General features: G+C 35.2%; 2 long non-coding RNA genes across 3 annotated transcripts; one reads left to right on the top strand and one right to left on the bottom strand.

The window, feature by feature from the left end:
* The first annotated feature begins 45,756 nt into the window (after window positions 1–45,756).
* On the top strand, window positions 45,757–87,366 carry LOC139362535 (uncharacterized). The gene is made up of 4 exons (XR_011621668.1): window positions 45,757–45,956; window positions 62,097–62,134; window positions 86,741–86,903; window positions 87,236–87,366. It is a non-coding gene; the product is annotated as an uncharacterized lncRNA (long non-coding RNA).
* A 397-nt stretch (window positions 87,367–87,763) lies between these two features.
* On the bottom strand, window positions 87,764–110,179 carry LOC105475656 (uncharacterized). Of its 2 annotated transcripts, none has more exons than XR_983552.3 (4): window positions 110,120–110,179; window positions 108,614–108,656; window positions 89,451–89,542; window positions 87,764–87,899 (listed from the first exon to the last, which is right to left on the bottom strand). It is a non-coding gene; the product is annotated as an uncharacterized lncRNA (long non-coding RNA). The 2 variants fall into 2 exon arrangements; XR_011621667.1 differs by lacking the exon at window positions 110,120–110,179 and adding an exon at window positions 109,626–109,867.
* Window positions 110,180–144,179: the final 34,000 nt, after the last annotated feature.

Below are 144,179 nucleotides of genomic sequence, written 5' to 3'. Positions count from 1 at the left end.
TTATTTGACCGCTCAGCTGTTTCACCAACTATTTGACAGTCTAGAATTTAGAGGGGGAAATAGGCAGGAAGGTCTCTGGGGACTCTCCAGGGTTATATTTATATATACAATTTATATAATATATAAATTTTATTATAGACATTATATATATGAACTGTATATAACAGATTTTTAGAAATAAACTTTTTTTTTTTTTTTTTTTTTTTTTTTTGAGACGGAGTCTGGTTCTGTCACCCAGGCTGGAGTGCAGTGGCACAATCTTGGCTCACTGCAAGCTCCACCCCCTGGGTTCACGCCATTCTCCTGCATCAGCCTCCCGAGTAGCTGGGACTACAGGCGCTGGCCACCTTGCCCGGCTAGCTTTTTGTATTTTTAGTAGAGACGGGGTTTCACCGTGTTAGCCACGATGATCTCGATCTGACCTTGTGATCTGCCCGCCTCGGCCTCCCAAAGTGCTAGGATTACAGGCGTGAGCTACCGCGCCTGGCCTAGAAATAAACTTTAAAAAATACTTTTTAAAAAAAGTTTCAGAATATTAGTTTAAAGCCTGACTGCATCCAGGGATGCAATAAAATTTCTAATTACCTGTCTTTCAATCTCAGGTCTATTATTCTTTGTTTAAATCCACTTTTATATTGTCCCTTTTTTACTGTAATATGGATGCTTGTTACTCTAAGATTATTATCTGTTTTCAGCAGCTCAGCTTTCCTCTACTACGAGGTTCAAAAAAGACCCAGAACTGAGCCTCATTGAGCTATGGTTTGGTCATAACCAAGGATGAACTAATTGCTCTAGTCAGAGGGATGTGTTACTCTGACTGCCAGGGCAGGTCATATACTCACCTTTGTAGTTACAGAAGGAAGCAGCTCCAGTAATACCACAAGAATTAGCAGAGATGGAGGGATGGTGTCTTAGTCTTCTTTGTGTTGCTACAACAGAATGCCACACATGGGATAATTTACAAAGAAAATAAAATTTTCACAGTTCTGAGGCTGGAAAGTCCCATATCAAAGTGCTAGCGTCTGATAAAGTTGTTTCTGCCACACCATCCCATGGCCGAAGGTGGAAGGGCAGGAGATCACAAGATGAGGCAAGAGAGAAAGTGGGCCAGATTCATTCTTTTCATTAGGATAATAAAGAGAAGAGTTACCATTTTATTAGTAATTCACTCCTGTGATAACTCCCAGCATAATGCCATTAATCTGTTAAGGAGCGCAGAGACATGAACTAATCACCATTTAAAAGCCCTACCTCTCAGCACTGTTGCAGTGGGAATCAGGTTTCCAACACATGGAAGTTTGGGGAAACATTCAAACCATAGCAAATCATTTTAAGAGGAGAATAAGGGTGCTGACACCAGATGAAGAGTTGAATATTTTAACTACTGACAAATATATCTACTTTCCTTACATTTATTCAAAAACTTACTAACATATATTTTTGAACTTTTAAAACTCAAATCATTTTTTAAAGGCAGTTTTCTACAATCCTACCAACTTTTTTATAAATAGATGTTCAGCTTTAAGGTTGCATTCTTCAGCCTTTAATACATATTAAAATATATATGCATTTATATTTTTTACTATATGATTTTTCAGATCTCATCTGCTAAATTGAAAGGGAAATGTCTGAATCATGGGGTGCTAGTGGTCAAGGGAAAGTAGTAGAGCAATTTGTTCCCAAGTGCTACTGTCTGAATAAAAATACAAGATATTAACTTGACCGGTCTTTTTAGAATGTATAATTGTGTTTTTATTTTATAGAAATTTCTAATTTTCAGGATAAATAGACCTAAATTTCAATCAACTTAGATGGGAGTTGTTTGGATAAGTTCTCTTAATTGCTGGGAGGTACATTGACTATAAATCTCCAGTCTGTCTCATCCCAATAAACTCTACATCTGTGTGTTTTGATCGAAATTGGAATGAGAGCAAAGGGATGATCGTGACGAGAAAGATAAACTGCTAGAAGCGATTAACATTTATTATGATCATCTCTACACATTAGCCAACAGACATTTTTAGTAAAGTATAAATTGATGAATACAAGAGCAGGCTACCACAACTTAATGAAACATATCATTTTTCTTTCTCCACTGGCTTTATGTTAATGCAGAGTGAATTGTCTGGCAGGAACATCTGTTTATCTCTTGGACCCAACCAAAGTAATCTCATGTGCAGATTTTACTCATTTTCTTCAGTAGATAAGGTGAATAAGAAGGTTCCTGAAAATGATAACAAAATACCAGTATCACCAGCACAAATCTGTGCTGAGCCCTCTTGTGTTGCAGGCCTTGGAGATACAATAATGGGACAAGACAAAATATTCATGACCACAAGAAGCTGACAGACTAGGCATACTGAGGAAATAAAATTAAGACAGATTGAGGCCAACTCAGGGGAATCTTCAGGCTTGCTTCAGGAAATCATAGGATGAATTATTGGACCATCTACTACTCTGCCTTTCATCCTCATGAAACACTGAGATGATTTATATGAATAAAATTGCTGGTGATTCTCCAGGTCCAATATGAGTTAGTTAGTAAATCTTATGCACTATGGCAGGTGGAGATGGAGAGATGATCCTTAGGCAGACCCAGGTTGACCCTAGAGTTAGAAAATATTATTTTTCACCTGTGCATGCACACACACACACACACACACACACACACACACACGCACCCCTAGAAAATTCCTCATAACTTGGACATGAAAATGCCACAGGATGAGTGGTAAAAATAGAAAAATACCTGCTTTCTGTAGCTACAGAACCTATGGGAAAATAAAATCCTTAAAATGACATTAGACTACAAACTTCTTATCATACTATCTATATTCCCTGCAACAAACAGGACCCATTCTCCATCACTCAGGTTGGAGGTTGAAACATTAAAAATTCCCAAAGTGAAACACTATGTGGATGGAAGAATTGGCCATGCATTAGCAAAGAAATTATCTTATTTTTTTTTTTTTTTTTTTGAGACGGAGTCTCGCTCTGTCACTCGGATTGGAGCGCAGTGGCGTGATCTCAGCTCACTGCAAGCTCTGCCTCCCGGGTTCACACCATTCTCCTGCCTCAGCCTCCCAAGTAGCTGGGACTATAGGCGCCTGCCACCACACCTGGCTAATTTTTTATATTTTTTAGTAGAGCTGGGGTTTCACCGTGTTAGCTAGGATGGTCTCGATCTCCTGACCTCGTGATCCACCCGTCTCGGCCTCCCAAAGTGCTGAGATTACAGGCCTGAGTCACTGCGCCTGGCCAATGATCTCTTTTTTATTATCACTCTTAAAACCTCTTAACGTTGAAACATGCCTGAGAGCCTCCTCAAACAAACTGCAAAAGTAAAATAAAAATAACCTCTTTCATTAAACATTGCATAGGACACAGACTCCCTGAGGCTTCTCCAAGGAACCCGGTCTGAGCAACCTTACTCTAGACCTAGGGTGCTCCTCCTTCCTAGAAAGCAGAAGAGTAAAGAATGGTGAAATGCGCAGGTGAGGAAAATAAGTGGTATCACTGGTTAAATTTATTCATTTTAAAGATAACATAGGAATTGTCAAAAGTTTTTAAATGCTAATATTTTCGAAGACAGTATTCTAAGAGTTTTATTAGATGGAGAGTTTTACAAAGAAGTCAGCTTGTCCCTGTTTTCTTTATATGTCTGTACCCTCACATTTGTGTAACTTTGTTTGCTTAGAGGTCTATCTCTTTGTGTTTCTGCTGTTTCTCCTTCTCTGTGTGTGTGTGTATAAACAAATATTTTGTATATAAATATAGTATATGCATATATGCATATATATGTCTATACACACATATGTATGTGTATATATGTCTATACACACATACATACATATACATATATGCAAGTATATATACACATATACACATATACACCTCTGTGATATACACACCTCTGTCATATATATGTGTGTATATGTGTACATATGTGTATGTGAACACACATGTATCTATGTACACATATATATGTACACATATAGGTATATTTCTATATCTGGGTATATATACATATATGTACATATATACATACAAAAATATACATACATATTTATATATGTATACATACAAACATACACACATATGTAATATACATACACAAAACATTTATAATCTTTTCTGGAGCACTAGAGCAATTGAAATATCTTTCAAACACATTTTCAGTATTGAAATTGGGTCACTTAACATGGTAGTCACTAGCAAACTTGAAGATGGGATTTGCGTTATAATTTTTATCATTAGATTTACAGCTTTAGCCTCCTTCCTTGGTTCTTCTATGGCCAAAGTTCCTAGAGGTGCTGACTTAATGAAGCCAAGTTAGAGCAGACTTACTCTTGAATGTACTTTCTTCTAATGCACACAAATGCTCTTATTTATTATCCATCTTTATTTTTTAAAGTCAGTTCTCTCTTAGAAATGTCCCACACTTCCAATACTTCCAGGGTATTATTATTGTAATGCTGACAGGAGCATTCTACGTACCAAAGGGGTGACATATCCTGAGGACAGGTCACACAATGAGTTGACACCTCTGCTAAGAAGGCTTGTTTGTCTAAGAGGCCTAGTGAAGTGTCTACCACCAAAGGGACAACTCTGGCTTTGGTGTTACACAAATATCAATGATTCTCCTTCTGTTGATCATACCAGCCACCGATGACACTGGAGCCTATGTGTAGATAGAATGCCTTGCTGGAACTCCATGGCACCTCATTAATTATTCATGGACAGGCATCATTGTAGTAATTGTCAAATAGACATTGAACTGTGATGAGAGCAATGTTTATTACGTCCAACTGAGGCAAAAAACTTCCGTTACTAGCATATATTGATGCATTCAGTAATAGGTTGCTCAAAACTTGTTGACTGACTGCCTAACTCCTATAGAGACTAATGAAAAGCCAAAGGATATGATCACTGGCTTCTCTTTATTTACTTTTACTTTATGTCTCCCTATTTATTCCAACAATTAAAGCAAACAGGAGAGAGAGTTTGCTTGGACAAAACAATGTTATAGGGAATGTAGCTAATAAATCTTAACCTTCATCTCAGCAAAAAAGCACCCTAGGCAGCTGCTGGGGTTTTTGCTTTTGCTGATTTTTAAAATAAATGAAAAGTGAACTGCAAGTTATAACAGGAAAGCCTGACCTACACAAATAATAAGACACCTCCACTTAACCCAAGCAATCAATACAGCCTCACATAGGAAAAGTGCTGGGGAAGCTGGCTCGACACCCAGGGTAAATCCAGGCAGGGTAAGTGTTCCCAGCAAGGCAGCCCTAAACTTGTGTTTGTCTCTGGATTTCTCTCTGGCTTGTCCGTAAATCCAAAAAGGCTAAATTGAGTTCCTTTTTTTTCTCCCCTGAACACACAATAAGTATTTGTTCTGAGTCCTCTGCTATTATCTCCTATCCAGTTTCCCTCTGCCCATCTGAACCACATTAATTCTAAGACTTATCTTTTCTATTTTCCTTACAGAAAAAAAATGATCTCCATATAAACCTGAACTAATTCAGGTTCTCTAGGCCTCCAGTCCTTCCTTAGCTATTTAATAGTTTGACACATTAAATCTTTTTACTAAATGTTTACTATGTGCCTTGTGCCATGTTAAGCACTGGAGGACAAAAAGAAAAGGAGAACCAGTGGAAAAGGCATGATCTCTGTTTCTAAGGGTTATGGTGAGGTGGGTACTAAGAAGCAAAGAAATAAAATGTGGTGGGGTGTGGGAATCAGATAAGCTTTTGGGACACTTTGCAAGGCAAGAAAGGGACTATGAGGGAGCAGGTGGTCACCACTCCTCAAGAGAGGTGTGCTTGGCTCAGGGCCTACAGGCCACAGTGCTGCTGTGCTCCAGGAGCAGACCCCACTCCCTGATGGCTCTTTCATTTTTAATGTGCACACTGACCCTGAGAATGCCTTATGATGTCAGACCTAGGCAACTGGTTGTCTGAGTTAAGGATCCTGCAGATCTTTAGGAAACTGCTGGGAAAGGCAAACTACCCAAATATCACATGTCCCAAGGATGACTGGATGGTTGTAGCCCTCCCACTGGAGAGAAAAAGACTCACGTCTCATGCTTGTGGAGTCAGGGGATGGCATTCCTAGGTAACTGATCACAGACAACCCTGCTTTTCACTCTATAATGAATGTTCATACATGCTCTAGGTATGTCACAGAAGATGGTCCTGGCTTCTGTGAAGATAAGTGAAAGTAAACACTGAAAATAGTCAGGAAGGGAAAGGAGGGATTTAGCAATGACCCACCAAGCAGATAATGCTTTACAGTCAGGTGCTGTGGGAAATGTATTAATAATATCAGCGCTTCCTTTTTTACATTGTTTTCATGTTTAAACTTTTTGAAATAAATAAGAAAATTTCTTTATTTTATAGTCTAGGAAAACGAGGCTTATAAAGATCAAGAGGACTTTCTGCATTCACACAGATGTATGCAAAGAATATTCAAGTATATGACTCCCAAGCCGTGTTCCTTTGCTAGTAGATGCTTAATGCAGGGCACCATGAAATATACATTTCCAGTGCCCTGTGAGAGTCATATGATGCTTTCCTTTGAGCCAAACTTTGCAACTAGGATGAGGACAAGTTAGGAAACTTAGACACTATTTTTAATAACAAAATTCCAGTTGGTATTTAGAGGAAAATGTTGTTGCCTAAAACAGTTTCTGATACATAGGGTTAATTATAACTTATTTGATATTAGAATAACTTAGAGTAATAATACAGATTTTATATTTCCTTTTAAATGAAAGAATGATTACTAAGGCAAAATGGGAGAAGCCATGGGGTCTATGGCTCAACCTCAGGTTTGTTATGTGACTTGTGAAAAATCTCTTAATATATTTTAGATTTCTGTTTTTGAGAGAAGTGAGAATAGAAATACCCATTTCAATTTTTGTGGTCTGTGTTTTTCATGTTAGCAATGGGAACTCACTCTGAGAGATAGGATTAATAGCTGTAGATAGACACACAAATTTTTTAATGTACTATGAACATACTGAACTATAGAAGTTTTTTAATATGTAATAATTTTTGCCTTTGAAAAAAATGTTTATTCCAATTAGAGTCAAGATGAAAACAGAAACGGAAAACATTACTATAACTTCAGAGGAAGGAGACTGAGGTAGTTGGCTCAATACTTGAATTTTGCCTTAATGTACAGATATAAGTCTAAGAGATAAGGAAGGCTACCTGACCAGAAAAGATGAATATAAGCCCTGTTCCTCACAATCTGTTTTTAAATGTTATATGAACAATGTTACTGGGCTCAAATAAATTTGTTTCTTTTAGGTTTTCCTCCAGTAGTTTCATAGTTTTGGGTCTTACATTTAAGTCTTCAATCCATTTTGGGTTGCTTTCTTTTGTATATGATGAGTCGTAGGGGTCTAATTTCATTCTTCTGCCTGTAGATATCTAAGTTTTCACAGAACCATTTATTGTGAAGACACTGCCTATTCCCCAATGTGTGTTCTTCGCACCTTTGTCAAAAATAAGTTGAGTGTAAATATGTGGCTTTATTTTGGGGTTCTTTATTCTGTTCCATTGGCCTGTATTTTTTTTTTATGGTAGTATCATACTAGTTTGGTTAGTATAGCTTTGTGGTATATTTTGAAGTCAGGTAGTGTGATACCTCAAGCTTTGCACTTTTGCTCAAGATTGCTTTGGCTATTTGGCGTCTTGAACTTCCACACAAATTTTAGGATTGTTTTACTTATTTCTGTGCAAAATATATTTTGTATTTTGATACAGAGTGCATTCAATCTGAAGGTCAAGTTGGTGGCTTTAAGTTTGTCATACATGGCTGTGCTAAGGTATGTTCCATTTGTACTTAATGTGTTGAGGGTTTTTATCATGTAGGGGCGGTCAATGTTATCAAATGATTTTTATGTGTGTCTTTTGAAGTGATCATATACTTTTTTTAACCTTGATTTTGTTAATGTGATGAATCATGTTTATTGGTTTGCATATGTTGAGTCCTCCTAGCATGCCTCAGATGATAGAGGCCAGCATTGCCCTGATACTCAAACCAGACAAGGACACGATAAAAAAAGAAATCTATAGACCAATATCTTTTATGAAGTTAGATGTGAAAAATCAAATTCTTTTTTCTTTTTTTTTTTTTTTTTTAGATAGAGTCTCGTTCTGTCACCCAGGCTGGAGTGCAGTGGCATGATCTCGGCTCACTGCAAGCTCTGCCTCCCAGGTTCACACCATTCTGCTGCCTTAGCCTCCCTTAGTAGCTGGGACTACAGACGCCCGCCACCATGCCTGGCTTTTTTTTTTTTTTTTTTTTTTGGTATTTTTAGTAGAGACAGGGTTTCACCGTGTTAGCCAGGATAGTCTCAATCTGCTGACCTCGTGATCCACCTGCCTGGGTCTCCCAAAGTGCTGGGTTTACAGGCATAAGCCACCATGCCCAGCTCATTTTTTAAATATAACTTTGCTAAATATAAGAATTTTATAGTAGAATCCTTTGGGTATACACTACAAAATTCTTATATTTTGCAAAGCAAACTAACACAGGAACAGAAAACCAAACACCGTATGTTCTCACTCATAAGTGGGAGTTGAACAATGAGAACACATGGACAAAGGGAGGGGAACATCACACACTGGGGCCTATTGGGGAGTCAGGGGCAAGGGGAGGGAGACCATTAGGACAAATACCTAATGCATGCTGGGCTTAAGGACTAGATGACAGGTTGATAGGTGCAGCAAACCATCATGGCACATGTATACCTATGTAACAAACCTGTACATTCTGCACATGTATCCCAGAACTTAAAGTAAAATAAAATAATAAAATAAAATAATTTTAGTTGGCATTTTCATTTTGCTTGTTTCTACTTTAAGCACTTTGATTATTCTACTATCTTTGGCTTCCATTTTTTATTTCTTTTTTTTTCTTTTTTGATGAGAAATCAGCTACTGGCCAAGTATAATGGCTTACACTTGCAATCCTAGCATTTCGGAAGGCTAAGGTGGGAGGATTGCTTGAACCCAGGAGTTCGGGACCTGCTTGAGCAACATAGGGAGACTCTGTCTCTCCAAAAAATAGCTAGGTATGGTGGCATGTACCTGTGGTCGAGCCACTCAAGAGGCTGAAGTGAGAAGGATCACTTGAACATGGGAGGCCAAGGCTGCAGTGAGCCTTCATCACAATATTGCACTCTGGCCTGAGTGAGAGAGCAAGCCTTTGTCAAAAAAAAAAAAAAAAAAAAAAAGAGAGAGAGAGAGAAAACAAAAGAAAAGAAAGGAAAAAAAATCAGCTATTAATTTTATTTGTATTCTCTTTTAAGTAATAAGTCATTTTTCTCTTATTGCTTTCAATTTTCTCCTTGTCTTTGACTTTCACCATTTTTATTATTATGTGTCTATTGTAAAGATCTTTGTGTTTACCCTCCTTGGAATTTGTTGGGCTTCCTTGATATGTAGATTATTGGTTTTGAACAGATTTAGGAAGTTTTCAGCCATTATTTTTTAAAATATATTTTCTTCTCCTTTCTCTCTCTCCTCCCTTTTGGTATCCTATTACACGTAATGTTTTCTTAGAGGCTTTCTTTATTGTTCTTTATTTTTTTATTCTCTCTGTTTTTAGGCTCACATAATCTTTACTGAGCTCTCTTCAAGGTTGTTTTTTCTGTCCAAATCTATTGTTAAGCTCCTCTAGTGTATTTTTTCCCACTTACTGCATTTTTAACTCTAACATTTTCATTTGACTATTTTTACAATGTTTTATTTCCTATGGATATACTGTATTTGAGGTGGCATTGTCATCATACTTTTATTTCTTTAATACTAATTTATTTTAGATCTATGAACTTGTTTATAGTTGTTTAATGGAAAGTCTTTTTCTGACAAATATGGTTTTCTGTGTGTGTGCTCTCACAGGGAGTTTGCTGCCTGCTCTTTTCTTTAAACCTCTGGTGTATTGTTATACTTTCTTGTTTCTTTGCATCTTTTATACTTTTTTTAATAAAAACTGGACATTTTAGGAAACATATTGTAGCATTTCTGGGTACTGTCCCTTCATGCCCTCTTGGGGCTTGTTACTTGCTTATTTATTTGTTTAGAGGCTGGCAGGGTTATTTCAGGGAAATCTACCCATTCTTTCAGTGTTAAACCTCTGATGTCACTTTTTAGGGAGACACAGCTTTAGGTATGCCCACGGTCACTCTGGGATGACAGTGGTTTTGGTAGAGCTTTGTTTTTACCTTTCCCTTACTGGACCTATCTGTTAAACTTCATTAATTGCTGAATGGTATCTCTATTTTTTATAACAATGCCCTATAATATAAATTACCATACAAATAAATCCTAAAAAATTTTAGCTCCTTTGAAGAAAGTTATTGAAGTCATTTTTATCATTTTTTACTCCAAGGTGGCACCTCCCACCTACCTTATTCTGTGGTACCAACTTACAATTTAGACCATATTTTTTCTCAGTTGGCTTCTACCACAGTCTCCGCTGTTCTTATGAGTACTTTCAAGCTTGAACTTCTCCAAAATATGTTGCAACTGAAGTCAGTTCCTTTGGGAAGAAATTAGATGCTCTTTTATGGCTTGTTGGTAAACTTTTCTCTGAGTGATATCCCTAGATATCACTCTCACTCTAGAAGCTGAGCACTTGGTGGTGGAAAACTGTACAGAATACAAAAGTAGCCTAAGGTCCCTGTGGCTCACTTCTTCTGGTGCTGAAACATGCCTCCTCACAAGCCAAGTCAAAGATGATTAGGGCCCCTACCCCATATCCTCAGCATTCCACACCTAAAGCAAAACGTATCTGTGCCATGGGTGGGAAATGGGCAGATGAAGGTGACCTCCACTTCTCAACCGCACTCAGCCTCTGCAGTAGGTAGCTCTGTGTAAGATAAGAAATACTGACATCTTACTCCTCCTAAAAAGAAAGCTCTCCAACTGGGAGCAAAGAAGCGGGGTGGGGAGCAGGTCCTGTGTTCTTGGTTTCAGTGAAATCTCTACACCTTACTGATCTGAGAAGGGAAAAAAAGAGAGCAGTTTGGACTTAAATACTATAGACTATTGCTTTTTTTTTTTTTTTACTGCTTTTTATAGATTTTCTCAAGTAGATATTATTTTATTTGCTATTTGTACGTAGTACCATTTCTCAAGACTTCAAATGGTTGCTGATTTTATCTGGAGCTCCTTACACTGTCATGCCAAAAGTCAATTTCTGTCATTCTAGAGCTGTGGTGAACATAGTTGGTTTATTCATTGTTATTGTCAAACTACTTATAGGTATATTTTAATATAATTTACAAAGTGCAACATTTCTGGATGTCTTTTTAAAATCAACTTTGTGGGTGTATACTTTACACACAACAAAATTTATCCAAGTTTACATTACCAAAATGTTTGACAAATTTATACACCAGTGTAACTATCAAACCTAATCAAGATGTACATTTCCATCACTTCAAAGGATTTCCTGTGCCTCTTCCCAGATAAATCCATACCACCCAACCTCCAGCTCCAGACAACTACTGATGTGCTGCCTTCATGTTGCAGATTAGATTTGCTTCAGGTGACCCTGGGAGATGCTTCTTCTTAATCATTTTTCCCTAAAATTATGTATAGCCTGAATATTATAATTCTGACTCTCTTCCAGCACCTCAAACCTTCAGTGAACTGTCGCAGGGACAGCGGTTGTACACAGATATGACTATACAGCTACTGAGGCCACCCAGAGCTGATTGGTTTTTGCCTGCTCAAAGTTTGCTTTCTGTCTCTTCTTTCCTGTCAGGCTTCCCATATCTAGCCACATCCTTCTAATATGCTCCATTGTACCTTAATTTAGCCAGTGTCTGTATCTATTACTCTCCACATAACCATAATTCTCATAAAAATTTAACATTTTATAAAATTTTTATAAAGAAAACTTTATTTAGAAATACAGTATCATTACTTATGAATTGTTAAATTCCTCCAACTTAGACCAGAAACCAGAATTAGTAGATTTTTAAAACAATTGCATTGTTGTTACGTGAAGTGGAAAAATAATTATTAATTGGTAGTCTATGAACAGGCTAAAAATATATCTGCCACAGTGAACATCAATAATCAGTTACTAAAGGGCAATTTAAAACCCAAGCAGAGAATGCTAGTGAATAACTTAAATATTGAACAAAATGAAGAATTATAAAAAGAAGCTATAAAAATACAAAGCATTTAGACATTGTGTCTCATGATTTGATTTTGTTGGTTAACTTGTGGGAAGCAATGGCAATAGTCGTTAATATTTTTTCATCATTCCATTTTCTGCATGTAAAAATTTAAGTGTCAGTTTACAATCATCAATCTATTGCCACTGTCCTTTGTACCTTGTAGGTATAAGCAAAGCTAATTTAGAAAGGAAACCATTATTTTCCTGAGAGTTTTATTTTAACAAAGGTTAGATAAAAATATTTTTTTAATCATTGTCTTCTGCCCAGACTCCTGGCTCAGACTTGTGCAGTCATTCACCTTCTAACCTCCATCACAGCACTGCTGAGTCTGCACTCAACTAAGCTGAGAAATAAGCAGCTTTGACATTTAGTGGCCCAAGGCTTCTTTTCTCCTTGAAGGAATTATGTAAGTCAGCAACATGTGGTTTTGTTTGCTCACCTGGTTTCAAAGCAGATGGTGAATTCTCACCCCAGCTGGACGGAAGGGCCCTGAAAACATTTAGCAGTATTTACCAGGTGAATTCTGCTTGCGCTCCAGGGCCTTCGGGAACGTATGATTTACATTCATGGATGCCTAAATCTAGGTAGTGGAAGATATCAAATTCAAAACCAAAGGAAACCAATGACTTATGGTTCTGTTCCTGATGTACATCAAAGTTAGACTGTCTATCATGAGTGAATATAAGAAAAGTTATTATATTCTTATATATATATAAAAGAATATAAAATATATTTTATATATTCTTATATATGAATATAAAAATATATATATAAGAATATATTTTATATTCTTATATGTGATTGAAATTTTAGTCACCAGGAAGTCCTCAAGGACTCCCTTTCCCTGCAATTGTTTTACTAATGACACTTTTGTACACAGTAGTGATATGATTTCATTTTGGTTATATTTACTAAGATTATCCCACCTTTGACCTTTTTATTGCATATATTCTATTGGAAATTGGTTTAGTTAGTGAGTAATAGCTGTTGTGGACTTTAAATCTCTTCACTCAAACAAGATTTGTGTTTTTATCCATGTTCTAACAATGCCATTTCACTACTACCAGGAGACAGCGACAGCTTTTGTGCACTATAATGCAATCTTCAGGGCGTCGATATTTCTATAATAAATGAACATTGAACACCATAAGTATTTGCATAGTCACTGTTCTTAGTGAATAAATAAAAAATACTCCGGAATCTCTTTTACCTCTTCCTGTATTTTGTTTTGTTTTGTTTTGACAGGGAGTATCACTCCATCACCAGGCTGGAGTCAGGGGCACAATCTCAGCTCACTGCAACCTCCACCTCCTGAGTTGAAGTGATTCTCCTGCCTCAGCCTCCCGAGTAGCTGGGATTACAGGCACATGCCACCATGCCTGGCTAATTTTTGTATTTTTAGTAGAGACAGGGTTTCACCATGTTGGTCAGGCTGGTCAAGAACTCCTGACCTCGTGATCTGCCCACCTCAGCCTTCCCAAGGGCTGGGATTACAGTTGTGAGCTACCAGGCCTGGCCCACCTCTTCCTTTAATTATTGATATGGTTTGGCTGTGTCCCCACCCAAATCTCATATTGGATTGTAGTTCCCATAATCCCCACATATCATGAGAGGGACCAGGAATTGAATTATATGGGAGTGCTTTTCCTGTGCTGTTCTTGTGATAGTGAATAAGTCTCACAAGAGCTGATGGTTTTATAAAGGGCACTTCCCATACACAAACATGCTGTCTTGCCTGCTGCCATGTAAAATGTGCCTTTGCTCTTCCTTCACCTTCCACCATGAGTGTGAGGCCTCCCTAGCCATGTGGAACTGTGAGTCCACTAAACTTTTTTCTTTATAAATTACCCAGTCTTGGTTATGTCTTTATTTGCAGTGTGAGAACAGACTTACTCAATTATTATAGTCACTAATGGGGTTCATTGCCCATCAAATAATTCTCCAGTAAAGTCATCTACAATATTTCCATAAGAGATTTTATTGTTGTACCTTGATGCTTAACTTGAAGTGAATCAGGACTGTATGTTGCCCACATTGGTCCTTAGTCACATTTTGGGATCTGTTTTTTCTAACAGTGAAGACATTAATTAATCATACATGAGAGTATGTTTATGTCTGAAATTAATCAAGACCATATTTTGTGGATTTAGGATGTTTCACAAATGTATACACTTAAAGACTGTCTTGTAAGGTCAACAGCTGAGAGGATGTAGAAGGAACATGCTGAGAAGTTCAGGAAGTACTAACATAAAGCTCCCTCTTCCCGCAGGAACATCAATTTCAGCATATGTTAGGTCTTTTGAACAAAGAGTTGTAGATACTCTCTTGGAAAAGTGTTTTCAAAAATAGAATTGAATATTTTTAAACTTTCATCCCAATAGAAAGCCAAAGTTAATGAGGAAACTTGGATTCATTTCACAAACTGTTGCTTGTAATCTACTTTGCTTGGCTACATGTTCCCTGGACAAACCCAAAAGACCAGTATAAATTCCAGTACTATCACTCACAGTATCACAAATTTTTGGTGACTCAATCACTTTACCTGTATGTTGTTCATTCTAGGACCAGTTTCCCAAAGGTCATACTCCTCTCAGATTTCTTAGAATTGGTTAGTCTTAGGTCATTCGACTTGAGAAGTCCTCAAAGATTTTACTGTTGAAAGTATTAATACATCCATCACCACAAGGGAATCAGTTAATGTGCTGTTATATCTCAAATACATTATGATACCATCTTCATTTTTCTCAACAGCCTCCTCTAAATTCTATTCTTTCTCTTTGCCTTAAAAATCTGCACAATGAAAAAGAGCACAAGGGAAGTCTCCTGGGAAATACAGGGAGAAAATAATTAGTCAAAATGTCCAACGACAGATTATCCAATAATTTATGATATATCTGGATGTAGAATACTACACAACCAAGAAAAATACTAATGTACTTATTGATCTATTCATATTTAAAAAGTTAATGATATATATTTTGTGTATTCCATATTACAAGCACTAGGCTAAGTCCCAGATATATCATGGTGAGCAGGAGAGACTGGAGCCCTGACTTTCTGAAGTTTTGAATCCAGTGTGAGATACTAACAATAGATAAGTGAAGAACTACAACCATAAAAATTGTTACTAAAAAATACCATGTGCTGGAATTTCTGAAAATAAAAGCATGCCTATATTCAAATATACAGTGTGAAAAATAAAGGTATGCACAAAAAAGTCCATAAAGGTATAAACAAAAGATGGGCAGTAGTTTCCAGTGGCTGCTGGCAGAACAGGTGTCAGGAGGTATGCATGAATAGAGTCAAGCAGAAGTTATTTACAACCCCTGCTGACTGATCAGTACCCATGCCACACTGGTTATTATTAATACATACATGGGATATCACCAGTGGGTGTTATTAGTCTGGCCAGTCCTTACTTCCATTATGTTTTCTAGATTATCTAATTTTTAAACAATGCTTTATTATATCATAATTGTAAAACATTTTAAACATACACACAGTAGAGAAAACTTTCACTTCTTTATTCGACATACAAGTTTAACAAAAGTTCAAAAATTGTCATTTTTGTTTTAGGATTTTTTTAAAAATGAAATAATCACAGATAGAGCTAACTTTCTAAAACTTAATCCTTTTTTTCTCTTCCTCTCCTTCCCATGTGTAATCACTTCTCTAAAAATGTGTTGATTTTACGTTCTAATAAAAAGGGCTTTACAAATCAATATATAGTACAGATGTAAAAGTCTGAATCACCAAAAAAGTAAAGAGAAAGAAAAGCAAGGGGAAAAAAAGAAAGAAAAAGAAAAAATGAGGCAAAACCCGTGGAGTGAAGAGTAATTGTTAGGAGAATGAAAGAGAAAGCTTCACTTTACAAAAGTCCCTGGTGAATGAAATGTTCAAAGTAATTGTAAGAAATCACAAAAAACATTTTGAAAAGCTCAGGTTAGCCTTAATTAAACTGCAAAACTTCCTGCAGCTTGAGAGAATGTTCCTGCTGAATCACTAGATTTTAGAAATATAAAAATAAACTAACCACTGAAACATCCAATTGTTGTAAGAAAGTTCTAGATTCAAAAATAAACAGAAGCAAAACCATCGTTTAAGAAAGTTCTTTGAAGAAATTCCACGCTCATAATTTAAATGAATGTTCAAATAAATGTTGTTATTAACTTTTTTGAGTGTCATCAGTGAATCACTCACTATGCTAGTACCCCATTTAGAAGGTAAGTAGAAAATAATCTTTTCTTTGAGGAGTTCACAATCCAGTTAATAAAACTTGTTAGATGACATGGCATCTTTTTGTCCCTTATGTTGCCACTATTCAGAGAAGAGTTGCATATAGTAGGCATGAGGGGTATTATTAAATGTTTAATAATTAGCTCTCTAGGGAAAATAAAAACCTGATTTGCAGCATTTTCCAATTTCCATGGTATTAATACTACCCCCATGGTTGATTTCAGGATGACATTATATTATGAAACATTATATTTCTTTTTGGAAAGAAATACACACCAGAACACTAGATTCACCAGAGCGAGCTAGTTCAAGCATTGAACAAATATTTGTTCCATGAAGACAAACAGTATAATAAATTTAATAAAAGAGGTTGCTTTAACATATGACAGAAGCACAAAGAAATGATCAAATCTGTTGGAAGGGAGGGCTTGGGTATTTCAAAGTCTTTTCCGAGGTGACCTCTTGATTTTTTTTTCCATTACAGCTATGTTTCATTTATACGTTTTCACTAGAGTAATTGTTCTCAAAGAGGGTACAAGATGACTGAGCGGTGGTAGTAGGAGATTTGTATTACTGTTTCCAGTATTTTTAAAACAGCAATGCTACTAAATAATCTACAGTGAACAGGATGTCTCCACTCCACCCCCCAGCAAAAACAACTGTGCGAATTGTCAAGTATATCAACAGTGCTGAGATTAAGAACCCCTGCACTGGAATAGCAGAGAAGAATCTAGTTGAAGGGAACAGCTGGTGCAAAGGCAATGAATAATGAAGGAAAAGTGTATTTTTACCTGGGATACTATGGAAACAAGCTGAGACTCAAAATCAGTGTTTTCACAAAGCTTTTAAAGAAGAATTTTCCTATATTAGAATAACTCTATGCTTTCCTAATTTCATCTTTTATCACTTTACCATAACAATCCACTCTCATTTCTTGTCTTTTGTTTTCCTTTGTGAATCATATCTGCTTTCTCACATCCCATATTATTTCAAAAAATGAAGTTACATCCTTAACTTTTTCCAACCATTACACACTTCCAAGTACCAATGGATCATCAAAATTAAAATTTAACATTGTGTTTTGCAGGCTTTCACTTACCTATAATGTTTCATATTACATAGAAAAACCTAAGTACCACTAAACATGATACATGAGGGAAACAGAATGAGGGAAAGATGTATTACAATTATCTCTGGGAAAACAAAAAGAAGCCAATATAGATACAGCTCTTTACATTGTTCTATTTTAAGAAAACCAGATCTCATAAAAAGTTAAATTGTGATGTAATCTTTGGGGTTTGAAAAATATCTTTAGATTATGAAATCTCACAATAAGATTATAGTGAAAGTTGTAATATATATACTTGTATATTGTCACTACATTTTCTTCTTTTGGGAAGTGATTTGGCGAGTCATTTCAAGATCAATTTTTTAAAAAATCATGTTTGTAACCCAAACATTAGCTTCTGGCAATTTATCTTAAGCAATTAAAAAGAATAAAAGTTGCGTTCAAGAATAATAAAAAAAAAAGAGAGAGAGAGATTATAAAAAGAGGAAAAACCTCATTTAAAATCTCTAGCCCTTCAGAAAAATCCAAATTCTACTTAAATGGTAGTCCCCATTAGTTAGTATTAGGCATATAACAGAAATGGTACATGGTATTAAATGCTAATTAAAGGCCAAATTCAATAAGGATGGGAAATGGATATTGGAATGGAAATTAGATACTCACTCTTCTCTGGTAGAGTAGTTTCAATGAAGTGCTGGAACCAAAGAATATTATTTAAGGTGGAGTAATTACAACTGCTTTGTTTTAGAGTCCCTCTCTCCTCTCCCTGTAAAATGCTCCTACTTACCTCTAGTAAACCTGTAAACTACCAAGAGCTTTGGCTTATTCTGTGAAATAGAATATGTGATAGCTAAACAGTCTCTTCAACTTCAAGCTAACCTAAGCACTGATATGCAGTGTGGGACTTGGAATCAGTGAAATCCAAGTGTAAATTTCATCAGTGCCACATACTACTTGTGTGATCTTTAGCAAGTTCCAAAATTCTAAATATGCATTTCCTCATTGATAGCATACAGTCCTAATAATACCTAATTCATATAAATGTTGCAAGGACAAAATCAAATAACATCCTATCCAAAACAACATAATTAGAGAGTAGCTTATAGATGGAAATATTTAGCTTAATGTGGACAAGTTAGCATCTCTCTTTGGGTTGAATTTTTTTCTGGAAGCATTAATAATATATCTATTCAAGCTAACAAATATTTATTGAGCACTACGTTACAAAACACTTTGCTGTATGTTAATTAAGATTAATAATAAACGTGTGTCATACCTATGATCCAATACATTAATAACATTATGTGACAGTAACTTTCATACTGGTAAAGAAAATAAGAAAGATGGCCGGGCATAGTGGCTCACACGTGTAATCCCAGCACTTTGGGAGGCCGAGGTGGGTGGATCACAAGGTCAGGAGTTTGAGACCAGCCTGGCCAATATGGTGAAACCCTGTCTCTACTAAAAATACAAAAATTAGCCAGGTGTGGTGGCGGACACCTGTAGTCCCAGCTACTCAGGAGGCTGAGGAAGGAGAATTGCTTGAACCGAGGAGGCGGACGGAGATCATGGCAGTGAGCCGAGATCATGCCATTGCACTTCAGCAAAAAAAAAAAAAAAGAAAAGAAAAGAAAAGAAAAGAAAAGTTTGTTTTTTTTAAAGGAGTGATTTTATTGAGGGAAAATTTTCAAGAAACGTCAAACTGAACAGTAAAATAACTATCATTATACATATGCACCAATAAAATAGAAGCCATAAATAGGTATGTAAATCTTCTCTTGGGGCAGTCCTTACAAAGAAATGCTTCTACATTTGCCTGTGTGAATTAATGGTAGGTAACTAAGGGAAATATTTGGTGCACCGTCTCTGAACTCAGCAGATGTGGTGTTATCATAAAGCTGAATTATCCTAAATAATAATTGCTTAGCATCTTTTAAGTAATGTTTTTGAAACAGATGAAATAGTGAATTAATATTTTCTGATCTTTGGCTACCCCCTGTGCCAATAATATTATAAATTATTTTATTACCAATTCCATGATATGTAAGTTCTGGGTGCTATGGTTCCTAACATGTTCATCATTAGTTCTCATCCTGGCAGACTTTTATAATATATGGAAGCCAGTGCATCTTACAAAGTCCTAGTCATGAAGCAGAACATCAATACTGGCGAGCTAATGTATTGTCTCAAGCCAAGCTCAACACATTAAGCTCGCACCATCAAGCACTATCTTTATCAGTCTCCTTTAGCTGTATGCCCAGTTCAATGCACAACAGGAAATGGTAGGAAGGCAGGTAGAAAAAGAAGATGCAAACATGCCATTAACTTTCAATTCAGAGATGATTGCCTTTGAGCCTTAAGGAGGTGGACCTTATCTTTCCCTTATGAACTCTTAGTGTGTTTTGAAGTATAGCTCACTTTAGTATTGTAAATTGTTTTAGTATTTTTAAACAGCTCCTGAGTCAAGGCCTTCTGGATTTGGGTGGCCTCAAAGCCATTGGTGTTCTCATCTTTTTTCTTGAAATTATGCTCTATTTCTCCTACGCCATCCACTTTTTCCCTCTTCTGCATCATCCAATCAGCCTATGGTAGTTCCTCCTTTATTAAAACAAACAAATCCAGAAATTCCACATAAACTTTCAGCTACTATAACAATTCTATGTTCTCTTTATAACAAAGCTCCTCAAAAAGACGTATGGATACTTCCTTACACCACTTTCTACCCTCCTACAACCTCTTGTTTACTTTTGAAAGCTCCTGGAACAGGCTTTAGTCCCCAGTCCTCCACTGAAACTTCTCATTAAGAACCTGTACAATGTCAAACGCAATGGAAACTTTTCAATTCACATCTTACTCAACTTATTGCAAGCATTTGATATAATTCACCATTCTCCTTTTTCATAAAAAATTTTCACTTGTTCTCTAGGATACCACATACTCCTGATTTTCTCCTACATGAATAATCTCCTCTACTTCCTTCTCTTTTCCTTTCCACTTCTATAAAATGGACTGCCCCAGGATTCAGTTCTTGGATATTTCATCTCTAACTACAATTACTCCTTTTGTGATCTCCATTAACTTCACAGCTTTAAATACCATATATGGGCAGTTAACATACAAATTTATATCATCAGCTCCAACCTCTTTTCTGACCTCCAGATTTATATATTCAATAACTTTTTGAAAATATTCTCTTGAATGTTTAGTGAGCATCTCACAATAAATATCCTCTGCAGAGAACTCTTGATTACCACACTCACTCCAAACTTGCTATTCCTCCAAACTCCCTAATCTCAGTAAATGTCATACTGCCATCTACCGAGTTCAAGCAAAACCTTAGTGTCACTCTTGAACCCTGCCTTTATTTTAGACCCTGCATTTAGTTAATTAGTAAATCTTGTTAATTCTTTAATGTATTTTTGTAACTGAACCACTTCTCATCTCCTCCAATGAGGACAACACTCCAAGCCACCATCATTTCCTGCCCAGTTTGTAGCAATGCCTTATTAGCCAGTCATACTGTCTCAGCTCTTACAAACTTGTAGTGTTGTCCCCCATACAGCAGTCAGAGGATACTTTGAAAAATGTTAATTGGATCATGTCATTTCAGCACTCAAATACTAAAAAGGTCTCCAATCTCTCTTAGAACAAAATTTGAATTTTTACCACAGCCTTTTTTTTCTTTTTTTGAGATGGAGTCTCGTTCTGTGGCCCAGGCTGGAGTGCAATGGTGAGATCTGGGCTCACTGCAAGCTCCGCCTCCCAGATTCAAGTGATTCTCCTGCCTCAGGCTCCCGAATAGGCTCCCGAATAGCTGAGATTACAGGCATGCACCACCACACCCAGCTAATGTTTGTATTTTTAGTAGAGACGGGGTTTCACCATGTTGGCCAGGCTGGTCTGGAACTCCAGACCTCAAGTGATCCACCCACCTCGGCCTCCCAAAGGGCTGGGATTACAAGCATGAGCCACCGTGCTTGGCCTTTACCATGGCTTTTAATAAATACATGATCCAGCCATTGCCTATAACCAACCTCATTTACTATTACTCTTTTTACTTGTTCTGCTCCAGCACTGCTGGCCTCCTTTGGCTTTCTTTAACTTGACAAGAATGTTCCTACCTCAGAGCCTTTGCATTTTTTTCATATCCTGGGTCTGAAATGGCCTTTCCCCAGATAGTTCCGTTAATCACACCACTCACTGCCTTTAGGACTCTACTTAAGTATCACCTCCTGAAAAGGGTATCCTTGAGAACTCTATTGGAAATAGTATCCTTCCCTCACACTCTCATACTTCTTCCTAACAGTGATCATTTTCTGGATGTATAATTTGTATATGTATGTATATGTATAAATTTACATTTTTAAAAATAAATGTTTGGTCTTATACATTCAAATTTAACCCCTTTGAAGACAAGGGCATTTTTGGTTTTGTTCATTTCTTTCCCCAATGCCTACAATTGTGCCTAACCTATAGCAGGGATTGAATAAGTAATTATTAGATGAATTAAATAAAAATATGATGAGGCCTTTATAGTTATTGCCTCCTGGGTAGAGACTTCAAGTGGTTGTGCAGGAGCATTTTGCTTGCTCAAAGAAAAGCTCGGCCGGGCGCGGTGGCTCACGCCTGTAATCCCAGCACTTTGGGAGGCCGAGGCGGGCGGATCCCACAGTCAGGAGATCGAGACCATCCTGGCTAACATGGTGAAACCCCGTCTCTACTAAAAATACAAAAAATTAGCTGGGCATGGTGGCGGGCACCTGTAGTCCCAGCTACTCGGGCGGCTGAGGCAGGAGAATGGCGTGAACCTAGGAAGTGGAGGTTGCAGTGAGCCGAGACTGCGCCACTGCACTCCAGCCTGGGTGACAAAGCGAGACTCCGTCTCAAAAAAAAAAAAAAAAAAAAAGGAAAAGTTCACTGGCATTCAACATTGTCCTCACATTACTATCAACTGTTGAATCCACTCAACTGAAGAAACCTTGTCCAGTAGACCGTTGTGTGATGATGATATACTCCATATCTGCACTGCCCATTATGATGGTTACTACCCACTATTTTAACATTTGAAATGTGGCTGGTGCCACTGAGGAGTCAAGTTTCTAATTAATTTTAATTTTTTAAATTTTAACTTAAGTAGCTCCACACTTGACTATCAAATTGAGCATCACAAGTCTAGACCATAACGGGCAAGTGATTGCCTGCCTTAAATAACTTTGGGGTGGGTATTTTCTGGTAAATATTAAGTACACCTATGTTTCCTAATTTCATTGTCCTATTTTTTTCAGTTATGTATGTTTAGCACATCTAAATAACACAAAAAGAAAATACAAAATATCTCTTTTTAAATGTGCTCAAAGCAGAAGGCCAATTTTTCAGCATGGGAAAGATACAGTTGGCAGAAAGCTACCTTGCAAATGGGTATTAGGCAAAAAAAAAAAAAAAAAAAAAAAAAAAAAAAAAATGCAGGACACAATTGCTTTCAGTAGAGCCAGTCAGTAAGGCCATAGATTCCCACTTAATTCTACATTGCTTACTTTCTCTACAGCCAGTGCTGACTTGAATCCCTGGATGCACATGCTTTTAGTAAGCAAATGAAAAAGGAAACACAGAAGTGAATATTTATTTAGCATCCCCTCTACAAAAGTAGAACATGTTTGCAATTTGACACAATATAATTTTAAAAATATAACCCTTCCAAATAAAGGGGCCAACAGGTATATCTCAAATAACTCCATTCTGTATTTTAATAAAACTACATAAATTTTTTAAAAAACAGTATTCTTTAGCATCCAAAATAGAAAAAGAGAAAGCCATATCTACATAGCTTATTTTCATATAGAATGAACACAGAGCATACAAATGGTACATGGTTCTCTTTAACCCTTTCACTCCATCCAACCTATTGCAGCCTGATCTACCTCCTAAGGAAACAAATCAGAGGGTATCCAAGAGTGGTAGAATTTATGTCAGACATTCTAAGTTTCTCGCTTTAAATCAAGGTGACTTACCATTCACCAGATAACTACTCTAAGTATTATAGATCAGGGTTCTCAGTCTCAGTACTATTGACAATTTGGGCTAGATAATTCTTTCTTGTAGGGGGGTGTCCTACCCATTGTAGAATGTTTAGCAGCATTCTTGGCTTGTAACTGATAGATGCCAACAGTACTCCCCACCCCACCAAGTTGTGATAACCAAAAATATCTCCAGATATTGCCAAGTGTCTCCTGGCAGTAAAAATCACCCCATGTTGAAAGCCAAGGAAACAGAAGACAGTGTAGTGTATCACATCCTACTTTCTTCCTTTATTTACCTTGATTTTAACCTTTTAAGTTTCCACTCTTCCCAACACCATGCAATTCACTTGGACCCAAAAAGCATCTTTAATTGGTTTACTTTGGCATTCTCTTCTACTCAATTTTAAGCTTGCCTGCTGATGTCTCTACCCCAATGTGAACACATTTCCCTGAATATTTAGCGAGTCCCTTAGATTGTGGGGCCTGTCCTCAGGGTCAACTTTCTTTCAACTTACTTACCTTCAAAGTGGAAATTCTGGTTCTTACCCCAACTGCTTCACAGGTTTGCAAAGTTTAAATAAGATAACAAATGTTAAAGTGCTTTGAAAAGATAAAAACTTTTTTCTGCAAATGTATTTAATAAATGACCATAATAGTAGCAGTGTTTCTTACTCCCTGGAAGCCTGTAGCAAGTTACAGACAGGTAAAGGCTGGTAACTCTCAAACATACTACCCCATTAGTATTCATTTTATAATGAACATGGCAGCAAGGTTCAACTCAACTCAAAGTTCAACCCAAGTCAAATGAGGCTTATGCACTATCTTGGGGAAAAATATTTTGGGTCTCTGGATAGCTACCCAAAGAAATGCTGAAGCACTGGATTTTAAAGGTCTGCAAACCCCTCTCTCCTGTCCTGTTGACTCCCTTGGCCCCTCACCATTTCCTCTTCTGGTCTTGGGATAGAAAATGAGGGATACTCAGTAGAAGCACCAGGGGGCGCAACCCAGCATGTGATTATGCCTTGGCTTTCTAGCCAGGCACAGTAATTTCCTTCTTGAGGGAGTAACCACTTCTCTACCCATAACCTTTAAATCAGCATCACTATACCCCTATGCACTGTGTGTGAACTTCTGTGTGCATGTATGTGTGTGCACACTCAGAATCGAGATTCTTTTAGGAATTTGGGGATTGCAGGAATCAGAGGATCAGGCATTCCTAGAACACATTTATGATTTTGTAAAGAAAGGGGAGAAGACAATTTCCCTTTAAAGGCCTATTTCCCTGTAAATGGTGTTTAAGAAGTGCCACCTAGAACCTCGGCACATGTGACGTAGGACTAGACTTGTCTTGTCAAGAAACTAACAAGAGTTTCTTGACCTGCACCGCTAGTAAGGCAGGAAACGTGAACTTGACAAACCACCTCTGAGCTTGCCAAGAGGCTTAGCCTTTATTTCAGGGTCAGAACCTTGTCTTCTTTTATCCAACTTGAAAATGAAGAAAATATTTGCATAGTATTCAGATGTGTCATCCTTAAGAATGTGTATATTTAAGATAATGGATCAAGTGGAAAGAGGTCAAAAGATATAGCACAGAGTTAAAAATAGCCACCACAGAAAATGTGTTTGTATTTGGCATGGTGCCTTTTCACCTTCATGTAACTGGCCATTTGGCTCACTGTGTAAAGCAGCCAGCTTCCCTCAGCTCTGGGATATGGGGGTTAGGGTACTCTGCTAGCTTCCCCAAACCACTTAAATTGAAGACCAAGTCAGTTATTTCTACAGTTAAAGCTAAAATTCCCTTCCTTTCATGTCAATGATGAGACTTTCTAATGTAAAAATATTACCATTACTATCAGCAAAGGAACTATTCTCTCTTGAGGCTTGTTGTTTTGTTTTGTTTTAATTTGCTTATTCCCTCCTCCCTCCCAGTCTCTAGACCCCTTCATGGATGGTATCAGATGATTTCAGTTCCACCTTTCATTGCATTCTCTGACTGAGCCAACACAGCTGGATTCTCAGCCAACTATGAAGTTTAAATTGGTAACTCCAAATCTGTTCTATAAATTTCAGCAACAGCAGATTTGGCCAGAATTTCAATGCTATCTCCATGCCTGAATTTCAAGAATAAAGGAAAAATAACCAGGCTCTGATGATTTACTTAAGAGAATGTACAAAGAACCATCACACTCAAGATTTTTTCTTTTGAAAGATTATTCCTATAAATATTTTTGCCCCTCTAGTATTATTTCGCAATTTATTATGGCTATAGAGCCACAAATTTTGTGAATGACTTAGGAAACTAAGTAACTTTATATCTATGACTAGACAAGTACATAAAGTGAACATACTGTTCTAAAAGAATAATTATATATTGGAGTATTTGAGCTCAAGGAATAGAGGATTTTATTTTGTTTGTAACAGAGCCAAAATCAGCATATGTTCGAGTAATCTGCAGGAAAGACAGCAGGGTTATGGATAAATTATATATCTATGATAACTAGTGAACAGAGCTTATTAAGAACTAGGAATCTGAGGGCTTTATGAAAAGCAATTCAGAGGGAATTCTGGCATGTGTCCAAACGGATATGACTTTTCTAAGGAGGGCTATGGGGTGTCAGATGTTTTAAATTACTATGCTTTCTCTCTAGACTCCTCTTTCTGTCTCTCTGAAGATAATGTAAAGCTGCAGCTCCATATCTGTGAAAACCCATTCCATAGCATCTGCATCTCTGGGTTGCTAAATACCCTTGTCTAGTTACCTGAATATTAATGGATCCCATGGAATGAGATGGCATGATTCAGACACAAGCAATTACCAAAGGATTTTGAAAAGCAGTAACTCCAAATTATCTTGTAAAGTTGAGAATTATCTGAGAAGAGCTATTGTAAGATTGGGAATCAAGTAACAAAATAAAGATATGAACTGTCTGTTGGTCTATTAATTTGCTTGTTTTAAAACAGAATACTTTTAAAATTTAATTATGAACATAGTTTATATTTTTAAGGGACACAAATGATGTATGAATGCGATAATTCTGTACCTCACAGTCAAAACAGATACTTTGTAAACAAGGATTCTCAGTTACCAGACCTCCTGAAAATGAATGACTTTTTTTGTTATATCCATTTTTCTATCATTTCTCATGTTTTCTGGTAACACAAACCTAAATTTACCTGTTCATTCTTCATTAATCCCAAAATACTTTTGATCTACTTTCCCACTATAGTTAACCTGGTTATCTATCATGTAATGAAATTAACATTTTAGACAAATAATAAACAAAAAAACCAAATGAGAACAGATTAAAGAAATAGAAAATGTAAAGTTACCCAGGGACTTACAGGATGCTAAACTTTTAAATACAATATGATGTGGCTAATTTTTCAAAGAGAAGAGACTGAAAAATTTGTATAGATACTGCATCTTTTTGAGTGTTGAGTCATAAACTAATTGCATAAGTCATTCTTCTCAGAATAATCCATCAAACTGTTAGAAGTTTTGAAGTGACTGCCTTGTCAGATATGCTGTTTTAATATTGATTATATCACATTGGCTTAGAATATGATTTAAAGACTTCACATGTTAAGACACTGCTTAGCCTGGAAGATTGAGAGCAAGGAAAATGAAGAGAATCCACTGAGAAAATGAGATGTCCAAGGGATGAGGTATGAGTTGGAGTCAAGTCATCAACTAGGAATAATAATATGGACATTGATAACAATAATAATAACTAATATTACTGACTGCTTTATATATGCTAGGGATTATTTAATTCTCACTACTCTTTCTATGAATTAGAAACTTTTACCATCCAATTTTACAGATAAAGGAACTAAGTGATTTTGGACGTGTGGGGCTTACATTTTCTATAGGGATCCAAACTGAGTTGCCTGATGGGCATTTGGACATATGAATCAGAACCTCAGGGGGAATATCTGGTCTGGAGTTACAGTTCCGGGAGCTGTTAGACTATAATTGATCATTCAAGTCACAGAAATACATGAGATAAAGTTTTACGCCACTGGATGGGAAAATACCTTTGCATTTTTGGTCATTAATGATCACAATAAAAACTAATTTGGGGCCAGGTATGGTGGCTCACACCCGTAATCCCAGCACTTTAGGAGGCCAAGGCAGGCAGATCACCTGAGATCAGGAGTTTGAGACCACCCTGCCCAACATGGTGAAACGCCATCTCTACTAAAAATACAAAAATTATTATTATTTTTATTAAATTTTTTATTATACTTTAAGTTCTAGGGTACACGTGCACAATGTGCAGGTTTCTTACATATGTATACATGTGCCATGTTGGTGTGCTGCACCCATTAACTCGTAATTTACATTAGGTATATCTCCTAATGCTATCCCTCCCCCCACTCCGAGTGAGAACATGTGGTATTTGGTTTTCTGTTCTTGCGATAGTTTGCTGAGAATGATGGTTTCCAGCTGCATCCATGTCCCTTAGCCAGGCGAGGTGGCACACGCCTGTAATCCAAGCTACTCAGGAGGCTGAAGCATGAGAATCGCATGAACCTAGGAGGCGAAGGATGCAGTGAGCCGAGATCGTGCCGCTGCACTCCAGCCTGGGTGACAGAGCAAGACTCCTTCTCAAAAAAAAAACAAACAACAACAACAAAAAAACCAATTTGGAACCATGGAAGGGACAAAAGCTATGTGGTGCTGGACTAAAGAATGAAGTATACTCTTCTAAGATGTTTACCTATTAATAAAAAAGAGAAACAGATTATCATAGTTTTGTTTTAACAAACTATCTGGCCATGGAGAAAGATATTAAATGGGCACATTGACTGATAGTATGATTGCAAGTGCCAACGTCTCAGCTTTTATCTAACCAATAGGCCTTTGTTACCTTTTGAAAGTAGTAGAAATACAGTATTAAAACTGCGGCTGCTTCTTCCATCTTCTTCAATCTTGAATTAGGAAGAGAATACCATGCAGAACCCATGATGAAATAAATTATTAATAGACCCTAGAATATTTTTACCTAGACCTTAGAAAAATAATTATGAATCCCCCAATTTAGATGTTAACAATGAACAGTGACTGATGTGAATTTGAGGATCTATGTTTATTAGATGAAGACAATCACTAAAAAATCCATTTATGAATAAATTACCCTTTTATTTACTGGTCTTTGTTGAGACTTACAATAGTCTCAAGTTCACTCATTTTAAGATTCAAATAACTAAGCAATATTGCACTTATATTAGAAAACAATCATCCCTCTGGATTTTCTAATTAACTTTAGATAATAACAATGTGCAAAATAATTAGCAATTTAAAATATAAGTAAGAAATTTTGTACATCTTACAGAATGATTGGATACATTTAAAATTATATTTTAGTAATCACTAGTAATATAATTGCAAAGATATGAACTTGCATAAAATTGTTCTGGCCCTTATTTTGTAATGGGCATTGCCATCTGTTCAGCATAATCAGTTCTTTCGTATTTCTCTGGTAAATGAAAACAATACAAATTTGTATTGAAAGAATATATCACAGAAAGAATATGTTCTACTGAATGAGGAAACTAAAAAAAAAAAATGTCATATTATATTCAGCAACCCAGGATGATTTCTTTAGATTTTAAAAGTTCTGAGACCAATAACTTTCCTTAAGAGAAAAGCTTTATAAAATTGGTTGAAAATCCAACAAAAAATAGCTCCTGTTATCAAGTCCATAAGTATCTTACACCCATTTAAAAACTGAAGGAATCATTTTTTCCATAATCCTTTGACATTTTTATACCCACTGCTTCCATGATCAAGCCATTTGGCAGTAATAAAACAGAAAGTTGGCTCGACTATTATCCTTCACATTAAAAAAAAACTGTTTTGTTCTTTTCTACTAATGCCAACTCATTTGATGCTCTGCACACACATCAATTAGAGCTATTAGGTATGTGCAGAATGTAATATGTCAACCAGGTCAAGGCTGATTCTAGATGTGACTCATAGGCCAGAAATGAATGGCAATTTTTACTTTTCCTTAAGTGTGAATCTACGCTTTCAATCAGTTTTTATCACCATGAATAATTCTACCTTTCACCTTAGTTTTTATTACCAATAAAAACATCAGAGCCTAACTTTCTATACGAATTTTTTTCTGCTGCCTAAAGTCTCCATTTTCCTTCTTAAACTGGCAATGGCATTTAGTTTTTAACTTTTAAAATTACTCTTCAAAGTTTTTTATTCATTTATTTGACACATTTATTGGGCTTCTCAATTTAGAAGTAGACAAAAAAGTAGACAAAAAGCAACTCATTGCTGTAAAGGGTGATAGTAAAAGGGAACATGCAGAATTCTGCTAAATGGTTAATAAGGAAATTCCAAGGTAAGTCTCCTGGGAACAGGAAAGTCCTCTTTGAAAATGCAGGCTTTAGTTAGAATTTTAAAGGAAAGACGTCAGCTAGGAAGATCCAAGCAAGGGGATAAAGAGAGTGTTCCGGGTAGAAACAGCGTGCACAAAACAAGCAAGATGAGCTTTTTTAATTTTTATTTTTTAAAAACATATATATCTCTGTTTTCAGCTAAATTGAGATCCCTGTGGACAAGAAGACAAGGCATAGTTTTGTTTCTTCTGTCTCTCATATCTTTTAAAACACCTTAGTAACTTAATACAGCAGTACCTCATTTTATACTGTTTAACCTTCTTGTGTTTCACAGATACTGCAGTTTTTCACCAATTGAAGGTTTGTGGAAACTCTGTATCAAGCAAGTCTATTGGGGCCATTTTTTTTTTTTAACAGGATGTGCTCCCTTCATGTCTCTGTGTCAGATTTTGATAACTCTCATATTATTTACAATATTATTATTATTATACCTATTATGGTGATCTGTGATCAGTGATCTTTGATGTTACTTTTGTAATTGAGTGCACCATGACAATGAACTAAATCAATGAATGTGTGTTTTCTGGCTGCTCTACCAACTGGCCACTCCCCCATTTCTCTCTTGCTCCTCAGGCCTTTCTATTTCCTCAGACACAAGAATATTGAAATTAGGCCAATTAATAGCTCTGCAATGGTCCTTAATTGTTCAAGTGAAAGAAATGGTTAGATGCCTCTCACTTTTAATCAAAAGCTATAAATGATTAAGCTTAGTGAGGAAAGAACATTGAAAGTTGAGACAGGTCAAAAACTGAGCCTCTTGCACCAGTTAGCCAAGTTGTGAATGCAAAGAAAAAGATATTTAAGGGAATTAGAAGTACTACTCCAGTAAATACACACAAATAATAAGAAAGAAAAATGAACCTATTGCTGATATGGAGAAAGTTTTAGTGGTATAGATAGAAGATCAAATCAGCCACAACATTCCCTTAAACCAAAGTCTAATCCAGAATAAGGGCCTAATACTCTTCAATTCTGTGAAGGCTGAGAGAGAAGAGGGAAATGAGAGGAAAAGATTGATGCTACAGAGGCTGATTTATGGGGATTAAAGAAGGAAGCCATCTCTAGAACATAAATGTGGAATGTAGCAGCAAGTGCTGATAGAGAAGCTGAAGCAAGTTATACAGAAGATCTAGCTAAGATAAGTGATGAAGGTAGCTACACTAAACAACAGATTTTCATTGTAGATGAAACAGCCTTCTACTGGAAGAAGATGCCATCTAGGACTTTCATAGCTAAAGGAAAGTAAATGCCTGGCATCACAGCTTCAAAGGATAGGTTGACTTCTTGTTAAGGGCTAATGCAACTAGTAAATTTGAGACCAATGTTAATTTACCATTCCAAAAATCCCAGGGCTCTTAAGAATTATGCTAAACCTACTTTGCCTGTACTCTATAAACAAAACTGCAAAGCCTAGATGGCAGCACATCTGTTTACAGCATGGTTTTCTGAATCTTTTTAAGACCACATTGAGACCTACTGTTTAGAAAAAAATATTTCTTTCAAAATATGACTTGTCCCTGGCCAGGCACCATGGCTCACACCTTTAATCATAGCATGTTAGGAGGCTGTAGTGGGTGAATCACCTGAGGTCAGGAGTTCGAGACCAGCCTGGCCAACACGGAGTAACCCCGTCTCTACTAAAAATACAAAAATTAGCTGGGTGTGGTGGCAGATGCCTATAATCCCAGCTACTCAGGAGGTTGGGGCAGAAGAATTGCTTGAACTGGGGAGGCAGAAGTTGCAGAGAGCCAAGATTATGCCACTGTACTCCAGCCTGGGTGACAGAGTGAGATTCCATCTCAAAGAAAAAGAAAAGAAAAGAAAAGAAAAGAAAATATTCCTGCTCCTTGGCAGTGTACCTGGTCACTCAAGAGCTATAATACAGGTGTACAAGAATATTAATGTTGTTTCCATGTGTGCTAACACAATATTCATTCTATGGCCCATGGATCAAGGAGTCATCTGACTTCCAAGTCATATTATTTAAGAGATACATTTTGTAAAGCTATTGCTGCTATAGATAGTAATTCTTGCTATGGACCTTTGCAAAGTAAACCAAAAACCTTCTAGAAATGATTCACCATTCTAAATGTCTTTAAGAACATTCATGATTTGTAGAAGAGGATCAAAATATCAATATTAACAAGAATTTGGAAGAAGTTCATTCCATCCCTCATGGATGACTTTGACAGGTAAGAAATTCAATGGAGGAGGTCACCGATCATGGCATAGGAATAGCAAAAGAACTGCCGAAGATATTGTAAACATTGTTGAAATGGCAGCAAATGATTTAGAGTATTACATAAACTTAGTTGATACAGAAGCAGCAGGGTTTAAGAGGATTGACTCCAATTTTGAAAGTTCTGCTGTGCATCAAATGCTATAAAACAAGATTTCATGCTCTTTTGTGAAAGGAAGAGCCAGTCAATATAGCAAACTTCAATGTTGCCTTATTTTAAGGAATTGCCACAGCCACCTTGGCCTTCAGGAACCACAGCCATGATCAGTCAGCAGTCATCAACATGAAGGCAAGACACTCAAGCAGGAAAAAGATCATGACTTGCTGAAGGCTGAGATGATTGTTAACATTTTTAGCAGTATTTTTTAATTAAGGTATGCACATTGATTTTTTTAAACATAATGCTATTGTACACTTAATATACTATGGTATAGTATAAACATAACTTTTATATGAACTGGGAAGCTAAAAACTTCAGTGACTTGCTATACTGTGATACTCGCTTTACTGTGGTAATGTGAACTGAACCCACACTATCTCTGAGTTATGCCTGTAGTTGATTAGTGGTTGATGTAGAATAAAAGCACATAAAATTTCAAATATGTGACAGTCATATTTTTTTTTTTTTTTGAGACAGAGCCTCGCTCTGTTGCCCAGGCTGGAGTGCAGTGGCATGATCTCGGCTCACCACAAGCTCTGCCTCCCAAGTTTACGCCATTCTCCTGCCTCAGCCTCCCGAGTAGCTGGGACTACAAGCGCCTACCACCATGCCTGGCTAATTTTTTGTTTTTTAGTAGAGACAGGGTTTCACCATGTTAGCCAGGATGGTCTCGATCTCCTGACCTCGTGATCCACCCGCCTCGGCCTCCCAAAGTGCTCGGATTACAGGCGTAAGCCAACGCGCCCAGCCAATTTTTTATCTAAAGAATCACTTTGTAGATTGAGTTGAAATTGTTAGCATTGCACTCAGTGCATCTGAGGGAAGCATAGAAAAGTGGGTTATGGGAAGAACATTAAGTAGTGTATAAAAAATTTAAGATCATTTGGAGGGCTTAAAGCATTTGGCCAATCCAGACTCTTATTTTTGAAAATATTAATTTTCTATGCTTATACTAGGGGCAGGGGGAGCAAAAGAAAGGTATGGAATTGAAAAGTATGTGCCGATAATCAGGTACCCACTAGTAAAAGCTAGAGATTATAACTGCATATTTCTTTAAACTTTTAAAATAATATTTTAGCTACTACCAATAAGTAGATATCGTAATTGTGAATGTTCAAAGCTAATCTTTGCAGACATAACACCAAAAACAAAATAATATTTATCCCTTCAAGTTCATGGCGGGAATATATCTACATTTCTAAAAAGAGTCCAAGGAATGCTTAAAAGCCAAAAACATAAAGAAAAATATAAACCAAGTTGGTATAAAACAAAAATCATTATTGAACAAAGACAATAAAATACATACTTTAAAAATAGAGATTTATCCTGAGCTACACTATATGCGAAGGTATTTTGAGGTGTTAAAATAACATTCATGAATTGTTCCTGCCATGCCAGCACAAGACTCTATGACAGGAGCCTTTTGTACAGACAGCTGGTCACAAGGGACCAACTTGTTGGCAATACCTGGCAACAAATCTCCCCAAATTACTTCTGCTGATAATGCCTTCTGATCCAGGACTTGTTGCCAGCAAGACTTGTTAATCAGTGCTCATTGGCTCTCCTTCCTTTGATCTTTAGCCAAAATTCACAGTTCAGGGGAAAAGGAAATCAATACATATCTATATACTACATATTAGAAATGGATTTTTTGCTAAATTATTTTTTAATGCAAAATATATTTATTAAGTTTTTTCATATTTGACTCTGTATTGTTTAATGATGCATTTCAAAAACAGATATGTCTATAGAAAATGTTATATTTTAGGTTTTCCATGAAAGACAGAGACCATGATGTATAAATGTTGAACTGAGGTGGCAGTAGACATATTCTTTGAAAATGTAATAATAAAATACTGCTGTTAATACTTATTATCATCAGTTAAATTTGTTAATAACATTCTTTTGCGAGGTACCATCTATAAACCAGAAATTATGTTTTTATATTTAATTTTAGTGGGTACATACTAGGTATAAATACTTATGAGGTATTTTGATATAGGCACAAACTGTGTAATAATCACATCAGGGTAAATGAGGTATCCATCACCTCAAGCATTCATCTTTTATTTGTGTCACAAAAAAATCCAATTATTCCCTTTTAGTTATTTTTAAATGTACAATAAATTTGAAATGTTTGGAAGGATTCAGCAGTGAAGGCATATTTTCCTGACTTCCCAGTTTTCCTTTGCTGGGAGACTTTTTTTTTTTTTTTTTTTTGAGACCAAGTCTCCCTCTTTTGCCCAGGCTGGAGTGCAGTGGCGCTATCTCGGCTCACTGCAAGCTCCATCTCCCGGGTTCATGCCATTCTCCTGCCTCAACCTCCCGAGTAGCTGGGATTACAGGCGTGCGCCACCACACCCGACTAATTTTTTATATTTTTGGTAGAGATGGGGTTTCACCATGTTGGCCAGGCTGATCTCAAATTCCTGACCTCAAGTGATCCACCCACCTCGGCCTCCCAAAGTGCTAGGATTACAGGCGAGAGCCACCGCACCTGGCTGCTGGGAGATATTTTATTACAGCTTTGATCTTGTTACTTGTTACTGGTCTGTTCAAGTTTTGGATTTCTACCTGGTTCAATCTTGGTAGGTTGTCATGTCTAGGAATTTATCCATTTCTTCCAGATTTTTCAATTTATTATCATATAGTTGCTCATAACAGCCTTGAATGATTCTTTGAATATCTTTGGTATAGGTTTAATTTTTCATTTTTCATCTCTGATATTATTTATTTGGGTTTTCTCGCTTTTCTTCTTAGTGAGTCTGGTGAAAGATTTGTTAATTTTATCTGTTCAAAAAACCAACTTTTTCTTTCACTGATCTTTTATATTGTTTCATTGCTTAAATTTCACACATTTCTGCTCTGATCTTTATTATTTCTTTTACTGATTTTGAGTCTCGTTTGTTCTTGCTTTTCTAGTTCTTTAAGATGCATTGTTAGGCTGTTTATTTGAAGTTTTTCTACTTTTTTGATGTAGGTATTTATAGCTATAAACTCTCCTCTTAGTAATGTTTTCGCTATATCCCAAAGGTTTTGGTATGTTGTGTTTCCATTACCATTTGTTTTAAGACTTTTTAAAATTTTGTTCTTAATTTCTTCATTGATCCACTGGTTATTCAAGAGCATATTGTTTAATTCCATGGGTTCATATAGTTTCCAAAATTTCTCTTATTTTGATTCTACTTTTATTTTATTGTGGTCAGAAAAGATACTTCATATAATTTAAATTTTGGAACTCTTTAGGAGTTCTTTGTGTCCTAAAATATGGTCTATTCTTGAGAATGATTCCTGTGCTGACGAAAAGAATGTGCATTCTGAAGTCATTGGATGAAATGTCCTGTAAATATCTATTATGTCCATTTGATCTATAGTGCAGACAAAGTCCAATGTTTCTTCATTGATTTTCTGTCCAGTGCTGAAAGTGGGATGTTAAAGTCTCCATATATTCTTATATTGGGGCCTATTTTTTTTAATCTCTAATAATGTTTATTTTATATATCTGGGTGCTGCACTGTGTATGCATATATATTTACATTTATATGCTCTTTGCTAAATTGACTTATTCATCATTATATAATCATATTTTTTAATAGTTTTTGTCTTGAAATCTATTTTGTCAGATATAAGTATAGCTATTCCTGCTCTTTTTAAATTTCTGTTGGCATGGAATATCTATTTCCATCCCATTATTTTCAGTCTATGTGTGTCTTTACAGGTGAAGTGTGTTTATTGTAGGCAATAGATTATTGAATCTTGCCTTTTTATACATTTAGCTACTCTATGTCTTTTCATTGGAGAGTTTAGTCCATTTACATTCAATGTCATTATTGATAAGTATTTATTCCTGCCATTTTGCTATTTGTCTGCACGTTATTTTTGTTCTTCTCTTCCTTCTGTCCTGTCTTTCTTTCAGTGAAGCTATTTTTTCCTCAGGTAATATGTTTTAATTTATTGCTTTTTATTTTTGTGTGTGTCTATCTGTTGTATGTTTTTGATTTTAGGTACTCTGAGGCTTGCAAATAGTATCTTATAACCCAGTATTTAAACTGATGATAACACTGATTGCATAAACAAATTGACTAACAAACAAGGAAAGAAAAATTAATAAAACTGCATTTTAACGTTGTCCCCCACTTTATAACATTTTGTTGTTTCTATTTATATCTTTGTATTTAAAAATTACTGTATTTATTATTTTTTAATGAGTTCATCTTTTAGTATTTCTACCCAAGATATGAGTAATTTATACAGTCCAATTATGGGGTTATAATACAACCTTAAAAATATAGTGTGCATCGAAAGCTGTCAGAAGAATTGCAGAAACACAAGAGGTCTATGGAGAATTGTCTTTAAACAGGGTAACAAACAGTTTGTGGATAAGTTGCCACCCACTGTTGAGAAATATGGTTGGATCTCAACTCACAAAAGAGTTAACATGAATATTTAGGAGAACTAAATGTAAAGAGTAAATTTTTTTTTTTTTTTTTTACAGAAAATACCATATAGTATTACTACGAACTCACAGGTAAATAATTCCTTAAAAGATGTAAACATTGCAAATTATTATATTGAACTATATGAAATTGAGATATGAACAATTTTTAGACAATGAAATAATGAGAGAATAAGACCCACTGTTCTACCGCTGTGTGACTAATCCTAGCACTGTTTGCTGTTTCTGAGTAAATCTCTTCTTCTCCAAAGAAGGGTATAAGAGGAGGGACAGTATAAACTGTGCATTGCTGCCTTAACATTTATACCTTAAACGTGTCTCCAAACATGTATGCAGACTCAAAGATTTGATTTATTTCCCACTCTCACCCTGATGAAAGACATAGCAAGGTCTATGTGGTTTTTATTCTCTTAAGGGAAAGAGGATTATTAAAATAATATGCAGAAGTGATTATAACAAAAGAGGTCTTGAAAAGGTAAACAACAATGTCCCCAAACTGGAATCAAAGGTTTACTTTAAAATACAACCAAATGATTTGTTAGTAGGCTTGTTCTCTATTTATGACCACATTTTTCAGTCAGAGATTTGTCAAATTTCCATCGAGTTATTCTTTTCCTGGGACCCAGAAAAGTGAGGGTTGAGGAAAACCAGCTGATTTAATCATTAACTATAGGCCTGCATATTCATAGGCCTCAGAAACCCTAGAATTATAGAACAAATAGAGGTCATGTAATATGTCATCACTAATTTCCACTTTATCCCTGACTTGCTTTCCCAAAACCACAATTTGGCTTGCATATACATTCTATGATTTGTCGTTGGATTCATGCTAGTTTGTAATAAAAGCCAAATGTCATTAGGGGAATCAGAAAATAAATAATCTGGTAACCCATTTTTCCTCATGTTATTACAGCAAAGCCAACATTTCTAGCCAATGAGTAGTGATATGTATCTCCTGCTACCCCCAATTAATAATTTCCCAGTTCCCACAGTGTGTAAAGGGCTATAGCAAAAGAAGACACTCCTTGTGCCTTTAAATGCTCTGCTACATACCTTTTAAGAAATAAAAGCACCCACTTTTAAATAAACATGTTATGCAATTGAAGTCAAGTTATCTTTGGTATGCCAATCAAGTTAGAACAGGTAGCAGGACCTTACAAGAAAGGTAAACAGCTAGAACACCTACTAATGATGAGATCAGATCTTAAGTTCATACTAATGGTGGTCTCTTAAAACAATAGAAAAAAGGCTTCAATTTCCTTTTTGTCTTTTGAGAAAATTTTTGGCAGATAATTTTATTTTTAACATGCTAGATACATGAGAAGTTATGCATTGTCACATATGTCTTAATATAAAAAATTTTTAAAAATATATTTTCAAAGAGACGCTTCTGAAGTTAGCATTACCTTTTGTATGTAAGTCCTTTTAAAGTTTCACGTATTATGTGATTTCTTTCACTGAATTTAGTTTGAAGAGCAAAGTTATATTTGAAGAAGACATTATAAACTTGACTCTATTCAATGCTAGCATTCTTGTCACAGAATCTACCTAACAGAATCTGTTTTTATAATGTAATAAAAAGTGTAGGGGAGGGGATTTTAACACAGATTGAGTAATTATTCCCAGAGATATGATCTCATAGTTGCATGTATGTAAACTAAGCTTTTAAAGTTCATTTTCAAAAGCAATAAAATACATGCTTTGGTATGGAGAGCATAGGTAATTTACCTACAGACCCAGCTGTACCACTACAGCTGAATCAGTGGTCAAAATGTGGAAGTAGTTCTGTGGTTCCCACCTACGTATTCCTCAGGGGCCTATATTTTGTGTTTGCTTCACTCTCAGGGCCCCATGGACTAAGACATGCTGAAGAAACAAAGAAAAGAGAGAATACTTGGCACAGAGGGGGCCATCAGAATTTCGTTTCAATACTGTGGTTATTTTTATTCTTATTGGTCAGCAATCTTGCAATACCAGTTGATACATATTTTGAATATAACCTTTAGCTATAGACACATAAAATAAGCAGAGTATTATTATTTTTATCATTATTATTATTTTATATAGTTAGGTACAGTGAGAGCATCAAGCATGAACTTCAACTATTCTGGATTTTGAAAACCTTAGATATAATAAGGAAGATAAGTGCTGTGAAAAGGTATTGCATGATTCAGAAAGGACTCTACTGATTACTAATAGTTCAAAGTTGAAAGTACATAAGAAAGGGTGAAGTGACAAGAGTAAAGTGATCAAAATGGCAAGATAGAAGGTCCCCAGCACTCATTCCCCCACAGAAACACTAATTTGGCAACAATTCACAGATAAAATTTCCTTTGGGATACTGGGAGGAGATTGTGACATGCCAGTGGAGTCCAAAACTGAGAAAAGTCACTTCGAGAAAGTAAGCCCATGTTCCTGGCAACGGGTCTGCTAACTGTGAACCTGACTGCAGGACCAGAAGCAGCACGAAGACCTGGCTCCAGCTTTGCTCTATGGTGGCCCTGAAAGCAGTCCCATTTGCCTAGAGTTTTTTAAGAGTCACACTCCATCAAGCCCCTGGTAACACGCATATCTATGAGGCACCCCATTGTAAATAAAAGTAAGTCATGACCCAGCTTCAAACCCACTTAACCACTGTCCCAGAGGCAGTCCCATTTTCCCTGCGGACTTGGCTGGAGCCATAATTACTGATCTGAGGGGAGAAATAGACAGCCATGTAATAATAGTAAGATACTTTAATATCTTACTCTCAGTAATGTATAGATCAGCTAGAAGATCAACAAGGGAACAGCAGAACTAAAGACTAAATGGACTCAACACACATACACAGAACATTCTACCCAACAACAGAAAAAAAATACTCATTCTTCTTATGTCTACACGGTACATTTTCCAGGGTAGATCACATGCTAGGTTAGAGAATAAATCTTTATAAGCGTAGAAAGTTAAAATCATTCCAAGTAGCTTTCTGAAAAACAATGGTATGACATAGAAATCAATCATAGAAAGAAAACAGGAACTTTCAAACATACATAAAAGTTAAACAACACACTACTAAACAAGTATTGGGTCAAATACAAAATCAAAACAAAAATTAGAAAATATCATGGGACAAGTTACAATGAAAACACAACATATGGAAACTTGTGAGAGGCAACAAAAGCAGTACTAAGAAGGAAGTACGTAGCAAGAAATTCACACATTAAAAAATAAGAAAGGTCTCAGATAACCAGCCTAACTTTATACCTCAAGGAACTAGAAAGATAAGAACAAACTAAACACAAAGTTAACAAAATAAAAAAATTACAAAGAGAAGAGCAGAAAAAAATTAAATTGAGAACAGAAGAATGATTTTAAATATCAACAAAACTAATAGTTAATTTTTAAAAAAATATACTTAGAAAATTAATAAACCCTTAGCTAGACCAAGAAAAAAATAGAAGATTCAAATTAATAGTATCAGAAATAAAAGAGGAGTCATTAAAACTAAACAATTATATGCCAACAAATTAGACAACATGTAAGAATTGGAGAAATTCATAGTAGCATACATTCTACTAAAAGCTAATCAAGAGGAAATAGAAAGGCTGAAGCAACTAATGGTAAATAAGAGACTGAGGAATAAAACAAATGAAAACTTCAAAGAATGAAAATCCCAGGGCCAGATGGCTTCACAAGTAAATTCTACTAAACTTTTTTTTTCTTTTGTAATACTTTAAGTTCTGGGATACAAGTGAGGAATGTGCAGGTTTGTTACCCAGGTATATACGTGCCATGGTGGTTTGCTGCACCCATCAACTCTTCATCTACATTACGTATTTCTCCTAATGCTATTCTTCCCCAGCCCCCCGCTCCCTGACAGGCCCCGGTGTGTAATTCTACCAAACTTTTAAGGAACTACCTCTAACCCTTCTTAAACTTTTCCAAAAGACAAAAGAAGAGGGAATACTTCCAAACTCTTCTGTGAGGCTAGTGTTATCCTGATACCAAAGACAGACAAAGACACCACAAGGAAAGAAAATTACAGGCCAATATCCCTGAGGAACATCAAAGCAATTATTCCCAAATACTAGCAGACCAAATCCACTGGTACATTAAAAGGATTTTACATGATGACCAAGTAGGATTGAGCCTTGACATTCAGGAATGATTCATCAAACAATATGATACACACCATGAAGAGAATGTAGGATAAAAATCACACGATCATCTCAATAAACACAAAATAAACATTTGACAAAGTTTAACACCCATGACAAAAATGTTCAACAAATTAGATTTAGAAGGAATTTAACTCATCAAAGAGCAACATATGCAAAGAACACAGGAAACATTGTAAGCAATGGTCAAAAACTAAAATCTTTTCCTCTGAGTTCCAGAAAAGGCAAAAATGTCCACTTTCATTACTTCCATTTAACATAGTACTTAAAGTCCTATTCAGAACAATTAGGCAAGAGAATGAAATAAAAGGTATACATATTAGAAAGGAATAAGTTAAATTATCCCTGTTTGCAGATAGCATGACATTATATGTAGAAAACCCTAAGAACTCCACCTAAAAGTTTTGGAACTAATAAATGAATTAGTAAAGTTGCAGGATACACAAGTGACATGCAGAATTCTGTTCATTTATACACACTAGCAATAATCTATCTAAAAAGGAAATTAAAATACAATTCCATTTACAATCACATCAAAAGGAATAAAATATGTAGGAATAAACTTAACCCAGGAAACAAAAGACTTGTACTCTGAAAAATATTAATGAAAAAAATTTTAATGTAAATGGAAGGGTATTTCATGTTCATGAATAGGAAGAATTAATATTGTTAAAATGTCTATATTTGTCAAAGCAATTTTTGTTAAAATCTCATAGCATTTTTTAATAGAACTAGAAAAAACAATCTTAAAATTCATTTGCAATGACAAAAGACCCTTAATAGACAAAGCAAACTTAAGCAAGAACAAAACTACAGTTATCACACTCCTGATCTCAAAATACATAACAAAGTTACAGTAATATAAACAGTATGATAGAGTATAAAAACAGACATATCTATCAATGGAATAGAATAGAGATCCAGGGATATAAGCATGTATACGTGATCAACTGATCTTCTACAAGTATGCCAGTAATGCACAAAGAGGAAAAGAAGTCTCTTCAATAAATCATCCTAGGAAAATTGAATATCCACATGCAAAATCAATGAAATTGGACCCTTATTTCACAACATATACAAAACTAAACTTTAAAAAGTTTACAGACTTAAATGTAAAACTTTAAACACCAAAACTCTTAGAAGAAAACATAGGAATAATGCTTAAAGACAGCAGACTATGCAATATTTTCTTGGATATGAAATTAAAAAGCATAAGCAACAAAACCAAAAACAGAAAAGCAGGATTATAATCGGACTAAAAACCTTCTGCACAGCAAAGGAAAAATTAAAATAAGTAAATTATATACAAAATAGGAGAAAATTTGCAGACCAAAAATTTTATTTACCTCTATCATTGTGTTTTAAACTTTCATATAATTTCATGATATTAATTATTATCATTTCATTTTTGGTTGAAGAACTTTAAGCATTGTTTGTAAGGCTGGTCCAGTGTTGATAAATTTCTCCAGATTTTGGTTGTCTGAAAAAGACTATTTCTTGTTAATTTCTGAAGGGCAGTATTACTGGGTATAGTATTCTTGGCTATCATTGTTTTTCTTTCAGGACTTTGAATATATTATCCTATTCTCTTCTTGCCTGCGAGTTTACTGCTGAGAAATCTACTAATAGTCTAATGGAGATTCCCCTTTATGACACTTGATACATTTTATTGCTACTTTAAAATTTTTCTCTTTGTCTTGAACTTTTGATATTTTGATTATAATATGCCTAGATGAGGGCCTATTTAGGTTGAACCAGTTTGAGAACGTTTAAGCTTCATAAACTGGACATTCACATCTCCCTCATGACTTGGGAAGTTTTTAGTCATTATTTCATTAAGTAAGCTTTATGTGACTCTCTCCATCTATTCTTCTTCTATAACCCCCATAATGCAAATATGTATTCATTTACTGGTATCCCATAAGTCCTGTAGGCTTTCTTCACTCATTTTTCTTATTTTTTTCTCCTTTTACCCTATTTGACTATACTATTTGAAAAGACTTGTCTTCAAGTTAACAGAGTCTTTCTTCTGCTTTATCTAGTCTGCTATGGTATTAGTCCATTCTCACACTGCTATAAAGAACTGTCTGAGGCCGGGCGCGGTGGCTCAAGCCTGTAATCCCAGCACTTTGGGAGGCCGAGACGGGCGGATCACGATGTCAGGAGATCGAGACCATCCTGGCTGACACAGTGAAACCCCGTCTCTACTAAAAAATACAAAAAAACTAGCCGGGCGAGGTGGCGGGCGCCTGTAGTCCCAGCTACTCGGGAGGCTGAGGCAGGAGAATGGCGTGAACCCGGGAGGCGGAGCTTGCAGTCAAAAAAAAAAAAAAAAAAAAAAGAACTGTCTGAGACCGGGTAATTTATAAAGAGGTTTAATTGACACACAGTTTTGCATGGCTAAGGAGGCCTCAGGAAACTTACATTCATGACAGAAGGTATATCTTCACAGGGCAACAGAAGAGAGAATGAGTGCCGAGCAAAGAGGGAAGTCCCTTATAAAACCATCAGATCTTGTGAGAACTCACTCAATATCACAACAACAGCATGGGGGAACCAGCCCCTAAAAATTCAATTATCTCCACCTGGTTCCACCCTTGACATGTGGGGATTATTACAATTCAAGATGATATTTTGGGTGGGCATGCAGAGCCAAACCTTATCACCTGGTTCCTGCAGTTACATTTGTGCCAACCTAATATAATGTTAATCACATGAAGGACATAAATGTTTAATGATGTTACGGAAGCACAAGAAATATGTGCAGAGTGCTGGGAAGATCCCAGAAATAAGAATTAGTAATTCTACTTTGCTAGAGGTAAGATTTGAACTGAGTCTTAAAATTTAGGTAGGAGCCCTCTTTAGAAAAATGAGGAATGATACTTTAGGAAGATAAATAGCATGTACAAAGGCAGGATATTTACAATGAGCTGCACTTTACTGAGATGCAATAAGCATGCCTGTAACATTTGGGAAGACAGGGCTGAAATAACAGGATGAAAGGTAGTTAGAGAGCTATAGAAAGACATTTGAGTCTCTTGGTCTTGAGCTCCATTTTTTAAGATATCTATATACAAAGGTGGTAGGGTAATAACTTCCAACACACACTTTTTCCACTACATATATATTTCAAAAAGAGAATTAGGAGTCAGTACAGCAAATAAATCCAGTACAGTTTTATTTTACCTTATCAATTGGAATTTTTATGGGCTACATAAACATAATTTCTTCAGATAATTCTCTAAGTACTTTTGGCATAAATTTACAGCCTATTTTAGCGTCTCTTATATAGTGCAGGCTGGCAAGCAGTTCTCTAATTGATATTGTCACATATGTTAACTTCATTCCTAATTGCTGAGAGGGTTTTCATCATGAAAAAAAGACAAAAATAAAATCACACAAATGCATGCATCCCCAAATAATTAAGTGTGGTATGTTAAAATAATGAAACTATTTTACAAAAAGAAAAATGCTAAATTAGAATTTGGCCCACTTCTAGAATTTTAAGTAAATTGATATTTAAGTGTATGTATTCCATCAATTAGCTTAAAAGTAATTTAAAACTGCCTTCATAGTTTTTTTTTTCTGGGTTCTACATAATGTGAACAGTGAATGAGAAGTGATTAATAGGAAGCCACATAGACTTGAAACACTATATCTGATCATTGTCAGTAGCCGTCTCATAAACTGTAACTGTGTTCTCTGCGGTGCCAAATTACTTTTATTGGCAATAATTTGATTGTGGGATTTGAAACTAAAATAATTACTGAAGCTAAATTTTCAGAAATCAGAACACCAAAATCTTAGCAAAATGATACATTAATGCTAGCTATTGTGACCAAAAAAGAAAACGGATGTGAGCATCCTTGATTTTTAAAATATGTCCTGAATAGTAAAGAAAATCGGAAAAGGGACTAATAACTACAAACTCACTTATATTTGTAAACAAATCATGTTTCCACAGTATTTACCTCTAATTCACATATAATATTATAGAAAAGAAGAATGAGATTAATTTCAGACTGCAAATCACAAAAAAGTAGTCCTTTATATTTTAAAATTTAAAATTATAATTAAAGACAGCTTATCAACAATAATGGAGTTGTTGATAATCAAAGATGTAGAGGGATGGAGAGGGAAATGAGGAGGCTTTCCGAGATTTTCATACAGCACAAAGAGAAAGCATAGAGATCAAAATATCTAATGTTCATTTAAATGAGCAACATTTAGTATGAAAATTGGGCAGGAGAATGATATGTTGAGTGGATAGTATAAAAACTGAAAACTATGAATAATTATATCAAAGAAATCTTTAAAGAAAGAAACACAGAAGCTTGATTGCTAAGACATTAGCATCCAAAGTCATGTATTCACTGCATATAATACGGATTTTTAAAATATACTGGCAATGAGAAATTTGAGCCTGCAACTTACATGAAACATTCAGCAAAATAGCAATTGGCAGGTAATGAGAAAATAGCTCTGTGGTGGTAGTCTTTAGTATTACAATTACAAATGATGTGTATCCAAGAGAATCCTAGTGCTAATCAGAAAAATAAAGCAAACTCCTAGGTATCCATGTGCTCATTCTTTTTTTTAAATTTATTTAATAAATTTTATCTATTGAACTTTACCTCATATAGGACAAACACATTGATCATATCTCTCTGAGATTTCTGTCAGGCCACCTTCTGGAGTTCAGTTCCAAAAGATTACAAGGTGGAACTGCAGAGAGTTTCCATGGTAACCTTAGTGTGTTCCCATCTGAATAGCCAGAACTCTGACCCCTCATTCACTTGTTAGCTTACCCAGGAGACCCAGAGCTTCCAGGGAACTCTACTTCCTTAGAACAGAGGTAGTAGGTAAAGTAATGTAAAGGGCAAGTGCTGGAAAAAAAAAATTGAAGACAGCAGTTTTATTTACCCTCTAGGAAAATAACTTTTCATTTGGTGATAACCATTTGTTATGGATCATGAAGAATGCCTGAAAATGTAAGCTATATCAAGATCTTGTTGTATAGTCACAATAGGCTTTGGTACTTAAAGTGTCCAAAGCACACCTATTCCTCTTGCGGCCAGCACACGACTGCCAAAACAGGGCTCCACTGAGAGGTTTGCTCTCAGCTTCGGAAACATTATAGGTAGAACAAAGTGACTCTCAGACTCACAAAAATGTTAGAGATCACTTCAAACCATTCATTGATTGATTGCCTCCTAACAATGTTATAAATAGATCCTTAACTTCTAAAAATATATTGTTTGAAAATATAAGCACCAGTGTATATTATATATGCATATGAGAGCCGAGGAGTTTATTGCAGCTTTGTAGTTTTGTTTATAGTCAGAGGTGGAAGAAACTAAAATTAAGTACCCTTAATAACTATCAATAAAGAAATAATTTTAAAAATATGGTATTAAAATATGGAATATTATACCATTGTTAAAAATAATATATTAGATCTATAGCTGTTGAATTAGGTTACTGTCTATTATGCATTGTTAAGAAAGAAGAGTAAATTGCAATATTTATTTGGACAAGCATGGAAAAAGTGTGGATGATTGACATAAACTCATTAATATATTTTTTTCAGGCCGGGCGCGGTGGCTCAAGCCTGTAATCCCAGCACTTTGGGAGGCCGAGACGGGCGGATCACAAGGTCAGGAGATCGAGACCATCCTGGCTAACACGGTGAAACCCCGTCTCTACTAAAAAATGCAAAAAAACTAGCCGGGCGGGTTGGCGGGCGCCTGTAGTCCCAGCTACTCGGGAGGCTGAGGTAGGAGAATGGCGTAAACCTGGGAGGCGGAGCTTGCAGTGAGCTGAGATCCGGCCACTGCACCCCAGCCTGGGCGACAGAGCAAGACTCCGTCTCAAAAAAAAAAAAATATATATATATATATATATATTTTTTTATATATATATAAAAATATAAAAATATTTATAAAATATTTTTAATATTTATAAATATTTATAAAAATATTTATAAAAATATTTAAATATTTTATAAATATTTATAAAAATATTTATAAATATTTATATATATAAATATAAAAATATATATAAAAATATATATATAAATATAAAAATATAAAAAAAATATATATTTTTTTTTCAGGAAAGGGTGAGAATAGGAAGCAAGGGCAGTTAGCGAAATAAAAAATAAAAGCACATTGGAAAAGTATGCACATTATAATAGTTGAAGTGTAAAAAAGTATGGCATTTAATGTTATTGCAAATATGTTAAAATAAAATATGCACAAAAATTAAAAGTAGCATGGATATATAAAAACATTGGTTTGAATTAATGATAAAATTTGGGGTGTTTTTAATTTAAATTTCTTTTGTTATGTCAGTATAATCCTTAAAATAAAGAAAATGTCTTGCTTCTGGCTTTTAGTGCTAGAGTCTCAAAATCTGTATATTTTAAAGCTCCCAAGTTTGGAAAACACTTGCTGATATAAGAGAACGAAGTATTAGAATCTTTGTAGATAAGGGAGCCAAGAGATTTTAATAGTTTTTGAAGACATGACTTAGCTTAAAATGGTACATAGATACATTCCTGTGACTCATATATATCCTCAATATTTTCATATGTATCTTTTATAGTTATTATAAACCCAAGAGAGTTAGTTTCATATTTTTCAGAAAACTGAATTTAGTTTAGCAGAATTATGAAGATTTAACAGAGAAACAAATGGAGGATTGTCTATTAAAGTCATTGGAGATTTTTTTTTTTGAATTGTATATTGAGGGCCGTCATAGGAAAACTGTGAAGGAGAAACTCTTACTTTTCCTGCTTTCTTGTGATCCTTTTTTTAGAGTTCTTTCCCCATTCCCTTCAAAGACTACTATCTTAATAGTTGCTCTTCCTTTTTATAAAACCTATTCTCCCCAAATGATATGGGCCTATTATATCAAGAAGTAAATGACTGATTAGGTTAGTTCTTATTTTTTCCTAGATTTCAAGAATTTCTAATTCAATGGCCTTCCAATGTCTAATTTCTTGCCTTACTTTGGGTAGTTGTAAAATAGTTAAGAGAGTCATACTCCAAGCTTCTGAACTATAGTAGCTTACAAGAGAAGTAGTTTGACCTTGCTTGTGGACAGAGGTTTTTCCCTCTGAGCTCAAAGCTGGCTTATAAGTTGCCAACATTTAAAACAGTAAAAGTTTACTTACCATTTGGATTATGTGCCAGAAATAAAAGGGGGCAACAGAAAATGTTCAAAGGCATAGGATTGAGTGACAGAGCAAGAAGTCCTTCTTCAGACAATGAATTAAGGCAGTAACATGAGTGGCATATCCCCACCTCAGCCATCATTTAATAATTTATCTGCTTCTGAGGTGGAGCTATAAGACTAGCAGAGAATGATGATATACTGCCATTTATAAAAGGCAAGACTTCCACTGTAGATTGGCCTAGGGTAAAATCTGAGGGACACCAGAATCGGGGGTCAAGAGATGAAAACTGAGACACACATGAAAATGTCCTTCTACACAGCTGAATTTTTTAAACCAATTCATAGATGAGAAAAATTAAACATTTGTACCAAAGCACTACTGAATGTTCATTTTGATTATTATTGTATCATATTTGTTTCATGGTAAACTAGGCAGTTCTACATCTTTTATGAGAGATGAGCAGAGCTAAACAAATTTTTTTAATAAAATCCCAGCATATGAAACCCCTCAAGAACTATTAATAGTCGGGTTTGGTTTGGGGTTTTCGTTTTGTCATTGTTTTTCAGTTGAATTTGCCCCAGTTTAACAATGCCATCAAAATTCTGGTATCCAGAATGGGTAGCCAAGGCAAATACCTCACCCAGCAAAATGTTGTCCTAAATGATTTAGTCTTAAGTGGGTTCCTCATTACAGACACATAAACTGAAGACATGAAACTTTAATACCAGGGAACAATGAGGAAGCAAGGATATATAAGGGTTTCTTAGGAGAACAATTCTCTCTTCTGCCACAGAATAAATTTAATCGATTTGTATATCACAATTCCACAATCTGTCAGCTAATTAAATAGAGTACGCATTCTCCCTTATAAGAAACATTAAAAAGTAGATAAAAATAAATGAGCAAATCCAAATTTAAGCTCACAGAACATACCTTTAGTCAGGACTCTAGTTGTGAATGATTGAAAGCTAATTCAAACTCAATCAGAGAGACAGAAAAATATATTGGCTCTTGTAATCAAAATACAGGAATTGCTGTCTAGAGCTAACTGCAAGGCCAATCAGAACTAGTGACTGGACTCCATCAGAACCCTCTCTGCAGTCCTTATTTTTGCTTCTTTATGTGGGTTGCCTTAATTTCCTCCAACCTTTCTCACAGAGTAGAAATGGCCACAGTATTAGTCAGTCTGATAAAGACATACCTGGGACAGGGCAATTAACAAAAGAAAGAGGTTTAATGGACTTATGGTTCCACATGACTGGGGAGGCCTCACAATTACGGCAGAAGGCAAGGAGGAGCAAGTCACATCTTACATAGATGGCAGCAGGCAAAGAGAGAGCTGGTGCAGGGAAACTCCCCCTTATAAAACCATCAGATATCATGAGACTTATTCACTACCATGAGAACAGCATGGGAAAGACCTCCCCCGATGACTCAATTATCTCCTACCAGGTTCCTCCCACAACACATGGTAATTCCAAATGAGATTTAGGTGGGGATACAGAAAAACCATATCAGCCACCAACTCCAGATTCATATATTCTCTACCAGAGAAGGACTGAAACACATGCTACATGGTGCCAAGTTTAAAGATACTAGGGAAAATATTTGATTTGCCTTCCTTCAGGTAGGTACCCAAACCTGAATCAAACAGCTGTGTCCATAGCTACAGGGTCTGAAAATGGGGCAGCACACACTCTAACCATATTGTTAACTGGAATATTTCCCAGAAGGGGAGTGAAAAAGCTATCCCGTCCACTATAGGTTATGATGTGTAATATGCATAATATGTATGGGTAAATAATAACCCATATAGATTAAAAATGTTTAATGTTAAATCATAAAAAACTGAAACCCAGAATTGAAAACAGGCAATTCTGTCTGAATGGTAAGCAGCTTGTTCTGTGTGAATGTGTGTGTGTGTGTGTGTGATGGATAAATAAGAGCCTGAGAGAGGAAAAGAGAGAGAGAAAAGCATGCAATAATAGATTTGGAGAAAGCCCATATTCAGCACAGCATAATATTATAAATGCTGAGGAATCATAACAGTGAGCTTTACTCACCAAGAGACAGGATCATTAAGCAGAATAATATTCAAGCAGATTCTGCTAGTAAATTGATTAAGTTCCATTATAAGGTGATGAAATATAAGTAGCTGAGGTTTCAGCTCTTCTTTTGCAGAAATAAGCACAGTTGAAGGTTAAAATACTTTAACATGAATCCAGTTATTTGTAGATGTTTTAATTTGTTTCTTTTATTGTTCAAGTACATATATTGAATGGCAGACTATTATTTAGAGCAGTGGTCCCCAATCTTTTTGGCACCAGGAACTGGTTTTGTGGAATACAATTTTTTCCACAAACTGGAGAGGGGAGATGGTTTGGGGACAATTCAAGCACATTACATTTATTGTGCACTTTACTTCTCTTATTATTACATTGTAATATATAATGAAATTATTATACAACTCACTGTGATGTAGAATAAATGTGAGCCCTGAGCTTGTTTTCCCGCAACTATACAGTCCCATCTGGGAGTGATGGGAGACAATGACAGATCATCACGCATTAGATTCTCATAAGGAGCATGTAACCTAGATCCCTCACTTACACAGTTGAAAATAGGGTTGCCCTGCTATGAGAACCTAATGCCACTGCTGATCTGACAAGAGAGGGAGTTCAGGCACTAATGCGAGCAATGGGGAGTGGCTATAAATACATATGAAACTTTGCTTGCCCACCTGCTGCTTATCTCCTGCTGTGCAGTCTGGTTGCTAGCAGGCCACAGACCAGTACTGATCCTTGGCCAGGGGGTTGAAGACCCCTAATGTAGAGGGCACTGTAGATTGTAATTTTGGAGTTGTTTTATAGATTGTAGAAGAAACAGATGTTACATTTTGTTATCTGAAATTAAAAAAATATTACCTCTCTGTTTCATACTATTGCTGCCTCTTGACACCCCTACCCAAGTACAAGGAATTAAAATACAGTTTTCTGCCAGGTTTAATTATTATCTAATTTGCCTCAGTATGCAAACCACTGTAACAGGTGCTGTCCATAGTTTCAGCACTGATAATTTACAAACTAACCAGAGAGATAGAACAAATATGATATTCTCTTTCATTTCCATTCCTATTGCCACACCTGGAAATAGGGACTTGAGATCTGTAAGCATATTGTTTTAAAGTGAATTAATGAGAGTAGATGAGATACCAAGGGATATTCAGAAGAGTAGCAGGAGAGCAAAAAACAGAAACATAAAAAAATTATTTCACCTACAGAGACAAGGATGGAACATTCAGAGGTGGAAGAGAATCTACTGAGAGGTGGGCAGCGAAAACAGACAGTTTCTGTAGCCAAGTGTGGGGAATTATGTAAAATGCTACAGAGAAGACTAAAAAGATAAGGAGTAAACTGTGTCCATTGGATTTAGCAACCAAGAGGTTTTTGGCCTTGAAAGTGGAGGAGAGCACTGGTGGTAGAGTAAAAGGAGATGAAACTGAAGATTGATTTCAAAGAACTGAACAAAACTGAAGCTGTTAATGTACACTATGCTTTCCCCAAAATCTTGGCTGTGAATGCAAGGGAAATAAAAGAGTAGATGTGAGAAGAGGGTGTAAATATGAGTGGGATGCATCTTAAAACATAGAAGAAGATGTAGAAAAAGAGAAGAGAGTAAGCAGAAGTGCTAATGACTCTGAGAAGGTAGGAGATATGGCATAGAAAGTGCAGGGAAGTAACTGAGGCTTCATATGCAGAAGACAAGTCCCTTTCCAAGAGAAGGAAGGGAAAAATATAGGAATGAAGACAGATGCATGCATTTGTATTTGTCAGGAAGTTAAGGAAATTTAGAGATAAGCATCTCAAATTTTAGGGAATAAAGAGTAAGGTTACCTGATAAGCTAATGAGAGAGGGGTGGAATTAAGTGCTCAAGTGGTGTTACTATGTTACATGTCTATGGGGGACAATAAGAATCTGTTCATCTGCTTGCCTGTCTGCTTGTCTTTCTAGCCATCTCTTACTGCCCTGAGTGCCCAGCTGACATTGCTTAGGAACAGAAGATTGAAACTACTAGTTAGTGATGATTGAAGTGGGGCTCAAACAGTAGAGACTCTAGGTTCAACGTGGAAGGGAATGAATGATAATGAAAAAAGGAAGTGAGAAGAAATCGGAGGCTTTATTAATGTTGAACCATTAGACAGGAAGTAGAGTTTAGGCATTAAAGTTATGAGAAATACCTAAATTCAGAATAATGTCAAGGTTTAAGGTGTTGCTGTTTATAAGAGTGGTTGAGCTTCAGCAAAGGGAAAAACAGTCAAAATCCCAGCTGGATTAAGAAGCATTGATGCTAATGTCACAGATGAGTCTGCCATATGGATACCATGGTCACCCAAGACAGTCAAGAGGAGAATGTAAAAATCTCTGTAAGGCAGATGTCAAAGTCCTCAGGGATTCATAGGAGGGATGAGATATTGATAGATGACAATGACAAAAAAGATTAGAGAGAGGTGTTGCTTAAGGAAATGAGTCCTTCAAGGAAGAGAAGTTTTTTTTTTGCACAAAGGAGAAAGAGTAGTAAGCTGGAAATGATACCGAAAAGTGGTGGGTGCTGGAAGAATATTGATACAACCTCTGGGATCTGTAGGACAATGAGACAGTTCTGAGAGGGCCCAATGGTCGGGGATGAACTGGTTCCAATCAAGGCAAGGAGATGGAAAGAGTAAAGAATTCAAAAATAAAATAATTCTCCTCCTCCTCCTCCTTGTTCTTCTCCTCTTCTTCCTCTTTCTTTTGTATTTTTTAATAGTTTTTGTAATGTTGTGAGGATACCTGAAGCAATAAAGTAAAGGGCTGAAAGGAAAATCAGTACAGATATACACTCACATAATTGGAGGTTGGTAAAATGGAATTTCTTCATGGACATTTTGCTTAACATCTCTACAAGCTGTAATTTTCCCTTACTTGGTGATAACATAAAATTTAAGCTTTTTCTATTAACCAAACACTGTATTGGGATCCTTTCACTATGTTTTATATTTTACAGAATTTCTAAATGTATGCATGGTCTTTGATGTAACAGCCCAGATTATTTATCTTTATAAATAATCTCACCACACTTAACAGAGTTTTCTGCATGTAATTGGTACTCAATAATACAATATCTCCTTACCAATTTTAGTCAAAATACACATATGTAAATGATTTTAGAATATATTTAAAGTTATTTAATAACGAGTATCAGTCTGTATAAAATAAGCCATATGGCACAGAGAACCAATGAGCATTCTCCCCTTCTTCCTTAGAAATGAATATTCCATTTAAATTGGACACCTGATCACTCAGAATAGACGCTACTTTTCCCAACCATATCATCATGTGACTAAGTTCTGCTCAATAGAATGCAAACAAAAGTTTCATTTTAGAGTTCTAAAAAGTTTCCTAAAAGGGAGGTGGAACATCCCTCTTTCTACTTCCTGGAATGTGGATGTGATGACTGAAGCTCAAGCAGGTTTTATCATCAATGAGGTAACACATGTAAACTGTGTGAGAGGCCACAAAGTAGAAGTAATATTGTAGAACTGGCATGCTACCCTCTCTGTGCACCTCCAGACTTTTCTTACATGAAAAAATAAAACTGCATATTGTTAAGCCGCTTTTAATTTATTTGAGTTTTCTGTTGCTTGCAACCGAATGCAATCTCAATTGATATCATGGATATCTTTGGAATTAGGCAGTTTAAGTGTAGCATTTAAAAAAAAATCTTTAGGCTAATATGTACAAATTTTCATCAAGATTGCAATGTAATTTTTTTTCTTTTGTAAAGTTGACATAAAATTATTTTCCTCTTCCTGATATGAAAAGTTCTGAGTGACTTTTTGTTTCTTTAACTTTCACCCTTTTGTTTGAAGCAAAAGTAAAATGTCCTATTACAAATTATTTGCAGTAAAGTTATCATTATGGAATCAATGGCAAAATCTTATTCAAATTTAAGCTCTGGAAAGGTAATCAAAAGAAGAAAGCAATAGAATAATGAAACGTGGCCGGGCGCGGTGGCTCAAGCCTGTAATCCCAGCACTTTGGGAGGCCGAGATGGGCGGATCACGAGGTCAGGAGATCGAGAGACGATCCCGGCTAACACGGTGAAACCCCGTCTCTACTAAAAAATACAAAAAAATAGCCGGGCGAGGTGGCGGGCGCCTGTAGTCCCAGCTACTCGGGAGGCTGAGGCAGGAGAATGGCGTAAACCCAGGAGGCGGAGCTTGCAGTGAGCTGAGATCCGGCCACTGCACTCCAGCCTGGGTGACAGAGCAAGACTCCGTCTCAAAAAAAAAAAAAAAAAAAAAAAAAAAGAATAATGAAACGTGATTTCTTTAATAAAAGAAAAGAAAAACATGTGAGTATTTTGCCCACAATGATCCAACTTACTCCTCTGATGTTGAATTTATTTTTTAAGTATTTAATTTGCCAATTCATTCTCAGTTTTACAAAACTTTCACACATTTTCGTTTAACACTTGCACAACTTTTTATTTTCTCAAGCACGTTGAACAAGGTAATTTGTTAATAATCTTAATATGCCTATGAATTAATATTTTCCTCTTTACTTCTGAAACTCTGTAGAAGTCACTTTTTAGAGGAACTGGAGAGATCGCTAAGTAGAATTGGGGCTGGGGTCTTGTATGCCTTAGTCATCTATTGTTGCATAACAACTACTCCAAAACTTAACACTTAAAACAGCAATCATTTTATTATTTCTGATGATTTCTGGGTCAGGAATCAGGGCACTGCATGTATAATCCATCTCTGCTTCATATGGTGTCTAATGGGACTGTACATTCAAGATGGCTTCTTCACTGGAACCTCTGCTTGAGTAGCTAGCTATTCAACCGGGGTTAGATGTTGGGCCTATCCACTGAGTTTGCCAGTTCTCTTACATGTGGTCTTATCGAGGTAGTTGATTTTTTTATGTGACAGATTAGCACCCAAAGAACACAAGGGCAGAATCTGCCAGGTGTCTTCAAAACTTACACCTAAAACTGGCAGTGTATCACTTCTGCCACATCCGTTTGGTTTTAGTAACAAAAGGCCCAGTCCAGATGTAAGGCGTGGGGATATACTAGTGTGTGGATATAAGGAGCGGTGTTTCATTAGGCGCCAGTGCTGGAGTTGCCAGGTAAAATATAAGACATTCAGTTAAATTTGAATTTCAGATAACAATGAATTATGTTTTAGTATAAGTACGCTCTATGTAATATGCAGGATATATTTATACTAAAATATTATTTCTTATTAATCTGAAATTCAAATTTAACCTGGAATCCTGAGTTTTTATTTGTTAAATCTCACAACCCTAGGATTTCCCAATGTAACAGATTGCTAATGAATATAGACTGATATTCCCTTTAGACTTTCCAGAAGCACATTAGCAATGTGTATCTTAGTAAACCACTCACCAGCTCTAACTGCATCTTTTAATTCATATATTTACATTCTTAGCTATATCTCTGAGTTCAGTGAAAGTGATGATGGCAGTCAAATGAATTAATAAAGTGGATCTGAGCTGCTGGGAAAAGAGGCATTGCATTTTTCTATAAAGAAACTAGAAATAAGACATCTAAAAGTAGCTTCCGTACCTGAATTCTTCTGAGAAAATACCTTAAGTCCACATGCTATTTTTCTAACATCTTCGGTATGAGTATTAGGTAGCATTGCAAGACATGATCTTTTGTTGTTGCTCTTTCATTTAAGCTGAATAATATTATGTAGGAAAGTAGCAGCATGTTCAAGATAAGAGACTTTACAGGATCCCTTTATACATTTTAATGATCAATTTTATTTCTGTTACTCAAAAATACCTTCTAATTTTGATCATTAAAAAATTATACTTCTAATCAGTTCTGACTTAGAAATCCTTCCTTTAAATGTTTCCAAAAGAGAATAATTAATCTGTCAGTCATTTGATCTAATCAACCCTAGTTAAATTACCATAGTCATTAGAAATCCACTGTCCTCTGCCAAGAACTCTTGTTCCATGTGATGTCACAAGGGCAGGTACCTTCAAAATTATGTGAGAGGTTGCATATAATTTTCTTGCATAAATATAATCAATTATCTAGAAAATTTTTATTTAAAATATAATTATTATCCATTGGGTTGACACTTATTTATCTAATATTTCTCAATCCTTTATTAAACTTGACTCAAATTTTATAGTCACATTTTCAAAGCAAAGACACAGTGTTAGGCAAAAAGAATAAAGGAGGAGCTTGAGGCAACCCAAAGTCTTTTCCAGGCCAATACTATCCTCCTTAAATATTCCATTCTTCTCATACCTTCTGTCATTCCTGTTACAAGTTCAACAGTCTTTTTGATATTCAAGAATACCTAACATTGGCTATAGGACCTATGCACAGAGAATAACCCACTGTCCAGAGTGTGTATTAGAATCTTCCTAATAAACCTGGAGATTCCCCATCCCTCAGAGGATTTGAGGGTAAGAAGAGACTGCTATATAGTACTTTATTCTGAAGGAATTTTGTCTGAAGTCTTTCTCAACTTGTTAAAGATGTGCTCTCCCAAAGTAATAATATTAATGAAATAGTTGAGGTGGCAATGATATAAAAGTTTATAAAACATTTGATAGCAATGGGTTCTTAGAGATTATACAATCCATGTGCGTAATTGTACAAAGAAAAATACAACACAAAGAAATTCAGTGACTTGTCCAAAATTATGACAACATTGAGACTAGTATGCAAGGCTTCTTAACTTCAACCAAATGTTACTTTCACTGAACTGTGTCCTAGTATCACTAATAGTATATTACCTAAACACTGTGTTACCTAGTCCTTTAACACTAATACATTACTTAAACACTAAAAGTAACGGCTTCTACAAATCCATTTGGTTTAAATATTTGTGCCTTCAAGAAAAACATCTGAGAAACACTCCTGAAACACTTGTGTCAATAATTTTCCATTCATTTAAGGTATTTGGACACATGGCAGAAGTTTGAAGTTTGTGGCTACAGGTAAAACTTGTAACCAAGGTTCCTTTTAACAATATGTGCATACAATTACCTGTTTACACAATGATATTTCATTATAAAAATGTGCTGATTTTTATTGAACCAGTCTCTTCTTAATGATCAAGTAGGGTTTTCCAATCTTTTGCTATGAAATACATCGTTTACCATATGTGAAAGTATAACAATACATACATTTCCAGAGAGGGTTCTTACTCAAATTAATTAATTTCCCCTCTTGATTTGTTTTTGTGATATTATAAGCAATAAATAACCATGAGTTGTGAATATATATATATATATTTTTGAACTCCTGACCTCAAGTGATCCGCCTGCCTCAGCCTCCCAAAGTGCTGGTATTACAGGCACAAGCCACAAGCACTGGGCCTGATTATGATTATTATGATGATGTTTAAGTGCTAATTTATCTACTTGAAATGTGAAATATCTTTTTTTAATTTTTTCTCCCTAGATAGATGACTATTATTTTAACTCATTTCTCATTTGAATTACCATTTTCATTTGGTTCCAACTGTTCAATTGGTGCAACCAGTTTTAAATAAAAAGAGAACCATGAATTTTCAGAGCCCATGAGATATGGAAAAATGGCCATCAATGACTGTACAAGGACACACATTAGTTTCAGAACTAATTTCAGATAGAAGCTCATTTAGTTCCCAGCACAAATTAAGTGACTTTTATGTGACATAGCAGTTAAAAATCAATTTATGAGCTTTCTGGAATACTACTTAGAGCAAATATGCAGACATCCTCTTATTTAAAACCTGGAACACTGACAAACTCCAGCAGACTGAGTCTCATAGGTATTGAAACTGTGGGAATATAAACAGTGGCAGTAGAACTACTTTTCATTTTCTAGATTCTCAATGACTTCACCATGAAAACAGCGCAGCTATGTGCATAATTGAAATTATGGCTAAAATAAAGCGTTGGGTTAACTGAGATTTCAGTAAACTTTTATTCCTGCTTCTTCAATTAAACACCCACTTTAATTTTTATTAATCCATATCTGCCAAATATTGTACAGAATTAGGAACATAATAAAAGAGGGTAAGTAAGTATATGGAGCTTGTTTGGGAATTTTAAATTATTTAATCATAAAATATGATTTTTTGAGAAACTGGATTTCAACATTAGTTATCTCAAAGAATGATTTCATTCATTAAATAGAAATGTAATCATTTTGAAAGAAAAAGAATCTGGTTTCTTCATATCCTTTTTGAATTGTATGACTTTTACTTGACTGAAGGAAGGTAATATCATTAGGCATATTTCTGAACTGCATTCCAGTTCAAATAGCACACTCTCAAATTCTGTTTTATTAAGAATATTTCATAGAACATAATCCTAAACATATGCTTATGTTTAAAAAATATGTAGTTAAACATATTGGAGAAGCTTGGAAATTCTCAGTATACATTAGCATCTGAGGCTCTGAGAAGTCCTTAAGGAATGAAAATAGTTGAAGAGGGTTAAGTTAGTTGATCCCCTAAGGCACTGGTTCTCAAACTTTAGTGAATACTATAATCATCTGACGATCTTGTTAAAACTGATAACTGAGACCCACATACAGGCTTTCTGATTCATTATGTCAGGATGGAGCCTAAGAAATTGAATTTCTAATAGTTTTCCAGGTGATGCTTATGCTGCTGGTATAGGGATATACTTTGAGTACCACTATCTACAGATCACTCCTACACAGTCTCCTATATTCCTAGGAGGCCAGTTGAAATAGACATAATGAGTGGTTAAGGCAGGTTATCCTGGTAGAGTGCAGAAGTGGTAGATCAGGAACAGAAGCTGCCACTCCACTGTGTCATACAGTTGCTTTCTGGAGGATCAGATATAATTACTTTCATCAAACTGGAGGAAGCTCTGTTCTTCTCCATTCATAAATACTAAGTGGCACAATAGAGCTGGGGGCAAGGTTTCCATTACGTCATAGCCATAACCTCAAGGCTTGGGTCTCCGTGCCTGATATCCCAGGGAAGGGGCAAGTTTTCCAACCAATAAATTTTAAGTTGGAAAAGTAGGGTTACAAGTCAAGTTTTTCTTACTTTGTACTTTATCTGTTGACTGACAGCTCCTGATTATATCCTGTGAAGTTATTATTATGTATCAGCTTACTGGGCTTGGGGATGCCCAGACATTTCATCAAAAATTATTATGGGGGCACCCGTTTCCTATCCATTCTTTTTCTCTGGAAAGCCCTGATTAATACAGCTTTTGGTATTGTGAGTGGTTGTAGAGGGACATAATCTTAAGGATGAAGTCTCTGAATTGGTTCTGGGGTTTCTGGAATTGGCTTTCTAAATATAATTAGATTATATTTAAATATGCGAATGACTCTATTTCCAATATTGAAAAGAGCACTCATAGTTCATGATGTGGTCTGGAAATATAGACATGCAAAATATCACCATTTGATATTCATAATCAACTGCTTATAAAAATCAAGTATCTGGATGACTGTATATAATATTATTGAACATTGTTGGCAAATTAACAAATACAAGATTGACTAGTTGCTTCTTGTATTGTAAATAGGGAATATATCCTCTTTGTGGGGTCTTTAAGGATTATTTCAACACAATTGGAGAAATTATATTCAGAAAGTGATTATTATACACACAGGTCCTAGAGGCAGGAGGCATAGCATGCCATGCAGGAGGCCACATGGGAGGAAATCTCAAGGAGTGAGCTCAATCAAGTAGATGAGGGCCTGAAAGAGAGAGAGAAGTGGGGGAGGGAGATTGGACCCATGGGCAAATGCTTTTATTGGAGAACGGGGTGAAGTACCCAAGCAAAAACCATGAGGAGATTTTATTGGTGTGTTTGAATGTCACTAGGTCAGTAAAGGGAAGCCAAGAAGGGCAACTTGTGGCAGAGACCAGACTTATCCACACCGATGTACCTGGTTGCCTGGGCAATGTGTTTACAGATTATTTGTGGGGATGTTGAAGTATCAGGAAAATATAAAGTTTAAAAAATGTATAATATACTCCTAATGTCACTAGACAAAGTGCAAAAAGAAAAGGGTAAGCTTAGGGATTTGAATTCCCAGCTCAAGAGCCTTACAAATGACCTGTAAGCTTCTACATATGCCCTGAAGGAGACACTTATCTCCAGTAGTTGCAGGGCTGAGATTGCTGAACATCAAACCCCAGATCCCCACATTGGTTCCCTGACCTGTGGAGTGAGAGCTATTATGGTGGGAAAAGGCAAGTCCAATCCACTGGAACTACCTGTACCTAGGAAAATAATAAATCGAAAGCAATACCACATTCCTCAAGTGATTGTAGGATTGTATGTCACTCTGATAGATTGAAAGATGGTGATTTTCACCACATCACAATTCAACTCACCTCTTTGGCCTGTGCAGAAGACAGATGGATCTTGAAGAATAACTCTGGATTATCATAAGCTTAGCCAAGTGGAGACTCAAATTGCAGTGGTTGTGCCAGATCTGGTCTCATTGCTTGAGCAAATTGACATAACCTATGGTACCTTGGAAGTATAATTTTTCCATCTCTGTCTATAAGGACCATTAAAAATAGTTCGCTTTAGGCTGTCAAGACCAGAAATATACCCTCATAGTCTTTCCTTTGAGGTATATCAACTGTCCTATGTCATAATTTAATTTGTGGGATCTTGATTACCTTTACAAACTTCCACAAGTTAGCATGTTAGTCCGTCATATTGATGACATTATGCTGACTGAACCCAGTGGGAGAGAAATAGCAACTACTCTAGACTGGTAAGTATTTGCATGCAAGAGGTGGGAATACATCTGAAAAAAGTTTGGGAGCCTTTTTCCTTAGTTACATTTTTAGGGATGCAGTGGTGTGGGCCATGTCAATATATCCCTTCTAAGGTGACAGTCCTTTCATCTAGCTCCTCTTACAACCAAAAAAGGGACACAATGCTTGTGGGTCTTTGGATTTTGGAGATACCATATTCTCATTTGTGTATGTTATCCAATCTTGTACCAAGTGACCCTAAAATCTACTGGATTTGAGTGGGGCCCAGAACAAGTGAAGGTCCTGCAACAGATCTAGACTTCTGTGCAACCTGATCTACCATTTGGCCATGTAATCTAGTAGAGCCAATGGTGATTCAGGTGTCAGTTCCAGATGAGGATGCTGGGTAGAGAATTTGGCAGGCCACTGTAGATGAATTGCAGAGCAGAGCCCTAGGATTTTAAAGCAAAGTCTTGCTGTCCTCTGTGAATAGTTATTCTCCTTTTGAGAATCAGTTCATGGCCTGCTACAGGGCCTACATAGAGACTGAGCACTTAACCATCGGTCACCAAGTTGCCATGAGATTGAGTGAGCTGAACTACCTATCATGAACTGAATGTTACATGATATGTCAAGCCATAAAGTTGGGCATGCCAAGAACTCCATCATCAAGTGGAAGTGGTATATGCAATATGATTTAGCCTCATCAAGCACTGAAGCCACTAGTAAGTTATATGAATAAGTGACCCAAATCCAAAATTTTATTCCTTCACTATGAAATTAGAATAGCAAAGAGATTAGTCACATGGGGTGGTCCCCAGGGAAGTCACTGATCAATTGAACCAGCAATCCCAGGACCATTTGATAATTTAGATCACAAATTGATGCTATTATTTTTTCCAAAGGCAAATTTTCACCACACAATTTAAGTATTAAATGAGTAACTTTGTTTACTATTGGCATATAAAGTATTTTCTAAATAGAAAATGCACTTGTCTAGACAATTCTGTTGGTCATTCAAGAGGATGTGTTTCACATAACCAATATATCCTATAGAATATGGATTAACTGAGTTGCTTGGACGGTAGTTTGAATCCAAGAGAGGTAAGGTAGTTGTTTTTAAGGCTTCGGGTGTTATTCTTACTCTCCCTTTTCATTTATTATAGGAACAATCCTCCAGTGTTGCTAAGAGTGGTATTAGCAGGTATGATCTCAGCTTCTATTTTTTGAAATAGTACAGGTTGCTTAGAGAGGAAGGTGTAGTGTGCAACCCTTCAGTCTGTCAGGAGGGTGAGCTGAGAGGTAAGTGCTAATTTGACTAATTCCTTGCAAGTAAGACTCCTAGAAAGAGTGTTGACTTCTGTATTAAAATTTATAGAACTATACACAAATAATTGTTCATTTCACTGTTGATCATTTAATAGAGGAACAGTTTTACTTCTTCCTGATTTTTTTTCTTTCCTTTCTTTCTCTTTCTCTCTCTCCTTCCTTCCTTTTCTCTTTCTTTCTTTCTTTCCTTCCCTTCCTTCCTCCCTCCCTCCTTCCCTCCCTTCCTTCCTTTTTTCCTTCATCCCTCCCTTCCTTCCTTCTTTCCTTCATCCCTCCCTTCCTTCCTTCCTTCCTCCCTCCCTCCCTCCCTTCCTTCCTTCCTTCCTTCCTTTCTTCCATTCTTCCTTTCTTTCCTTGCCTTATTAAAATGTCTAGAACCTTTAGTATAATGTTGAATAGAAGTGGTAAAAGTGGACATTCTTGCCTTTCTCCTGATTTTAGAAGGAAACAATTGATCTTTCACCACCAAGTTCAATGTTAGCTTTGCATTTTTTTGTAGAGGCCATACATCAGATTGAGGATGTTCTCTACTAGTCTTATTTTATTGGTGTTGAAATTTGCAATACACTTTTATGTATCTATTAAAATTATTATAGGGTTTTTCTCCTTTTTCTGTTAATTTTGCAAATTATATTATCAGCTTTCAAATAGTAAATCAACCTTGCATTATTAAATAAATGCAACTTGAGTTTTTATCCCCTTTACATACTGTTGGATTTCATATGCTAATATTGCATGAAGTATATATTTATTAAGTAATACTGAGTTTGTCTATATTAATGAAGGATAACTGTTTGAATTTTTAATGTCTTTTTGTAGTTTTATTAAGGTAAACTTTATGTGCAGCAAAATGCACAGATCTTAAGATTATGATTAAATGAGCTTGGTATGCAATCCTTCCCATGTAACCTCTAACTCTATGAAGACACAGAGCATTTCTATAACCTCATAACATTTTCTTATGCCCCTATACAATCAAACTTTTTTTCTCTTCAACTTTTAAGTTCAGGAGTATACATGCAGAATGTGCAGGTTTGTCACGTAGGTAAATATATACCATGGTGGTTTGCTGCACAGATCATCTCATCCCCTAGGTATTAAGCCCAGCATCCATTAGCTATTCTTCTCGATGCTCTCCCTCCCCTGGCCCTCCCCGACATACCCCAATGTGTGTTGTCCCTCCCCCATGTGTCCATGTGTTATCGTTCAGCTCCCACTTCCTAGTGAGAACATGTGGTATTTGGCTTTCTATTCCTGCATTAGTTTACTAAGGATAATGGCTTCCAACTCCATCTGTGTCCCTGCAAAGGGCATGGTCTTGTTCCTCTTACGGCTTCATAGTATTCCGTGGTGTTTATGTGCTACATTTTATTTATCCAGTCTATTATTGATGGGCATTTGGATTGTGAATAGTACCACACTGACCAAATGCGTACATGTATACTTATGATAAAATGATTTATATTCCTTTACACAGATACTCAGTAATGAGATTGCTAGGTCAAATGGTATTTCTGCCTCTAGGTCTCTGAGGAATCGCCACACTGTCTTCCACAATGGTTGAACTAATTTACACTCCCACCAGCAGTGTAAAAGCATTCCTTTTACTCCGTAACCTCTCTAGCAACCTCTCTTTTTATTAACAGCCATTCTGACTGGTGTGAGATGTTATCTCATTGTGGTTTTGATTTACATTCCTCTGATGATCAATGATGTTGAGCTTTTTTTCATATGTTTGTTGGCTGCATGTATGTTTTCTTTTGAGAAGTGTCTGTTCATGTTCTTTGCCTATGTTTTAATTGGGTTGTTTGTCTTTTTCTTGTAAGTTTGTTAAGTTTCTTATAGATTCTGGATATTAGACCTTTGTCACATGGATAGATTGCAAAATTTTTCTCCCATTCTATAGGTTGTCTGTTCACTCTGATTATAGTTTCTTTTGCTGTGAAGAAGCTGTTTAGTTTAATTAGATCCCATTTGTTAGTTTTTGCTTTTGTTGCAATTGCTTTTGGCGTTTTTATCATGAAATCTTTGCCAGTGCATATGTCCTGAATGGTATTGCCTAGATTTTCTTCTAGAGTTATTATAACTTTGGGTTTTACATTTAAGTCTCTAGTTTATCGTGAGTTGATTTTTGTACATGGTTTAAGGAAGGAATCCAGTTTCAATTTTCTGCATATGGCTAGCCAGTTCTCCCAGCACCATTTATTAAATGGGGAATATTTTCCCCATTGCTTGTTTTTGTCAGGTTTGTCTAAGATCAGATGGTTTTAGGTGTACAGTCTTATTTTTGAGTTCTCTATTCTCTTCCATTGGTCTATGTGTCTGTTCTTGTACCAGTACCATGCTGTTTTGGTTAATGTAGCCTTGTAGTGTAGTCAGGCAGCATAATGCCTCCAGCTTTGTTCTTATTGCTTAGGATTTTCTTGGCTATTCTGGCTCATTTGGGTTTCATATGAATTTTAAAATAGTTTTTTTCCAGTTCTGTGAAGAATGCTGATGGTAGTTTAATGACAGTAGCATTGAATCTATAAATTCCTTTGGGCAGTATAGCCATTTTCACAATATTGATTCTTCCTATTAATGAGTATGGAATGTTTTTCCATTTGTTTGTATCATCTCTGATTTATTTGAGCAGTGGTTTCTAGTTCTCCTTGAAGAGGTGCTTCACTTCCTTTGTTAGCTGTATTCCTAGGTATTTTATTCTTTTTTTAGCAATTGTGAACGAAAGTTCATTCATGATTTGGCTCTCTGCTTGCCTGTTGTTGGTGTATAGGAATGCTGGAGATTTTTGCACATTGGTTTTGTATCCTGAGACTTTGCTGAAGTTGCATGAGCTTAAGAAGCTTTTGGGCTGAGACAATGGGGTTTTCTAAATATAGGATCATGTCATCTGCAAACAAAGACAATTTGACTTCCTCTCTTCCTATTTGAATGCCCTTTGCTTTTTTCTCTTGCCTGATTGACCTGGCCAGAACTTCCAATACTATGTTGAATAGGAGTGGTGAAAAAGGGCGTCCTTGTCTTGTGTGAGTTTTCAAGGGAAATGCATCCAGCTTTTGCCCATTCAGTAAGATACTGGCTATGGGTTTTTCATATATGACTCATTATTTTGAGGTATGTTCCTTCAATACCTAGTTTATTCAGAGTTTTTAACATGAAGGGATGTTGAATTGTATTGAAGGCCTTTTCTACATCTATTGAGATAATCATGTGGTTTTTGGTTTTAGTTCTATTTATATGATGAATCACATTTATTGAATTGGGTATGTTGAACCAACCTTGCATCCTGGGGATGAAGCCAACTTAATCATGGTGGATAGGATGTGTGATGTGCTGCTGGATTCAGTTTGCCAGTATTTTATTGAGGATTTTTGAATCCATCTTTATCAAGAATATTGGCCTGAAGCTTTCTTTTTTTGTAGTATCTCTGCCAGGTTTTGGTATCAGGGTGATGCTGACCTCATAAAATGAGTTAGGGAGGAGGCCCTCCTTTTCATTTTTTTGGAATATTTTCAGTAGAAATATTACCAGCTCTTCTTTGCAGCTCTGGTAGAATTCATCTGTGAATCCATCTGGTCCTAAGCTTTTTTTGGTTGGTAGGCTATTTATTGCTGCCTCAATTTCAGAACTCCTTATTGGTCTATTCAGGGATTCAGTTTCTTCCTGGTTCAGTCTTGGAAGGTTGTATGTGTCTAGAATTTTATCCAGCTCTTTTAGATTTTCTAGTTTACTTGCACGGAAGTGTTTACAGTATTCTCTGATGGCTGTTTGCATTTCTGTGGTGTCAGTGATGATATCCCCCTTATCATTTCTGATTGTGTTTATTTGATTCTTCTCTCTTTTCTTCTTTATTAGTCTAGCTAGTGGTCTATCTGTTTTATTTATTTTTTTTCACAAAAACAGCTCCTGGATTTGTTAACTATTGAAGGGTATTTCATGTCTCTGTCTTCTTCAGTTCTGCTCTGATCTTGGCTATTTCTTGTCTTCTGCTAGTATTGGGGTTTGTTTGCTCTTGATTCTGTAGCTCTTTTAGTCGTGATGTCAGATTGTTAACTTGTCAATGTCTACTCTCTATATGCAAACATTAATTGTGTTATTAATATTTGTTTTACCTTTTGAAAATCTTTGTATAAGTGGAATTTTTTATAAGATTTTTTTTTTCTGATTTGTCCATGTTGTTGCATACATAAGTATTTATTTTTATTGCTGAGTAATAGTTTTGTCAGTGAGCATGTATATCACAATGATTTTTAAATCTATTTACTGATAGAAATTTGCGCTGCTTCCAGTGTGTCACTATTAAAAAAAAGGTGACATAAACATCTTGGTATAAGTCTTCTGTGGATGAATTGATTCATTTATTTGAGTAAATACCCATAGTAAAATTTCCAAATCATAGTGTATATTCAGCTTCATAAAGAAATATGAAGTGGAAATAATGCGGATGAAGGCCATAGGATAAAATTTAAAATTGTAATAAAAGTTCCCTTATCACTTGACAGAGCTGTGCTGGAAAGGAGGGATTAGTATAATATGGTCCATTAACTGAATCTGATACTCTACCTATTGTTCTGTGTTGTTTGAACTAAGAATGTCTTTTTCTTTACCTATTAAAATGCAAAATTTGGGAGGCCGAGACAGGCGGATCACGAGGTCAGGAGATTTAGACCATCCCGGCTAACACGGTGAAACCCCATCTCTACTAAAAAATACAAAAAGCTAGCCGGGCGAGGTGGCAGGCACCTGTAGTCCCAGCTACTCAGGAGGCTGAGGCAGGAGAATGGCGTAAACCCGGGAGGCGGAGCTTGCAGTGAGCTGAGATCTGGCCACTGCACTCCAGCCCAGGTGACAAAGTGAGACTCCGTCTAAAAAAAAAAAAAAAAAATTGCAAAATTTAAAAACACTCTTTGCCTTTTGTCAAAAACACTTTCTCAATTTTGGCTTTCGGGTCCTAAGGCCTTAAATATTTACCAGTTGGTTTTTAGAGAAAAACTTGCTGACCACTGGGTCTAGTTTTAATAGTAGATACAATGAGGACTTAAAGAATATTCTAAGAATAATAATAGAGATTGGTCGAGGAAAAAATATGATTTTGAACCAAAATATTATGAATAAAATATTGATTCAGATGTGATACATGAAAAAATTGTTTCCAAACATTCCCAAAGACAAACCAGATTGCCTGCTATGACCAAATATGCCAGAATTATTAATTACTATAGAAATTAAATGTTATATAAAATGAAAAGAAAAAATTATAGGAAAAAGGAGAGTGAAATAGAAAAACCACATTAAATTAAATTAAAACTACCATATCCAGGGCAATACTGCAAGGAAAAAAAAGGAGGATTTAAACAAAAGATAATGATGATGATGGTAATGATGATGATGGTCATGAGGAGGGGGAGGACAAGGAGGATGATTCATTGGAAGAACAAGGAAGAACAGAAATAATCAAAATTCAAAGTGCAAAACCACCAAGCCAAAAGAATAGCACAGTCTTCAAGTTGTGGTCATGTCAGGGGACAATTTCAACTCTACTATATCTGTACATGAACACACTCAGTATTTTATTTTATTTTCATTTATTTAGTTATTTATTTTTTAATTATCCTTTATGTTCTAGGGTACATATGCACAACATGCAGGTTTGTTACATATGTATACATGTGCCATGTTGGTGTTCTGCACCCATTAACTTGTCATTTACATTAGGTATATCTCCTAATGCTATCCCTCCCCGCTGTCTCCACCCGACAACAGGCCCCAGTGTGTGATGTTCCCCTTCCTGTGTCCAAGTGATCTCATTGTTCAATTCCCATCTATGAGTGAGAACATGAGGTGTATGGTTTTCTGTTCTTGTGATAGTTTGCTGAGAATGATGGTTTCCATCTGCATCCATGTGCCTACACAGGACACAAACTCATCCTTTTTTGTGGCTGCATAGTATTCCATGGTGTATATGTGCCACATTTTTTTAAATTAATTAATTCGTTTTTTAATTAATTAATTAATTTTTTATTATACTTTAAGTTCTATGGTACATGTGCACAACGTGCAGGTTTGTTACATATGTATACATGTGCCATGTTGGTGTGCTGCACCCATCAACTCGTCAGCACCCATCAACTCATCATTTACATCAGTTATAACTCCCAGTGCCATCCTTCCCCCCTCCCCCCTCTCTATAGTAGGCCCCGGTGTGTGATGTTCCCCTTCCCATGTCCAAGTGATCTCATTGTTCAATTCCCACCTATGAGTGAGAACATGCAGTGTTTGGTTTTCTGTTCTTGCGATAGTTTCCTGAGAATGATGGTTTCCAGCTGCATCCATGTCCCTACAAAGGACACGAACTCATCCTTTTTTACGGCTGCATAGTATTCCGTGGTGTATATGATGTGTCACATTTTCTTAATCCAGTCTGTCACTGATGGACATTTGGGTTGATTCCAAGTCTTTGCTATTGTGAATAGTGCCACAATAAACATACGTGTGCATGTGTTTTTATAGCAGCAAGATTTATAATCATTTGGGTATATCCCCAGTAACGGGATGGCTGGGTCAAATGGTATTTCTAGTTCTAGATCCTTGAGGAATCACCACACTGTCTTCCACAATGGTTGAACTAGTTTACAGTCCCACCAACAGTGTAAAAGCGTTCCTATTTCTCCACATTCTCTCCATCACCTGTTGTTTCCTGACTTTTTAATGATTGCCATTCTAACTGGTTTGAGATGGTATCTCATTGTGGTTTTGATTTGCATTTCTCTGATGGCTAATGAGGCTGAGCCTTTTTTCATGTGTCTGCTGGCTGTATAAATGTCTTCTTTTGAGAAGTGTCTGTTCATATCCTTTGCCCACTTTTTGATGGAGTTGTTCATTTTTTCCTTGTAAACTTGTTTGAGTTTTTTGTAGGTTCTGGATATTAGCCTTTTGTCAGATGAGTAGGTTGCAAAATTTTTCTCACATTCTGTAGGTTGCCTGTTCACTCTGATGGTGGTTTCTTTTGCTGTGCAGAAGTTGTTTAGTTTAATTAGATCCCATTTATCAATTTTGGCTTTTGTTGCCATTGCTTTTGGTGTTTTAGACATGAAGTCCTTGCCCATACCTATGTCCTGAATGGTATTACCTAGGTTTTCTTCTAGGGTTTTTATGGCTTTAGGTCTAACATTTAAGTCTCTAATCACTCTTGAAATAATTTTTGTATAAGGAGTAAGGAAGGGATCCAATTTCAGCTTTCTACTTATGGCTAGCCAGTTTTCCCAGCACCATTTATTAAATAGGGAATCCTTTCCCCATTTCTTGTTTTTGTCAGGTTTGTCAAGATCAGATGGTTGTAGACGTGTGGTTTTATTTCTGAGGGCTCTGTTCTGTTCCATTGGTCTATATCTCTGTTTTGGTACCGGTACCATGCTGTTTTGGTTACTGTAGCCTTGTAGTATAGTTTGAAGTCAGGTAGCATGATCCCTCCAGCTTCGTTCTTTCTCCTTAGGATTGTCTTGGCAATGCAGGGTCTTTTTTGGTTCCATATGGACTTTGAAGCAGTTTTTTCCAATTTTGTGAAGAAAGTCATTGGTAGCTTAATGGGGATGGCACTGTATCTATAAATTACCTTGGGCAGTATGGCCATTTTCACGATATTGATTCTTCCTATCCATGAGCATGGAATGTTCTTCCATTTGTTTGTGTCCTCTTTTATTTCATTGAGCAGTGGTTTATAGTTCTCCAAATGAAGGCAGAAATAAAGATGTTCTTTGAAACCAACAAGAACAAAGATACAACATACCAGAATCTCTGGGACATATTTAAAGCAGTGTGTAGAGGGAAATTTATATTACTAAATGCCCACAAGAGAAAGCAGGAAAGATCTAAAATTGACACCCTGACATGAAAATTAAAAGAACTAGAGAAGCAAGAGCAAACACATTCAAAAGCTAGCAGAAGTGAAGAAATAACTAATGTCAGAGCTGAACTGAAGGAAATATAGACACAAAAAAACCCTTCAAAAAATCAATGAATCCAGGTGCTGGTTTTTCAAAAAGATCAACAAAATTGATAGACCGCTAGCAAGACTAAGAAAGAAGAAAAGAGAGGAGAATCAAATAGTCACACTCAGTATTTTAAAAGAACCTCAAGCAGTACAGCATCAATAGATACAGGATACTAAGTAATCATAATCATAGATGAATTTAATCTTTGGGAAAGTTTTCATGAACATAGGAGAGAAGAGTTGAGAGAATCTATAACAAAAAGCAGCAGCCAATGCCTTTACCAGATTGACCCAAGGTTATATTAACAGCCCAGTAATACCGCATAACTTATGTAGAGAAATGCCAACAATTTTAATAAAGAGCCTGGTATAATACATTGTACATATGGTATCATGATGAAGGGAAAAATATTATTTGCAAAACAGAGAATGGTCATTAGCACAAGGAAAAGAACAATAGAAAACTGAATACATTTCTTAAGAATTATTTGATAATTCAAAGGAGCAAAAGTGGTATTATCTTTTAAGCAGAAAATTGTGAAAATAGTTCAAAAGATAAAAAGAAAGCTGAAAATTATATCAGCTGCTTGTTGTTATATAAAGATCTACTCACTTGGAAATTCTTATATGGGATAACAAGAAAATCCTGAGATTTTAAATGGACAGAAAAAAAAGGAAGAATATTATAGGAAGTCAAATAGTCAATACAATGTTCTATTTCCTGGTCCCTACATCAAAGAATCTGACTTTAACTTAGAAGAAGTTACCCAAAATAAGTATGGATTTGGGTCTTACAGCTGAGACTATCAGGAATCAGGATTAAATCATATCAATCAATTGGGTTTGAGCCTAAAAGATGACAGAATCATAGTTTGGTTTTCTCTGTTAGAAAAAGTGGCATGGACCATTTATGATGACTAAATAGCCACTGAAATCTTCACTAGTTCTAACTTGGTTAACGTTAGAACTCAAGTGCTAATCATCCAATGGGCCAAATTGGTACCATAACAAATAAAAGATGTGGCACAGCAGAATATGTAAAACGGAAAGGGTGCATCTTATAATGGAACAAATCCAGCCTCTCAGGTGTCTCATCCTTACATCATGAGGTTGCTGTTATTGAGATGTGCTTACTGAATCGTGACTAAATTTGAGGACATTGCTCTGGTTGGGATCCACAAAGAATTAAGGCAAAGATTGGTACATGGATGAAGAAGCTCTGTTTATAGCAGAGCACACACAAAAAAAGCTATTTTCTAAAGGTCCAAAGATGGAATAACATTAATCCAGGAAAGGAGAAGAAAAGTCAGAGTGTAAAGCAGACATGGCCATAAAATAAATAATAGAAAAATCCTCTAGATTAAAACAAAACTCAGTTATATTTACATGGACTCCTGAGCTGTTGCTAATGGAATTCCTATAAGGTATGCTCAATGATAAGAACAAAATTACAAAACTAATTGTGCTGAAGTGTGGGGTAAAGACATTTGCTAAGTATTGAAAAAATATTTCAATACAGTCATACATCACTTAATGACAGATAAATTCTGAGAAATATGTCATTAGGTGATTTTGTTGTGGGAACATTGTAGAGTGTATTAACGTAAACTAGATGATATAGCCTATTGCTCCTAAGCTACAAACTTGTACAGTATGTTACTGTACTGAATACTGTAGGCAATTCTAATACAATGGTATTTATGTATCTATGCATATCTAAACATAGAAAGGGTACAGTACAAATATGTCACAAAAGAAAAAATGGCATTAATGGAGCTTGCAGGACTGAAAGCTGCTCTGGTTGAGTCAGTGAATGAGTGAGTAAAGAGTGAATGTAAAGGCTTAGGACATTACTGTGTACACTTAGGCTACACTAAATTTATTTTAAAACAAAGTAATTGTACTATGATGTTATCACAGCTATGATGTCACTAGGTGATAGAAAATTTTCAACTCCATTGTAATCTTATGGGACTACTGTCATGTATGTTTTCCATCACTGACCAAAAAGAAACCCATAATTTTGCACCACATGACTGTGTATGTAGGTCATGTCTCAGCCCATAAAAGGAAAGTGTAGATAGCTGGGCATGATGGCAGGCGCCTGTAATCCCAGCTACTCGGGAGGCTGAGGCACGAGAATTGCTTGAACCCGGGAGGCAGAGGTTGCAGTGAGCCAAGATCATGCCACTGCACTCCAACCTGGTGACAGAGCAGGACTCCATCTCAAAAAACGGGAAAGATAGAACAGTCAAATACAATGAGATGATGAACCAGTTGACTAGGAAGTCTCAATTAAAGAAAGTAAAGGAATGTACACAGCAGTTGTTCATTGAGTCCCTGAGAAATTTTGACATTTAGGAATCAATGTGCCAATCAAATAGGTTAAAAAAAAAAAAAACAAGAAATTCTTATAGGTAATCAGACTGTAAGTATATGATAAATAATTATTCTTTGTGCAATAAGTCCAAAACTCTAAAACACAAAGTAGAAGCAGCTACTACCCATTGGAATTACAACCTAATACAAGTAATTCAGGTTGATTGCATTGTACCTACATCTAAATTGTAGGAGAAATATGCTATCTTACTATTGTAGATATTTATCAAAAGTGAGGATGACTTACTTCTCCTATAGGATTAATGCTTATACCACAAAAAATGGACAATGTAACAAACAAAAAGTTTACCTTGTGGGAGCAATTTATTGAAAATCACCCATAGATAATTTATGGAGACAGATCAGGGAAGCAATTTTAATACCAAAAATTTATGTAATCAAAATAATATAGTTTTAAAAATCCATCTTGCAAATAGTTCCAATGGAATAAGAATCAGTGAGAGATAGGATGGCCACCTAAAATGCAGATTTAAAAAAAGCTGCTGGCTAAAGAAAATACTAGATATTGCATGATGGACTAATCAAATCAGGGAGACAAGTGACAGAATAAAAGCAAATTTACAATCTTTGAAACACATGGTCATTTTGCAAACAATCCTTATGATAAAACATGACAAAGATAATGACGTATCACTCCTATAATTACATTGTTATGTAAGATGTTGTCTTAGCTGTCTGAAGAGAGAGGCTTTCCTGCCGGCCTTGAAGAAGTAAAGTGCTGTGATATGAAGTGTCTCTGCAGGCAGTCACATGACAGAGAAATGTGGATAGCTTCTGTGAGCTGAGAGCCTCAGTCATATCACTGCAAAGAACTGAATTCTGCCAAGAACCCGAATGAGCTTGGAGGTGACCTAGCTGACATCTTGATTGCACTCTATGAGAAAGACCTGCAGCAGAGGACTCAGCTAAGCAACGTCTGGATTTTTGCCCACGAAAATGGTGATATAATAAATGTGTTCATTTAAGCTGCTAAATTTGTGGTAATTTGTTATGCAGCAATAGAAAACTAAACAGCTATTTTCATAAACATATGGCTATCTCATTAATAAAAGAAAAGAATCTGTCAGCGTTTAAGATTTGAACAACCCTAAAACTATAAACATGTTTATGTAATACCTAAACTATAAATAAGCAAATCTGCTGTACACATCCCTAGGAGTAGAAGAACACATAGCACTTTGGTCTTACATGTCTTAAAGATGGGTCTGCTGCAGTTTTTCCCTGTCTACAGACTCTTTTTTTTTTTTTTTTTTTAGGTGGAATTCCGCTTTTGTTGCTCAGGTTGGAGTGCAATGGCATGATCTTGGCACACTACAGCCTCCTGCCTCCCAGGTTCAAGTGATTCTCCTGCCTCAGCCTCCCAAGTAGCTGGAATTACAGGCATGCACCACCATGCCCAGCTTAGCGGAGACAGGATTTCTCCATGTTGGTCAGACCAGTCTCAAACTCCCGACCTCAGGTGATCTGCCCACCTCAGCCTCCCAAAATGCTGGGATTACAGGCATAAACCACCATGCCCAGCAGTCTACAGATATTTTTTATAGTTCTGTTTATAGTATTAATGAGAAGGTGACCCTTCTGTGATTTCAATGGAAAGCTCAAATTGTATGAACAAGACTCAGATCCTAAATTCTATCTTCTCTGCAGTTGACAAGAGCTAATTATTTGCCCTGTTTTTGCAAATTTTCAGCTATTGTTTTACATTAGACTTCTTGGAGTTTTCCTTGTGCTTTCAAAAGTCAGTCAAAGATTTGAAGGGAATTTAGATGCAGATTTGGGGACACATTTCCTGTGGTTCCTCCTTTCTCAGAATTTTTCCTTTCAATTTACAGTTGGTCTTGTAGCACCAAACTCCCTTATTTGACACGTAAAGCTAATAAAGCAGATTTCTGCTGGAATTACATCTGTCCTGGCTCATATGAATTGGGAAGTAGCTTCAGGAGGAATGCCAAATAAATGCGAATCTGACCCAATGCCATTTAATTCTTTCAGAGATTGAATCCATTACCATTTCTGCCGGCTCTTTGTCATTTTAAAATGACTTCAAATTGGTTGATAGATTATTTTGTTATAATAATTATTTGCAGCACAGTGAGTCTTATATAAGCTACTCTATCTTTCCCATAATCTAAACTCAGTTTCCTTGTGACAATTATAGGCATTTCTCTATTGCCTTTTAGAATTGAAAGTTTCTTTGAAGTCACCAACTTCAGGTTGATTTTTATCCCCCTCCTAGTTAACTTAATGTGTTTGTTTTGACTTTAAAAGGATTTTTCTCTTTGTAGCCAAGGAAATTGATGAGGTCATCTCTTAACATATATTGTCACATATTAATTTATTTATTTCACAAATATTTGTCACCTACTGTGTGCCAGCTATAAATCTTCAGAAACACAGCAGTGAACAAAACAACAAAATCATATTACTATAGAAGATCTATTTTGTAGTAAAGGGAGTTACAAATTTTTTAATATAAATTTCTTTATAAAAAATAAAGAGATAGGCGCTATGGAGAAAAATAAGGATACTGTGGAATTATACTATCTGCATATTTCTGTTACATTTTTACTGCTGCTATAAATACATCGTAATACTTTATAAATACATTGTAATTGATAATAATTCACAATACTATATTGTTTCTTTTGTTTTAAAATGTTCTAATTTACCAATAACATTAAATATATCTTATACTCATTTTTGTAATATTTTTATGTAAGAGTATTTTTTTTTTTGGAGCAATGTAATTGCCTTCCATAAAAATTTGATGGAAACTTTCAGAGAAATTTGATATTTTATACTCTTCAATCCATGCATGAATATTCATCAATATTTCTTGAATAAAATGCCCACGCTTCAATCTCACTTTCTACTGTGAAAAAGAGAAATATGCCTTTTTAGGATAACAAATAAGATTGATTGGTTCCATGCTTATAATAAAGCAAAGTGGAACAAGTGGAATTTCTGACTAAGTAGGAAAAAACTACACCCACAGATAGTTACTAGGGCTGATGCATGCACATAAATGGTCACATATCTGTGCTAAAAGTGTAAAGAGTAACACAAAGAAATTTTATTTGGCTTTGGGATGGATGGTATATTTGCACATATGTGCACATGAAATATATTAACACATTTTCTAACAACTCAGCTTTCTTTTTGTTTGATGTTAAAAGTTATTATTGATATACACATGAAATTTAAAAGAACCAGAATTAATTGTACATAACAACAACTAAGAGTATCTTAATCTTAGTAATAATGTATTACTTACTGTAGTTTTCTTTAAAGTTAGCCTTTTTCTTCATCTTCCTCATGTTGTCTCTGCTCAACATTTCTTTATTTTAAAATTACTTTTGAAATAGAGACGAGTTTCTGTGAAGTTGAGTATTGTACTTGGTACCTGTCAGTAGGCTACTGATTGCTCCGTGCCTCATCAATCCCTTGTATTATATGTGCTTCACTTCTTTTGCTTTCTCTTTCTTTGGACTAGAAAAAGTCAAAGACCTGCTAACATTTCACTCACTCTCAGACTGTGTCCACATTATAGTAGAAACAGCTCAGTCAATTCAGCCAAACAGCTGGTCAATTCATTCACACCATGAGTTTAAAAGATGTCTGTTCTAACGCTATTGATTGGTTACATAAGATGAAGCTATCGATTTTATAACTTTGACTAGACACGAACTCGGTCTGACCCAATATGATTTCGACCCAGTTCGAAGCATTGACTTGTTACCCAAGGGGTTCCAGTTTCAGCCTCTTGCTCGTTGCCCTGTTTCAGTTCTTTCTGTTTTATCTCTACTATAATGTCCTGAAACTGAGGAGGTTTTGATCCTATTCTTCCTTGTTTGACTTGGATTTTAAAGAGTGATGGGTGAGGATAGGAATATAGGCTCTTCTGAACTATATAATCAAAATTTTATAAGATAGTAAGGAGGAGGAGAACCTAGTGTTCCCCTTATCCACTTTAAAACTTTCATCATTGGGCTTCTAGCATTTTTTCTGAGTTGTGTTGAGGCTAATAAATTTGTGTGCACAGTCAAGGTACTTGGGGTGGGAACAGCCTTAGAGGTTGCTCCATGGACCGTATTTTCTCCTTCCTTGAGAGATACAAATTGCCACACCCATACATAGACATGTAGACATAGTTCCTATACCAGTTCTGGTTTTATCAGTTTCATATAGTGGAGTTCCATAAGAGATTACTTTAGAGAAAAGGTTTCTTTTGTTTAGAAAATGTTCTAACACCAATGATTTAATTTACATCTGTCATTTTACAAATCAGAATATTTGAAATCACAGAGGATATGACTTTCCCAGGGTCATGCTGCTATTTAATTTTAAAACTACACCACCAAACACCAAAAAAAAAAAAAAAAAAAAAAAAAAAAGCTTATTCACCTAGTCTATAAACCAAGTCGAAAAATTTGGGGGCACAGATCTCTGTTTAATTAGAAAAATTAAAGGAAAACTTTAGTTCAATTTAAGGAGCCATGTGCTGGCTGTAGTATCATAAATTATTCTTACTTGTTTGATTTCTATTAGATACTCAGTTTGATCTAAATATTCATTCTTCAAATAATTATAAAAGGTTGATTATGGACATGTCATGTGCCAGGCAGTGAGCTAGATACTGAGGACATAAATATGAGGGAAAATAGCCATTGTCTCTGTATTTATATATTCTATATTTTATTGATATATAAAAAATATATATACATAAGCACTTTAGGGCATAACATTTTTCACTGTGATTTGAACAATAATAAAACATAGCCATTGTTTATTGAGAGGTATGGCTGTTTCAAACAATATATATGAATGTATGTATATATATTTTTTCTTACAATTCTACAAAATGGTTATTATTTCTTTTTTTAAATTTAATTTTATTTTAAGTTCTAGGATACATGTGCAGGATTGTTACATAGACGAATATGTGCCATGGTGGTTTGCTGCACCTATCAACCCATCACCTAGGTATTAAGCCACATATGCATTAGCTATTTTCCTGATGCTCGCCCTCCTCTCTACCCCCTGACAGGCCCCAGTGTGTGTTGTTCCCCTCCCTGTGTTCATGTGTTCTCATTGTTCAGCTCTCACTTGTAAGTGAGAACATGCAGTGTTTGGTTTTCTGTTTTTGTGTTAGTTTGCTGAGGATAATGGCTTCCAGCTCCATCCATGTCCCTGCAAAGGACATGATCTCATTCCTTTTTATGGCTGTATAGTATTCCATGGTGTATGTGTACCATATATTCTTTACCCAGACCATCATTGATGGGCATTTTGGTTGATTCCATGTCTTTGCTATTGTGAATAGTGCTGCAATGAATAAGTGTGCATGTATCTGTATAACAGAATGATTAATATTCCTTTGGGTATACACTCAGTAATGGGATTGCTGGGTCAAATGGTATTTCTGCCTCTAGGTCTTTGAGGAATCACCACACTGTCTTCTACAGTGGTTGAACTAATTTATATTCTCACCAACAGTGTAAAAGTTTCCTATTTCTCTACAGCCCCACTAGCATCTGTTGTTTCTTCACTTTTTAATAATTACCATTCTGACTGGTGTGAGATATTGTCTCATTGTGGTTTTGATTTCCATTTTTCTAACGATAAGTGATGTTGAGCTTTTCTTCATATGTTTGTTGGGTGCATAAATGTCTTCTTTTGAGAAGTGTCTGTTCATGTCCTTTGCCCACTTTTTAATGGGGTTGTTTGTATTTTTCTTGCAAATTTATGTTTCTTATAGATCCTGGATATTAGACCTTTGTGTGATGGATAGATTGCAAAAAATTTCTCCCATTCTATAGGTTGTCCCTTCACTTTGATGATAGTTTCTTTTGCTGTGCAGAAGCTCTCCCATTTGTCATATTTTGCTTTCATTGCAATCACTTCTGGTGTTTTTTGTCATGAAATTTTTGCCCATGCCTATGTCTTAAATGGTATTGCCTAGATTTTCTTCTAGGGTTTCTATAGCTTTTGGTTTTACATTTAAACCTTTAATCCATCTTGAATTAATCTTTGTATAGGTGTTAGGAAGGGGTCCAGTTTCAATCTTCTGCATATGGCTAGCCAGTTTTCCCAACACCATTTATTAAACAGGGAATTCTTTCCCCATTGCTTGTTTTTGTCAGGGTTATTATTTCTATTTTACAGGAAAAGATATCAAGGTACTTAGGGGGTTAAGTAGCTTATCCAGTATTAAAAAAAAAAAAACTAAATGCTAGATCTGGGATTAAATTTATGTTAGTCCAGTTCTAACCTCTCAGCTGAATATAGGGATTTTCTGTATTTAAGAAATCCTAGTAAAAATTATTTATAAAAATAACATTTCAGTCTTGTTGACACATTGATGAAGGTAAAGGGAAGAGATAAATGGTTGCAGGATTATGTCTGGATTTGAAAATTTCAAAATAAAATGCAAATGTTAGAAATATATAACATTTTACCTAATTGACATTTTAACTCCAACTTACACCTGAAAAAGCAATAGTCTGATTAATAAACAAATTTCTCCAGAATGTGTTAAAGTATGTAATATATGTAAATCTTTTATGAACCAAGCCCCTAATTTTAACTTTTGGAAATTAAATATTAATGCAAAAGCTTTGTTCCACAAGTGAAATTAAATTATTTGGAGATGTCATACACATTTGCAAACTGTAGTTAATTGTGGTCCTTTGAACACACTAACATTTTATTTTTCTTTGGCATCAATTCTTGGTTTTCACTATTCTTAATGGGAAACAATTATGAATGAATTATTTAAATCTGCATTTTTAGGAACCTAGAAGAATCTTTATGATTATCAAAGCGAAGACTCTAGCAGACAGCTAGAAAGAAAAAAAAACTATGGACTAATGAGATTTTCTACATTTCTTTTTGTTTTTAAACCTTAATCTAACAATACCTGATATGTAAAGGTTAATATATCACTAACTTAGTCTCTAAATTATCTTAATAATTTTACTTTTGTGAAAACTACTAGTCCATCTTCTATACAGCTTCTATTTCTTTACTATGACAATTGGTCCAATATGACATAACATTTTTATTACCAGTGATGTATTAGTAAAGATCCAATTATAGCACTGGTTTGCTTTTATCAAATCTAACATTGGCTGTCAGATTAATAAATTAACTGATGCTTATTGGTAATAAATGAATTATTATTTTATATGCTACTGGGAAAGAAAAAAACACTTCTGCTTCAATTATAACACAATTATTTGTCCCTTAGCATTTTATATTATCCCTAAAGAACCATTTTAGATATATTTAGACATAATTTTATATTATAATCCCTAATGCCTATATGAAAAGATAAATGTAAACAAAATAATCATTTGAAATATTTCTAAATTTTTTCTCAGTATTTAACTTTTCTGAGTCATTTTTTAACTCAGAGTCATTAATAACCAGATTTTTCTCCCAGTAGTATCTTCTCTGCAATGAAGAACAAAAGTTATGCAGCATTTTTTAAAATAATAGAATTTATTCTAAACCAAACATCATGCATTCCACAAATTTTAATACTAGCACTTTATCTTGCCAGAAAATATCAAAGTACCTATATATTTTCTCAGTAATATCAACCATCAAACTGGGTTCTCCTGATACTGCAAGGTATCATGAAGCAAAGTTAATGGAGGGAACACAAACTTTGAGGTCAGAAATAGCTGGTATAAATTATTGCTCTGTGTTTAAGTTAGGAAATTTTAATGAACCTCTTTGATCATCACTATCTTCATTTGTAAAATAAGTGGGATGATGCTTGCCTACAAGATCTTGTGAGTATCAGAGATAATATAAAGCCTTTTGCCCAGCACCTGGTACATAGCAGGCAGTTACATATTTCCAATGGCAGGCATTTAATATATTTCTAATGCTAATGTTAGAAGAAATGTGAATCCTCTACCAATGAGTGTAAAAAATCAGTTATGCAATCTGGTTTGACTTTTGATATTACAGTGAATTTAAGCTTTACTTTTCCCATCTTAATTTGGATATTATTCTTTCTCAAACTTATTTTAATTTTAACCCAAAAGCAGATATTATATTTACCCATTCTTGCTTGCTAGTCCAAATTTTATGTGTATATTTTGAATAGACCTATTTTTTCTACAAATTTGACATTAAAGAATATCTATTTTAAGAAAATACATATTTTATTAATTAAAATTCATATTTTAGGTAATTTGAATAACTGTCAAAGTGATTGCATTTTAACATGGTGGCAAGAAAAGCATGGAAGAAAAGATAAATTGATAATTACATACTTTCACATTTTTGAAAGGAGAAAACAAATTATGAAGTGTTTTAGGAAGATGTTTGCTACATAATATGAGTTAATCCATATAGTCATGAAACCTGAAGCATGGTTGTCCTAGACAGGGTAATAATTTGGCCCCTCTTCAAACCCACTGAAGGGATATTGCTTATCACTTACAAAATCCTATTCTTCCTTTTTCCTATACAATATATCTGTGGCTGGTCACATGGTTGACCAACTAGGCTTTCTTTGCCTCTGATGAAGTCCTGAGTGATTTCTAGTACTTAAGACATTAGGTGCACATCCTCCACACTCTCTTCTTCCTTACTCCTTGCTGGAAACTGAACATAGCCAATGTCCAGCTTCCACCATACCAATGCTGACCATCCTGCCTGGGCTGCAGGGGCTGGGAAAGTAAAGCTTGTAGGCCAGTCTAGCCCATGATCTTTTTTGTGTGGTTGCAAGCTAAGCATGGTTTTTACATATTTAAAGGATTTATAATATGAACATAAATAAGCAGAACTGCACAACAGAGACCATATGTGGGCTGCTCAGCCTAAAATATATATTGTGATCCTTTACAGAAAAAAGTTTGCAGATCTATGTCCTAGAGTATAGCAGACCAAAAACTTGAATGGAGTATGAGTCTCTGGATAACTACAAAAAGCATAATTTCCTTGGCAGTCTATAGAGCCTATAAAGGCCTGCAATATGAAATAGAAATAAACTGAAAGGGTGGGTCCCATTACACAAAAAAGAACAATATGAATGACAGCTGACTTCTCCAAGAAAGAGTGCAAACAAGAAGACAATGGGACATTGTTAATCTTTAATGTGATGAGAGAAAAATAGTAAACCTAGATTTGTCTATCTAATGAAAATGTCTTTTACAAATGAAGTTAAATATGTTTTTAGAGAAACAGCAGTCAGCAACTCTGTTTCCAGCACAATTATAAAACAAGAGGTGCACAATGGTCTTAAAGCTGAAACAAAGTAATATCAAATAAAATCCTCAATGTACAGTCAGTCATCAAGAATCCCAGAAAAGGTAAACCTACTTAGAAAAATATAAAACATATTTTTAAATTATCATTTTGTGTGTGTATAGCTTTAAATTTATTTAAAAATTTATTTTAAAAATATTGCTAAAAATAAAATGATAAGGTACTATCTAGTTTATCACATATATTGAAATAAAATATAAAAAATAAGAAAAAAATGAACAGCAGATGGCAAAAAGAATTTGTTGCAAGGCTTTTTACAGTATTTGTGAAGTAATATAAAATAATATTATTTGAAGTTAGACTATCTTAAAGTATAATAATATTATTATTATAATATATTATTATAATATCAAATAATATTATTTGAAGTTAGACTATCTTAAATCTTATTGTATCTTTAGAGAAACCACTAAAAATAACAGAGCCTGAATAGCCAAAGCAATCCTAGGCAAAAAGAAGAAAGCCGAGGCATCACAATAACTGACTTCAAACTATACTAAAAGCTACAGTAACCAAAAGAGCATGGTACTGGTTAAAAAAAAAAAAAAAAACATGGACACATAGGTCAATGGAACAAATTAGAAAAATCTAAAAATGAATCCACACACCTTTAACCATGTCATCTTTGACAAAGTCAACACTAACAAGTAATTGGGAATGGGCCTTGTATTCAATAAATGGTGTTGAGATAACTGTCTAGTCATATGCAGAAGAGTGAAACTGGACCCCTTCCTTTTACCAATACAAAAACCAACTCAAAATGGATTAAAGACTTAATCCTTAATTATAGACATAAATCTATAAAAACCCTAGAAGAAAGCCTAGGAAATACCATTCTGGACCTAGGCCCTGGCAAAGATTTCATGACAAGGCTCCAAAAGTAGATGCAACAAAAGCAAAAACTGACAAATGAGACCTAATTAAATTAAAGAGCTTCTGCACAGCAAAAGAAACTATTAAAACTATTTTTAAAACTATTGAAAGTAATGGAAAAAAACACAATTACTTTTGCACCAACCTAATACCAACAGAGTAAACAGACAAACTACAGAATGGGAGAAAATATTTGCAAACTATTCATATGACAAATGTCTAATATCCAGAATCTGTAAGGAACTTAAACCATCAGGCAAAAAACAAACAACCCTATTAAAAAACAAGCAAAGGACATGAACAGACACTTCTCAAAAGAAGACATACACATGGCCAAAAAGCATATGAAAAAATGCTCAACATCACTGATAATTAGAGAAATGCAAATCAAAGCCACAATGATATACCACTTCACACCAGTCAGAATGTCTGTTACTAATAAAATAACACGTTGGCAAGATTGCAGAGAAAAGGAAATGCTTATTCCCACTGCTGGTCGGAATGTAAATCAGTTCAGCCACTGTAGGAAACCGTTTGGAGACTTCTCCAAGAACTTAAAACAGAACTAGCATTTGACCCAGCAATCCCATTACTGGATATATGCCCAAAAGCATACAAATGGTTCTACCAAAAAGACAAATGCACCTGTATGTTCATTACAGTGGTATTAATAATAGCAAAAGCATGGGATCAATCCAGGTGCCCATGAACGATGGACTGGATAAAGAAAATGTGGTACATATACACCATGGAATACTGCACAGCCATCAAAAAGAAAAAATACGTCCTTTGCAGCAACATGGATGGAGCTAGAGGCCATTATTCTAAGCAAATTAATTCAGGAACAGAAAACCAAATACCTCATGTTCTCACTTATAAGTGGAGCTAAACATCTAGTACACATGGACACAAAGATGGGAACAATAAAGAAAGGGAACTACTTGAGGAGGGAAGGAGGGAGGGTTTGAGAGTTGAAAAACTACCTATTAGGTACTATGCTCACTATCTGAGTGACATAATCATTTGTACACCAAACCCCAGTGACACACCATTTACCCAAGTAACAAACCTGTACATGTACCCCCTGAACTTAAAATACAAGTTGAAACATGTAAAAAAGGCAACATAGGAGAAAACATAATATGTAAAAACAAAAAAATACTTGATACACTCAAATGAAGAGAAAAAAGCTGAAACAGGGACAAATGAGGTGAATAAAAACAAACATAAAAATTTAAGGCTTAAACCTTAGGATCGCAATACTACATTAAATGTAAATTAATGGACATTCTAACTCCTATTAAAAGGCATAGAATGTGACTGGGAAAAAAAGACTTGTCTCTATGCCATTTTGATGAAACATATTTTAACTTGAAAGACAGGTTGAAAATGAGATGTTAGACCTGCTGTATTATATTAATACAAGACATGAACATGAGAAAGCAAATGTGACTCTATAGATTTCTGACAAGGTAGAATACGAGATAAAGCACATTAATAGTGATAAAGAGAAACATTTCATAATAATAAAAATATTAGTTTATTAAGAAGACATAACCATTCAAATTATGTCTGAATTGGTTAACGGAGTTTTAAAACATAAAATGCAAAAGAGTAAATCAAAAAATTCTAATTTATAATTGGATAGAAGAGTAAACCAAAAATTCAGGAAAAAGTATAGGAGTTTTGAGCAACAGAAATAACTATCATGGGTCAGGCACAGTGGCTCACGCCTATAATCCCAGCAATTTGGGAGGCTGAGGCAGGCAGATAACGAGGTCAGGAGTTCTAAACCAGCCTAGCAAACACAGTAAAACCCCGTCTCTACTAAAAATACAAAAAAAAAAAAAAAATGTAGCCGGGCATGGTGGTATGCACCTGTAATCCCAGCTACTCAGGAGGCTGAGGCAGGAGAATTGCTTGAACCCGGGAGGTGGAGGTTGCGGTGAACTGAGATCGCACCACTGCACTACAGCCTGGCTGACAGAGCAAGACTCCGTCTGGAAAAAAAAAAAAAAAGAAAGAAAGAAAGAAAAAAGAAATAGCCATCATGTTCACATGCTCACAGAGTGATTCTGTAGAGAGTAAAAGGATTGTTGAAATAGGAGACAGGTGAGAGAATTTGTGAAGATTTTTTTCTTGAGTTGGAGAAAGAGAGGTATTGAATTACATAGCAGAATAGATTGTTCATCTATAGACTCTCTATTCTTGAATAATAGAAAAATAGATGTAGTAGAGAGTGTTTTGGCATTCCAACAGCATGTCCAATCCTTCTTATGGTTTGTACTATATTGCATAAATGTAATGCTGAGTATTATGTTTCTCAAGTTTCCTTGACAATATTCTTCTACCAATGAGTGACATTTGTGTAACATTTTGAAGTAGAGAGACAGAACATCCATTAAAGCTCTGACTATAGTGGGTAGGCATGAGTGCTTCCCATATATAAGGTTTGTCATAAGCTTTGGGCATTTTCCTGCAAATTACTCACTTTAGCATTGCAGGATGCTGAGGTCTTACATGGAAGTTTCCTGTATTTCTTCTACTCTCTGATTGCTGTGATTCTAACAGAAGTTTCCCTAAAATTCACTCTTCTCATCCTTTTAAATCCCTGTATTGAATTATTTTCTTCTTGAAATACTCAAAGTAGGATTTTTTTTTGTGAAAAATTATATATTTTATACCATAATACATGGGTAGAAAGGCTGGTAGATGGTTGAATGTGGTGGTATGTGTCTGCAGAGGTTTACTTCTGATTGCTTATATTTTCTCAGTGAAGTAGAAAGTAAGTCTTCCAGCTCAACATAAGGTGAGGAAGGAAATGAAAGAGGAGAAGATGTGAGAAAGGTTTTTTAGGAGTATGGTTAAAAGAATGGACTGTGATTTCTGGACACCATAAAGAATGCTCTTGAGGAAGGCTGAGGCAGGAGAATTGCTTGAACCCGGGAGGCAGAGGTTGCAGCCAAGATCGCACTACTACACTCCAGCCTGGGTGACAGAGCAAGGCTCTGTCAAAAACAAAAACAAAAACAAAACAACAACAACAACAAAAAAAAACAATGCTCTCAAAGTTTCATGATTATGAATTTTAAATAAAACTGGGAAATTTGATTTTGTGACTTTCCTCACATAGGTCATAGGTAAAAACTGCAAGGCCATTGACTGCGAATCCAAATAACTCAGGGTTTCTCAGCCTTGTTGATACATTAGACTTACTTGAGAAGCTTTTTAAAAAGACCAATGCCTGTTGCCTCCCCGTGAGGCTCTGATTTAATCGTACTAGAGTGGAAGCTGATCATTAAAATAAAATAAATAAATAAATAAATAAATAAATAAATAATTTAACTACCAGGAAAATCCCAATGTGAGACCAAAGTTGAGAGTCACTTTTTTTTGGACTATAAGAGTTTTTGAGTTCAGAAACTGTGTCCTATTTATACTTTATTCTTAGTGCTAGGCACAAGGGAGAAAACCAATAAATGTTAGTTAAATTGAAGAATGAATGTATGAAAAGTCAGGCTTTAAAGTTTATTTTCATCTTTTAATTTCTTCCTTTTAATGATTTCTCACACCCTGTAACAATTTGAAGTCTGTAGTAGATTAAATTTGAATGTAGTTATGCACTTCCTTTACAGAATGGGCAATTAATATATTAGTGATTAAAAATTTGTGGCATAAGATCTCAGAAATTGGTGCCAGAGATAAGCTACTGCCTCATACATAGACACTTCAGGTAGAGTTGGTTTGTTGGACAACAGACCCATTTCCTCTTTTTCCTAAGCACACAGCTAGTTTACATTTCCTGGTTTCTCTCACTGGAAGACATGGCATGTGACAGGATTCTAGTCAATGGAATGGAAGTTAAGGTGATGTGCACCACTCCAAGCCATAAAAGCAACCTCACATCCATCTTTGCTTTTTCCCTGTCTACAGGCTCATAGCAGATGAAAAGAGTGAATGTGGAAACCACACTATAAAGATGTAGAGCCCAAGATTGAAGGATTCTGGGTCTCTGAATCATCACTTACAGAAAAATTACTCTGAGATCAAGAACAGTTGCTTTGAACTTTATGTGAATGAGGAGTAAACTTATAATGTGAGTCATTATACGTGGTTTTATGTTTATGCAGTGTTGAAAGTGATATTGATTCTTATTGTTTTGGTAAAATGTCTCTCTATAATTAAATATTTTACCCACTTGGGCTTATTATCACTGGTAAGAGACACCATTTTAATTTCAAATATAATTTTACAGCTAGAAATAAAACAGGAAGAAACATAAATGATGTGCTCTTGGCAAAAGTTGATAGCCTATCTGTCTAGTAAAAAATTCCAGATTGTGGGCCTTAGGGCAACGCTTCTCAATTCAAATGTGTGCATTTGAATAATTAGGACATTTTGTTAAAATCATATTCTTATTTTCAATAGGACTGACATGAAGCCTGAGATGCTGAATTTTTAATAATTTCTCAGTGACAGCCATGCTTCTGTTCTGCAAACCACATATTAGGAGCAAGGCTGTAACCAGAGCATTCTCTTTCCCTTACTGGACCTGAAATCTCTAGTCTTCTCTGCATGTTTAACTCTTCTAGTCAAGCCTTCCCTTTTGTTGTAGACTGAGTTGTGTTTCCAAAAAAAGATATATTGAAGCCCTAACCCCTGGTACTTGTGAATTTCACTTTATTTTAAAAGAGAGTCTTTGCAGATGCAATCAAGTTAAGATCATTGGGATGCACCCTAATATATATGACGGTGTCCTCATAAGAAGAGGGAAATTTAAGCACAGAGATTCACAGGGATTGCACCATGTGAAAACAGAGATTCGAGAGATGCATCTATATACCAAGGTTTGTTGGCTGTCCCCAGAAGCTAGTAGCAAGGTATGGAACAGATTCTCTCTCAAAGTCCTCGGAAGGAACCCACCCAGTTGATACCTTGATTTCAGACTTCTAGCCACTAAAACTGTGAGGCACACATACCTGCGGTTCTAAGCCATTCGGTCCATAATACTTTGATACTACTACCATAAAAAATATATATGCCTTTGTCTGTCGTAATGTTGACTCGCTGGGATTTTTAGCACAATACTTGTCTATGAGAGAATAAAAATAACTTAATCAAAAATATGTGTATTTCCTTTTCTTTGCAAATAGTGAAGGAAAAAAAGGGATTCTTAACTCTTCAGCACTCACACAAAAAGATTTTTCATCAGTTAGTCATTGCTTACCTAAGAAGTCAAGAATGTTTAACTTCTTTGTAAAAGTTAAACATGAGAACTCTAATTTATTTTCCTGACATAGTTTACGTAATGCATTTTCTACCTGGTTACTTTCTCTAGATGGAGGAGAGCCGAACTGCCCCAGGGGCTCCAGAACTGCTGGTACAGTTATACTTCTGAAGAACTAGGCCCCAAACCAATTTTTCTCAGATTTCCAGATGATAAAACTATTAACGTCATTTTTTTCTTTTCTTTCTTTCTTTTTTTTTTTTTTTGTGAGTCACGATGGATGTCAATTTTCTAACCCTTTTTATTTCTATTTTCTTCCTGCTCTTTCCTGAAATTTTTCACACAGATAATAGCTAGGCTAAGAAAGTCCAGATAATATTCCCCCTGCCTACTGTATGTAGGACAAAAATTGTCATATACTTCTTTAGAGAAAGGGAACATTTGGTATAATTAAATAAGGAATCCAAGGTAATGGAGCATTAAAAATATTTCCCTTTTTAATCTAAATTGCTATCCTAGAAGGAAGAAGATAACATTTTCACAATGCGGATGAGTAACTGCAGTGTTGAAAGTGATATTTATTGCTGTTATTATTGCATTGGCAAAGTGTCTACCTATCACTGAAAATTTTATCTAATTAAACATATTAGCAGTGGTAAGAGAAATCATTTTATTTCAAGTGCCACTTTGCAACTAGAAAAAGAAAAGAGGAAAAACTACAAAACTACAAATGATGTGGCTGAATTCAAATCGTGGTTCCTAGGTCCTTCTGCTTTTTGATGACTATATTTTACTAAAGATTTTTACCCTGAATTTTCCTACAATAAAGAATAATGGCATAAAATTTGGCACAAGCTATTGCTACTGAATTGGCTTAGTTTATGTTGTGGATAATGCATTGCCTCTTTTCAGGATGAAACATACTCATTTCTCCAGGTGTTGGTAATGTTGGTCACTAAGGGCTCTCAGCTGAGGTCCTGTGCTAGAATTGTGTCATCCACAGTCACACCCCTTTGCGCCACACCCCTTGTCTAATGACTGGTTGATAAAGGAGTATCAGGGCCAAAGCTTTATGCCTTAGAGTAGGACAAGTCCAAAAATCCATGCCAGCTCCAGAGCTCCCCATGATATTGGCAAGGCCTTTGTTGTGACTGCATCAAAGTTCAATATCTCCTGTATCCTGTGTCCTTTACTGCCTGACTGGTGTTCATCCTAGGAATGCTCCCCTCCTTTAAATCTTAGAATGTCAACCAGTTTCTCAAATAACCAAATTTGTAAGGCTTATAAATTCTATATATATAAGACTAACAGTGAAGGCTACTGGTTTTTTTTAGTGTACACATACACATGTTACATACAATCAGGACCCTCCAAAGATGTCCACATTCAAATCCTCAGAACCTTTGAACACATTACCTTCCATGTCAAAAGGGACTTTGCAGATGTGTTGAAGAATTTTGAAATGGACACTGGATTAGCCAGGTGAGTCCAGCGTAATCACAAAGGACCTTAAAAGTAGAGAAAGAAGCAGAATAGAGTCAAGAAAATAATGTGATCGTGGAAATGAAGTCAGAGTGATGAAATGTGGGAAGAACTCAGCCCACTTTTGCTAGCTTTGAAGACAAGAGAGGGCCACAAACTGAGGAATGCAGGCAGCCTCTAGAAACTGAACAAAAAAACCAAAATCTCCCTGAGAGCCTCTAGAAAGAAAGGCAGCTCGCTTGCACTTTGATTTTAGGATTTCTAAGCTTCGGAAGTGTAAGATAACAAATTTGTGTTGTTTTAAGCCACCAAATTTGTGATATATTGTTACAGCCACAGTAGAAAACTAATAGCATATTATTTCCTGTATATTTTTCCAAGGACTTGATAGCATGGTTAATCCTGATATATGGCTTTATGAGGATGATAATAATGACTCTAATATACAATGGTGAATGATGGATGTCTGCCTGACACAGAAGTTCTCAAATTAATCGTTTGTATTATTTAACTTAATCTATGTAAATGCTGTGAGGTAGTTACCATTACCTCATCTTGTGATGAGAAAATTGGGTTCAGGAAATGCATAAAACTTGTCTACAGTTCACATAACTAATGGACAGCAGATTGAAACAGGCTGTCTCATTTCATGTCCTGCACACTCTTCGTTTTTTCCATCTCATACTTCATTCTCAAAGTATGGGGCCAGCCTCAGGCCAATGGCCTCCTCCTTATTTAATTTAACATATGTAATCTATAAATGGGTCTATATTTCAACGTGAGATAGCATTTAAGAATTTTTTGGTAATTTTTTCTTGACAATCAATAACTTGTAATTTTCCCTCATTTGAATTTTATTTGACTTGTCCTCAAAATCTGATTTCAAGTAAATATGGTAAGGAGTATAGTATAAAGGTTTGTCACCATAATGCCACTATTAGAAAGCAAAAACCACCTCATTACCTTAGTGACCAAGCAATAGAATAATGGTTTTGTCCTTAGACCAATCAAAATGTTTGAAACAAGTTGTTATATCACGATTTATTAATAAGGTACTAACTTTCAACAGTCTTTCTAAAAGTTAGAGCAATGGTCCATAAGGAAAAAAACTCTAAAGAGAAGTATCCTGAAATAGGCAAGAACTTATTTAGGGCACAATTTCTCAACCTTGGCATGATTAACATTCTAAATTCAGTAATTCTGCACTGGGGAAGGGGAATAGGCTGTCCTGTGCATTATGGGATGTTTAGAGGAAGCCCTGGCCTCTATGCCAGGGATTAAATGCCAGTGACACACTCCTCATTTGTGACAACCAAAAATTTCTCCTGGCATTCCCAAATGCCTTGTGTGTGTGTGTGTGTGTGTGTGTGTGTGTGTGTGTGTGTTTGATTATGGGTGGGAGGAGGGATGGTAATCATCCTGGTGTGGAAGCACTGACTCAAGGTAACGATATCTATGTATTTGCTAAACCTTCTAAGCTCATTTTTCGTCGTCTTCTTTGTCTTTTTTTTTTTCCTGTGTATGGGCCATTTTATATACATGTTTCCTTCATTGGATAAAGAAATTTGAATTAAAAATACACTTTATATGCTTAAGTTAAGTTCTACATTTTAAATATGACAAAAATATTGTACCCTATCCCAAAGTGAAATATACACCAAAAAAATTCCACTGAATTTATACATCCAACAGAAGAGTGATTTCTATAAACTATTTGCCTACATGACTTTCTGCATGTTCAACTGTGTAAGCTGTATATTAAAATCAGTTTCATCACTTTATGATCATTAACATAGGTAACTTAGTCTGCATGGGATGCTGAACTTGCTGTGAATTAACCCTTCACTCACTGCCTGCCACATTTTGGTGATCACATTTTGTTCTCTGCCACTTCCTGCTTAGAGTATGATCTACAGTCAGCTAGACCATATCTAGATGTAGTTTGAGATATAACCATAGGTTCAGAACACCCTGGTATAAAGGTAACATTATTAAGGGGTCTCATGTCATGGTCACTGTAGTCCTTTGGATCTTGGTTTAAATCCCAGCATTGTCATTTTGTCATTTACTAGCTATGTGTCCATTAGGTCAGTTACCCAAATTCTCTGAGCCTTCTTTTTTCATATATCAAATTGGAGAAATATCTATCTTACAGAGTTGTTGTGAGTATTAAATTACATCAAATTCTTTCACAGTGTCCAGCACAGAACAGGTACGTAATAAAGGTTATTTTATCATCACAACGTAGCTTAATGGTTAATTCCACAAATGTTTTGTGACTCCCTACTGTACCAGGAATTGTTTGCTCAAGTTTCTTAATCATCACATAAAAATATAACTGAAATTGGTCTTCAAGATTAGAGAACCCCAGTTCAGGTCAATACCTATTGCTGTGTCCATAATTAAAACTTAATGTTAATTAAATATATTAATTAATTAACAAATGGCTTTGATAATTTTTATTCTTATTTTTAAATGTATTTTTATATTGATTGGAAGCCATATGAAAACACCTTGCATCAGCCAAAAAACACATGAACCACACAGAGAGTGTTTGATGAAATCAGCATTTTCTTTACAGCCCCTGAAAAGATGTGATTGGGGCAGACTTCATTGCAAAAGGAGAAAAAAGCTTTACAACATTTGAGGTTGCGATTAAAATATGTATTTTTTTGTCCTTAGGTTATTTGAGTAGAACAACTTATACATATTCATTGTTTCATTAGAAAGCACATTGTTGCTCAGAGACATAACAGATATATTTGCAGTGAAATGATTCTATGTAGTTTCTCTTACAAATTTTGCCAGCACCGCATGGAAGAACACCAAAGGATTTACTATTTTTATAAATCCATTCACCTAACTTTCAAAGACATTTTTCTAAACATCAATTAAAATTGTTTTTATTACTTTTATTTCTTCTTGAAATGCTTATAAAGTCATCAAAGGGACAGTTGTCAAAATGTAAGGCAAATATGAAGTACAGCTATAAAAGCTCAATAAATCAAATGCTAAGAAAACATTTTTCTCAATCAAAATATTTGAAGAAATAAAAGGAAAGGCTTAGGAACTATTTTGTGAAATCTAATGGAAATGAATAAATATATTTGAGTATAAATATTTTAACAGATTCATTTATTTCATTTACAAAGAGAGAAACTAGTAAAATCAAACGTATAAGATGAAGAAAAGAGAAAATAGGAAATGTTTTCATTGATTTTTTTTGTCTTATGATGGTTAAATTCTATATTCTTAACAGAGAACAGGATCATCATTATGTCTGAACATGTCTAAAATAATTCTTTAGGTCTTTGAGAGGATTATAAAGCCAATTTTGAAAACTTGAACCATTAAGACTAATGTGAAATTATTCACAAAGTATTAAGATTGCCAAAGGAGCTTTCAAAACAGGTTAGTAGAAACGTCTCATTTTATATAAAAGGAAATTGAGGTCTGAGGAGATGTGCTATAATCCAGTTTATGAGTCAGCCCAAATTAGAAGACTCAATATTTAATTGTCTAACCTTGTTTTTTGACCTCTTGGGTGTATCCAGTGTTATTACCATCTCACTTAACAGGCTTAGTGGAAAATGATTTTTGACTATTTTCTAAGATCAAGTCCATATTCAAAAAGAATTTGCTTCTAAAGTTTTTCCAGGAATATGCCCCAAACTTTGAAAGTAAATAACAGTGATAAAATATTGCCATGTCAAGTTAGTATTGTCTAGATAGCACTGCCTAATGAAAGCATTTTCTAATAGATACATAGAAAAACTAAAAACAAACAGGTAAATAAGTGTTAATAATTTATTTTATTTAACTCATCAAACATTTAATAATTTCAACATGTAATAAGTGTTTAAAATTCTTAGCTTATATTTCATATTCTTATTTTCTTACTTAGTCTTCAAAATCTAGTGTGAATTTTATACTTACAGCACATTTCAGTTTGAACTAGACACATTTCAAGAGTTCACGAGCCAGTTGGGGCTTGTGGCCACCATATTGGACAGGGAATATCTAGAGTGACAATCATTACTCAAATTCTGCATTAAAATTAAATTTCTTGAGTTTAATTATAAACGTGGACAATTGTTGAATAAATATTCAGTTGATAATTTTAGATTCCTAAAATATTGGAAACTTACTCTGTTCTTATTTTCTGAATTTCATATTACATGTCTATTGGATTTCCCATGTCGATGTTTTTCTTTTTTTTTATTTCTTCACCCTTTTCTGCTCCATTCTGGGAGAATTCCTCTAAATGCTCTTCTAATTCATTGGTTAATTTTCCATTGTATCTTATCATATGTTAAAGTTTCCTATTTTACATTTAAATTTGATAATTTGGTTTTTCAATTGAGGCACTATTTGTTGATCCCAGAATATTCTCCTTGATAGATTCCATTTCCCCTTGAATCTGATATTATGGATTATATATTATTAATCTTCTCCCTTTGGATTTATTTCATTTTATCCTCAGAATAAGTTTTCCTTCTTTGTATTATTTAACCATTACATGGTTAAATATTATATTTATTATATTGGTATATAATATATATGTATTATATTATGCAACATATTATATTAATATTATATTGGTAATGTATATCAAAATGCTGTGGCAAAAATGTGGAATGCATGTATGGGTTAGTTAACATTAGTCCACACCCCAGGCACAGGTCGTCAGTCACTGAAGCAACGAAATTCCTTAATCAGCAAAGGTTTTCAAATAACGTTATTTAAATATACACCAGAGGGATCATTAACATAAGAATTGTTGGAATTTATTTGGTGAATTTTTGAAGCACTTAAGATATATGGTCTACCAAAATGATTGTATGGTCAACACATCTCTGGCATGAACAATATGCAAATAACCAGTATTCGCAGGAGCTGAACATCCTTGGAGCAACACATGACATCTAGAACTCTACATGGTCTACATATAGAACTCTACATGGTCTACATATAGAACTCTACATCTACATGGTCCAAGGTCTGTGTCAAGGAGGACTGTGTAATTAAAGCTAATTACAAAGCAAGCTGATTCTACTGTCAGATATGTTTGCGTTTACCTTTGAGTGATTTAGCAGTCAAGGTCCTAGTTAGTATGCATTCATCCCCAAATGTGCAAAACATGTTGTATGATTGTTTTTATTATTGTCTTCCTATTAATAAATGTTTGTTCATTTGGCAGATTTGGTCCAAACCTGCTTTTCTTTTAGCATCCTGGCAACCAAGTGCCATGCAAGATACACTGAACTCAAATCTACAGAGACTATCAATTGTTGAACAGCAAGTTCAGATCAGTTGAATATGATAGAGAGGTTCAGTCTTTTTTCCTATTTTCTTTTCATAATTAATTTAATTGACAAATAATTGTATATGTTTACAGAGTATGATGTGATGTTTAGATATATGTATATATTATAGAAACATTAAATTAAGCAAATTAACATATCCATTACCTCACTGCCTTATCAATTTTTTATAGTGACAATGTTTAAAATCTATTCTGTTAGCAACTTTGTAATATAAAATGCATTATTAACTATGTTCACCATTCTGTACAAAATATTACTAACACTTATTCCTCCTAAGTAAAAATGTGTACCCTTTGACCAACTTCACACCTTTCCTCATGCCCCAGGCCTCAGGTAATCATCATTCTACTCCATGTTTCTATGAGATAGACTTTTATAGATTCCAAATATAAGTGAGATTATGTAGTATATGCCTTTCTGAGCCTGGCTTATTTTACTTAGCATAATGTCCTCCAGGTTCATCCACGTTGTCTCAAATGGCAGATTTTTCCTCTTTTTAAAGATTGTATAGTATTCCAGTATGTGTGTGTGTGTGTGTGTGTGTATATATATGATGAAATATATATATATCACATTTTATTTATTCATTTATGGACAGAAACTTAGGTTACATCCATATCTTGGCTACTGTGGATGATGCTGAAATAAACATGAGAGTTTAGATATCTCTTCAACATACTGATTTGAATTTCTCTGGATATATACCTAGAAATAAAATATCAAGATTATGTGGTAATTCTATCTTTTTGGTCTTTTGAGGAGCCTCTATACTGTTTTCCATAATGGCCGTATTAACTTCCCATAAGCAGTTTACCAGGGTTCTTTCTTCTTGACATCCTAGTCAATACTTGTCATCTTTCATTTTTTTAATAATAGCCATTCTAACAGACATGAGGGGATACCTCACTTGGATTTTAGTTTGCATTTCCATGATGATTAAAGATTTTGAGCATTTTTTCATTTATCTGCTGGTCATTCCTAGGTCTTCTTTTGAAAAATGTCTGTTCAGGTCTTTTCCCCATTTTTAAAGAAATCATAATCCTATGACCTATTCAAGAAATCATAATCCTATGATCTATTCAAGAAATCATAATCCAGACCAATGTCATGCAGCTTTCTTGTTATATTTTTTTTCTAGTAGCTTCATAGTTTCAGGCCATATGCTTAGGTCATTAATTCATTTTGAGTTAATTTTTGCATGTGGTGTGTGAGAGTTCCAATTTCTTTCTTCTGCATGTGAATATCCAGTTTTCCCAACCGCATTTATTGAAGAAATTATCCTTCCATTGTGTTTTCTTGGCTCCTTTTGCTCTTCTTCTTCTTCCTTATTTTTTATTTATTTATTTTTGTTTGAGATGGAGTTTCACTCTTGTCATCCAGGCTGGAGTGCAATGGCACTATCTTGGCTCACCGCAACCTCCGCCACCCGGGTTCAAGCGATTCTCCTGCCTCAGCCTCCCGAGTAGCTGGGATTACAGGCATGCGCCACCATGCCTGGCTGATTTTTTGTATTTTTAGTAGAGATGGGGTTTCTCCATGTTGGTCAGGCTGGTCTCGAACTTCCTTTTGCTCTTCTAATAATCTCTCTGAAAACTATCACATGATCTCACTGAATGCCCACTGTACAGCATTTTTTCAAAGAATATTTTAGGTATGCATTATAATAATATGAGAACCTCTCAATTACATAATCACCAAAAGATTTGTCAGAGAAAGAAAACTGAATTTATCACCTCATGTCTATGATTTCATTTTTTAAAGTCTTAAAATGTGTATTTCATATGCATGAAAACTAACCTGACATGTTTTTATTTATTTGATACAGACTGTTCTATTTCTAAGTCTGTACATTATCATAAAATTTAATCATTTTCCTTTGTGATGATCTTATAATAAGGAGGCTACATAATTGTATGAGTAATAGATTGAAAATAACTGGGAGTCTCTGAAAACATGTTAAATATCCTGGAACCCTAAATATCCTGGAGAACGCTGGACTCATATTCTAAATGAAACAAAAACAAGATATGGTGCTTTTTTAAATTCAAAATATTTGAAGCAGTTTCTTTGACAGAAAGAAGAATTGTTTGAAAGCCATTTTTTTAGATTGTAGAAACAGGAGCAAAAGTCTGTAGTTCAGGTAGAATGAATATGGATGTCAAAAAGGCATCCATCAGGAGGAAAATTCTGAATCCTGATAGTTCTCACTTCCAATTATATCAACAGATACAGTATTTTAAAAAATGCTGCAGTAAAATCCAAGCTCTGTCGTCATCTGACAGTTTTTCATCTGCTGCTTTGTTTCTTTTTTTATTTAGCAAATTAGTCTTTATAGCATATGTACATATATACGGTATTATATATATAGTGTAAAATTCTTGCATTTATGTCATAAGAGATTTTCCTCATCTGTGGTATAACATATTGTTATATGTGATCAGCTAATTTCTGCTTGAATCTTTTTCATGTGACAAAGCAGTACATTTAAAATCAAACTTGTCACTGTTAACTTTTCAAATATCAACTTCAGAATAAGCCTGAAATATTACTACTATTGGTAAAACCACCTAAAGGGTGATGAATTTTTATTATATATAAAAATAATGCAGAAATAGGTCAACCAGTCTCATGAATACTTCATCCTAGCAAACTAAAGGAATAATCATAAGGATAAAACTCAGCAGAAGATAGGGAGACATTCTGCCTTTAAGCTAAGTATGTGATTATTGTGGCACTATAGATTTACAAAGCATATGCCGTCATTTCATTTGTAGGTATATATGTCAATGTATTCAAATTCAGTGATCAAGACATTTTATTGAAATGTTTTCTACCTTTGAATTTAGATCAGATGCACAAATGTAAAAGAAAAAAATTACACAAGAATTTATTTTTAAAAAAACAAGCTTATAAAAGTGAAAAGAAAGTTTACGCCTTTCTTGCATCTTTCCTCATCCACAGATATGCAGTGTTAATACAATGAGAGTTACTACATAAAACTATAGCATGGTGACACCAGAAAACCATTAATTAGTTAAGAAGAGTTAATTATGTTTAATATTTCATTTTCCTCACTATGACAAGGCAATAAAATACGTGATATATATAATTTTAATCTCAAGGTTTGAAACCAAAGAATTAGCATGGAATTAACCAACAAAATTAAACTAAGTACTTCACTCAATTGAAGTTTAAAATGGCATTGGACTTTGAGTCTAATTTATTATCATTTAGGTTTATTTTGTTAAATTATATGAAGATAACCACATGAATGCAAATAAATTTCCAACCAAACTTTTGTTTAAAAAAAAAAAAAACCATATAGGCTTATAGCTGATGAGCACAATAAAATATTTTTTCTCTTAACTTTTTCTATTTTATCTAGCCTGATCATCTATTTGAGGAGCAGCTCTTGAAAAGCTATTCAATAATAAGTAGAATGTCCCTTTTGAAAAGGCACAGTCTTTAGGATTTAGGAATGTGGTCCTGAGGATTAGAGAGAATTTACTTAGAGAGGAAATTACATAGTGATTAAAGCACAGTGCTTTAACAAATTATATCAGGGATTTTACAGAAGGATTCTATTTAATTCCTTAAATACTACACAGTTAAAGCTTAAAGTATGATGTTACCAAAGAGATTATACTATTAAAAATAACGGTGAAACCCAGTTAACAGTATGAGAGGATTACATTGATATTGTCAAGGGTGGCCAGATTGTTCAATATTATTAAAGCCAATGGTAAATGAAATAGAAAAAAAAGCAAAAGGAATAATCTTATCTAGCATAACTAGAAAATATTGTATTTTCAATACCCAAGTTATGGAATTTAGACACATGTGCATGTGTGCAGACATGATAAATATATACTGGTTGAGTATCCCTATCCAAAAGGCTTGGGACCAGAAATGTTTCAGATTTCAGATTTTTTTGTATTTTGGACTATTTGCATATAGGTAATGAGATATCTTTGGGGTGGGGCCCAAGTCTAAACATAAAATTCGAGTTACAGATACACATTATACACATAGCTTCAGGGTAATTCTATAGAATGTTGTTAATAATATTGTGCACCCATCACATGAGGTCAAGTGTAGAATTTTCCACTTGTAATGTCACTTTGGCACTCAAAACGTTTGAGATTTTGGAGCATTTCATATTTTCAGTTTACAAGTTAGGTCTGCTCAAATTTTATGTTATTTTAGTAACTCATTCACAGAGACTAGTTATTAATAAATGATGCCTACAACTTGTCACTAGTTCTAGCATTAGTAACCCATGGACTTGCGAATTTTTATCTTGATGCAGAGAGGAATATTTCCCAGGAGAAAAAATGTGTAAATTAAAGTTCCTTCTAGTTCAAAAATTTTATAAACCAATAAACTGGAATTTGGATGCGGTAGTAATCCAGATTGAAGATAAACCCAAACCTTCTCAACAAGTAAGTATTTTAATCTAGGAACCAGCCTAAACAAATGTTTACCTTTATATCCAAGACCTTACAACAGACTATTAATAGAAAATAAACAATGTACAATGAATGCACTTAAAAATTAGATTACAAGGAGCACAAAATTGTGTTTTGCTTATTGGAGTAGCTTTTTTGAAATTATCAGGTAACACATGAAAGCATTTTTTGTTAAAAATTTTTGTTTTGTTTTGTTTTGTTTTGAGACAGAGTCTCACTCTGTCTCCCAGGCTGGAGTGTAGTGGGGCGATCTCGGCTCACTGCAACCTCTGCCTCAGGGGTCACTCCATTCTCCTGGCTTAGCCTCCCAAGTAGCTGGGACTACAGCCACCCGCCACCACGCCCGGCTAATTTTTTGTATTTTTAGTAGAGACAGGGTTTCACCGCATTACCCAGGATGGTCTCAATCTCCTGACCTCGTGATCCACCCACCTCGGCCTCCTAAAGTGCTGGGATTACAGGCATGAGCCACCGCGCCCAGCCGTAAATTTTTTAAATAATAAAAAAGTTTGATATTCTACGGGGAACACACTCAACTGAACCTGTTAATATCCTCCTCTCTTATTGTCTCCATTGAAAAATCATCTCTATAATTGCAGGGCTAGTCATTCATAAGATATAAATATATGATATATAATATATTTTTATTTATTACCAATGTGTAACTTAGAAAAAAGAGATTTTTGACTCTTTGAAGTAGTAGAATATTTTTTAAAGTAATGGGAATTTCCATACATACCAGCAACTTAACTCAGCTTTGTTTTACATGCCTACAACTGGGAGAGTTCTGGACAAGAATGTGGGTGAGCAGGCTACCTATTTTCATTTCCATTAAGATTGATTAAAGAATCATATTTATGAGTAACAATTTTTTAGATTTTCCTTTTATTCTGTTTTCCTTGGTCGTAGGGGCTTAATGATATTTATTTACATCAAAAATGTAGCTACAATTCTTGTTTCTCATTAACCAAGAGAACCAACACAACTTTTCAAAACTAAGCTGGCAGTTCAAATACAAGGAAGTTAAACAACATACTTCTGAATGACCAATAGGCCAACTAAGAAATTAAGAAAAAAGTTTTAACATTTCTTGAAACAAATGAAAATGGCAACCCAACATACAGAATATGTGGGATCCAGCAAAAGGTGTACTAAAAGGGAAGTTTTATAGCAATAACTGTCTACATCCAAAAACAGAAAAACTTAAAATAAATAACCTAATGATGAACCTCAAGGAACTAGGAAAACAAGAAAAACCCAAATAACTAGAAAGAAATGATAAATATCAAAACAGAAATAACTGGAAATGAGAGGAAAAACCACAAAAGATCAACAAAACAAAAAGTTGAATTTTTCGAAAACATAAATAGAATTGACAAATCTTTAGCCACACTAAGAAAAAAAAAAACAAAAAACAAAATCAGAGGTGAAAAAGGAATCATTACAACTGATACCACAGAAATACAAAGAATCATTACTGACTGCTATGAAAAACTATATGCCAACAAATTGGAAAGCACATAAGAAATGAATAATTATTGGACATATAAAATCTGAAAAAAACTGAACCATGAAGAAATTAAAAAGCCCGAAGTGACCAATAATAAGTAAAGAAATTGAAGCAGTAAAATAATAATAATAATAATACTCCATCAGAGAAAAACCCAGGACCTGACTGACTGCTGAAGTCTACTAAAAATTTAAAGAATTAATACCAATTTTACTCAAACTATTTGAAAAAACTGAAGAGAAGGGAATATTTCCAACCAAAGTATTTGAAGCTAGCATTACCCCAATACCAAAACCAAATAAGGACACAACAACAAAAGAAAAATAGCTATAGGCCAATATCCATGATAAACACAGATGTAAAAATCTTCAACAAATACTAGTAAACCGAATTCAGCAACGCAATAAACAGATCATTCACCATGATCAAGTGGAATTAATCGCAGAGATGCAAGGATGTTTCCACATATGCAAATCAATAAATATGACATATCACATCAACAGAATCAAGGACAAAAATGTGATCATTTTAATCAATGATGAAACAGTGTGCAATAAAATTCAAAATCCCTTTGTGATAAAAACTCTTAACAAACTGGGTACAGAAGGAATATATCTCAACATGATAAAGGCCATATATAACAAACTCACAGCTGTTATACTGAATGGTAAAATGATGAAAACTTTTCCACTAAGATCTAGAACAAGACAAGTATGCACACTTTCCGCCGGGTGCAGTGGCTCATGACTGTAATCCCAGCACTTTGGGAGGCCAAGGCATGCGGATCACTTGAGGTTGGGAGTTTGAAACCACCCTGACCAACATGGAGAAACCCAGTCTCTACTAAAAATACAAAATTACCCGGGTGTGGTGGCACATGCCTGTAATCCCAGTTACTTGGGAGGCTGAGGCAGGAGAATTGCTTGAACCCGGGAGGTGGAAGTTGCAGTGAGCCGAGGTGGCACATTGTACTCCAGCCTGAGCAACAAGAGTGAAACTCCATCTCGAAGAAGAAGAAGAAGAAGAAGAAAAGACCAGTATGCACACTTTCACCACGTCTATTCAACATACCACTGGAAGTTCTTTCCATAGCAATTACAAAAGAGAAATAAATGAAGGAGATCAAAATTGGAAAGGATGGGAATAAATGGAACTTGTTTGTAGACAACATGATCTTATGTTTAGGAAAACCCAAAGACTGATGCAAAAAACTCTTAGAACTAATAAAAGAATTCAGTAAAGTGCAGGATACAAAATAAACATACAGCAAACATCAGCAGGATTTTTATATGCTAACAGTGATCAATCTAAAGAAATCAAAAAAGCAATATTATTTATAATAGCTACAAAAAACACCCAGGAATAAATTTAACAAAAGAAGTGAAAGATCTCTACAAGGAGAAGTATAAAACACTAACAAAATAAATTGATGAGAACCTCCCCCAAATGGAAAAATATCTCATGCTTATGAATTGAAAGAATTAATATTGTTAAAATGTCTATATTATGTAAACAAGCTTCAATGCAATCTCCATCAAAATACCAGTGCCATTCTTGACAGAAATAAAAAAAAACAATCCTAAAATTCATATAGAAGCAGGAAAGACCCCAAATAGCTAAAATAACCCAAAGCAAAAGCAGCAAACCTGGAGGCATCACACTACCTGATTTGAAATTATACTACAAAGCTATAGTAACCAAAACAGCATGACACTAGCATAAAAACAGACACATGGAGGAATGGAACAGAGCCCAGAACCCGGAAATAAATCCGTACACTTACAGCCACCTCATTTTTGACAAAGCACCAAGAACACGCATAAATAAATAGAAAGTCTCTGTTTTTTAATTTTTTTTGAGACAGAGTTTTACTCTTATCATCCAGGCTGGAGTGCATGGCATGATCTCTGCTAACTGCAACCTCTGCCTCCCGGGTTCAAGTGATTCTCCTGCTGCAGCCTCCTGAGTAGCTGGGATTGCTGTCACCACACCTGACAAATTTTTGTATTTTTAGTAGAGATGGGATTTCACCATGTTGGCCAGGATGGTTTCGAACTCCTGACCTCAGGTGATCTGCCCACCTTGGCTTTCCAAAGGGCTGGGATTACAGGCATGAGCCAACATGCCCAGCCAGGAAGTCTCTTTAATAAATACTGCTTTGAAAACTGTATATCCCTATGCAGAAGAATAAAATTATATCTCCGTCTTTCAACATATGCAAAAATCAACTCAAAATGGATTAAAGACTTAAATGTAAGACTGGAAACTATGAAACTAGTCAATAAAAACATTGAAGAAATGCTACAGAACATTGATCTGGCCAAAGGTTTTTTTTGGGTAAGACTTCAAAAGCACAGACACCCAAAGCAAAAATTTAAAAATGGTATTACACCAAGCTAAAAAGCTTCTGCTCACAAAGGAAACAATCGACAAAGTGAAGACAGAACCCACAGAATGGGAAAAAACATTTGCAAAGTATTCATCTAACAAGGTATTAATACCCATAGATTAAATAAGGAATTCAAACAACCCAATAGCAAAATAGTAATAATAATATGATCCAAAAATGGGGAAAAGATCAGAATTGACATTTCTCAAACGGAGACTTACAAATGGCCAACAAATATAGAAAAAAAAAAAAAAAAAAAGACTCAACATCACTGATCATCAGGGAAATGCAACTAAAAACCACAATGGGATATCATTGTACTTCAGTTAGAGTGGTATTATAAACAGATTAAAAAATCACAAATGGTGACAAGTATGAGGAGGAAAGGGAACACTCGTACAACTACTGGTGGGAATTTACAGCCATTATGGAAAACAGTATGGAAGTTCCTCAAAAAACTAAAAATTGAGCTACCTTATGACCCAGCAATCACAACGCATATGTCCAAAAGAGAGGAAATTGGTATATTGAAGAGAAATCTGCACTCCCATACGTATCACAGCACTATTCACAAGTCAATATATAGAATCAACTAAGTGTCCACCAGCAAAAGAATAAATAAAATGTGGTGTATATATATATACACACACACGCGCACACACACACACACACATATATATACACACACACAGCTGAAGTTATATATATACACACACAGAACTGTACATATATATATATAACTTCAGCTGTGTGTATATATATATACACACACACAGAACTGTATATATAGATATATATACACACAGAACTATATATATAGAACCATATATATATACAGAACTGTATATATGTGTGTATATATACAGAACTGTCTATATATACAGAATTGAATTGAATTTTTTTCAGAGTTGAATACCATTGACTTTTTTTCAGAGTTGAATATTATTCAGCCACAAAAGAATAAAATCCTGTAATTTGTAGCAACATGAATGGAACTGGTGGTCATAATATTAAGTGAAATCAACCAGTTACAGAACGAAAAACACTGAATGTTCTTACTCATATGTGGAAGCTAAAAAGTGGATTTTTTTTTCTTTTTTTTTTTTTTTTGAGATGAAGTTTTGCTTTTGTCATCCAGGCTGGAGTGCAATGGCGCAATCTCGGCTCACTGCAAACTCCACCTCCCAGGTTCAAGCGATTGTCCTGCCTCAGCCTTCCAAGTAGCTGGGATTACAGGCACACACCACCACACCAGGCTAATTTTTGTATTTTTAGCAGAGATGGGGTTTCACTATGTTGGCCAGGCTGACCTCGAACTCCTAACCTCAGGTGATCCACCTGCCTTCACCTCCCAAAGTGCTGGGTTTACAGGCGTGAGCCACTATGCCCAGCCTAAAAAGCAGATCTTATGAAGGTAGAGAATAGAATGGAGGTGATACGGTTTGAATTTGTGTCCCCACCCAAATCTCATATCGAATTGTAATTCTCAATATTGGAGGAGGGGCCTGGTGGGAGGTGATTGGATCATGGGGTTGGATTTCCCCCTTGCTGTTCTTGTGATACTGAGTTCTCAGGATATTTGGTTGTTTTCAAAGTGTGTAACACTTCCCTCTTCACTCTCTCTTCCTCCTGCTCCGGCCATGTATGATGTGCCTGCTTCCCCTTCTGCCATGATTTTAAGTTTCCTAAGGCCTCCCCAGTCATGTTTCCTGTACAGCCTGTGGAACCATAAGCCAGTTAAACCTCTTTTCTTTATAAAATACTGAGTCTCCGGTATTTCTTTATAACAGTATGAGAATAGACTAATACAGAGGGTAACCAGAGGCTGGGAAGTGGGGACAAAGAGGGGTTTGTTAAGGGGCACAAAAATACAGTTAGATACGAGGAATAAGTTCTAGTAATCAACAGCAAAATATGGATATTGTAGTTATCAGTAATTTATCATATATCTTAAAATAGCTAGAATAGAAGATTTGTAATGTTCCCAACATGAACACAGGATAAATGAGGTGATGGATACCCTGATTATCCTGATTGGATTATTACACATTGTATACATGTGTCAAAATATCACATGTATCTCCAAAACATGTATACATTTTTTATGTGTGTATTATATATACATACATATATGTATTTATATATACACATACATATATATGTACATATATACAGGCATGTGTAAATATTCTACTCTTCCTGAAAAGAAAGAGCTGGAGGAATCTTGTTTCACCCAAGATCATAGTAATGACAGCTTCCTAAGAACAGAGGACATTACTGATCTCAGCTTGGCTTGTGTTTGAGAATATTCTATGTATTGCTTATAACACTTCAAATCCAATAAAAACAACTCATCTTGGAGGTGTAAAAATTTAGTTAAATATGGTGAACTACATCTGACTCCATTATTACAATTCATGCCTGTCTTCAGCTTTAATACAATCAATGAGAACAGGAATATTTCGCTTATCTTCAACATCTTCATACTGTCAGATAACTCCAATGTTAACATAGGTAACTCTACTTTTCCTCTTAAACCCAGTTGATTCATCCATTGGATATTTGTACATTTAACCAATATCAACTGTATATTCCATAAGACCAACACTCTACCAAATCGAAACACCCAAAAGTAAACACATTAATTCCTACGTACTCCTTCTCTATCTCACACCTATATTCCATTAATATACTTTTTCTTATCAGTCATAAAATATCTGTTAAAGAAGTGTTAATTGTCCATCTAATAATCATTTATCCTTCTTGTTTAATAATCCAATTCCAAATAGTCTGTTTAGAGTGGCAAAATATTCAGAAAAAATTAAATATTTCCCAGCCAACACTGCTGCTAGGTGTGACCACGTTACTAAGTTCTGACAAATAGGTGTATGTGCTTGTTGTTAGGTGGGAATTTAGTCAACCTTATGAAAAGGAGAGAAAAGACTGGGCCCTTTTACTTCTGGCTCCCTGCCTTGTATATGGAAATAAAAGTTGAGCTACAGCAACTATCTTGGACAATAAAAATTGTCCAAGAAAAAAACATACGGTGGAGCAAAGTGATCGAAGGAGCTTGTGTCTCTGTTGACATTGCGTTGCCATTATCGAGGCCTAGAATACTTACCTTCATACTTGGATCATCAGAGAGAGAAATCAAGCACTACTTATTTTCGTCATTGTTATTTCTGGTGTCTGTTACTAGCAATAGAAGAGAATTCCTTACATAAACCAAGTCCTCAAGAGTCTCTCTAGACTCTCTCCCCTATATAACCAACCCCCATAGCCAATTAATCTCTAAGTCTTGTCAGTTTAATTTCTTATATTGATTTCAAGTTTTATCCTTTCTCTCCACCCCCACTCTCATTGCTTTAGTTCAAACACTCATCACCTGTCACCATACCATTACAGCGGATCTAACTCTGCTCCCATCGTGCTTCCCTAGGATATGTCATCCACACTGCTGCCAGAGCATTCTCTCTGAAATGATTATCTGATCATCATCCTCTCTTCTTCTCCACAAGCTGAAACACCTTCAGTGACTGATTTCAAACTAGGAATATTTTTTAGGGTGGCAAAAATATGAATCTTGGGTATTAGCTTTCTATCTGGCCTTATGATATAGAAATATCAAAACACTGGTATCTAAATACACCTTCTATGCCTTGTCAATGCCTCTTATTTTTGGGAATGCCTCATTTCAGATTGTTGGCTGTAAAACTCTTAATCACCATAAAACTCTTAAATTTCTCCTTGAAGATTTTATGACTCCCTGACTTTTGAAACATTCTTCACTCTATAACATTCATTATATGCAATTCTTTGTTGTATATTATACTGTAACATTATTATTTATATGCATCTCTATTTCCTTTTCAAAACCATAGGCAACCAGAAGGTAGACAGAATGTATTATTCATTTTTATACCTCAAATTCCTGTCTCAGTGCCTGAGGAATATACAGGGCACTCAGGAAGTATTTGAGGAATTTGGATTGTAGTGTGGCTTCTCTCTGGGATACTGTTAGTCAACCAGCCCTTAAGGGATGGTGATGTCATGGATCATTCTAATTAAAGCCAAAATCATTCAGGATTATAATCATCTATGTTAAATGACCTTTTGAAATTATCTTGTGCTAAGCTACCGTCATGGTTGGGCTGATCAGAGAGGGCAAGGGTCTTGGAAGATTCAAAGATAAGCAAAACAAATGGTGGTAGAATAATGTAAAGACCATTTTGGTAATGTGAGTTATAGCCAGCAACATCAACTCACCTTTGCAAGAAAATAAAACAATATGATAATGAATTAATATTTTGCTAAAATTCTTCTCTTTTTATCAAGTTTTATTACACAGAATTTATATTCAGTCCTGTATTTATAAACTTCATTTCCATATGCTTCAGTTGTGGTTATCATTTAATTCAGACCCAAGCAATAGATTTTTAGTTCTATTTTTAAAGTTCAGCAAATATAGCTTCTCAGTACTTAATATGACTAGATGTCTTAGATCTTTAGAAAAAATTTCAAATAGGTTTTTCTACTGTTTTGAAATATTTGCAGTCTCCTTTCCAGATACATTTATGATTTTAAGAGAAACAGTTTAACTACATTAGATAAAATTTTTGGCATTCATCTTCGGTATGTAGTGACTAGTAGAGAATCAATCATTTTCTCCTAATACTTTACCTGTTAGAATTTAGTATTTTATTTCCCCCATCCTAATCTATGATAATCAATACCAGATGAGCCCAATTTTAAGAACAGCCCATTATTTTCATAGTACTACTTGTATCCTCTATGTATACTAAATAAGGAGGCCAAAAATCTCAATTTGGAAGCTTATTCAACAAATCAACTTGATGGCTGGTCTATTTGTTACTCTGCTTTTGCAGATATACTGCTCTGACTAAACTCAGATGTAGGTAAAGTAAACTACAACACTATGTTTTTCAGCTTCAGGGACTCCGGCCTATTCAAATACTTCTTTTGTAAATAAAATAATTTTTAAAAAGTCTTTAGAGATATATCTTTTAAAATCTGTGATAGAATTTCTTTTCTACCTGACTTATTATTGGCCTCATTAAAATTACTGGTACAGAAAAGCAATTCCAGTTTAGTTCCAAAAGAAAATAACATGTAAAGACACAGGAGTGAGAGGATTAAAAAATATTTTGAAACTACTTTTTAAATCATATGCCATTGTATTGTCCCTTGCTGAATTTTAGGTAACTTTCCAAAGATTACAGAACAAGTATGTATTGGAGATAGGTCTCATTCCTGGGTTGGCTGGCTCTGAAGTTGTACATTAAACATATTTTCCTGCAATGTCTCCCGTGGATATTAGATTAATATTTGACAAAGCATGTTCAATTAGATTCAAAATGACTCAACAAAATTTGAGAACCTACCATGATCCAGTTCCAAGATGCCTGAGGCTGTAGAGCTCACATTCTGATAGGGGAAACAATGAACAATAAACATAATAAACAAGTTATCCATTGTATTGGAAGATTATATCTGCTATGGGAGAAAAATTGCAGGTATAGAGGATGTTGGAATATTTGTGAATTGATTGTTTTTGAATTGTTTTAGATTTGTTAGCTTGTACCCCCCATGGGAAACAACTTTATACCTACAAAATGGTGATTTTATCCAGCTTATATTGATAATATAAAGTGAAATCCTACAGTCTTCACTCATTTCCAAAATTACTTAGGTCATTATGTGTTTTTTTCCAAATGGTTATTTTATCAGATTGTTTGAACATTAAATTTAACCTGTTTGCAATCCAAAACAGTTACCTGAAGTTTGCTGTTTTGTGTGCATGTGTGTGTTTACTTTTATTGTATATTTGTTTTTCTAAACGCTTTGGCACAATTTTCTGGGGGCGTTCAGACTGCCATAATATAAGTCAGGAGAGGGCGTTTTCTTTGTGCTGCCAATTCTGATCATTTAAATTTCGGTTTGTTTGGGTTGTGACTTTTTTGTTTTTGAAGTCTGAGTTCTTTATTTGTAACAATTGTACTTTTATTTTTCTATATCTTCTAACGCCAGAATTTTCGTTTTCTCCCCCCTCCCCACCACCGCTTCTACATTCACAGTTGAACCATATTATTAGGAACGGCGCCTTGATGAAAAAGATCAGGATAGGAGCTCTGACCATTTGTCAGTGTTTTCCCTAAAGTAATAAAAATAAAATAAAATAAAAAAACCTAAAGAACGTCTTTCCTCTTTTTTTTTTTTTTTTTTTTTTTAATCTCTTGTGCTGCATCAGTAGACAGAACTTTGGTTAGTTTCATGAAATGCAATCTCTAACCCCTTGTTTTCTGGGAAAAAGGAACTGCAATGACTTGAAGTTGAGAATGTAGACACCGCCTCACTCACCCACACTCATTCTCAGACTGTACAGAAATCCCTTACCCTCCTTCTAGCTGGCAGGCATACAGTACCATGTGGCAAAGATACAGAGAAGGTAGGCTTGAGACTCAGGCTCCATCTTTCTCCTCAGTAGCAAAGGTCAGGCTGCCTTTTACAACAAAGCACCACAGCTGACACAACCCCTCCTCCTCTCCCAAGCCAGTCATTCCACTTGGCAACGGCCAGAAGACAGAAAATCTACTTCTAGCCTTTCCCGGGAAGAAACAGCTTTCTTTCTTTCTTTTTTTCTTTTCTTTCTTTCTTTTTTTTTTTTAAATAAGTAACGCCATTGTTTTTCTCTTTTCCAAGATGGCCGGTGTTCTGGTTTTCTACGAAGTCGGTGCTTGCTTAGCTCACTAACACCGCTGCTGTTGGCGGCTGCAGCTGCTGCTGTGGCAGAATTTTCAGTGTGGTGTGTTTTCAAGCCTCACTCACTTATCCTCTCATTCGCAAACATTCAGCATCCGTGCACACTCCTCACTTATATTTTAGCTCACCTCTTCAGTGAGATTGTGTTCTTAATTGTGATGTGATTAGATCTTTTATTACAGTCTGCATTCCATCCTGGATCCCGTGAATTCCTAAATAATTTTAATTAGAAACAACAAAAATAGATGGATCAGCCTGGGCAACATAGCGAGACCTATCTCTACAAAAAAAAAAAAAAAAATTAAAAATTAGCCAGGTGTGGTGGCACATGCCTGTAGTCTTAGCTACTCAAGAGGCTGAAGTGAGCAGATTGCTTAAGCCCAGGTGTTCAAGGTTACAGTTAGCTATGATTGTGCCACTGCACTTTAGCCTGGGTGACAGAGTGAGTGCCCATCTCTAAAATAAATAAATAATTTTAAAATAATAAAGTAAAATAGAATTATATACATTAAGGTATGATCTTGGTGCTGTAAAGTTGTATGAGTTTTGAAAAATGCACAATTTCATATATCAACCACTACAGTATAATACCAAATACTTTTACCACCCCTAATCCCCCATGTTTCACATATTAAACCCTAAGCCCCTCCTGCAGAACTTCGGACAATCACTGTTCTTTCTACTGTCTGTCTCTACAGTGTTGCTTTTTCCAAAATGTCACAAAGTCGGAACCATATAGTATATAGTCTTTTCTAATTGGGTTCTTTAACTTCGAATGTACATTTAAGGTTCATCTATGTCATTTGTGACTTCATGGGTGTGATGATTAATCTTACGTGTTTACTTGACTGGGCCGGGGGTATCCAGATATTTGGTCAAACATTGTTTTAGATTTTAAGATGATATTAACATTTAAATAGGCAGACTGTGTAAATCAGATTTCCCTCCCTAATGTGAGTGGCTCTCATGCAATCAGCTGAAGGCCTAAATAGAACTACAAGTCTGACTCTCTTATCAGTAAGAGGGAACTCCTCCTGCCTATAGTAAAAAAAAAAAAAAAAAAAAAAAAATCAGTGCAAATAGCTGGAATGACAAAAACTGAATTGATCACCAAAAATCTTCATTAATGAAATGAAATTGTGTTAGTCAGATTGTGATGAGGCATATGATACCATGGTCCCCACATGTATAATGTGAGAATTTGCTGAAGCCTCAAGCCCAAGCATCCAAGTCCAAAACTTGGAGTGTTCAGGAAACCTTCCCTCTGAGGTCTGGCGGCTATCTCATTAAGAAGATTTTAATTTATTCTGCTCATGTGAATACCATTCACCAGCTCTTCCTAAATTAGATGTTACCGGTTTCCTTAGTGCAGCAGAACTATTGTGCTCAGCAGAAAGAAGGAAATGCAAATATGTGAAGTCCAGAAACTAATTTTCAGTCTTGTCAAACTCCCAAGTGAGTGGTAACCATTTCTACACCTGGATGTCATTTAATTCATGTTGTTCTTTAGGCCAAAATGAAATCAGAGCTTAACGTGGACAGTCAAGATTCAGCAGCCACCTGGGATAAAATTGCTGAAATTCTTTCACATAAGAAAAAACAAAAACAATCAAATAAAAACTGCCTATGGCCTTTGCTCTACTGCCAATACTTTTAACTCAGTAGGAAGAGGTAGTTTCTACCACTAAGATACTCTTCATTAAAATGAAAAGAAAATTAAATAACTACCTTATGAATTTGATCAGTGTAGGCATAGAATATTCTAACTGAATAACACCTTCAATGGCAGGGCAGAAACATTGTCCTTAATGTGTGTTTATTACCAACATTTACCTGGAAAAAAATAGAATGTATATAAATGAGTATATTTTCCAGTTTTTCTCTCTCATTCTCTAAATGATGGTGTTCTCAATCAGGGGAAAAACTAGGTCTGGGGAAATATAAGAATCCTAAAAGTAAATATAGCCTGTTCTTTATGTTCAATAAAGTACATTCAAATTAAACAATTATAATTTTGGGGAAAAAAAACTGTCGCTTTTTTAAATGCAGTAATGCTCAATAAAACATACCCTATCCCCTTTACAGGAGGATACATCAAAATCTCCTGGGGGAGAAGCATAATATTTTTAGATTATAATAATATGCAGACAAGGGTTTAAAAACATCTAAAATGTTTTACTGTAAAATGGGGCTATTTCTAAATGGCACTTCTTTTTGTAATTAGATATATTACATTTTATGTGTTTTACAAGGACCTTCAAACTCTTCAAAGAACTATGGCCTAAATATTACCATAAACATTGCTCAAACCATTCAAAAATTTTCATCTTCAAAAATCTAATGAAACTGACAAGCAGGATAAGAATGTACACCACTTTCGTTTACATTCCTATACCTATAGCCTATATTTGTATAACTGTGCAAAGCCATTGGATCTAGCCGCACAGCCTACTATATATTAAGCCAATCGTGTTTTAAAGTAGTGGTTTATTAAGAAACTAAAAACCCCATAAAAATGCAAACTCCTGGGCCTTAACCCGAGAAATTCAGATTCATCTAGTTATTTTAGAAAATTCTGAGGTAATTTATGGGAAACCATGCATTTTGATAAACATTACATTAACGAATGGAAATCTGCTTCCATGAAGGAAAGCTAGAAGAGCATCCCAGAGGCTCTGAGGACATTTTTAAATAAAATCTAAAGTAGCTTTGGGCTATGACACCAACAGTTTAATAAGTGCATAGTCTTCCCAGTTAATAAACTTCAAGGTAAAGTTTTCTTGAATTCTTGAATTGTAAGTTCATCTTTCTATGAAACCCACTGTGCCATCACTTATGGTATAGTCTAGGGCATACTATTTCTGGCCTCTTTCTTCACTGACAGAAACCTTCTGGACAGCGATATATTATCCCATGCATAGACTACTGTCTTCTGTGCATGGGATGATATTCCTGGTCTCCTGTGATTTTTGCTACCTGCCCTCTTCCTGCATTCTTGCATTCTTCCCCAGCTCCACATTATTTGGAGTTTCCCAGATAGTAGCACATTTTGACTGCCTACCATCCATTGAATAACAAGCTGGGGAGCTGCTCAATAGCAGTCCCTAAGTGCCTGCCACCTTCCTGAGTAGAACACATTGCCTGGAGGAAAAGAAAAAAAAAAAGAATAGTTCCAGTAATTCTGTCAGTTAATCATTTGCATTAGGTGTAGACAAACTTTTGACACTTAAGATTGTAAAATATTAAACATGTTGTAGCTTTCTCTGGAAGCCTCTAGGATGATTAACATGAAATTCTACTGGAAGTCCAAGGGAGAAATTTTGAGTTTCTGAGAGTCGTGTTGTTTCTGCTTGTTTCCTTTTGCCAACTGGGAATGATTATCCCCATCTGGATTATTCTTGTTTCTCTCCAAAGGCCAAATGTCTTTGGGTTCCTTAGTTCGAGTGTAAAGGATGGGGGAGAAGGCAGGAGACAAAGGAATGCAGATTCTTCACTCCATACTGTTATCAGACATTCTCATTTAAGATTAAAAACTGTGTAGTACTCAGTCTAAAATATAAACAGTCCTGCATTCAAATTGGAAAAAAAGTTTATAGTTATTAATATACATTTTTTGACAAGTGCAACTTATCACTTAAATTACATTATTACTGAATTCAACAAAGTTGTAATCTTAAATAGATTTTTAATACTTCTCCCAAGAATATTAAGTCTATGGCCATTAATAATATGTGTGTATTTTGTTTACAAAGAAAATGAACATGGATCTTTATTTCCAGATGTGTTTAGAATACCAACATTGGTATATTAACGAAAGGTTATATCAGCTTATCCCTTTCCTTAGTTTAAAAATAAAGCTTTTATTTTAAAACATTTTACAGAGTTTTTCAGTTATCTACACATTTGAATTATTTCTAGCATTCTTTCTTCTAATTAACATACTCCTGAAAACAATTTTGATAATATTTATAGTTTTTATGCACTACTTCCAGAGCATTGATTCCTAACTAGGGTAATTCATATGCAAAAACCACTTGGGTTTAGATTAAAGTAAATCAGACACATACAGCACGCTGTTTGTTCTGAAACATTTTAAAATAAATTACTATGTGAACAACTTAACACATTCTAAGAATATCAGCTAAATTTAAATTCTAGAACAACAGTTATTTGAAATTTAAAAATTTATGTGTCACCACAGGCATCCCACAGCAACTCAAATGCAACATGTCCCAAACCAGTCATTCCTGTGATCCCATTTTCAGTGAAAAAACCATGGACTATAACCGTGCATTATATTTCATTCCTTTTGCTCCTTCACCCATCACAATATCAATTTCCAAAATCCATGAATTCTAACTACTAAACATCATGAGCATCCATTCCCCTTTTTCATTCTCAAAGACGCACTCCTATTCCAGGCAGTCATTTTTTTTCTCCACAGGGTTTCCACAGTATTTTCTTAGCCGAGCTCCCTCTATCTGGTTTTCTCCCTCAAAATTATCCTACAATTCCACCAATCTCTCTGAAGCCGTAGTACCATCCTGTCATTTCTGCTCCTCAGCCACTTTCACCACCTTAGCATAGGGTCTTGAGGAGTAAGGCTCTTCAGAATCTCATCTTGCTTATTTCCGTACCCTTGAGAGTCATCACTTCCTATTACCTTCTCTAGTACCCATCTACACAGCACTTCTTTTGCATCCTCAAAATATCCTATTCTACCTTGCCTCAGGGTTGTGCACATACTGTTTATGCTTCTGAAACAACTCCACCTACCCTCAAGCAACTTCATTCCTTTATTTGACTAGCTTTTCATTTAGGGGTTAGACATTATTTGTTCTAGAAGTTTCCTTTCTCTACGTTTTAACAGCATCTGTGTATCTACTGTTGTGACTCTTCTCATGCTCTATTTGTCATAGACTATAACCTATGGGCAAGGAACAATATTAATGTTGTTCATTATGGTATACCCAGGCACAGTGCCTCACATATAATATATATTTAAAATATACCTTTTGAGTTGACTAGTTCATTTTAAGTATCCATTTTCAGTGTATAAAAGCTGCATCTTCTCGATTGATAATGATGCTCAGGTTTATGCACAACATATAAATAGCAACATCAAGATAAATAGCTCTAGACTCAGTACCTTATGTGATGGTCATGATTCCCAGAAGAAATAGTCAAAATACTTAACAACTGGTATGACATGGCAGCAGCCAATCAGGACAGACCACCTAGCAGTCAGGCTCAGCCATAAACAAATAGAATTGCTGCACTGATGCATACCCACTAAAATATACCTCTTGTCAATATCTCACTGAAATTGATAAATGGCATTGCCATCTAAACAAATTCTCGATTGACTGCATCTCTCATCTTTTATGTACTGAATTGTCATAACAAATCCTGACTCTTGAAGGAGTCATTCAATGAGTGGTAGAAAGAACTGGGACTTTGGAGAGGTCTAGGCTTGACATTTCTTCCTTAGGGCTGTGGGTCCTCAGGCATCACTTACCTCTCAGAGTCTGGAAACAGGGATCATAACACCTACTTTTCAGAGGTTAATGAGGAGTATATCAGTGTGTGTCTAGGTCCTCACTGTGGTTGACACAAAGCAGGAGTGATCTTGGGTGCTATTCTTCACTCCTCATGGCACCTGCATAGATTATTTTCTTTGTTTCTCTAACCTCTACTTCTCCAATAGACTGTTCCAAAAAGGAAATAAAGAGATATGCAATATATTTTTCCTAGTAATTTTTTTATTCACTCTATTCTAATTCTGGTTTTCTTTTCTTCTATAAACTTTGCATTTGTTGCTGATTTTCATCATGCTACTATCTGAAGCCTCAAGAAACAGTCTGGCCAAAAAGTCTTTAGGGCCTTTTGTCTTATAAAATTCAACCTGCAGTGGAATTCCATTGAAAGATATTTTCTTGTTATAGTGCCCAGCCTGTAAGGGAATATTCCCAAAGGATCTATCTTTGTTTCATACTCTTACTCACACTCATGATTTCAAGTGATATCTCCGAGTCTACGTCTATACCACGTGCTCTTCATCTGACATCTATACTTGTTTTTCACTTGACTGATTATCACAGCCCTAATGTTTCAAAATAATTATTTCTCCTCCCATTCTACATTTCCAAAGCTCTATATCATCTCACTCCACCAAATCCTTTAACACCTACATAAGTCAATGAAATCAGAAATCTGGGACCCACCTGAGGTTGCTCTCTCATCACCTCTAACTCAGACAATACCTGTCCTTTTTGCCTTTAATTAATTTACTTACACACTCATCCATTCAGTTATTAAATGAAAATTCACTGAATGGCTATTATGTTTCAGGTACACTGAGGAAAATAGGAGACAAAGACAGACTTGGCTCCTGCTCTCAACGAGGAAAAGGGAGGAATCAAAACATGACTGGATTTTTGGATTTTCTTCTTACTTCAAATGATTCAAATGATTTTTGTGAAGCTCAAACTGAACAAATAGGTAAAAATACTTTGTAAATTGTGCAATACTCTATTCTGCCTTGTACTATAGTTAATTTTATGTACGCCTATCTTTTTTTCTCCAGATAAGTGAGGGGGCCACATGCCATTCATCTCGGCAGAGTGTCTTGCACCTAGACTATAATTAATGAATGTTCATTGAGTTAAAAGAGTGAGATGAAGCGAATGCTGAGATGACAAAAGACTGGATATGATAAATAATCTCCATTGAGAAATATATTCACAACTTTCCATTTCAGGCTTTTAAAAGTAAACTGTAAGTTATTAATCATTCTTCCAGCTACATTTTTAAGCATCCGTGAATGGAGTGAACCAAGGACTTAACGACACAGTACTTCACTGAGGAATAGTCAGGGTCACTGAATTGAGATATGCCTTGAATCACCACCTGGTTTGAGAGATTTGGGGAAAAAAATTAAATGCTTCCTCCCAAAATCTAAGTTCCCTAAGTGCTTCCCCTTTGATTAGATCCTCTCCCCTATGAATTGTCCTAGATTTATTCATAAAAGACACCTAATTATTAAGTGGCTGCGAACAAGGCCATGGCTTCTGCAGACACCACAGTTTTGGCCTCCTAGAAACATGGCTTCCCAGACAGTGGAAAGAAGCTACTCTGTTAATGGTCTCAACACAGCAGGATAGTGATTTGTCTTAAACCAAGGATAAGTCTTAAACCTGCAAGGAAGAATATTTAATAGAATTTTTAAAAATCCCCTTCCCCATATTTGCACCTGATGCAATATGTTATTATCTTTATAAATATTAGAGTAGACAAAGTTAAAAGAAAGTCAAGGGAAAATATAATGTGTGTGCTCCATTTCAAATTCCTTTGATTTATAAGCTGTTTTGTAACCTGCTTATTTCTTTCTGGACTGGTATAAAAATAGCATGTTCAGTGTGTTTTCCCTCTTAAGAATACTAGAGGAGTTCAATGGGAGGCAAGGGAATAGAATAAGTAATGAAAAGTTTACCATGCAAATTTCAGCTCAACAAATAATGCAATACTTCTTCTTTAGACTAATACACATTTTATGCCTTCTCTGTTGACTTTGTGCTTAAGGGAGTCTACAGAAAACATTTGTATTGATATTTCTAAAATGAACTTACTCATTTGGTAGAGTATATGAAGTATCACTACTTTGATTAGATATTAGTTGACTACTCTTTCTTCTACTATACTTATGTGACTACTCTTTCTTCTACTAAGGATACTCTATTTATAATTGCTAATTAAGGAGAGGTTAAGGCACATCCACAATTCCTCCAAAGGAAGAACAGCTTATGTAAGACTCATTTAAAACAGCATGTGTATTTACACTGTGACTAGAAATCAAACTTCTCCACTGAGGCAGACTCTTGCCTGGCCAGCATCAGTAATCTCCTATCCCATTTCTAGTAAGAGAACTTCAGTTTTCCGGGTGGGCTAGGTGGCTCATGCCTGTAATCCCAGCACTTTGGGAGGCTGAGGTGGGCGGGTCACCCGAGGTCAGGAGTTCGAGACAAGCCTGGTCAACATGGCAAAATCCCATATCTATTAAAAAAAATACAAAAATGAGACGGGCGTGGTGATGCACCTTGGGAGGCTGAGGCAGGAGGTTCACTTGAACCCAGGAGGCAGAAGCTGCAATGAGCTGAGATCATGCCCCTGCACTCCAGCCTGGGTGACAGAGTGAGACTCTATCAAAAAAAAAAAAGAACTTCAGTTTTCCTTTAGAGAACTAACTTTCTACTCTCATTCAGTCAGAGCAACTGTGATGGGTTCCAAATGAGCACAGGATGCAACTTGAGCTCAAGAATCCCACTCTAGAATTTCACTGCTTGAATAAAGCGTTTCTTTCTTCTGATGTTGCTAAACTTTTAGAAAATAATTCTGAATTTTTCAGGACCCTTGCATAGAATGAGCCAATCTGTGAAAACCAATGCAGAAGAATACGGAATCCAAATATAGAGAAACGTTTTCCTGAAGTCATTGCTGAGTTCTTAGATCTACCTTTGATTAGAGCTCGCAGCATACCTGCTTCCTTAGTTAAATAAAGCCAACATAGATGCTTTGTTTAAGCTAGCTTGACTTTTGAGTTGGCTTTTCATCACTTACAACTAAAAAAAAAAAAAAATTCTTACACATTTTCTTTCTGCAGAACTACTAGGTTTTAAGGGGTTTTCTGCTCAACCATCCTAAAATATAACACGAACTTTTTCCATAACTGAGCTATAGTTGGTTGAGTCCTGACTATCACTTAATATGCAAGTGAAAACTGAACCACAGTATTAGATGGTTGATACAGCCTTAAATGCCTAGTACAGTTTTCATTAGAGCTTTCTGAGTAGCAGGTGTACAAATGCTTACCTTTCCCTTATAGCACACTTTTATAGGTTTTCTAGAAGTCTTGCTGGATATTCTCAACTATAATTCCCATACTGGGACACTGTTCTGGCTCTCCTCTGTCTACTGGTAGTACACTCCTCTACTGAACATCTCTCTGTGGTCACTTTAATATTCTAGAAGCTCTCTTGGGAAGAATCCTTTTTAATAATGCACCCTGAATTGACTTTTGTATATTTCTCAAGATGCATTTAGTTCTCTATGCATATCCAATAGACTAACCACCATTTATGTAAAATAACTTCCTTTACTCGTTGTACTTTGTCATAAATCAAATGATACGTGTTTTCTCTCTTCATGATGGTTTTCCCTCTTTTCTGTAAGGAAACAGAGGGACAAATCATTTCAGTCCTTAGGGATGAGCTGACTCAAAACTGATTTACAATCACTGTAAGTCTTAGTCACCCCTGATTTACTCCACTATTAGAGAGTAATACTTCAGGATTCCCAGCTGAGAGATAGGGGCATATCCTTAGCACCCTAAAATAAACAAAACTAGGCTGGGCTCAGTGGCTCAAGCCTGTAATCCCAGCACTTTGGGAGGCCGAGACAGGCGGATCACGAGGTCAGGAGATTGAGACCATCCTGGCTAACACGGTGAAACCCCGTCTCTACTAAAAAAATACAAAAAACTAGCCGGGTGAGGTGGCGGGCGCCTGTAGTCCCAGCTACTCGGGAGGCTGAGGCAGGAGAATGGCGTAAACCCAGGAGGCAGAGCTTGCAGTGAGCTGAGATCCGGCCACTGCACTCCAGCCTGGGTGACAGAGCGAGACTCCGTCTCAAAATAAATAAATAAATAAATAAATAAATAAATAAATAAATAACAAAACTAGCTCTTCTTTCTAGTTTCCTTCTGGTAGGATTCTTAGCTGCTTACCCTGCAGAACTTAGTCAACAGAAGCACCCAGGGTAAAACTGATGTGGCATATGACTGTCATTTGCCTGTGCCTCTCTCTTCTCAGAAATCTTGCAACTTCAAGCTGTGAGTGCTGTTGCAGCCTTATATCCAACTTTTTGGCTCCTCGGTCATGTAAGATTTCTTAAAATGTGTTCGCTTCTCATAACAAGTCTCTTTTCAAGCCTTGAATTGCAAAATGCCCCAAGAAGAAAAGCAACATATAGAAAAAACTATTAGATCACATGTCAATGCAATTAAAAATAGGAAAACAATAGAGCTATGAATAAAATAAAAAACTGGTTCTTTGGGGAGATCAGTAAAATTGACAAATCTCTAGGCAAGCTAAACAGGAAATAAGAAGGGAGAAGTACAATGTACCAATATCAGAAATAAAGTGAGGCCATCACTGTTGATCCCATAATACAAACAACTCTATGCTCACAGATTTTAAAACTTAGATAAAACTAACACATTTCTTGAAAGACACAAACCACCAAAACCTCAAACAGGGAGTAATAAATCATCCGAATAGGCCTACATCTATTAAATGGATTGAATCAACAATTAATAATGCTCCAAAAAAGAAATAATTAGGCCCAGATGGCTTCTCTGAATTTTATCAAGCATTTACAGAAAAATATGATACTTGTTCTTCACAATTTATGCCAGAAAATAGAAACAGAAGAATGCTTGCTAACTTAATGAGGTCAGCATTACCGTGATACCAAAACTGAAGAAAGACCAATATCTCTCATGAACATAGATACAAAAACCCTCCTCAAAACATTAGCAAATTAAATCTAAAAAGGTATAAAAATGTTTTACACCATGACCAAGTAGGATTTATTATCAGCGTACAAAGCTGATTCAATGTTGGAAAATTAGTGATGCAGAAAAAGCATTTGACAATACCTGATGTCGATTTCATTCAAGAAAAAACTGAGCAAACCAAGAATATAGTGGTGTTTCAACTTCACAAAGAACATATACAAAATGCTGACAGCTAATATAATACGTAATGGTGAGTGATTGAATGCTTTCACCCTAAGATTAGAACAAGGCAAGTTTGTCTTTACTCACCCCTCCTATTCAACATCATACCAGAAGTCCTAGCTAGTGTCATGAGACAAAAATAAATAAATACAAGGTATACAGATTGGGATGGAATAAATAAAACTCTTTCTGTTCACAGATCGTTTGGTTCTATAGGTAGAAAAATCTCAAGAATTAATAAAAATCTCTTGAATTAATACACTATAATAGCAACATCGCAAGATACAAGGTAATGTTTCAAGAGTATTTTGCTTTACTATAAGCCAACAACGAACAATTAGTATTGGAAGTTTTCAAAATATACATCAGTTAAAACAGCATCCTCAGAAATGCAATAGTGAAGTATAAATCTAATAACATATATATGATGTCTAAAAGTAAAGAGATATTCCATGACCATGGAATGAAAGATCCAACTGATTTGAAATATTACATCCATACAAAAATCTGAACACAAATGTTTATAATAGCTGTTTATAATTAGCAAAAAATAGAAACAACCTTCAAGAGATGAATGAATAAACAAACTGCAGTATACTCATACAATAGAGTATTATTTAGGGATTATCTTAGTTTATTTGGATGCCACAACAAAATACCTTGAACAGGGTAATTTACAAATGGCAGAAATTTATTCTTCACAGCTCTGGAGGCTGGGAAATCTAAGACCAAGGCACTAGCTGATCCAGTGTCTGGTAAAATCTCACTGTCTGCTCCATAGAAAGCACTTTGCTGCCATGTCCTCACATGGCAGAAGGGACAAGGCATCTCTCTTCAACCTCTTTTATATGGGCACTTATCCCATTTATGAGGGTCACCTCCTTAAGACCCCACCTTTAATATTATTGCATTGGGTGTTAGGTTTTATTTGAATTTGGGGAGGACATCAACATTCAGACTAATAGCAGTTGTAAAAACAAAAGAGCTATCAAGCTACAAAAAGATATGGATAATTTTTACATGCATATTGCTGAGTGAAAGAACCAAGTCTGAAAGCCTACGTAGTATACGATTACAATTACATGACATTCTGGATAAAGTAAATAGTTCAGTGGAAGATATGGGTTCCAGGGAAAGGTTGGATAGGTGAATCATGAGGCTTTTTTGGAAGCAGTGAACCTCTTCTTTATGCTATCTGATCGTTCGTACATGGCATTATAAATATGTCAAAACCCATAGAACTTTCTATTTATTTATTTATTTATTTATTTATTTATTTATTTATTTTGAGACGGAGTCTCGTGCTGTTGCCCAGGCTGGAGTGCAGCGGCGCGATCTCGGCTCACTGCAAGCTCCGCCTCCCAGGTTCCCGCCATTCTCCTGCCTCAGCCTCCCAAGTAGCTGGGACGACAGGCGTCCGCCACCACGCCTGGCTAATTTTTTGTATTTTTAGTAGAGACGGGGTTTCACCATGTTAGCCAGGATAATCTCGATCTCCTGACCTTGTGATCTGCCTGCCTCAGCCTCCCAATGTGCTGGGATTACAGGCGTGAGCCACCGCGCCCAGCCAGAACTCTCTAGGGTAGAGAGTTAACCTTAATGTTTGCAAATGTTATAAAAATAATTTAGGAGGCTGAGAATCCCAGGAAGTAATGTAGATTGTCACAAGACAATCTAACTGTATTACAAGTGTTGGAAACAATCTCACAGAACTGAATGGAGTAAAAGGTTAGTGCTAACCCAAATAATTTTAGAAGTGAGTGGAGTCTGTAAGACTAAAGGCAAAAGGAACTGCACTTAAGCCCTATACCTTAGGTGATAAAGTTCAGGGGTACTGGTTAGCAATTCCAATACTGCTATACCTGTATATACTGAAACTGAACAATTAAGTAAATGTATGGTGGATGGTGGGAGTCATGTCCTTTATTGTTATATGGGAATGTACTAGAAGTATAGGGAGGAGGCTAAGATGATCCATGTGGGAATGGATTAGAGTTACACACCAGTATGACTTTAGGTTTAGCTTAATATAGATACTGAAGGTTACATATAGATATATTTGTTGATATATGTTTATACACAGGTTGGTATACATGCATATGTTATCCTTTCTGTCAGCTGAGAGGGTCCACAAGTAATGATAACCCATAGCAACTAGCACACAACTCACACGGAATTTGCTTTCTAATACCATACTCCAAAAAGAAAAAACAAAAAAACACAAGACTTCTTGGATAAATCACTGATTCTAAGACTAAAGACAGAGTTTAATGGCCAAAGCTAAAAGAGGCTAAGAAACAAAATATTTTAGGTAGTATTATACTATAACCCAAACTAAAAATAAATATCCATACATTTATACTGATATAAATGAATGATTAAATAAATATAAATAAGAACAAGTAAATCTCTGTGCAGAAGAATTTTCAAAAATTTATGTAGACACTCCACCCACAAAGAAGGAGAGTGTAACTATATTATAACTGAGATATCTGTGTATCTCTGGTGTATATATATACCCAGAGACACACAGTCCTTGGCTCAGTGCCTGGATCATAACAATTACCAAAAAAAAAAAAAGGAATACTTGTGATGATAAGTGACATATTTGAAATATAATCCTTAATATTAATTATTTAATAATAATAGATATAGAGGCACTTGTAGAACCACTTGGAAATGTGTTTGATTGTATCTACCAAAGCGAAATATTTGTATAATCTGTACCTCAGCAATCTTATTCCCAGGTATATATATTCCCAGGTAAATCTAAATATAGATGTAAAACCTTCCGAATGTGCATATTTTATCAAATGGCATGTATTAGAATGTTTATAATAATATTATTTACAATAGGCCAAAACTAATGCCCATCAACAATAGAATGTATGAATAAATTGTGGTATATTCACAATCTATGGAATAACATAAAACGATGAGGCTGACAATCTACAACTACATGGGTCAATACAAACAAATTTCACTAACATAAGTTAAAGAGGCCAAATGTAGGGGGAAATATACTATATAATTCCAATGATATAAAATGCAAAAACGGGCAGGAATGCATGTTGTTAGAACTCAGTATTCTAGTTATTATTGAAGGCTGATGGGATTGGTAGTGACTAGAAGTAGCCATAGGGGAGTTCTGGGTCTCTTGGTCTGGATGCCGATCACATAGATGTGTTCAATTTGTAAAACCCTATCAATATGCAAATTTAATAGCATTTTTATATATGGGTTTTTTTAAAAATAAAAACATAGAGAGGCACTATGTGGTAATATAAAGAACATTGCATGTATGGAAGATATCAGTAAGATATCTTACTGCAAGAGCCTAAGCAACTTCAATTCTGAAACTGAGTTTCTATATTTACAGTATGTCACAGGGTTATTGTAAGGATTAAATAAAACCATAGTATGAAAAATAAATCAGTATTAACCATGACTGTCTACATAATGGCTTTCAGACTGCTGAACTGTATCACTGATGTGGGGAAATTAGTGGTATATTATTCATTGTCAACTACATTCCAATTTTTTTTATCCAAAGAATGATTATGTCAAGCTAAGTCATCCATGCGGTCCTGTACTTATGAACTCATGCCACATGGTATGACTGCCAAGTGAATGTAAGGTGAAATAAGATAAAAATTGCTTCCTTATAGTGTCAAAGGATTCTGATGCTATTTGGGGCACTGTGTCATGGTGAGAGGATTATTATGACTTTCAGGATGACTGTGTTAAGATTGCACCTGGAGAACTTAAAAAAAAAAAAAAATGGCAGCTCAGAAGCCTCCAGCAGTACGTCAAGTGGTAGGAGGCTTAGGATGCAGTACAAAGAAAGATAACCTGTGAAGTTCCATACCTGTAAGAAATAAAGAAAATGATTGGTTAAAAATGCATATAGTTATGCTTTGTCAATGAGAATGAGTGTAATAGCCCATAAATATCAGAAAAGTGTAAATTCTAAAATAAGAGAATAAATAATTACAAATTGAATAAGATATACCTGAGTAGCAGAATGCATGTTTGAAAAGATCAATGTAGGTTAAATACCAGAAAGAAAAGCCTGAGACTAACAACTGTTCAATTATGGAATATTCATTTAAGGAAGACAGTGTGAGTTCTATTTCTCAAGACAATGCAAACAAAAGTAGGCTAAGCAGCTGGGGGTGAGTTACGGGTAGTAATACCTTGTAAATGAGATGTGGGTTTTGTTTATCAACTAAAATTCTGAAATTTGTCTCATTTAAACATATACTAAAAGATTCTTAATTTCAGATAATTTAAGGGTTGGTTTTGGTTTTTGTGTTTGGTTTTAGCCTGTCTTGTTAACAAATGTTGGTATCTGAGTAGGTGGATAAGAAAGATAAAAGATCTGTTTTATGGAAGATGTTAATGTATCCCTGTAGTGTTATTAAAACTAATGCTACTTTAAAGTGTTTTTTTTTTTTTTTTTTGGTAAAAAGCAGGGGTTTTTTTTCCCAACTTTTAAAACAGTACAGGACACTTCATATATAGACAATAAATATTTTTGGATAAATGATAAAAAGATTGAACTTAGAGAAAAACACACTTCTAAATTAGTCTCATTATTCAATATAAAGTGAACAAATTATTATGCCATGCCAAATCCAACTTTCAGCGTCATATTGAATCCTAGCTTTTGTTAAGGTATTTAAATGCTATGGAATAAGTTCAATGGTTATATATTTTGAAATCAGTTATTTTTGGTTTTTTGTTCCTTAAAACTCTTTGAAACTTTTTAAAAAATATTAGTACAGTATTAGGCTGAGGGAGGAGAATGGCGTGAACCCAGGAGGCGGAACTTGCAGTGAGCTGAGATTGCGCCACTGAACTCCAGCCTGGGTGACAGAGCGAGACTTCGTCTCAAAAAAAAAAAAAAAAAAAAAAACTAGTACAGTATTAAATATTCTATGTGGAAATTAAATTACAATAATAATTTCAAATTCTACCAACCTTACCTACTTAATATTTTGTAAATGTAATTGACAATAAAGAATAGTAAAAAAAACGATATTAGTTAAAATAGACAGGTTGCCATTTTGTTGGAATACCACTTTCCACACAGAGGAACTCTGTTTTGCCAGGTTCTTCTTCAATCTCCCTCTATAAGTGAATGTTATACATGTAATGCAAAGCATGATAGTAAGGATGAAGCAGATTTCATCAAAAACATGTTAAACCCTAGGGGATAATTACATTCTCATGAAAGCAGCATTTGTTTACTATTTTGCTGTCTTCTGGTTTATAAATTATCTATTATATATTATTGGTATAAACATTCTCCCTAAAATTTATATGTTAAGAAGCAACACATTGTTTTTTAATTCAAATACTTCAACCTAAATCATTTTTTTCCAGGATTTACAAGCAAAATCATTATAGTGGGAGGCAGAGGGAGACATTTTTTTTCTTCCCAAAATTGTTATGGCTAAGACTCCACAAACACAAACACAGGCAACAAAAATAAAAAGAGGCAAATGGAACTATATTAAACTAAAAGATCTCTGCATAGCAAAAAAATAAAAATAAAAAGAAGGAAGAAAGAAAATCAATAGAGTGAAAAGACAACCTGTAGAATGGGAAGAGATATTTGTAAATTATTCAACCCAACAAGGGACTAATATCCAGAATATACAAATAATTCAAACAACTCAAGAACAACAACAAAACCCTCAGTAATCCAATTTAAAACTGGGCAAAAGAATTTTAAAGAAAAAATACAAATGGCCAACAATTACATGAAAAATATACTCAGTATTACTAGTCAACAGGAGATGACAATCAAAGCCAAAATGAGACATCATTTCATCCCAGCTAGAATGGCTATTAGCAAAAGGGAGAAAACATAAGAAATGCTGGTGGGCATGCAGAGAAAAGGGAACTTTTATACACTGTTGGTGGGAATGTAAATTACTACGGCCACTACGGACAATAGTATGGAGGTTTCTTGAAAAACTGAACATAGAACTGCTATATGATCCAGCAATCCCACTACTGTATATTTATCCATAGGAAAGGAAATCAGTGTATTAAAGGGATGCCTGCACCCTCATGCTTATTGTACCACTATTCACAATAGCTGATATGTGGAATCAATGTAACTGTTCATCAACAGAAAAATGGATAAGGAAATTGTGGCAGCTATATACAAGTGAATACTGTTAGCCACAAAAAGAATAAAATCATGTCACTTACAGCAACATGGATGAAACTGGAGGATGTTAAGTGAAATAAGTCAGGCACAGAAAGACAAATATTACAAGATTTTACTTATACTTGGGGGCTAAAAACAATTTTGAGCACAAGAAAGTAGACAGTAGAATTGTGGGTACTGGTCACTGGGAAAGATGTAAAGATAGGAGAATGGGGAGAGAATGGTTAGTCAATACAAAATTACAGCTAGAGATGAGGAACAACTTCTGGTGTTCTGCAACACTCTAGAGTGAATATAGTTAACTATAATTTATCATATATTTTCCAAAAGCTGGAAAAGAGGATTCCAGACAGTCACAATACAAAGAAATTATAAATGTATGAGGTGATGGATATGCTAATTTCTCGATTTGATCACTGCACATTGTATACACATATTGAAATATCACTATGTATCCCATAAATTTGTACAATTATTATGTGTCAACTAAAAATAAAAGAATTGTATAAGAGTTTAGGAGAGCATTCACAATGCAAAAAGTTAGAAAATGAGGTTTTTCTTGGCTCATCCTGTTCTCCTTTGAGAAGGTCATCGTCCTAATAAGCCCTCCTCAACCAGAGTTCCGTAAAAGTTAAGGCCTAAGGCCTAAGGAATTCATTGTATATAATGAGTTAACTTTTCTCCTATGTTTCTAAATGGTGTTTTCTATAAACCATCCCTGGGAGAACTGACAAAATACTCAATTCCTATGGGGCTTAATTCTGATGCCAAGCAATGGTAGAGAAAGGATCCTCTAAATCCATGTGGCTTATTTTAAGCCTATTCCCTGACTGCTCACAGCATCAATTCATCTCTCAGCCATTGAAACCTTTTGATACTTCCAAGGACCTGTACCAGCAATCGTATATAACAGTTCCATCAGGTGGAACTGAGGGTTTTGTTGTTGTTAAGTTGTTTGAATTCTTTGTATATTCTGGGTATTAGTCCTTTGTTGGATTGAATAATTGCCACCTCCCTGGGCCCTGCCTAGTTTGTTCAGAGTTTTAATTATGAATGAATATTGAACTTTGTCAAAGGTTTTTTCTGCAAAGATAAAGATGATTGTGGGGTTTCTTTTTCCCCTTTCATTTTGTTAATGTGGTGTGTAAAACAAATTAAAATGGAAACCAGACCTTGAAAAATCGCTGATAAGACAAAGCCAGTTAAGCATTGAAATTAACCTTAACCTTGTTTAAATTGCAAACAAAAGTAGAACAACTTGGACCACTATATTAGTCAGGGTTCCCCGGAAGGACAGAACTAATAGGGTAGATGTATCTATGTAGGAGAGTTTATTAAGGAATATTGACTCACTGGATCACAAAGTGATGTCCCTTGAAAGGCCATCTGCAAGCTGAGGAGCAAGGAAGCCAGTCCAAATCCCAAAATCTCAAAAACAGGGAAGCGGACGATGCAGTGTTCAGTCTGTGGTTGAAGGCCTGAGAGCCCCTGGAAAACCACTGATGTAAGTCCAAGAGTCCAAAAGCTGAAGAATTGGAGTTCGAAGTTTGAGGGCAGGAAGCATATAGCATGGAAGAAAGATGGAGGCCAGAAGACTCAGCAAGTCTCCTCTTTATGCCTTCTTCTGCCTGGTTTATTCTAGCTATGCTGGCAGCTGATTAGATGGTGCCCACCCACACTGAGGGTGGGTCTGCCTCTCCCAGTCCACTAAATCAAATGTTAATCTCCTTTGGCAACACCCTCACAGATACATCTAGGAACATACTTTGCATCCTTCAGTCCAATAAAGTTGACAATATTAACCATAACAACCACTTTTCATAATTGTTTGTATCAGAGAAAAAGAAAACTCTTCCAGCTCAGCCAATCCGAAGCAGCCAACTAAATTTACAGTTATATAACTAGGCACTTTCTAGTGGGAAAGACAAAATAGGGAAACTGCATAACTGTAACCAATCAAATATTATCTTTGTTTTACTTCTGCATTCATCCCATAAAAGCCTGACTTCCTTTAGTTTTGTGTTTTCTGATTCAGAAATCATTGTTTGCTCAAATAAACTCTTTAAAATGTTTATTGTGCCTCAATTTTTCTTTTAACAAATGTTTTCACATTGATTGATTTGTGTATGTTGAACCATTCTTGTATCCCAGAGATAAATCCAACTGGTCATGGTTTATAAATCTTCAAATGCGCTGTAAAGTTTGGTTTGCTAGTATTTGATTTAGCATTTTTGCATCCATGTTCATCAAGGATATTGGCTTGCAGTTTTTCTTGTGGTATATTTATCTAGTTTTGATATCAGGGTAATAGTATCAAAACTAAGGAAATTCGTTTTGAAGTGTTCCCTTCTCTTCTACCTTTTGGAAGAGTTTAGGAAGTATTGGCATAAATTATTTGACTGTTTGGTAGAATTCACCTGTAGAGCTATCTCCTAGGCTTTTCTTTGTTGGCAGGTTTTGGATTACTGATTCAATCTCCTTTTTTCTTGTTGTACAATTCAGGCTATTTATCCTTCATTCCCCTTTTGTAGGTAATATGTTTATAAGTATTTATCTACTCCTTCTTGCTTTCCAATTTGTTGGCATATAATTGAGTATAATAGTCCCTTGCGGTCCTTTTTAGTTCTGAGACAGCCATTGTAATACCAACTCTCATTTCTGATTTTATTTTTAGTTTTCCCTCCCTTTTCCTTTGTCAAGATAACTAGTCTAGTTGATTTTGTTTATTTGTTTCCAAAACTGACTCTTAGTTTTATTTATGTTTTCTAATGTTTTCTAGTCTCTATGATTTATTACTGCTAAAGAATAAATTCGGTATTATTTCCTCTCTTCTGCTACTTTTTGATTAGTTTGTTCTTTTTTTCTAGTTTTTTGAGGGGTAAAGTTAGGTTATTTGAGCTCTTTCTCCTTTTTTAATGTGGATATTTATTGCTCTAAGCTTCCATTTTAGTAGTACTTTTACTGCATCTCATAGGTTTTGGTATGGAGTGTTTTCATTTTTGTTGGTCTCAAGGTATTTTTTAAGTTCTCTTTTGATTTTCCATTTGACCCAGTGGTTCTTCAAGAGTGTGTTGTTTCGAGTCCATGTATTTGTGATTTTTCTCACTTTCTTACTGTTACTGATTTCTAATTTCATTCCGTTTTGGTCAGAAAAAAATATTTGAATATATAGTGTCATTGTGATACAGAAGTTAAGGAGAAATTACTTAGGCAGATAGTGAGGGTAAGAAGTCCTTGGTAAGGTTTTCCTTTTAGTAAAAAGCAGCCCCAAAGTATTTTCCTTTCTAACAAAGAGCAGCCTTTAAAATCGTGCTGCAGACATAGATGCTGGCAGTTGGGCCAATCACGTTCAAGATGGCAACTCTATCTTCCCTTCTCTTTGTCAGACACACGTGCAGTAAGGGGCAGACAAGATGGTACTAGCCAAGGGGAAAGTTCATTTGCATAATAAGATTAAGGTGATGTGGCCAGTCTTTCCCCTGTGCTATGTAAAGAAGCAATCTGTGAGCCCTATGTAAATCAGACATCACCTCCTCAAGTCTGACTCTAAAATCTGGCACATTCACCTCCAGCTGGTGTTTTCCTTTGTAAGTCCCCTCTCTCTCACTAGAGAGAGAGCTGTTTTCTTTCTCTTTCTTTTTCTTTCTTTTGCCTATTAAACCTCCACTCCTAAACTCCTCGTGTGTCTATGTCCTAAATTTCCCAGGTGAGAGACGCCAAAACCCGGTTATTTGTCCCAGATAATGTAGATGCTTCAGTTGGTTAAGACTTTTTTGGAACTAACATGTGACCTATCCTGGATAATGTCCCAAGTGCACTTGAGAAAAATGTGTATTCTTTGTTATTGGGTGGAAAGTTCTGTATATGTCTGCTAGCTTCATTTGGTGTGTAGTGTTGTTCAGGCCTGCTATTTTCTTGCTGATTTTGTGTCTGGATTATCTGTTAATCATAGAAAGTGAGTTACTAAAGTCCCCTCTCATTATTGTATTGTTATCTATTTCTTTCTTCAGTTCTGTCGATGTTTGCTTTAGGTGTTTAGGTGTTTTTATATTAGTGCAAATATAATTACAATCTTCTGCCTTCCTATTGAATTGGCTTTTGTATCATTATAGAGTAAAATACCTTGTTTCTTGTGACCAAAAAGAAAAAAAAAAAAAGAAGCAGCTTTCCTCAGGTTTTGGCTTCACAACCTCCTAGATTCTGCAGCCTGATACCTAGATCCCAAATCTTCCACAAAGGCACTTTTATCTTAGGATGGCCATCAGATCATACTTTAAAAGTACACATGTGAGATGAGGACCTCTTATTCCACCATCTTGTTGACATCACTCTTCCTACAAATGTAATTTTTAAATTTCTTATGATAATGTGAATGCTCTTCAAATTCAAGCTGATTTTTTGGTATCACATGTTTCCCAATAACGATCTCTAGTTGAAAAACTGCTTGCAACTGGCTTGCATAACACTAAAAGGGCACAAAAGTCACATAAAGAATGTGCCAGTAAATGGGAAGACAGAGGTTCAGCACTACCCCTAAGACACACCCTCCAGATAATTTTACCTGGCCACCTCCTCCTTTTGTACATTTGACTCTATCACCTATGGTGCTTCAGTGATTCTTAGGCCCCTCAGCATTCTTCCACAGGCCACTTTTCTCCGTGAAGTATGTTTGTAGCTGGTTACTTAAGTAGATTCCCAAAAGCAAAGCACTTTCTTGGCAATGCTTAGTACCACAGAGGATAGCAGTAAGTACTGGGTAATACTGAATACTCTGCTCCTGTGGTGACTGTAGATTGCAACCCACAGTGGGAAGTATCCATCAGTAGGTATGGGAAAGGTGATAAGGTGATGAAGGAGGGTACACTCCACCCCACAAACCACTCTAAAGACAGAAGATAAATATTTGCTGGCACACGTGTAACACATTTACCATGCTGCAAAGCAATTAATTACACATTAGTACAAACCTTTGCCTTAGGCTATAACAAGAGCCACTTTTCCTAATTATCTCCTGTTCAGTTCTTTAACATGGTTTCAGTTTTTTCAATCCAACACTATATAATAAGATTGCACTTGAATACTATATATCTTTTAAAAAATTCAGATTCTCCATTGTATAATATTGTCAAAATGCACTTCTCACCACTTCCCATACTATATTTGTAGTCCAAGACGTGCTTTATAATTGTAGTAGACTCCTATTGCATCTAAACTCACTCCATCTCGCTACAGTTATATCTAGAGCCAGCAGATTAGCAGAGTGATCTAATTAAAAATGTAAATCAGATAGTACTACTACTCTTCTCAAAAACCTCTAATCTACCTACTCAGAATTAACTAAAACATTATCATGGTCAAATGGCCTTAAATAATCTAATCTCTGGCTATTTATTCAATCTCATTTTCAACTACTTTCCCCCAAACTCATAAAGTTTTACCCATTATAGAAATACTCAATACTCCTTTCTGTCCTTTGCCTGCCATCTTTTTTCCTCAGTTCTTCCTATGGTTCACACACTCACTTCATTGAATTATCTCTGATCATGTGTCAACTATTTGATGTTCTATGTAAAATAATCACCCGTCACTTCTTTATTCTCATACTTTGACTTAATTTACTTTGCTCTCTGAAATTATATCATAAATTATTTCTTTACTTGTTTCATGAACCACCCACAGAATGAAAACTGCCTCGGAAAGATATTCTATCTTATGTGTTATCCTCCATTGCTAGAATAGTATCTGCTACATAGTAAGCACTCCATAAATACTACATGTTGCTTATATGCAATATTATTTCATGAATAGGCCTTATCCAGCACTTCTCAGAATATGTTTTTAGGGTCTGAGCCCACTATATCACCCCATTAAGATCTGATGTGTAGGTGTGCCTTTACTAACTAGAATAACTGAAAAGAAAAAATATTTTAATCAAACTTATTTTTGCATTATATAGTAGCTATCTCCTAACCTAGGCTTCTCCAAATAAAGTCTGATCTGCTTATTTAAGTTTTCTACCATTATAGACAATAAACCATCAAGTCCATCAATAAAACTACAGCTTTTAATCACCATTAACTATGTAGAAAGCTCTTGACTAAAAAGCATTCCTAAGTTATCAAGGAAATGCAAAAGTTTTATTTTTTGGGATTTTGCTGATTGACTATTTAGAAAGTTAAATAAAATAATTACTTTTATCATGTATCAATTACCTGAAAAAAAGTCAAGAGTACTTCTGGGTTTTTAATTTACTCCCAGTAGTTGGCACATGTGCTAAGAGAATACAGTATTGGCTGAGGATAAAAAGCTTTCATTGAAATCTGCAGAAACTTCATGAGTATTTAATCCTATGGCATATGATCTAATACAGTTACAGCCTATCGGTGGAGGAATGAGCTTTAAACATTATTGGATTTTTCCATATTCTTTATCCTTCCTTAATGGCAAAAGAATACATATTTTTTAAAGCTTAAAGATTTCTAATAAAGAAAATTTAAAAAAAAACTTTTCATTTATTTCCCTGGTTTCTTAAACTAGGGAAATTAAACACAATATAACCTTAATTTCCATTCAGCTCTGAGTTTTATTTCATGTCTTCTGCTAGCTTTGGGGTTGGTTTGTTCTTGTTTCTCTAGTTCCTTTACTTGCAACATTAGGTTTTTAATTTGAGATCTTTCGAACTTTTTGATGTGGGCATTTAGCACTGAAAATTTTCCTATTTACACTGCTTTAGCTGTGTCCCAAAGATTCTAGTATGTTATATCCTGTTCTCATTAGTTTCAAACAATTTCTTAATTTCTGTCTCAGTTTCAGTGCTTACTCAAAAATCATTTAGAAGCAGGTTGTTTAATTTTGATGTAATTATATAGTTTCGAGTAATTTTCTTAGTATTGATTTCTATTTCTACTGGACTGTGATCTGCGAGTGTGGTTGGTATGATTTTAGTGTTGTTTAATTTGCTGAGGGTGGTTTTATATTTTATGTGGTAGATCTTAGAGTATGTGTCATGTGCAGTTAAAAGGAATATGTATTCAAAATTTTGGGTAGAGTGTTCTGTAGATGTCTATTAGGTCCATTTAATCAAGTGTCAAGTTCAGGTCCTGAATATCTTTGTCAGTTTTCTGTCTCAGTGAAATCTGTAATATAGTCAGTAGGATGTTGAGTTCTCCCACTACAATTTTATGGTTATCTAAGTCTCTTCATAGGTTTCTAAGAACTTGCTTTATGAATCTGGGTTCTCCTATATTGGGTATATAGTATTTAGGATAGTTAGGTTTTCTTGTTGCATTGAACCATTTGCCATTATGTAATGCATTTCTTTTGTCTTTTTTGACCATTGCTGGTTTAAAGTCTATTTTGTCTAAAATTAGAAGAGCAACCCCTGAATTTTCTGTTTTTTTATTTACATGGTAGATTTTTCTCTATCCTTTCACTTTGAGCTTATGGTGTAATTGCATGTCAGATGAGTCTCTTGAAGACAGCAAACAGTTGGGTCTTTCTTCTTTTTTCAACTTGCCATTCTGTGCCTTTTCATTGGGGCATTTAGCTTATTTACATTTAAGGTTAATATTGATGTATGCAGATTTAACCTTGTCATCATGTTATTAGCTGGTTATTATGCAGACTTGCTTGTGTGATTGCTGTATAGTGTCAATGGTCTATGTACTTGTGTGTTTTTGTTTTTTTGTAGTGGCCAGTAACAATCTTTCCTTTCCTGGTGGTAAAGGATTCCCTTAGAATTTGCTTTTCTGGAAAGAACCTTATTTCTCCTTCGATTATGAAGCTTAGTTTAGATATGAAATTCTTGGTTGGGATTTACTTCTTTAAGAATGCCCAATATAAGCCTACAATCTCTTCTGGTTTGTATGGTTTCTACTGAGAGATCTACTGTCAGCTTGATGAGGTTCCCTTTGTAGGTAACCTGTCCCTCTTCTCTAGCTGCCTTTAACATTTTTCTTTCACTTTAAACTCAGAGAATCTGATGGCTATGTGTCTTGGGGATGATTGTCTTGTATAGTATCTCACAGAGGTTCTCTGCATTTCCTGAATCTGAATGTTGGCCTCTCTGTTGAGGCTAGGGAAATTTTCATGTACAATATCCTGAAATATGTTTTCCAAGTGACTTGCTTTCTCTCTTTCTCTTTCAGGGATGCCAATCTGTTGTAGATTTGATCTCTGTACATAATGCCATGCTTTTCAGAGGTTTTGTTCATTCTTATTTAGTATTTTTTTTGTTTTCTGACTGAGTTATTTCAGAGAACTGGTCTTTGAGCTCTGAGATTCTTTCCTCAACTTGGTTAGTTCTCCTGTTAATACTTACAGTTGTATCTGAAATTCTTAAAATGAGTTTTCCAGCTTTTTCAGATCAGTTTGGCTCTTTCTTAAAATGGCCATTTCATTTTTCACCTCCTGTATTATTTTATTCCTTAGAATGTTTGGATTGGGTTTATACTCTCTCCTGAATCTTTAAGATTTTCCTTCCTATCCATATTCTTAATCCTATATCATTTCAGCCATTGTAGCCTAGTTAGGAACCATTGCTGGGGAACTAGGGTAGTTGTTTGGAGGTAAGAAGGCACTCTAGCTTTTTGAGTTGCCAGGGCTCTTTTGCTGGTTCTTTCTCATCTGTGTGGGATGATATTCCTTCAATCTTTGAACTGAAGAAAATTCAGAATCAAAAGATCAATGAAGCTATGAGTTTGTTTTTTGAAAGAACAAGTAAGATAGATAGACTGTGAGTTAGACTAATGAAAAAAGAGGGAAAATCCAAATAAACACAATTAGAAATAACAAAGGGATGTTACCACTAACCTTACTGAAATATTTTAAAAAATCAGAGACTACTATAAACATGTATATGTACACAAGCTACAAAACCTAGAAGAAATTGATAAATTCCTGGAAACATGCAACTTCCCAAGATTGAGTCATGAAGAATTTGAATCCCTGAGCAGACTAATACGAGTTTTCAAACTGAATCAGCAATAAAAAGCTTACCAACAGAAAAGGCACTGAACCAGATGGAATGACAGCTGAATTTTACCAAATGCATAAAGAACTGGAAACTACTGAAACTATAACAAAAAATTGAGGAGGAGGGACTCCTCCCCAACTCATTCTACGAGGCCTAAATCATTCTGATATCAAAATCTGGCAGAAACACAACAAAAAAAGAAAATTTCAGACCAATATCCTTGATGAACATCAATGCAAAAATCCTTAACAATATACTAGAAAACCAAATCCAGCAGCACACTAAAAAACAAGTTCATCTTGATCAAGTGGACTTTATCCCTTAGATGTAAGGTTGGGTAAACATATGTAAATCAATAAGTGTGATTCACCAAATAGAAGTAAAAACAAAGAGCACACGATCATCTCAATAGAAGAAGAAAAGGCTTTTAATAATTAGGTCCCTTCATGTTAAAAATTCATAACAAACGAGGCATTCAGGGAATCTACCACAAAATAATAAGAGCCATCTATGAAATACCCATGGTCAACATCATCCTGAGTGGGCAAAAGCTAGAAGCATTCCCCTTGAAAACCAGAACAAGACAAAGATTTCCTCTCTTACCACTCCCATTCAACATACTGGAAGTCTTAGCCAGAGCAATCAGACCAGAGGAAGAAATAAAGGACATTCAGCTAGGAAGAGAGGATATCAAACTATCTTTTTGCAGATAATATGATTCCACACCTAGAAATCTTCATAGTCTCTGCCCAAAAGTTCCTTGATCTGATAAACAACTTCAGCAAAGCCTCAGGATACAAAATCAATGCACAAAAATCAGTAGCATTCCTATACAACAAGAATGTCCAAGCTGAGAGTCCAATCAAGAATGCAATCCCATTAAAACAAGAACTACAAAATTCTGCTCAAAGAAATCAGAGATGACAAACAAATAAAGAAAAACATTCCATGTTCATAGAAATAATAAATATTGTTAAAATGGCCATATTACTCAAATCAATTTACAGATTTAATGCTATTTCTATTAAACTACCAATGGCATTCTTTATAGAATTAGAAAAAAATTATTTCATATGGAACCAAAAATGAGCCCAAATAGCTAAGACAATCCTAAGCAAAAATAACAAAGCTAAAGGCATCATGTAACTCAACTTCAAACTGTAAGTTTTCAATAACCAAAACAGCATGATATTAAACAGGACATAAACTAATGGAACAGAATAGAGAGTCCAGAAATAATGCCACATGACTACAACCATCTAATGTTTGACAAAGTTAACAAAATCAAGCAATGGGGAAAGAACTCCCTATTCAATAAATGATGCTGTGATAACTGGCTAGACATATGCAGATTGAAACTGGACCGCTCCTTACCTCATAAAATTAACACAAGATGGTTAGAAACTTAAATATAAACTTCAAACTATTAAAATCCTGGAGATACTATTCTGGACATAGAATCTAGCAAAAATTTCATGATGAAGACATCAAAAGCAATTTCAACAAAAACAAAAATTGACAAATGAGACCTAATTAACAAAAGAGCTTCTGCACACCTAAAGAAAATATAAACAGAGTAAACAGACAACCTGTAGAATGAGAGAAAATATTTGCAAAGCATGCATCTGACAAAGGTCTTATATCCAGAATCTATAAGGAACATATACAAATGAAGAAGCAAAAAAACAAACAATCACATTAAAAGTTGAGCCGAGTATATGAACAGATACTTTTCAAAAGAAGAGACATAAGCAGCCAACAAGCATATGACAAAAATACTCAACATACAAATCATTAGATAAATGCATATCAAAACTACAATAAGATACTATCTCACACCAGTCAGAATGGCTATTACTAAAAAGTCAAAATATAACTGATGCTGATAAGGTTGTGAAGAAAAGAATGTTTATACACTGCTGGTGGAAATGAAAATAGTTCAGCCATTGTGGAATTCAGTTTGGAGATTTTTCAAAGAACTTAAAACAGACATACTGTTTGATCCAGCAATCCCATTATTGAGTATATGCCCAAAGGAATATAAATTATTCTACCATAAATACACCAGCATGCATATCTTTATCACAACACTATTAATAATCTTAAAAATATGGAACTACCTGTGTGCCTATCAGTGATGGACCAGATAAAGCAAATGTGGTACATACACACCATGGCACACTACACAGCCTTGAAAAACAGTGAGATCACATCCTTTACATCAACATAGATGGAGCTAGGAGCCATTATCCTAAGTGAACTAACACAGGAACACAAAACCAAATATTGTATGTTCTCACTTATAAATGGAAGACAAAAATTGAGTACACATGGAAACAAAGAAGGGAACAACAGACACCAGCACCTACTTGAGGGTGGATGGTGGGAGGAGGGAGAGAATAAAAAAACTACCTATTGGGCACTATGCTTATTACCTGGGTGATGAAATAATCTATACACCAAATTCTCATGACATGCAATTTGCCTGTATAACAAACCTGCACATGTACCCCTGAACCTATAATAAAAGTTAATAAATAAATAAATAAAAATAAAATAAAAAACTAATAAAAATTTTTAAAATAAAAATAAAAAACTTTAATTTTCAAGCATTATCATTAACTTAAATTTTAATTACATTTTAATATAATGAAGTTCTCATGAGATATTGAGATTCATAGACATTTTCCCACCAACATTAAATGACTCCAGATTGCTGTGCTTTTTAGTTTCTGTTTCAGTTATATGACATATTTTAATTAAAAATTACAAGTTTTTTGTTCACAAGTTGAAAGAGAGAAGGAAATTATAATCACCATCTAATGCAATAATGAGTGTGTAACTTCTTATAGTGTTCTTTATATTCATACTGTTAAAGAATATGAAGATTAATTTGTTTATATGCATAAATAAAATGTGTATGGCTTTAAAAATATTTTTGAATTGTTATAGCTAGATAATATGATTTTAAAATGTAAATTTTAATGACTCAATTATTGTATTTTATAGTTTTACCATTCTTTATCTCACCATTAGACTTTAATTGGAAAATTAAACTGATTTTTATTTTTTTAAATAACACTGTTACACACATTTGTATATTTAAACTCTGAATCATAAATGAAAAAGTATATTAGAGTAAAAATGAGAAAAAATACTGAGTCAAAGTGTATACACATTTTTAATACTCTTGATGAAGATTGCTAAATATATATTTTAAATATTGTTCTCATTTACATTTCCAATAGTATTTATGGGAACAACCATTTTACTTTGTCACAACACTGATTATTCTTTTAAAATACATATTTTGGTCCAATAAAAATTGTGACATTACACTTTTTGTTTACTACAGAGTCTTATCATTTTCTAACATGTTCATTGGCCATTTTTAATATTTTCTTTGAGTATGAAAATTTCCTGTTCATTACATTTTTCATCAGGTTGTTTTCTTTTGGGTTTGAAAGAGCTACTTGCAGGAGAAGAATAAGATTTTGTCATAAATGTTTCAAATTTTTCAGGTTATAATTTGCCTTTTCATTTTGTCTTTAAATGAATCAGTGAAAAAGACAAGGAGGGGAATCATGCTGATTTGAAGTGTTGTAGTTTATATAAGTAGTTTATAAAATTGAAGTGGATAAAGTATTTTAAAAATAACACATCTCTCACTTATTTTTTGTCAATTTCCTTTTTCCTTTTATTTTTCCATATATTTATACAATAAATGTTTATTAAGTATTTGTTCAGTGAGTCCATAAGTTAGTGTCATCTTAAACTTCTAAACAACATGGGAAAGGAGCTTTCACATGATAGAGCAAGATATGTATCATCTAAATCTCTGCAATATGTGAGATGTATCCCTGGCCAGATATTTTAGTTGTAAGATAACCGATTGAACAGGAGGAGGATTGAAACCAAAATTCTGATAACTACAAATTCTCTGTGTACCAATGAAATGAATAAAATCTATTAAATCTTGTTCCTGCCCTAAGATAAGCATACAGTTTGAAGGAGATATGAAAAGATGAAAGGTCAGGAATATGACCTTCACTCAATGGTAAACCCTAGAGTGGCAGAAATCTAGAAATATGAAGACAGAAAGCAAGAGACATAAATAAGCAGTGCCTTGTTAAAAATACCAGAAACAATAAAAATGACATTTTTGGAAACCTTCAGAACAAGAAGAATGAATCCAGAATAGGCCCACTGCTTGGGGGCATATGACATAATTCTGGAAGGAATAGCTAATGCAGGGGATGACAGAAAGAGCACTCAAAAAGATCTCAACAGGAAAGAATGAAGGACCAAAGCTAATAAGAGCAAATTAGATAGTGATAAATGAATCAACCTGCCCTTAGGTAAAAAGAAGGTTAACTGTACAAGTATAAGATTGGGAAAACAGGGCAGTCTACAGAAAAAATACTCTAGGGTTTTTATTGATTGAAAACTCAGTATGAATCACTGGTTCAGAGTGTGGCCAAAAATGACCACAATAGATAAACAGATATAGATAACCACAATCACTATAGAAAACATTTACAGAAATGTAGAATTACAAAGTTAATTATCCTCCATTACTTGGTCCTTATTAGACACACATCTTGTACTCTATACAGTTATTGGTGTTTTTACTTTAGAGACACAGGTGCAAGATTCACTAGTGTTAATAAGCTGAACTATTTGATGCTGTCTCTTGAAGGAATTTGGAAATTTCTCGTATAAATGTCAGACTCAGTACAAGGCATAAAATGTTTAAATATTTGATCACTATCATAACGAAAACAGTTTTTAGTTATTCTGTGTTATAGCAGATGAAAGAACTGACAGCAATGGATAAAATTCACAAAAATATAGATGTTGATTTAATATTTAGCCTTTTTAAAATGTAATGTGTTTCTAGTCATTGGAACAGGTGAAGAGGTCAGAATCTGGTAGAAAGGATTTAAATACTATATAGGATATAATCTAACAAGAAAGATTTTCTTTTTTTTTTTTTTTTGAGATGGAGTCTCGCTCTGTCACCCAGGCTGGAGTGCAGTGGCTGGATCTCAGCTCACTGCAAGCTCCGCCTCCCGGGTTTACGCCATTCTCCTGCCTCAGCCTCCCGAGTAGCTGGGACTACAGGCGCCCGCCACCACGCCCAGCTAGTTTTTTTGTATTTTTTTTAGTAGAGATGGGGTTTCACCATGTTAGCCAGGATGGTCTCGATCTCCTGACCTCGTGATCTGCGCGTTTCGGCCTCCCAAAGTTCTGGGATTACAGGCTTGAGCCACCGAGCCTGGCCAAAGATTTTCTTACTTTTCAACTCTACCAGTCTATGTTAACCTATCTTTCATTTTTGTTTATATAATCTAATAGCTTGGACTCAACAATTTCTTATTCTTTGAAATAAATATGTAAATGTTGCTCAGTTAATAAATACATAATAAGCTGATTGTTAAATATCTTAACACTTATTTTTAAAGTGATTAAGGAAGCATCAGAAGGCATAAATAAGTCTGAAACCTGTCTTTTTCTGGTGGCAAGAATTTGGACAGAACACTTCATTTCACTGAATCTCAACAGTCAGGCATTTCATTCTCACTAAGGTAAAAAGGGCAGGTATTAGTATAGCTGTTAAACAGATTAGGACAGTTGATTGATAGTGTTTGTTCATATCTTCTATTTCTTCGCTGATTTTTTCCTACTTGTTCTATCAATTGAGTGTTAAAATCTCCAAATATGACTATGAGATTTTCCATTTCTTTTTGTAATTCCATCCATTTTTGCCTCATATGCTTGAAATTCTGTATGGTAAGTTTCCATATTTATGGTTGCTCATGTATTTGTATCAATTTATCTATTCTACAGAAAATTACACAAAAGTAAGTGGCTTGGAATAACAACATTTACAGTTGTGCCGTCTCTGAAGATCAGGAATCTAGGTGTAGCTTAGGTAGGTCCTTTATTGCAATCAAAGTGTTGGCTAGGTCTGTAGTCATTTCAAGGCTTGATTGCTTAAGGATCTGCTTCAAGGATCACTCATATGACTAATAGCAGGATTCATTCTCTCATTGGTTGTTGGATTGAGGGCATTAATTTCTCACTGCCTGTGGGTCTGAGGTTGCCTCAACCTCTTGTAGGTCTTTACAATGTAACAGCATGCTGTCTTAAAACATACAAGCAGAGAAGGAAATAGATATAGATGGATACATAGAAAATAGATATATAGATAGATAAATGATAGAGAAGTAGATAGATATAGATATAGATTGATAGGTGATAGAATGCATATCTATATACCTTGCAAACCCCACAAGAAAATGTCATAACTTTTGCTTTAAACAGTTTCATGGTTTATAAATAAATAAAGAGGAAAGACAAAAAGAAGAAATAATATATTGAATTAACCCAGATATTAACCATTTCTAGTGTTCTCTATTCCTTTCTTAAAATACATGTATTTTTTTTCTCATTTTCTTGTAGTTCAGGTCGGATATACATTAATTCTTAGTCTTGTCTGTCTTAACATGTCTTTGTTTTGCCTTTATTTTTGAAGGATATTTTAGCACTATGTAGAATTTTAGGATTTTTGTTTCTTTAAGCACTTAAAATACAGCATTCCACTGTTTTCTTTTTTCCATAGATCCTGGTAAAAAGTTGGATTTCTATACATAACATGACATTTTTCTTTGTTTTCAAGAGATGTTCTTTATCTTTGGGTTTTAATAACTCAACTTTGCTTTGTTGTACTTCATTGTTTGTTTATGTTAACTCTGCTTTGTGTTCATTTAGCATCCCAAATTTTCTCAAATTTTATTTTTCTGTTCAATTTTTTATCCCCTTCTTCTTTTACCCCAATTATACTTATATTTGACCATCTGATGTTATTTAACAGGTGTAAGGCTTCATTTTCTTTTTAAAGTTTTATTTTATTCATAAATGATATATAATAATTGTTCATATTTATGAAATACAGTGTGATGTTTTAATACATGTATTTATTATATAATGATCAAGTCAGCTAACTAGGACATTCATCACTATAAACATTTATCATTTCTTTCTGCTGATAACATTCAAAATCCTCTCTTCTAGCGATCTGGAAATGTAAAATTCATTATAATTAGCTACAGTCACTCTATTCGTTTTTAAAATGTCTTGTTTATTATAGATGTTAATTTTTACTGATGTGTATTTTCAAATTAACTTACTCTTTCTTTTAAACTTACTTTTTCTTTGCCATGTCCATTTAGGTATGAAACCCTTCCAGTATTTTTTGTTCTTTGATTTTTTTTTTTTAATATCCAAACATATTTTTAACCTCTGGAATTTCCATTTGGCTATTTTTATTGCTTTTATTACCTGCTAACATTTCCCAGTTCCCTACTGAAATATTAACTGGTTGAAAAGTATTCTGTTTTAATTCATTAAGGATAGTTATAATTACTCTCTTAAAATCTTTGTTAGTTCCAACATGTGGTTTATTTTGTGGTCAGAATCAATATTTTCTCTCAAGAATACTGTCTATTTTCTTGGTTCATCATTGAACAATGTTTTATTATGCCTAGAATATTATAAATGTTAAGTTGTGAAGATTATTGATTCTCTCATTTTTCTCTAGTAAACATAATTTATTTTGTTTTAGCTACTAATTTTCTTGGTTGTGCTGGAACTGCAAATTCTGTTTCTTACATAGAAATTCTGGTCTGTTTACATCTTTGAGCCAGTTACATACATGTGTAGTGCAGGGGTCTACCAAAGATTGGAGATCTATTCTGTGGTTTCTTCCTTTACAAGTGTTACCTATTCTCAGAGGCATTGACAGTTTTCCAGATTCAATGTCCTGGTTATCTCAGCCAGAAAGACTCTGTGCCAGGGCCCTGCCATGGCAGGATGCATTATACAGCCTGCATCTAGGCCTAGACTGAAGACCACAGAGTTGGGGAGTTACTTGTATAGCTCCCCCTTTACTATCACTGCCTTCTAATTAGAATGATAAAACTACTTGTTTCATTGTAACTATTTATATGGTCGGTGTTGATCCTATCATCTTGATATTTGTTTTTTATTTGTCTCAACTATTCTTTGTTCTTTTTTCATCCCTTCTTTAAACCAATGTAGTAATGTCTAGTATTCATCTCCATTGTTAGCTAATTTTCTGTTTCTTTTTATCATCATTGCTTAGTAGTTGCTCTAGCTTAAGACTGATAATTGCATCTTTAACTTACCATAACTAATTTGAAATAAAGTCAT

The sequence above is a fragment of the Macaca nemestrina genome, chromosome 4, assembly GCF_043159975.1.
Source record: "Macaca nemestrina isolate mMacNem1 chromosome 4, mMacNem.hap1, whole genome shotgun sequence".
In the NCBI taxonomy this organism is placed as follows: domain Eukaryota; kingdom Metazoa; phylum Chordata; class Mammalia; order Primates; family Cercopithecidae; genus Macaca; species Macaca nemestrina.
This window is presented reverse-complemented; position numbering and strand designations above follow the sequence as displayed.